This window comes from Engystomops pustulosus, chromosome 3, assembly GCF_040894005.1.
Source record: "Engystomops pustulosus chromosome 3, aEngPut4.maternal, whole genome shotgun sequence".
In the NCBI taxonomy this organism is placed as follows: Eukaryota; Metazoa; Chordata; class Amphibia; order Anura; family Leptodactylidae; genus Engystomops; species Engystomops pustulosus.
The window spans coordinates 182,551,848-182,696,026 of record NC_092413.1 but is presented as its reverse complement, the minus strand read 5'-3'; the positions used below and the strand labels follow the sequence as shown (position 1 = coordinate 182,696,026).

The following is a 144,179-nucleotide window of genomic DNA, read 5'->3' as shown; positions in this document are numbered from 1 at the left end:
AATAAAATAGTCGGGAAATGGATCTTTAACTGCCTGTATTTCTGATTCTGTAGCTCACAGAACCACAAGCCTGATGAGATTTGAAAGATGAGATATTTCTAGGTACCATAGAACCTAAAATAGAAGTCTGAAGTAACTCTCCCCCTGCAGCCTCTAAAAGTCACTCATCTAAGGCAAAATATGACTCTTCTCAGCCAGTACATTTTTCTCAGATCTTTTGCATGACTTTGGAGGAGATTTTTCTGAATAGGAAAACAGGCAGTGGGGTCTCTGTTGTTGAGTCCCATTCTTGTGATCAGTGGGGCTCCCTGTTGTTGGGACCTGTTCTTGTGATCAGTGGGGGTATCTGTAGTCACGTCCGGGTCTTGTGATCAGTGGGGGTATCTGTAGTCACGTCCGGGTCTTGTGATCAGTGGGGGTATCTGTAGTCACGTCCGGGTCTTGTGATCAGTGGGGGTATCTGTAGTCACGTCCGGGTCTTGTGATCAGTGGGGGTCTCTGTTGTTGAGTCCCATTCTTGTGAACCATGTGGAAATGGGATTACAAACAAACTTGAGAAGACCCCTTTAAGGGTTCTACTCAGACAACCAACTGGTTTACTTGTACTACATTGTGGAGCTTCTGAGAAAACACTACTTTTGGGATTTAGAACCTATGTGTACAGCGGTCGCACACTGTAGCAAAGAAGAGGACAGCTGCTGTTTCAGGGGAGCAAGGAAAGGTAAGTATTGGAGTTGCCCTGCACCTATGCTGCGCGCCCAACGAGTATAGCATAGGGGCAGGGAAACAAGAGCCAGGCTGGATTTGGCCCACGGGCCTTGTGTTTGACACCAGAGCCTTAGAGTAATAGTTGTAAAGGAATTTCTGTATTGTAATTAACTATTAATTAGCAGGCCCATCTGGTGTTACAAGGTTTTAGCCGACTAACCCTTAGTCCGATTTTGACAATTCAGAATTTCTACCCTATGGCTTTTTTCCTCTGCTCGTCTCCATCCAATAAGAGGTGGCGCAGGCTATATGTACAGTGTACACTGACAACAAGCTGTATAAATATCAGACACAGGATCAGCTGGAAGGAAGGAGAAAAAAGGTGAAAGATGCTGCTGTTTGTTTCTTCTCCAGACCAGTCAGATCCTGCACATTAGCGAGAGGAATCCTGCATACAAAGCCTGAGCGTTACATCACATTACAGGGCAGCGAGCAGGAAGCCTGCAGAAGGCACAGAGCAAAGCGGAGAGCAGATGCAGCCTTTGTTATAGTATCAGGAAGGCATTGGCTCCCGGGATAGATGACTGGATAGAAATGGCGAGAGGAAAAAACACTCTGCCATGGCTTTTCAGCAAGCGACAAAGGCCTGAGGTGACTCCGAGAATGAGATGAATTCGGAAGAGAGAAAAACATCTTTGGGAGCGAGCATCTCAAGGAGGAGACAAAGGAAGGAGCAGGATGGAGACAAGTGGCATCCACAGTGGCCGCTGATAACCCGAATATCTCTGCCTGTCAATGACTGGACGAGGATGCCAACGCATTCCTGGGAGTGATACTTCTTTATTCCAACAGGGAATTTCAGCTCTTGTGAGTAAAACCTCCATTGTGATCAGTGATAAGCTAGCCACTCTCTAGTCAATAGGCTTATTGTTAGGCTGCCTGGCGTGCGGGGTCGTGCCAGGTGAATATATACCCGTAGCATGGCCTGCATGGTTCATATGGGCAGTAAATCCTCACCTTCTGCATGTATTAATCTAAATATTAACATATATTACTCTCTGAAAAAATTATAGAAATACAATGACTGTTTAACCAGTAGATTGCAGCAGGTATGCGCCGTGCTGCAACCGTGACAAGAAAAGTTGCGGCTTCCTGCAACTTTGACACACTACTTGACAGTCCTGATCAACTATATAGGGAAGTAGCAGTGACTTGTCCCCACTGGGTGACTACAAGAGATGTATTAGGCTAAGGCTAGACGGCAACATGTGTCACAAGTGGTGGACAAGTTCCATGACATCTGGGCAACTATATTCTATCAGTCACTTGAATCCCTTGCTATATATTCCACCATGCAACTTGAATGCCTTGCTAAGGTTGCGTCGCTTTAATAAGGTCAAGGGTTGCATCACAATCCCATTGACATTCATTAGATCTATGTAGCACGCGTCACATATAACCTTAGCATTCAGTGCTTCAGCATGTGAACAGGGGTGTAACTGAAAGAAAAGGAAAACATGGCTGCTCTCTTCCAAAAACAGCTCCACAACTGATCATGGGTAGTGTTTGGTACTGCAACTAAGCTTCAATAATTGCTATACAACGGAGTTGCACTACCACGCACTAACCCTGGTCCGGTGTGGCGCTATTTTCAGGAGAAACAGCTATGTTTTTCAACAAAATCTATACCAAGCCCCCAACTATAATAATTCTTTATTTATATAGCGCACACAGATTACGCAGCGTTGCACAGAGCTTGCCAAATTGGTCCCTGTCCCCAATGGGGCTCACAATCTACATAACCTACTAGTATGTTTTGGAGTGTGGGAGGAAACCGGAGGACCCGGAGGAAACCCACGCAAACACAGAGAGAACATACAAACTCTTTGCAGATGTTGAACCAGGTCAACATTATAATGCATTGTTTACAGTACTATTCCCTTTGTATGGGGCAAAGCCACCTCATGCACCTCCCGAGTCTTAGTCAGAACGCATCCTTTGCAGACCTTAAATTATGCCCCCGAACGTGACCCACCCGCACCCAAAATTTAATTTCTTAAGGCCAAAAGTCGCCAGTCGACCCGAGCTCCAGCCATATAGGGCAAAATGATGCAGCGGCATGGACTATAACAATGTTTTTCTGTTTCAGTGACTGCCACCTGCTATAATCGGATTTGAGCAGCGGACAAGCCCTGGGCATGAGCATGGCATAGGAGGCCTGGCATGAAGACAAGCATGGAGGTGAGCCAGGCCAGCAGCTCCGACCTCACCCCTTCCTATGAGGAGTATGAGTGTAAGATCTGCTACAACTACTTTGATCTGGACAGGAGGGCCCCCAAGCTCCTGGAGTGCCTGCACACCTTCTGCCAGGAGTGTCTCAGCACACTACACAGGAGGGAGGACCGGCCATGGCGCCTCTCCTGCCCTGTATGCCGCCACAGGACTGTGGTCCCGGACTCCAGAGTGGAGGCTTTGCCTGTCAACACCAAGGTGGCCGAGGCCTTCCCCATGTACGTGCGGCAGGATGACCCCTACCCCCAGGACATCCTCCCCCCCATCACCTATCACCACCATCATCATCACCCTGCCATGCAGCGAGAGCTGCAGTACCACCACGGCACGCCAGGTGGCGCTGTCCTACATGCAGCGGCCGAGTATCGCTACGCGCTGCAGGCGGGGCACGACGCGGCATCAGCGGCCGCTGCAGCTACTCGAGGCCGGGGATCCTTTTCGGCCTTAAACCAACCACAGCCAGCGACTGCCCCCTCGCCCAGGAGAGGCTATGAGCGATGCCAGAGCTGCAAAAGGGCCGTGCTGACCGCGGGCTGCGTGTGTGTGGTGTTCTCCTTCATAGCCATGGTGGTGCTATTGTTTGCTGGCCTGGTGTTTGTGAACAGATACAGCGGGGCCCCTGCGCCCTCCCCTGCGGGACCTATATGTCTGTCTGTGGCTAGTGTGCTGGCCCTCTTCTCAGTGGTGGTCACTTGGGTGATTTGTTGGTTGAAGTACAGGCCGGACCCCTTAGAGGGGAGCAGGGGGGCGTCCAGCCGGAGAGACCCCTAAACATCGCTTAAAGGGGTTACCCCAAGTTACCCAACTTCTGTGGATAGTGATAACAAGTAGGTAAGGGTTTGACTGCTGGGACCCCACTGATCACGAGAACAGGATCCCCCAAAAAACAGAGAATGGGGATCCTATTCTCACTAATAGGTAGACAACTATTGAGTGTGACAGAGATATCCAGGCACTGTGCTCAGCAATTTCCTTATACATATTGAATATGCTTGTCCTCCTGCTCCACCCTTTAGTGTCAACGGGACCCTGAGGGCGCATTCACACGATGCGTTGCGTTGCATTTTGTGTTGTGTTTTTGACGCATTCCACTGGCTTCAGCCTTGATTACACGCTAAGTTTACATTACATTTTAGCAAATGCAGTAGAAACACAATGTAACCTTGGCATGTAATCAAGGCTGAAGCCAGTGGAATGCGTCAAAAACGCAATGCGCAACACAACGCATCATGTGAATGCGCCCTCATTCTCTACATCGCTGGGGAGGTGTCCCATTCTGTGTTGGACCCTCACCCATCATCTTGTTATATCCTATCTTGTGAATAGGGGATCATTTGAAGCCTCGGGACAACCCTTTTAAGTGTGAAAAGTATATTAGCCAGGAGGTTTTATTTTAACCTTATAGTGACCACAGACATAGATAAGCAGTCTCCAGTGAGTCTCCTATGACAATTCATGGAATAAATTTTAGGTTTTTCATTGACTGGCCCCTGTTTACCCTACTGGCCAAGATGTTGGCACATACATGCAATGTACCCATTTGGGGGGCATAGATTTTTTGTTGTTGTGCTGTATGAAATAGCGCAGCTGGCTGGGCGATTTTATATGGTACCATGTTGTATACTTTTTTTTTTTACTCTGGCATTGTTTATATTTTTCTGGAGACCAAAGTTTTCCAAAAATATTAACATAATTACCAATATTTATATTCCTGAACCGGATATACATCAGTAAGACCAGTTCAGCTGTCTAGGTTGATTATGGCCGGGACACAGGGCTTTAGTGTGTGCGTCTGTGTTATGGCTCCTTACAGGAACTCTGTATATGGAACCAAGGGTGGGATGGAAAGTTTACCAGGGTTGATATAATACCCTAACAGGGTGACCCATGTTTTCACCCTGGCAAACTTGGTCCCATAACCAGGTTTTCAGAGCCTCCTGTTAGATCACATATCCTACAGAGTTGTGGCTGATAAAGGGTAGTTGCTGTCACTGATAGGTGCTGTCACTACTGTTTGCATGTTCCTTCATGCACACCTCCCTCATGTGACTAAATGTAGGAGTAGGACATCCGCACACCTTCATTAATGAAGACATTGGCCCTGAGCCCCCCAGAAGTCCACAGGACACTGGAAGTCACAGAAATTTCCGAAAGCAGATTCTGTCGGGTCACATGACCGTTGACTGCTACAGGTAGAAGGGAATAGTTTGGTAAATTCTCCTACAGGTGGCCCACCCCTTTAAAAAATGAAGCAACCAAAGCACATGTCTTTTATTACAGTCCCAGTCCTGAATTGGTATCAGTAGGCCCAAATAGCAGGCATGACAGAAAATGGTGCATCAGGTGATCAATTGATATAAATAACCTTTCCTAAATATTACATTCCAGAAAAGCCCTTTAACTGTGATAGATCTTTGTATCTTTGGTCACCTTTGCCTTGTCTGATTGGTTAGCAATACTAAGAAGTGATTAGCTTAATACAGGATAATTCCATAAAAATAGTATTTTCTACAAGGCGCACATCTTTCTGTTTCCATAGCTCGGAGTACGGCTCCTAGGGATGCGATTTATGTTTACTATTACTTTTATATTTCAATTTTGTGCCATTAACAAGCACTTAAGTCAAATATAAGGTCTGAAACCTCTAAAATGTATTTGTGAATGTATAAATGTGTTGTAATTTGTAGTCTTAGTTCAATTTTTATTGAATGAACATGTGATTAGTGAAACTACCTGAAGACACGCAGATAATGGACAATCACACCTATGGAAGGAGTGTTTGGATGAATGACATATCAGGACATATCAGTCAAGCATCAAAAAAATAAAGTCGCTTTGCTTCACTTTTCCGTTTAGGAGGAACATCCAGGCGCCATAGAAATTTTTCCCTGGTCTGATATGAACCCAGGACTAAAGGATACAGTGTAAAATGCGGAGACGTTATAAAGTGGTTAGTAAGATTGGTTTCGCACTGTTGGGTAGTCTGGTCAACTTGTTCTGTGTGTTGGACAGATTTTCCAGACCTGAACTCAATTCACCATAGTCATCTTTAATTTTACGGACTTCCTGTCGAACTACTAATGCAACAGTCATCCTACAGTAAGGATTCCCAATATTAAAGATGGCTATGATGCTGGGATCAACTCACTGAACTTGTCTTATGTGTAATCAGATTGAGGGCAATGTCATTGGAATTTGAAGTCTAAAAGGGCTAGGACATATCCCAATGTATGCTCATACACTGGGATAGGTCATCCTGGCGCACCCCTTTCCCCTGAAAACAGCAGGAGGAGTAAATCCGTTTTTGGCCCGGTTTTTAAGCAAAAGGCATGCTTTTTGCTTAAAAACGGGCCAAAAACTGATTCAAAACAGGTTCAAAACACCATGTGTGGCATCACCCTTAAACGGACTGAAAACACATGCTTTAAAACAGTCCAAAAGCACGAGGTAGGGTGATGCCACACGCGGCATTTTGAACCTGTTTTTGGTCCGTTTTTAAGCAGTCCGTCCAAAAACACATGCATTTTTGAAAACCGCATGCAGTTTTTGACTAGTTTAATTAAGATAATTGGTAAAACCTGTCAAAAACAGATACATTTTCAAAAAACGCATGCTTTTTTTAATGGACTGCTTAAAAACGGATCAAAACGGATTTATAAAAACCATGTGTGGCATCACCCTAAGGTCTCATACACACGAGTGTTATGAGACCGTTCAGCCTGGTCACGGTGCGATGAGACACTATTACCAGGTGCCATAGACCTCTATGTGCGCCGTGATATGGCCGCAAATTGTGCAGCTGTATCACAGCCCTAAATACACTGGTGTGCATGAGGCCTTACTGCCACAGTCAGTATTCTAAAGAATTGTGCAGTGCAGACAGTTCTGCTCCGCACATATTTGTGTACTAAAATCTGAATGGAACCTACATAAAAAACTAGTCAACTTAGGGTGATGCCACATATACGCATCCGTTTTTGGTTTTGGTTTTACCAATTATCTTATTTAAAACTGGTCAAAAACAGATTTTGGACGGACTGCTTTAAAAAGGTACCAAAAACGGGTCACAAGTAACGCTAGGCGTCCATTCCTAATGCGACGCTAGCGCACAGGGGGCGGTCCTCGGCCTGAACGCACATGTGTTTCCATGTGTGTCCTCGGCTTATCAATCGCATGCGTTTCCCTGGAAACGCATGTGCGTTCGGGCCGAGGACCTCCCCCTGTGCGCTAGCGTCGCGTTATGACGGACGTCTAGCGGTATCTGTGACCGCGGCCTAAGTGCAGCAACTTTAACCCAAGGGCAGACTAGTTGTGATCCGGTAACAGGGAACCATATAGTGTTGAGAATATGAGGTTGTGTCCACATTCTGTAACCTTTTGCAGTGTTCTGCAGACCTACAGCTCCAGATTATCCATACCAATGTTTGCTGAAAGTCCCGAATGTGCCAGAATTGTATTGTATCTTCTAAAACGAGAGTCCTGGTTCACTATGAATCACACCAATTCCTCTCAGCAATAGATCAGTAGCTTCTGACATGTCATAAAGGTCATTCATCAGAAGACCCCTTTAAAGGGATTGTCCAGAGGTTGAAAAACATGGCTGCGTCCTTCCAAAAACACCAACGCATGTGACCCTGGTCAGTGCCGGGATTGCACTGCAACTACAAAGAGATGAATGCAGCTTAGTTGCAATACCAGCGACAAAACCGTGGTCAAGTGTGGCGCTGTTTTTGGAAGAAAGCAAACATGTTTTTCCATCTCCGACAGCCCCTTTGAACCTGTAAGCTGCTTGTGGACATTGATATAATAACATAGCGCACACTGGAGGCGATGAGGAATATTTCTAGTGCTTGGTGTCAGTGATGCAGGTAATAGTAATGTACAACACACATTCTTACATGATTTATAACAATGGTTATTTATAAATGAATCTATAATCTTTGTCTCAGTTTATATACATGTGTGGTATTTTATTATATCCAGTGGTGATTTACAATACTTTTTTGAGCAATCCTTTTGTTCCTTAGCAAAAAACGTAAGCTACCTTTTAAAAATTAAAATGTTTCTTTCTCTTCTGTATTTCCTTCATGGTATTTGGTCCCTGTCACTCCCTGGGCTTTTTACACATGGCCCCTTTCACACAAGCGTGTTCTGTATTATGCACGTGTTTCTGACATGCATGACTTGTATTGAATAATGACCCATTGGGGGGGGATGTATTAACGCACTTGCGCCACAATTCTGGTGGTTTTGCGCCTAAAACACTGTCTAAAATGCCTTGCACCACACGTATCAAGGCTTTTAGACCTGTTTTTAGCTATTTTCCGACTTGTCCGACGGAGGGGCGTGGCCTTCGGGAAATGGGCGTGGTTTGGATGGCAAAGGGGGCATGGCCTGTTTGCATGTTTCCGTGCGCCAAAAATTGTGACGCAGAGTTTAGACCACTTTAAAGTAGGTCTAAACTGGAAACCGACAGTTTTATCCTGCACCGGATTCATTATCCAGTGATAAATATGGCACAGAAAATCACTAGGGTTTTCCTCCACTAAACTGACGGAACCTGGGACACATTGATACATCCCCCCCCCCCCCATTGTATTCAATAGCCGTCTCCAGATAACATTTATGTTTACCATACGCAATGTTAACATGATGTTAAAGGGGTATTCTCATCTGGGCATTCAGTTTCATTGATCTGCCTTATATAAACATTTCTTCAATTAGATGGGAAGAGGAGATTTGTCTAATCACATTGCTGTTAACAATGCGTTTACAAAACGCATGCACTAACACAATGCTAATGCACTTTTAACACATGCATAGCATTGTGCTAACACATGCATTTTGTAAACACTTTATTAATAGCAATGTAATTAGGCAAATCTCTTCTCAGCTATTGTAGTGCGTTTGAAAATGCACGTGTTAACACCACATGTGAATGCGCCCTTAAAATGATGCTATTGAGCCAGGAGAGCTCTGGGGGCGTGAATAGTTCACCTCCTCGGTGTTGCTTCAGGGCGCTTTCACACGATGCGTTTCATCGCGTTTTTTGATGCGTTTTTGACGCATTCCAAAGGCTGAGGCTACATTGTGTTTTAGCAGATGCAGTGGAAACACAATGTAACCTCAGAATGGGATCAGGGCTGAAGCCTTTAGGCTGCGGTCACATGTACTGCTAGGCGTCCGTTCATAACGCGACGCTAGCACACAGGGGGAGGTCCTCGGTTCGAACGCACATGCGTTTCCAGCAAAACGTATGCGATCGGCTTATCAATAGCATGCGTTTCCCTGGAAACGCATGTGTGTTCGGGCCGAGGACCTCCCGCGTTATGAATGGACGCCTAGCGGTACGTGTGACCGCGGCCTTAGAATGCGTCAAAAACGCAACAAAAAATGTGATGCAACACATTGTGTGAACGAGCCCTGACAGGCTGTTGAGAGAGCACTTCCTCCCTTGCACTGTGTGAGATTACAGCAGGCAGAGTCAAGGGCCAAGGGAGCAGGGGTGGGTGTAGATTTTGTGCTGCACAGGCTCATTAGCATAATTTAAAAAGTTGCTTTTAGAAGGACGGAGGCCATGGATAACATATACAAGAAGATTACAACAGTCACAGTGCCTAAATCTATGAGTAAGTGCCCCATGTTTATCGTGATGGATTTTAAGGGGATAGACTAAGCAAAGTTCACCCGACATCTGATTTTATTTGCACAAAAAAACCTGGACCTCACCATGTCCTAAACTCCTCTTTGCACCTGCTGGCCACAGTCTGTCTATTCCTTTCGGCTATATTCCTGGATCTCCTCTGTGACCTATTGATGGCTTTTGCATTTACATAATGCAATACACTGGGTGCTGGTTGGCGATCCCAAAAGCGATTGGGCCGAGCACCACCCCCGGCGTTTGCATTGCATTGTAAACACCATGCAAACTCCAAGTGTGAACACAGCCAGGGTCAGCTTCAGTATAGGGTTCAGGCACTAGATTAGTAAACCATAAAGATAATAGATTAGGAGAAAACATGGTTTTTGGTGACATCATAAAGAATGTCATAGATTAAATCTACCAGTAAATTTTAGTAATTGGAAAGTTGGTCCATATAACATCAATCATTCACATAATACAACAGCGTGTGTAAATAATGGCCCATTAGGACTGAAGTAGGAAGCTTTATGATGCTACATTTGGTATGTGAAGGCAGTATTATAATTAGATGAATTAGTATCCTAATTACAGCTAGGAAACCCACAATGGTACAGGGGATTCAGAGAGCAATTACCGCCATGTCCTGCCTTTGTTCCTCATTGCTGATGGGTTGATAAACTGTGCGTCGTTTCTTACGATTGAATCCATTTTCTTGTGGTTTTCTTCTATTCATTTCATAATGTAATATAATTGGACAGAACACAATAGAGCATTATATAAGACTAGAAAAACACAAGAACCACATCACATCCTTTGGTTTGGTCAAAACTAAAAAAAATATATATACAGGCAGTCAAAACGGACCAATGGATTTTGGTAATTTACTGTACTTTAATCCCAGGCTATAATAAACAGCTTTAACAGTTACCAAAGGTGTCTGTAATTAATATTTATTGTAATCCTGGTTCTTATGACAACCCAACATTTTTAAATCCAATAGTCATAGAGACCAAAAAAATAAAATTACCGTAAATTACTATCCCCCTCAGGTAGGGCTATGAAATGTCCATTCTACAATTCCCTCTTTTATGTAAAATCTGACCCATTTACCTTATCAAAAATCTGCTCCAAAGTCACATGAAAATGAGCAGAGAAGAGTCATATTTGCCTGAGATGAGTGAAGTTTACAGACGTCATGGGATTGTCACTTCAGACGCTGCTATCTTCAGTTCTATAGCACCTAGAAACATGGTGTTGTATTAAAGATAATAATCTCATCTTTCACATCTCATCAGTCTCGTGGTTCTGTGAGCTACCAAATCAGACATACAAAGAGTTGCAAAAAAGGTGGGAATTAGATTTGTATCCACAAATATAAAAAGATACAGGCAGTAAAAAGATATGTGGGAATCCGAGTTTTGGTTATAATTCCCAACTTTTTTTTAATTGTCTGTATCTCCAGTTATGTAAGTCACAAAACCAGAAACCGGATGCGATCTGAAATATGACACCATGTGCTACATTTATCATAGGTCTTGTACACCCAAAATCTGGCCTGAAGCCCTGAAATATTTCCACATAAGGCCCAAGTGGCCGTGGGTGTGTGTGTAGGGGGAAGCGCCCAACAAAGTGGGCTGGTGTAGGGCATTCCTGTCCCGTGCCTGTGGCCATACACCTGGTCAGACCTGATGTAGAAGTGCCCTGCCGGCTCAGTGCTGCAGTATTATCAGGAGGATGGAGCCTCCAGATAAATCCTACAGGGTAGTGCCCCTGCCACCAGCATATGATAAATGTGCCACCATGTTTCAAGGTTGTATAGAACTGAAGAGGGAGGCATCTTAAGTGACTCTACCCCTACAGCCCCTAATTATGACTCATCTCATGCAAAATATGATTCTTCTCTGCTAATTTTTAACATGTCTCTGAAGAAGTCTTCGTATATAGCTGAATGGATGAGATTTCACATAAAAGAGGGAATTCTAGAAAGAACATGTAATCCCCTAACTGAGGGGCTAGTAGTTTAATGGGGTGACAGGTTCCCTTTAATGCTTTGAGCACAATAGTGGTCTCAGTTGTGGGATATTTTAAAATATTGAATGAATATCTTCAGTATTGAAAGGTGACAGTGCATTGGTTTAACACTGCTGCATAATAGATGGGATTTACCAATAAGTAGCCACAGTTCTCATTTATTATCTCTTAACAAGAACCTGCCAATGGATTTTTGTGCCCAAAATGAGGGTCTGGAAAGAAGAAAAAAAGTGTCTAATACAGTTATCACAATTATCTGCGTGCACTATTGAAAAAATAACTACGTTTTTGCCAGCATAGTCTGGTTTTATTCTTTACGTCAGTACCAGTATTAGATGTTTATAAGTGTGCAGCAGAATTGTAATGATCCTGTAATGTATCAGTGTAATGTGATTACTGCCCCATGTACATGAATGTTAGGAAATGTGATCACAGATGTTACGCTGGAGCTCCCTCTGCTGGACACTCACTGAATAGCCACTCTGTGGATCTGCAGCTGTTGCAGACATGTAGAAGTTTTTACAGGAACGATGGAAATGCAAATGTAGTATTTTTATTGCAACACAGAATCCTTGAACATTATTAAGTTTTATGTGATTGACTGAACTTTGTGATTTTTTTCTTATATTGGGGCCCATAAACTTTCTTTTAGCTCTACATTAGGTGAGGACTGAAAATTACCAAAATCTGGCTTGGACTTGGTAAGTTTGGAAACTTGGGTTTCCAACTCGGGGTCATGTTGTATCCTGTTAATACAATAAGGGATTTTGCAAGTTCTGATAGGATATATCATAGAAAGCAACGGGATAGAGGGAAGACAAAACCAGATGCTGGACACAAGGTCCAAAAGTCGAAATCCGAACCTAGTGAATAACCTCTTTAAGTTCAAGGAGAGATGAATTGAATTTAGGAGTCTTAGAGGCCTGATGTCCGTCCCACCTTGGTTGAGCACATGCCCAATGAGTGCCCATCCAGAAGACTGCCCAGGGGCCCAGCTACCCAGAAGCAGGTTAGTAATGCCCAGTTATGTGATAAAACTGGTCTTTTTAGATTTATAGTTTATTATAGTTTGTTGTGTATAATATATACACAATACTGTGTCTATGTGGATCCCTGGCATAACATTCATTGCACATGATGACTAGAGCTCCCAATGATCCCCTCATCCCAGGTACCTGGGGCTGCAGTCATGTGGCGTAACGTATGTGTTTCAAAATGTGATGCAACAGTTGAAGAGAGATTTGCCTAATTAAATTGCTGTTTATCACTGTTAACAAAGTAAAAAATTAATGCAGTGTTAACACACATTTTGAGCTTATAAACGCAAATGTTAACACTAATTTAACTAAGCAAATCTCTGCAGCTGTTGCATCGCATTTGGGAACGCATGCGTTAAATGGCACATGTGAATTCACCCTGAGGCTGCATTCACACGTTTCGACGTGATTGCGTTTCTAAATGAAATCCAATTGGAACATGGCGGGGATAGGCTGGATGACATAAGCACTTCTAATGAAATGCATGTTATCGGTAACACGTACCCAATGTTTTGCTCGTTATCGATAAAATGCTGCCCAATACTCTCCCATTAGAGTATCCACGATAAATACTCCTGTCAGATCCCACCACTTTATTACAATGACTTGTGTCCTGGTGAAACATCATGTTTAATGGAATCGTCTCCAGCGATGAGCCACATAATTGAATCTGTCGTGGGCAAACAAGTTATTGCATCGATTCCTACAAAATTGCAGCCCTGTTAATTGATGAAATAATATTTGATTTGGTATTTAGAGGAAAGCTCCTGCTGTGCTGGTGGAAATTGCGAATGACACAGAATTAATGGAGTGGAAAATTCCTCATTGTAACTTGGAAGAAAGGCAGCCCGGCCGCGCCGTGCCAAATGTCATTGTACGCAAATCAAATATGGAAGGTTTCAACGTGGTCCTGGGATCAGGAAGGTATTCATGTATGTGTGTCTATAGAATGGTCAGTCTTATAATATTTATGTCTATTTTCTTCCTATGGAATAGTCCATTGTTTTCTAGGTGGAGGGTCCTGAGGTATGAAAGGTGGAAGAATACCCAAGTAAAAATTCCTCAGTGTTGATCCTCTGTCTGCCTAAAGTGCGTGCACCCCAAATTGTTATCATGTGCACCAGTTACAATGGTGAATTATGCATCATTTGTTAAACCATAAATGACTTTGTCCCTCTCGCTAGGTTTTATTTGCCACAGTTTTCATAAAAAGGTTGCTGTAAAAAGGCTGTAAAGTCACAAAAAAACCCACCTGTGCTAAAACCCACAGGGGAGAGGTATAAAAAGTATCGGTAAATAATCCAATGCAGAGTCAGACTCCACAGTCGTATCTAGATACTGGATGACTTGACTGGAGTCACTTAGAAATGTGGAGTCGTACTTTAGACCCACTATTAGTTGGTTTATTTTATATCTGAATTTTCTGGTGTCCGGGTTTGGGCCAACAATGCAGTAAAACCCTAAATAACTGTGGCGCACAGCATTTCAGGTGGAAATTACTCCACAATTCTGGCTGCGACAGGTTAAAGAATTTCCCCACAATATTTTGCTCAAACTTTTGTACAGAAGGGAATTATATGTTCCCCTCAAAGCTTCAGAACTTTCTGAATGTATAACTTTATCTTCCATTGGCCGATGGAGGAAAGGTCTCTCCTCATTAATGCACCAGACTTATTAATAGAAGTCTACCATATACTAATCACCAAAGAGAACAAATCACAGCCAATGTTCTTAATGTCATGCTACGATGGCCTTAAAGTTGTTTTCCCACAGGATAGGGACTAACTTGCTGATCCGTGGGGATCTCAGTGGGACCACCATGAGAACATGTACCCCTGTCACACCCCTCGTAGCACCACCAAGATGGTCAGAGCAACCGGTCGTGCATACGACCAGCTGCTCTGTTCATCTCTATGGAGCTGATAGAGCAGTGATGGGCAACCTTTTGAGCTTGGTGTGTCAAAATTCGCCAAAAAACCGAGCATAACTCGGGTGATGTGTCACCTCTAGAAAAAAAACTAATTTTGTAATAACATGTCCAGCAGCGGCCTCCCCTTATTAATAACATGTCCAGGAGCGGCCTCCACTTGTTAATAACATGTCCAGCAGCGGCCTCCCCTTATTAAGAACATGTCCAGCAGCGGCCTCCCCTTATTAAGAACATGTCCAGCAGCGGCCTCCCGTTATTAAGAACATGTCCAGCAGCGGCCTCCCTTTATTAAGAACATGTCCAGCAGCGGCCTCCCTTTATTAAGAACATGTCCAGCAGCGGCCTCCCCTTATTAAGAACATGTCCAGCAGCGGCCTCCCCTTATTAAGAACATGTCCAGCAGCGGCCTCCCCTTATTAAGAACATGTCCAGCAGCGGCCTCCCCTTATTAAGAACATGTCCAGCAGCGGCCTCCCCTTATTAAGAACATGTCCAGCAGCGGCCTCCCCTTATTAAGAACATGTCCAGCAGCAGCTTTCCTTCCCTAATAAAATACCCCAGCGGCCTCCCTTTACGATAATGGCGGCTCGACTCCTCCAGGTTGCACCGCGCGGCTCATGTTACATGACTCACGTGACCTGACGTCAGGTCGCCTCAGTCACGTGACGAGCAGCGCGCACTGCAGCCTGGAGGAGCCGGAGGAGTTGCAGACGGTGGGCAGACCAACGCGGCGCCGGACAGGTAAGCAGGGGGCAGAAACACAGGGACGGGGGCGGGATATTTACACAGGGGCAGCACATTACACAGGGAGGGGGGCGGACTGCGGGAGCTGGGCGGCCACGTGTCACCAAAAATGGCTAAGTGTGTCAGTGCTGACACGCGTGTCATAGGGTCGCCATTACTGTGATAGAGATTGCCGTGCAGATGCCACCTTGTGTGCATGCGCCGAACTCCGCTACATCTGGGATCCACAGGTTCCTTGTGCCCAGACACCAAATGCATAACCATCTGTAAATGAGCAATATCTCGATGACCGAGGAGTGACGTATCTGAAGGGGGTAGGACAGAGATGAAGGCGCTGGGAGGTGGCTGTGTAACCGGGGGAGTTCTGAAGTGCTCTGCTAATACCCTAAAATTATTCAGCCTCATGTGAACATTTTGCAATTGAAGTTTTGGCACGGACTGAGCAGACAAACAATAAAAACATAATAAAAAAAGTATAGGTGGTATGTGTGGGCATAGCCTTTCATAGCAGTTTGTTCCATTAGGAAAATTGAGATGATGGATTCCCTTTAAGACATTCATCAGTTACATAGAAGCCCCATCCTGAAAGGACAAGCTTCCCGCAAATAGAGTCTTATTTAGTCTTATACATTTTTCATTTTGTGCCACCATAAAACTCTTAGAATAGGATAGTGCTACATAAATGAGGCTTTTATTATTGTTATACAGCAGAGAGAAGCTTATACGGGGCTCCTGCCCCTCGCTGCCTCCTTGAGCCGAGCACCAGATCCTATTCCATGTTTATGTAACATGAACATGAGCTCAGGCTTTGTTTGCAGACGTTGCTTTGTGCTGGAGTGATGTCGTGAGAACGTCTAGCAGGGGACTGAAGGCAAAGTCTACCTGTAGATTATATAGTTGTAGGATTAGATTTCTGCCGGAGCTGCTTTTTTATTTGAAGAACCTTTGAAGACTTATTTGTTTAAGTGCTACCAAATATATGTAAAGTATCTAAGAAGAGGAGACGCCACAAACTGTTGTCACACTGAACCCCCTCCCTAGACTATATACTGGATGTGTACATACATAAACAGTGTCATGACAGTCCCCTGCAGATCTCGTGTTGTATTTTTATTACATGGTGCATTAGATTTAGTTATAGAATTAATAGACAATATTTACTTTATTATGATATAATTTGTGCATTTTTCTTTTTTTTTTCCAGTGGAGATGTTGAATAGTTTAACTTTTTTCTTGCACATTCCTATAGTGAATAAAAAAAAAATAACAAAAAAAAGCATTTTAAAGTAAAGTATCAGATGGATCCATTTTGAAATATGCACTAAATATAATAGATATATACATTGATAGTCCGATACAGCACATAGACAGGGGAACCTTATTATTGTCTTGATTTCTCATAAATCACTTTATCATCGGATGGGACTGACTTCTAGGACCCTACCCATATGCAGCCCCTTCAGATTATTTTCCATTAGGGTTATACCCAACTCCTGGGATCCCGATGACCATAAAAATGGACCGATATGGTGAGACTTGTGGCCATTGCCACTCTATTCAATTCTATGGGAGCAGAAGAAATTTATGAGCACCGTGCTTAGCTCTTTACGTCACTTTTATATGCGTTGAATGGGATTACTGGAGATAGTTGAGTGCTATGCTCTGCAATTTCTAACTGCACCCATATGAATTAGGGAGAACATACCCCTGCTCTTGTGCAATGCTTCAGACGGTTTTTGTGATTGGTGGGTATCCCGGCCATTGAAAACCCACAATAAGATTCCTGTAGATACTCAAATATAAGCCGGCACGAGTATAAACCGATGTACTTAATTTTAAAAATTGGGAAAATTTATTGACTTGGGCATAAGCCTAGGGGGGGAATTGCAGCCACTACAATTAATAAAATATCCAGCGGAGCCTCCCACTAATAAAATGTCCCGCTCTCCCCCGGTGTCCTTGCAGTGCAGACTGATGCACTTCTATGTCAGCGCACAAACTATGATGTCAACAGGGGGTGACACTTCCGCGTCATTGTCTGTGTGCTGGTACATATACTCGAGAATATGTAGAGTGGGACTTTTTCAGCTCATACTAGAGTTTATACACAAACAGCATATCATATCATAGTTATCAGGTTTTCACTAACACACCCCAAATTTTCATGGATTATCTTTAAATAAAGTTTGGTAAATTTGGGACTGTTGGGACAGATGTACAATCTTCGTTACTTATTAAAGGGGCTGTCCTTAGTTTGCAAAACATGCCTTCTTTTTTTCCCCAAAACAGGTCCTACTGACCATATGTAGTGTGTGGTATTGAATGTAAAGCTCCATAGTTTATACAGCTGAGCTGTAATACCGGTACAAACCATGGCCAGGTGTGCAGCTGTTTTTGGTATAAAGCAGCCATGTTTCCTAATCGAAGGACAACCCTTTTAAGCTGTTATGTAGTGTTGTATTTTGTGTTTTATTGTGTAGGTATGAATGTTTCACACCTTAAAAGTTAACACATTCTCTAATTCACAAAAATTAACAAAAATACAGCATTTCACAGATATAAGTCAAGCCTGTCCCTATCAGTCCTGGTGTATACAACTTCAGTTGCCCCTAGACACGACCCTGTAACTTCTGACTTAGTGTATGGGAAGCCATCTTGGATTTTTGTGGACGGCCATGGAGCTGAGATTCTCTCTCTCTCTGTTCCCTGCACTCTATCCCCGCCCCCTGCCCTCTAGCCCCCCCCCCCCCTGCACTGAATATGAGTTCCTGCCGGAAGCAGCAATGTAAGGAGAACTACAAGCTACAGACAGATAAGTTATTTATCTGGGGAGGGACAGCAAGAAGGCACAGCAGATCTAGTGTGTTGCAGATGTAGCAGGGCTGACTCTGTAATAGGCATCTAATTAATCTCATCATCTCTGATCTGTCTCATCTCTCTCTTTCTGTGTCAGATACTAGTACAATGTTCAGAAGGTAAATGAAAGTGTATATAAACCTTGTACCCTGATAATCTAACCACATTTTCAGCACACAGAACCAGATGGATCATAATGTGTCTGCTTTAGAGACTCACCGTCCACACTCATTTTGCACTGACCATCACCGAGTGATAGGAGCTAAAACAGCAATAAAGTAAAATCGTGAAGTAAAGGGTTAAAAATGATCTTTATTGGGTTAACATCACTAGGGGACTGAAGTTTGAGAATTTTCTCTCATGGGAAAATCCCTGTTAATGGTTCTAACCATATAATATTCATACAAGTAAAAATATATAAAAGGTTGCCGAGGTTTTGAGGTTAATCACGTATATTATTGAGTCAGATGATAAGACGTAAGAAGCTATGGCTGATTTGTTATTACATGCCATCTGATGTTACCATCTTACCGCTAGAAGCTGGTGCGTGCCCATACCTGGCTCCGGCATTGATGACAGCAAATAGAAAAAAGGAATATGATGTAAACAAGGTGAAAATTGATAATCCTATTACTGAATGTGTGTCGTATAACTTGTCCGCCGCCTGTCATGGCTCCACAGAGACACTCCCAGAGAGCAGTCGGGAACATGTTCATGTAAAACATCGGAGAATTCTTTCCCTGTAATGTAGAGAAAATATAAATCATGAATATTTTTTTCAGTATGTATATTAGTTACAGATGAATATATAGAGAATTCGGGGGAGATTTATCAGTGAGGTTGCCCAGTCAGAGCTCAGCTTTCATTTTCTCACAGCAGTTTATAAAATGAAAGCTGAGCTCTGATTGGTTGCTATTAGCAACTAGAACAGTTTTACCTCAGAAAACTTCTGATAAATCTCACCCGATTTTTTATCTCTATGTAACCTGCCATCAGTCTTTGTCTTTAAGCACAATTTTTCTGACAAAGTTTCTCTGTTGTATAGCAGGATTTACTGGACTGAACCTAGAGGCACTGGTAAGTTGGGCTGAGTTCAGAGATTTTAGGTTTGTTCCAGTAAATTGTGAACAGATCAAGTTTGTCGGACTAAACATGCTGATTATACCCGATCAGTGCTTCCACTTTATATAGCCTAAAAAAGTGTAGAGAAAGTCACACACAAAACCTGTGGCAGGTGCAGGCCCATGGCAACCAATCAGAGGCCAGCATTCATTTTCCCACAGCTGTCCATAACATTAAAGCTGAGCTCTGATTGGTTTCCTTGGGCAACTAGAACAGTTTTACCTCACAAACTTGAATAAATCTCCCCCATTGAATCTGAAATGAGCTTGAACAATAAAATTTGAGTTTTTTATAATTATTTTATAGTTGCTATTTTCTATGCATTTTTTTAAAGTATTTTTGTATTATTATGACTGAATTAACCAAAAATGCCTTCTCTAGTTAGTAAAAAATTATTATGGAGCCTAAAACCACAACTAAAGCGAAGATCGCACAAACAAAAATCTAAGTTTTGAAGTATGATTTATTGATCTATATAGCTGGATAATATCTTTCCACAGATTTTTATTTTTCATCCTAAAAGCTTTGAATTTTTAAATCATTTGTTCCTAAAATCATCATTACAATTAGTAATTTCATAAGAAAAAAACTCAACCCCTCCAGAAAATCTGTAGCATAAATTTTCCTTCATGTTATTTCACTCCACAGATTTCACCCTTTGGACTGACTGTTGGTGAAAAATCTGCAGCAGTCACACACAAGAAGAAATTATTTTCTCCAGTTAATATTCGGGAACACATAGGGGCACATTTACTTACCCGGCCGACAGACTTCACCCCAAGTGCATTGTCCGACATCAATGCACTGTGCCGTGATTCACTAAGATCGTGCGCCCGATATCCAGCATGTGTCACTTCCCCGCTCACGTCCGCCGGAGTTCACCTTCTCCTTCCTGGTGCATTGGATGCGAAACAATTTGAATATTAAATCCCATGCTCCGTCCTAATCAGTCCGATCGTCCGATGGCAGGCCCTCAATTTCGCGTGCGACACAATCCCCAGTTAAATACCTGTCACACTGGCGCAAATCCCGAAATTTTCAAAAATCTGACGAAAGTGCGATCTGCGGACCCTTATTAAATAAGCCCCATAATGTGGATTTTATGCAATGAGCTGTACCTGTCAACTATTACTGAAGATTTTACCCTCAAATTTCAATTATTTCTTTACAATGCAAAAATCTAATTTTTACTTTTTAAAAAAAAAATATATATACAGGCAGTCCCCAGGTTACATACAAGATAGGGTCTGTAGGTCTGTTCTTAAGTTGAGTTTGTATGTAAGTCGGAACTGTATATTTTATCATTGTAATCCCAGACAGAACTTTTTTGGTCTCGGGGACAATTGGATTTTAAAAATGTTGGGTTGTCATAAGAATCAATATTAACACTAAAGCTTCTTTACAGACACCTGTGATAACTGTTATAGCTGTTTATTGTAGCCTAGGACTAAAGCACAATAATTACCAACATCCAGAGGTCCGTTTGTAACTAGGGGTCGTATGTAAGTCGAGTGTTCTTAAGTAGGGGACCGCCTGTATACAGCTGTTGGTTTTGCAACTATTCTGCCTGGATTGCATTTCATAATGCGCTATAGAGTTTACAGGAATATCTGGCTGCACGAAAAACATGGCAAAAAACACAGCATAAAAATATGGCATGTAAAAATAGTCACAGTTCGAAAATTACCCTAAGTGTGTGAAACTGATTCTTCAGGGTTGCGGCTATTGCATATCTAGAAAACTACGGGCAAGGCTGGCATCTGGGAGGGTGCTGGTTATAACTCTATTGTGCTCAGCCCGTAGACTGCATCACAAACAAATCTTTCACCCGCACACAATGATGGATTAACCCATATGTGACCAGCATTTAAAGGAAACCTACCATGAGGAAGCTACCATCAGAAGTAGATCGCATGGCAGGTTCCCCCTGCCTGTCTAATCTGTAATCTTATAATTCTGGAATCTAAATCGTTTAAAACTTTATTGCAGAAATATGTAAATTACTTGCAGAGGCTACTGGGACAGGGAGTAGCCTGATCAGGCGCCAGAGACTAAGGCTACTCCACTCCCCAGTAGCCTTAGGGTGATGCTGCACGTGGCGTTTTTGGTCCGTTTTTAAGCTTGCGTTTTCAGTCCGTTTAAAAACACATGTGTTTTTAAAATGCATCCGTTTTTTACCGTTTTCAATGCATTTGGCTGATTTGAACCTGTTTATCTTAATAGATAAATAGATGCGAAGCAGTCAAACGCATGGTAAACTATGGATGCCTTTTTAAATGGACTGAAAACTCATGTTTAAAAACGGACCAAAAAACACCACGTGTGGCATCACCCTAAGCAGTGCAGTGCTTCCTTGCATGACTTTGGCGCTCTCCTCTTCATCCTTACCCATATGTGAGCTCTATAGAGCTACTTTACACGTGTGCCGGAATCGTTGAGGATAAAGAGGAGCGCACCAAGGGGGCCCAATGAAGTCCACACGGGACGAAATAGACTGCAGGAGAAAATGTATCTTAATTGACAATCTGCATGTTACAAAGCACTTTGTGGCAGTTGCCGATCATTGGTTACCAATCACATGCGTTTGCATACAAATGCATATGCGATCGGACCGATCTCTGTCCCTGTGCGCTGTGATTCTGTTACTAAGCAGAGCCAAAGGGCTAACGTGTGACCGCACCCTAAGTGGTGCAACCTTTTTACTATGTCTTTTGGGGTTGCCACCCTCAGACATTTTCCTTTAAGGGTTTATTTACACAGGGGTTTCTGTTTTCAATGGACACGTTAAGTTACTGGGTTTTTTTAATTATTTTTTGTTTTGTGTCACATCCTTTTGTAACCCGTTGCTACTTTTTTTATCTATAAAAAAAATCCTGGTTCATCAGAGATAAAAAAGACTGCTCTCAAATGTCATCATTTTTTTTTGTGGAGCTACAAAAAAAACATGAAAAAAAAACACACAGTAACATAAACGGTTCATTAAAGCATCAATATCATGCGAGGCATGCTGAGAAAAAAACGGATGTGTGAAAAACCCTATAAATAGACTCCTTTATAAACACATGTTCTCCGTTTGTTGCAATCTCAAAGGTCAGGACCTGTAAAGCTTGTGGCACACATTTGGTTGCCAATCCTCTGTATATTCCTGGATAGTCCAGAGAAAAGAAATAATCAATAAATGCAGCATTGGGGGCTCACTATCAAATTTCACAAACCCAAACACCAATTTTTATTTTTCAAATGGATGGGCCGTGGTGAGAGGCTGCTGTTGTTGGATATGTCTAGACCCAGTACAGCTCAATCTGTCACTGTATCTTTGCCCCTTTTCACGTGTAATTGGGTGCGCAGAGTAAACTCTGTTACAATGGAAAAGTTTAATGTAGAAAAAAAACGAAGGTCCCAGAGGGACGTAAAGTTAAAAAAATATATATACAGTATATATATAAAGGTAGTCCCTAGGTTCCGTACAACATTTAATAGATTTGTTCTTAAGTTTAATTTTTCAGTAAGTCAGAACAGGTATATTTAGTAAGTGTAACTTCAGACCAAATTATTTTTTCGTCCCTGTGTCAATCAGATTTTTTAAATTTTGGGTTGACAATGGAACAAGGATTAACAAGTTTGTTTAATTACCAGCATCCGGAGAGCTTCCCTAGAGGTCATAGTGGACAGAGAGGTTACTTTTGCCTGTACATTAAAAACAAATATACCCCAAAAATGTGTAAAACAGACATGTGATGTATCAAAACGTGCGGCATTAAAATTCCAAACACTATTTTAATGTTTGTAACACTGAATTACAGTTGCAAAAATGTAAAAAAAATAAATAAAATTATTTTGTTTAACCCCTTCCCTCATAACGCTGTTATAGTACGGCACTGGAGGGAACTGAGTTCCTGCAAACGGCTGTACACTGGCTCACAAGCGGCGTTGACTCCAGAAGCAGTGGGTGTCAGCTGTATGTTACAGCTTACACCCTGCTCTAACACCTAAAATCAGAGTTTACTTCCAATCGCCCGTGTAAACCCTTTACACCCCGCCGTCAGTTGAATGGATTCGAACTCCTGTGCTGCTTAGACAGGAAAACCAAGCCTTTTAATGGCAACTGTGGGGTTTGATGGAGACTACAGGGCTGCCCGATGACAGATCCATTCCAGGTCTGACTGTAAACCTCTGCTCATGCGTCTTCACTGCTTTGGCACTACAAAGCATCACTAGTTCAAGTCCAAGTGTCTATAAAATTAAAGAAAGTGATTAAAAAGTTTAAAACATTTTTTTAAATAGCTAAAGTAAACGATTTGGCAATTTTTATGAAAAAAAAAGACAAAATCACAAAGTTCTACGCCTCATAACATCCTAGTAAAATGTGTGGACTCATAGAAAAAACTATGCCACATATAAAGTAGACATTTGGGAAATGTTAGTAATCAAGTTATTTGGGTATTTGGGTAGAATAACTATCTGCCTGCAAAACAGTAAATCTTAAGCTTTAGCTAAATTGTCATTTTTTTTTTATAACTAATTGCAGTCCATTTTTATCCATATAACTAATGCTTGACCCAAATTTTTTAACTAACATAAGTACAATATGTGACAAGAAAACAATATAAAAATCACCTGGATATGCTAAAGCGTTCTAACGTTATTACCACTCATAGTGACACATGTCAGGAAGTTAAGAGCCGGCTTCAACAGGAAGGGGTTAAAGTACTAATTCAGACCCCAAAAAATAATAAAATAAGAATCCAAAATAAAAGTTGACAAAAATATAATGCTAGCCCAAAAAAAGTTAGGGCCACTACCGTCTTAGCGCTCCGCACCATACGGCTAATGCTGTATGAAGAAGGCTCAGGGGTTAGCCCTCATCTTAAGTCATGGGGTTTTCTGCACATTGCAACAAACACCCACTGATCGCTGTGTTAACTCTTTGATTGCCACTGGCAGCATCCAAAAGGCAGCAGCGTGTGGGCGCCAGCATATTATTTGCGATTGTCACTCCCTGTGACATCATCAGGGAGCGCCAATCGGTTGCCATGACAGCTTTGGGTCTTTGTAAGGTACAAGGCTGTATTGTTTCTGCAGATATGTTACATTTGTGCCACCGTACATTGTTATACATTAGTATTTCAGTATATGGTAGGAAACGATCAGACTGACTAGGATTAAACTAACCTAAAGGTTCTAAATAATTGTTAAAAGAAAAAGCTAAAATAATTTTCCAAAAAATTAGAAAACCTAAAAATTCTTATCACTCCCCTTTCCCTAGAACTGATATAAAACTAAATAAACAGTAAAAATCACAAACATGTTAGATATCGCCACGTCCCAAAATGCCCGATCTATCAAGATTTAAAAACGGTTATTCTCAGCAGTGAACAGGAAATAGCGCCCAAATGTCTAAAACACCACTTTTATGCCATTATACATCACAATGAAAACAACATCTCATCTTATGTTCAAATGATCAAAAATCGATGTTCATATACCAAAGTATGAAAAGGTTATAAGTAGAGATGAGCGAACATGCTCGTCCGAGCTTGATGCTCGTTCGAGCATTAAGGTACTCGAGACGGCTCGTTGCTCGGACGAGTATTTCCCCTGCTCGAGATCGAGCATTTAATTAAAAAAACACAGTGAAGAACAATGAAGAATAGAATAAAAACAGTGACCACAGTGAACACAGGATCATTTAAGTGAAAAACACAGTAAAGAACACAGTGAAGAATAGATTACAGATGTTCGGCACATCTGCTTACTTGTCGGGAGATACGCGCGGAACCGTGCGAACAAAATAGTATGTGAAGAACAATATATATGTGTGAAGAAGACATTGCAGAACACGGTGAGCAGGACAGAGACAACGAGGAGCAGCACAGAGACACCGGGGAGCAGCACAGAGACACCGGGGAGCAGCACGAAGACATGGGGCAGCGGCAGCACGAAGACATGGGGCAGCGGCAGCACGGAGACATGGGGCAGCGGCAGCACGAAGACATGGGGCAGCGGCAGCACGAAGACATGGGGCAGCGGCAGCACGAAGACATGGGGCAGCGGCAGCACGGAGACATCAGGTAGCGGCACGGAGCAGCACGGAGACATCGGGGCACGGAGACATCGGGGCACGGAGACAGCGGGGCACAGAGACAGCGGGGCACGGAGACAGCGGGGCACGGAGACAGCGGGGCACGGAGACATCGGGGCACGGAGACAGCGGGGCACGGAGAGAGCGGGGCACGGAGAGAGCGGGGCACGGAGACAGCTGGGCACGGAGAGAGCGGGGCACGGAGAGAGCGGGGCACGGAGAGAGCGGGGCACGGAGAGAGCTGGGCACGGAAACAGCTGGGCACGGAGACAGCGGGGCACAGAGACAGCGGGGCACGGAGAGAGCGGGGCACGGAGAGAGCGGGGCACGGAGAGAGCTGGGCACGGAAACAGCTGGGCACGGAGACAGCGGGGCACGGAAACAGCTGGGCACGGAGACAGCGGGGCACGGAGACAGCGGGGCACGGAGAGAGCGGGGCACGGAGAGAGCTGGGCACGGAAACAGCTGGGCACGGAGACAGCGGGGCACGGAAACAGCTGGGCACGGAGACAGCGGGGCACAGAGACAGCGGGGCACGGAGACAGTGGGGCACGGAGACAGCGGGGCACGGAGACAGCGGGGCATGGAGACAGCGGGGCACGGAGACAGCGTATCTCCCGACAAGTAAGCAGATGTGCCGAACATCTGCAATCTATTCTTCACTGCGTTTTTCACTTAAATCATCCTGTGTTCACTGTTTTTATTCTATTCTTCACTGTTCTTCACATCTGCTAACTTGTCGGGAGATAATATACGCACGGAACAGTGAAGAATAGATTGCAGATGTTTGCATACATCTGCTAACTTATCAGAAGACATTCTTTTTCAATTAAATAACACATTTTATTCCCGAACCATGGTCCCTTTGAAAAATGCTCGGGTCTCCCATTGACTTCAATGGGGCTCGTTACTCGAAACGAGCACTCGAACATCTGGAAATGTTCGGCTCGAGTAACGAGCACCCGAGCATTTTAGTGCTCGCTCATCTCTAGTTATAAGCGTTAGAAGATGGCAAAAATTTGTTTTCTGTACACAATGTTTACATTTTTGGAAATGTATTACAATACAATAAAACCTATATATATATATATATATATATATATATAAATTTGGTATCACTGTGATCGTACCGAACCAAAGAATAAAGTAGATGTATCATTTGGAGCACACAGTGAAAGTCCGTAAAAACTGAGCCCACAAGGAAGTGACACAAATGCGTTTTTTTTTCGCCAGTTTCACGACATTTGGATTTTTTTAAAGCTTTCCAGTACACGGCATGGAATAATAAATAACGTCACTGAGATGTAACATTTGTTACACAGAAAATAAGCTCCGTACACAAAAAAAATAATAGATTTTTGAAGGTGGGGAGCAAAAAAGGAACAAAAAAATGCTGTGACACTTCAGGGTTAAAAGAACACTAAAAACTGAGAAATTTTGTCTGGTCCTGAAGCAGTTAAAATGCTTTTGATGTCATTATCTGCTGCTGTAATTTCCCCTTTAACAGAGTAGTAGAGATTTTTTAGTAAGACAGCAAAAGATGATGTAAAAAACAGAAATGTCCTGTCTCCTCAAAAAAAAAAAAGTTTTAAAAAAATTGCTACAAAATTAGATTGTATGGATTAAAAAATTAATCATGTTAACGCTTTATTAACAAAAAATCTCAATATTAATAATGTAATATTTTTTTAAAAAATTGGTTTGTATTAATTATTTAAGGTCAGACATAATTTAAAAAATGCTTAAAGTTATTATTTGCAGTTGTATAATACAGTGTCAAATATTTGTAATCTTCCTTCTACAGTTCTTTCCATCACAACGTTTTTGTTGTTGAAGTCGACACAAAAGCAAAAACCTCCTTAAGTTTGTGTGAAAAATGTCCAACATAAATCCAAACAGTAATCATTAGAGAAATGATCAGTTTTGTGCATAGACGCAACAGACCTTTGTCCAGACCCCGAAATATGTCACTAGTGATGTAAGTTCCCTCTACGGCCGATATTAGGATTATTCTTTTCATTTTACAAACACCCTCCGGACATTTTGTCTCAAAAGCGTCACTTTATAAATCGCAAATCAATTATCTTTCTAACAAGGTGAAACAGAAGCATCATTGTGCAGGAGTTATCTTGGTTTATTGGTCATAGATTCCAGGAGATTTGCTACAAGTAGCATGAAAAATTGAAAGCCTGACTTGTTAACTATTTCCTTTCCTTTTAAATATTGCTTTGTTTTCAGCTTTGAATGTTCTTTATTCAGCTTTATTATATCACATTTTACTATAGAAGTTCCCAAAGTTGTGTACCATGGGAGTCATACACAAGTCAGGAACAAATGAGGGACATGCTAAATATATAAAAACATGAAATCAGTAAAAATGTGACATTTTCATGTGTAAAGTAGTAGTGTGGATGTGTAGTCAGGTCTTCTTTGGCGAGATGCAAGGCTGGGGTCCTGAGCCACATTTGTCAGGTAGGTATTTCTGTGCAATAAAGAATACATTGGTTTTTGGAAATCTCATGTAAATAATGCAGATATTTTGTGGATGTTGTGGGTTGAGATTTTTCCATCCGAAACATGTCAATTTTCTGCAGTGGATTCAATCCAGATTTTCATTCTGGCAATTACTGACCACATAAAATTCCCCCATCCTATTCATATAGTATTTGATGCAGGTTTCTGTGCTGTTTACTTCTGTTTTCTTCCTTTTTTAGCATTTGAATACGTTTGGCATCCTCTTTTAAAGAAAATCTATCATCAAGCATGATAAACCATTCACTGTGACTGTGGTGGTCTTATACTTGTTATTCACGGCCTCCTTCCTTCTAAAATCAACTTTTAAATTATGCCAGAACCCCTCTGTGCTACAGATTCGCAAGCTATTACAGTGTGTAAGGAGCACTTCTTCCTCCCATTGTGTGCTGAACCTTCCCCTGCCGCAGTGAGATTACATCAGGCAGAGGGAGGTGGGAAGTGCTGAGAGAGCTGATAAGCAGGGGAGACATTGTAACAGTCTTTGAAGTTACAGCAGGGAGGGGCTCTGCTAACACCCCCAGGAGCCCTTCTGGCTTCTTAGAATAATTTTACAAGTTGATTTTAGTAAAAAGAAGGCTACCGATAACAAATATAAAAATATTACCACAGTCACGGTGCCTGGATCTATACGTAATTGTCTCAGGTTTATCATGATGGATTTTGATGGTAAATTTTGTTTCAAGAAACTTCATAAACTATAGTCTATGAGAGAGCCATTAAAAAACAACATTCCTATTTAATGAATCGGTTGCACAGTCCGTATGCATTGAAATACTTAGCATTTAGTTCATTTAGTGATTTTAAAAAAGGCTAGATGGCACAAGCCCATTTTCACGAATGTGACTTACTAGTAACAACTGCAATCGGTCCTAGCACTGATCGGGGCGGCTTAAAAAAATGGTGATGATTGTCGTTCACCGTGGCGTCATTGGTAAAACTTAGGGTTAAAGTATCCTGGGGGGTGGTGGTCTGAAAAATAGTAAAAATAAAAATTAAAAAAAGGATTTTAAAAATATATATTAAAAAAACCCTAAAAATTCTTATCACCCTCCTTTCCCTAGAACTGATATAAAAATAAATAAACAGTGAAAATCATAAATATATTACGTATCACCGCGTCCGGAAATGCCGAACCTATCAAAATATAATAACCTTTTTTTACTGCATTTAACCCCGTAACGGAAAATTTTGCCATTTTGAAAATTGAAAAAAATTCAATAAAAAGTGATCAAAAGGTTGTACAGTCCTACAAATGATAGCATTGAACACATCATGGAAATTCGCACAAAATGACACCACCCACAGCTCCGTACACTGAAGTATGAAAAAGTTATTAGCGCCAGAAGATGGCAAAATTAAAAAAAATGTTTTGTATAGGAGGTTTTAATTTTTGTAAATGTATGAAAACATTATAAAGCCTATATAAATTTGTTAACCCCGTGATCGCACCGACCCAAAGAATAAAGTAGACATGGCATTTGGCGTGCACAGTGAAATCTGTAAAATCCAAACTCACAAGAAAATGGCACAAATGTGTTTTTTCACCATTTTCACTGCATTTGGAATTTTTATCCCGCCTCCCAGTACACGGCATGAAATATTAAATATCATCACTATGAAGTGCAATTTGTTACACAGAAAACAAGCCATCACACAGCTCTTTACGTGTAAAAATAAAAAAGTTACAGATTTTTGAAAGTAGGAAGCGAAAAATGGAAATGAAAAAACAAAAAAGGGCCAGGTCATTAAGGGGTTAAAGCATGATCAGCTTTTTGCACATGTTTTTCCCTATAAGAATTTAAAAAAACTGAATAAAATATGCCAAATATGTAATAAACTGAAAAAAAAATTATCTAGAATATTTGCTAAAAAAAAAAACCCTAGTAGATGAGACAAGAAATCAAGAAGGACTAGTCCCCTGGAGAGACAGACTGGTGGTGCCACTCGTGCCTCGAGCAGCTGACTGTATTTGGGGGTCTATATTTTACAGATCCTGAATACAATGGATTTGCACGGCTGGAAACTTTTGTCTCACTGCAAGAATTTGTTCTCTATCTAGACTCTAACCTAACATATATGCACACTTCTAGTGGTGTGACAAAGAGTACACCCGGAATTCACCATGAAGCGTAAGCCTGAGGGTGAGTTCCTCCATTCAAGTTTTTTTAAAAAAAAAAGAGAACTATGAAATTTCTTTATTTTTTTTCTCTCCATTCAATGTCCACACCTGGTTATGAAACTGCATCAACGCAGGCAAACATGTAAAGCCAGCCTAAGGTCAATGGCACGTGATGTTGGTCGGTCGTGAATCATGGACTGGATTTCACAGTCCGACCATAGTTCAGAAGACTGGACTCTGAGCAGAGGCGTAACTACAGGGGTAGCAGCCATAGCAGCTGCTATAGGGCCCACAGTATGAGGGGGGGCCCAGCATCCGTGGTATTGGGTGTGAATATGCTGTATGCTGTTTTTACAATGCATGGGTGTAAATAACGTTGCTGTATGTATATATTTTTTTTTAAAAGGTGAGTGGGGCCCCATTTATAAGTCTGCTATGGGGCCCTACCTCTTCTAGTTATGCCCCTGACTCTCAGCATCATAGTGATATATATATATATATATATATATATATATATATATATATATATATATATATATATAGATGAAGTAAAGTCCAAGTCAGCACAATCTTATAGACTCCTAATAAGGAGGGTTGCAGCGCCCCCAAAGGTTCTGGCTTGATCCTCTTGTAGATGTCTGCTTTTTACTATATATATATATATATATATATATATATATATATATATATATATATATATAGTATATCACAGTTCATTGCTTCTGTTTAACAGAAAAGCAGTGAAGCCTTGTATACTATGATGCTAGGAGTACCTCTGCACTGTAGAAATTCAGTCTACAGGTCTGGGATTTATATAGTGTACCACATGTACCAATAAGAACTTACACCCAATGTAACCTACAGTTAATAATTCCTTTATTTATATAACTTACACAGAGCTATTGTCCCCAATAGGGCTCACAATCTAATCAACCTACCAGTATGTTTTGGAGTGTGGGAGGAAACCAGAGGACCCGGAGGAAACCCACGTAAACACGGAGAGACTATTGACTTTGGGGCTGATATTACAGCCACTACATCTGACTACAACTACAAAATGATAAATGTAGTAGTACTGAGTGGGTTAACAATTCGGTTGATTTTGAGGTTTTGCATAACTCGCTTGGATGTAATATGATCCAGTTGTGGTAAGTCTATGGTTTTACCCTTACAGAGTTTTAACAATACGTTATCTATGTCACTTAAAGAGTTAAGCATTAACTGGCATGGTGGCACGAGGGTATCCATGCCTATTCAAGACCCTGGCGCCTTTACTAGCGTCACTCACTTTGGGCCTCGGGGTAGTGTTTCAAAGACTGCCCCTTACTCATTGTATTACTTCCAAAACCCAAAACTGATGGGGGCGTTCCCTGACACGCTTATTAATGCCCTGCCCTGAGTGCCGCTGGGATATATCTGGAGAGAGACTCATTCCACTTCTGTATAGATCATCTATAATCTCCAACTGAAGAGAATGCTTGCACTTTTTAATATCTAATTGATATATTTTTTTTCATATTTACGGTATTTGGGAACAATCTGCAATGTGACATCTCTATAGCTGCATCTCAATCACAGCCTAAAATATATTTGTCGTTGTCCTCAGGAACCTTCCCATTAGGTGAAACTTCTCCTTTAAATAGAAAATTGTGGTTTTACTTTATGGGGGGAACGAGCATCTGTACTTAAAGAAAACATCTTTGCTCCTTTGTCTACGACTGGATGAAGGCAGCGGAGCTGTTTGATGTATGAAGGTTGTGTAAATTCCCCTTGACCGGAGCTGTCTTCTCTAAGGAAACTGATTCTAAAGCCTTGGAAGAATAAGTGGTGAAATCATGATGGCTTAGGGCAAAATAGAGATTAATGAATACAGCGTCTGTCTGAGAAAGCGCCAGATTATGGTTAATATTCTTGATATGCATTCCAGCTTTTATCAAGTTGGATGCCGGTGAAATAGGCACAGACATATATGCCACTGGCCTCTATAGAAACCTCTAGTAACCTGGGAAAGGCAGGAGCTGCCACATGTATACAAAGCACGAGGTGGGAACACTGATATTTTCTATTGTGTCACCATTTATCAGCCGCCAACATTACGTCCAACTCTATTAAACTTCCTACTGGCCACATAGATACCAAACCTGTATCTACTAGACCTCTATGTCATAGTCAGTCATCTAGGTCCAGGAAAAGATTATAGTAAGAGGGTCTACAGTTATTCAGATATTATAGAAATGTAAAGGCTAAAATTTGAAGGGGAATTTGGCATATAGTAATTTATCATCCTATGGAATCATCCCTTGGGAAATGATGCATTATATGATCCCCATTGAATCAAATACAGGCAGTCCCCTACTTACAGATGACACCCGACTTACAGATGACCCCTAGTTACAGAGGAACCTCTCTGCACACTGTGACCTCTGGTGAAGCTCTCTGGATGTTACTATAATCCCAGACTGTAATGATCAGCTGTAAGGTGTCTGTAATGAAGTTTATAGATAATCCTTCTTCTCATTACAGCAAAAAATTTTGAAACTATAATTGTCAATGGGGCAAGAAAATTTTTTGTCTGGATCTACAATTATAAAATATACAGTTTTGACTTACATACAAATTCAACTTAAGAACAAACCTATGGAACCTATCTTATATGTAACGCGGGGACTCCCTGTAGTCAGTTCCTATAATGCTTATTTTTTCATATAATGCATAAACTCATCTGTCAAGTCCCCTATGTAGGTTACTAAAAAGAGGATGCCCATGGTATAGTCAATAAACATTTTATTAAATTCATCGAAGTATGTTAAAAACACCTGTGTAGGTTACTCTATAAGATTTCCAGACATTCCAGACACTAGCGTGTCATTTGAGAGAAAATGCTGTTCTTATATTTATGCAAATGAGCTTCTCGTTCAGGGGTGTATCTAGAAGAGGCAGGGCCCCATAGCAGTAACCTTATTGGGGTCCCCCTGATTGGGGCCCTCCTTCCCACTTAAAACTATACATATTTGTATACGCATGCCAGTTACAATCACACATTTATACACTCATTCCCACATATGTAGAGTATATACACACATGCAGTGCATTATGTCAATGTACAGCATATATACACACACCATACGCCATATACACATACAACATATACACATTACAGATATAGCATATGTTTTATACACCTATTCTGTAAGATGTGCAGAATATATGTAATGTTGCACATCTTCCACTCTACTGACAGGGTTCCCTGACACTGTGGGCCCCATATCAGCTGCTATGGCTGCTATCAGTGTAGTTAAGTGGAAAGAAGAAATTAGTTGTCTAAGATGGCATTTCCCGCTCCTGGTGAATGGAGAAAAGAATTTGAATAAAGAAAAAATATAAAAATGGCATTTTATAGATTATTTCAACCATGTGTTTGTGTCCTTTATTAGGACTGTCCCTGTTTATAGACGTTGGCTTTAATTTGTGGTAAACATGGCAGATCTCATGAGATCCTGAGAGAAATGTTATATGAATAGACATAAAAAACTAAGAAAAACTGGGAAAGCATGTATCTTGGACAGGGTTAGATCCAACAATCAGAGCTGCTCCCCAGCGCTCTGACAATCATGAAGTCTGATGTATCAGTGTACACTATATTATGTCCAGCAGCCAGAACACAACATCATGGATTCTGATGTGAATGGGTCAGATGTCTGGGGACCCTTAGTCATTTCATCACAAACATAACGGAATGTAAAAAGGAAAAAAAAAACACCAGTTTTCTGTCGGACTTTGTAGGTTCTAATAGTGCACACTGCTTGTACGGGTATTTGAGAAGTGTCTGCGTCACGTTTGTGTTGCACTCAACCGTTTTGTTGCTGCACTATTCTTCATGCAACACAAATTTCTGCACTGACAGGGGTGTTCCGGTGCTCAGTTGGACCGTGCACCAGATTAATCATGCAACGAGCGACAGAAATGTGAAATGTTAAAGGTGTGCCAAATAAAAGGGGTGCACTCTGTCATGAAGAACGTGCAAGAATTCTGAATCTGGACACTAAACATGCAAACTGCACAGTTCTTAGTAAATGTGTCCCATTTATTCAAAGTTCTATTCAAAATTAGGTAATGGGAGATACTTGGGACACCGGACAAATACTACCGAACCACAGTTGCTCTAATTCTAATTGGGAATTTCTATATAACTGCCTCTTGTCTTCTAAAACACAGATTTTCCATTAAAAACTCTTATCCTAGTTAGTTAATTTTTTTTTTTTTACAAATTTTTTTAATTTTTCTCAAGCCATCCCCCCTTCCTAAGTTTCTGGGTAATTGACAGTTTTGGCTATCCACCAAGGTTTGGCCAATTTGTAGTGAATTTACCAACAGACAATTAGCTCCGCTGAGCTCTATTACAGCGTTATCATTCTTCAAGGTCTAATAGGTGTAGAGATTGGGGCACATTTACTAAGGGTCCGCGGACCGCGATTCTGTCAGTTTTCCCAAATATTTCCTTTTTGCAGGAAATAGCCCCAGGTTTTTGGCACACACGATCGGATTGTGGCACATCGGCGCCGGCTTCCATGGGACACAAATCGAGGGGCGTGGCCGACGGACCACCTGACTGATTCGGACAAATTTAAACACGAAATTGTGGCGCAAGATCAACACTTACATACACCAGGAAGAAGAAGGTGAACTCCAGCGGACCTCAGCGGGGGAAGCGACACATGCAGGAAATTGGATGCATGACCTTAGTGAATCGCGGCAGACCCGAATCCTCATCGGACAACGCATAGCAGGGATCCTGACAGGATGGTAAGTAAATGTGCCCCATTGTCATATGTAGTAGCATCAGCATCATATATGTAATTTGTGTGTTTTGTATCAACCTGCTTAAAGTTACCATGATTCACATGGGATTCACAGGTTATCTGTACTGATAAATCAAACCCACTCTGCTCCCCAAAACAACATGTGTCTAAAATTGTTCCTATTAGAGCTGACACATTCCTGCAATATCAAGATTGACTTGGTCATGGCAGAGCTCGAGTTGTTTTCACTTTGTTTCCACAGACGTCTGCAAAATCCCAGCTTTGTTTTTGGATTCATCTCCATTACATCATCTTGGAATTGGAGTTGTTATTCCTGGACCTTTCCCTCCATCACTATGCCCATAAAGCAATGATGCAGAACAACGCAATTTAACTCATTTTCATCACGATTATCCCATTTGAAACATGGCTTCCACTACTTACTGCTACATTCCTCTACTAACAACGTAAGACTAGTGGATGTAGGCAGAGCTCCGCTGCAGAAGCCAACAGCTTGTGCCTGCAGTACCACAAACTACCCATGTTCAGGGGTGGAGCTGTTTTCCTAAGAAGACAGCTATGATTTTTATACCATGGACAACCCCTTTAAAAGCATGTGACCGTACATTGTTGTGATAGCTAATGTGGCACCACACCATGAAGTACAGTCCCACTACGCTGCTTAAACAAATATATAATCAAAACTTAGGCAACTATCACAATAATTTATTTGGGTAAGTATTTTTCGTCAGTAATAATAATAATTTATATGGCGCCATCAAATTCTGTAGCACTTTACAAATCACAGGGGACATATACAAATATAATATTACATTACAGAGTACAAACAGTCATATGGAACAATAGGAGTGAGGGCCCTGATCACAAGAGCTTACAGTCTATGAGGATGAGGGGGTGACACAAGAGCTTACAGTCTTTGAGGATGAGGGGGTGACACAAGAGCTTACAGTCTATAAAGATGAGGGGGGACACAAGAGCTTACAGTCTATGAGGATGATGGGTGTGACACAAGACCTTACAGTCTATGAGGATGAGGTGGTGATACAAGAGCTTTCCATCTATGAGGATGAGGAGGTGACACAAGAGCTTACAGTCTATGAGGATGAGGGGGTGACACAAGAGCTTACAGTCTATGAGGATGAGGGGGTGACACAAGAGTTTACAGTCTATGATGATGAGGGGGAGACAAAAGAGCTTATAGTCTATGAGGATGAAGGGGTGACACAAGAGCTTACAGTCTATGAGGATGAGGGGTGACACAAGAGTTTACAGTCTATGAGGATGAGGAGGTGACACAAGAGCTTACAGTCTATGAGGATGAAGGGGTGACACAAGAGCTTACAGTCTATGAGGATGAGGGGTGACACAAGAGTTTACAGTCTATGAGGATGAGGAGGTGACACAAGAGCTTACAGTCTATGAGGATGAGGGGGTGACACAAGAGCTTACAGTCTATGAGAATGAGGAGGTGACACAAGAGCTTACAGTCTATGAGGATGAGGGGGTGACACAAGAGTTTACAGTCTATGAGGATGAGGGGGTGACACAAGAGCTTACAGTCTATGAGGATGAGGGGGACACAAGAGCTTACAGTTTATGAGGATGAGGGGTGACACAAGAGCTTACAGTCTATGAGGATGAGGGAGTGACACAAGAGCTTACAGTCTATGAGGATGAGGAGGGACACAAGAGCTTACAGTCTATGAGGATGAGGGGGTGACACAAGAGCTTACAGTCTATGAGGATGAGGGGGTGACACAAGAGCTTACAGTCTATGAGGATGAGGGGGTGACACAAGAGCTTACAGTCTATGAGGATGAGGGGGTGACACAAGAGTTTACAGTCTATGATGATGAGGGGGAGACAAAAGAGCTTATAGTCTATGAGGATGAGGAGGTGACACAAGAGCTTACAGTCTATGAGGATGAAGGGGTGACACAAGAGCTTACAGTCTATGAGGATGAGGGGTGACACAAGAGTTTACAGTCTATGAGGATGAGGAGGTGACACAAGAGCTTACAGTCTATGAGGATGAGGGGGTGACACAAGAGCTTACAGTCTATGAGAATGAGGAGGTGACACAAGAGCTTACAGTCTATGAGGATGAGGGGGTGACACAAGAGCTTACAGTCTATGAGGATGAGGGGGTGACACAAGAGCTTACAGTCTATGAGGATGAGGGGGTGACACAAGAGCTTACAGTCTACGAGGATGAGGGGGTGACACAAGAGCTTACAGTCTACGAGGATGAGGGGGTGACACAAGAGCTTACAGTCTATGAGGATGAGGGAGTGACACAAGAGCTTACAGTCTATAAGGATGAGGGGGTGACACAAGAGCTTACAGTCTATGAGGATGAGGGGTTGACACAGGAACTTACGGTCTATGAGGATGAGGGGGTGACACAAGAGGTGAAAGAGCTCGTATAATGGTCCAGCCTTTATAAGGGAACAAAATAAAACTATTTAATAAATAAAAATGCTGCCGCTTGAATCAGTCATCAGCCGCCATCTTATATACAAAGTCCAAAATCAATGGGACTGGAGAGAAGCTTGGAGCTTGGTATCTGGTGATTGCCGGATAACAGATGGGAGGAGGACACAGAATGGGTTAGTAACAAAAGAATTGAAGTTTCATGCAGTTAGTGAGTGTAATAGACTTCCCTAAAGAGATGGGTTTTAAGAGCATGTTTAATGCTTTGGAGGTTGGGCATTAGTCTGATCGTTCGGGGAAGGTCATTCCAGAGAATTGGTGCAGCTTGGGAGAAGTCCTGGAGAAGTTAGTGGTTCAAAGGTTAAAATTAAAGGGAACCTGTCACCACATTTGCACATATACAGCCAGTGACAATTTCCTATAGAACTCTATTAACTGACTGATCCCCCTTCTTTTAGCTAAAAATAGTTTTACTTACATCCACACAAATCACCTTTTATCTCATATTACATTATATTGGCATTAGAGAGGACGTGTCCTGCTAGGCCCCTCCCATTTACTCATTCCCATGCCTTATGTTCATTTCATCTGACCAGAATGACATCATCTCAGGTACTTTAGCCTCTAAATAATAGCAAACTCGACCCCATGCATGTATCTGACCATATTAAGTGACAGCAGCCTCCATGGACTTCTACTCCTCCTCACCCCCCATGGAGGCTACTGTGATTCCATGTGATCACATACATGGTGTCCAGTTTGCTATTATTAGAAAGCTCATGGAACTGCGATGATGTCACTCTGGTCACATGTCATGAATGTAACACAAGGCACCGTATAAAAACTTTACACAATATTTCCCATCTGTACATAGAGCTTTATATGTATGTAGTTTAATATTGGCAGACGGTCCCTAAGTTCAATGAGGAAGAGCAGGGATTTGAAGAGACACAGCGCTGTCAGTCACAATAATGGGGCGCGGTTCTCGTTCTGCCTGAGAGAGAGAAGAGTCACAGATACCAGAGATGAGTGAGAAAAGCTTATTTGCACATCAGAAAACCGTCTGTAATTATAGGGAACCAGTCACCAAGAGACCCATTTTTAGCACTCCCCCAGTCCCCACAGAGCATAGTACATACACTGCCAAAGTGTTTTTGTATAAAAAATTGGTTTTACAGAAAAAAAGATATGTTATATTGTACCTTTCATTAGCATCTGCTGTGTGACTAGGCAGTTGCCTTTTGGGAGGGTCTGGAAAGGAGCAGTTCCCCCCCACCCTTGGGAAACAGCTACTCCATGTGACCTTTTGAAATATATGAAAACACCCATCACTGGGCTTAGCGACTCCCCCTGCTCCTCTACAGCCAATCCCGAGTGTGGGGAGTTATTCATATATTTGGAAAGGTCACATGTTTCCCAAGGGTGGGGGGGAACTGCTCCTTACCAGACCCTCCCAAAAGGCAACTGCCTAGTCACACAGCAGATGCTAATGAAAGGTACAATATAACATCTTTTTTTCTGTAAAACCTATTTTTTATACAAAAACACTATGTACTATGTGTGTATGTACTATGCTCTGTGGGACGACTTGTAACCCTTTATCAGCAGGCATTGTTAGTGAGGGTGGTCAAAATCTGGTGACAGGTCCTCTTTAAGGTAGAGAATAACTGGCAGATTTAAGAGCACCGGTTGGGCGATAGACTGAAATGAGGGAGGAGAGGTAGGGAGGTGCAGCATTGTGTAGAGCTTTGTGGATGAGGGTTATTATTTTAAACTGTAGGGGATGGCAAACCAGTGCAGTGACTGACATAGATTGGAGGCATCTGTATAGCGTTTGGTTTAAAAAACAAGCTAGGTTACTGCATTAAGAATAGATTGGAGAGGAGAGAGTTTGGTGAGAGAAGACTGATTGGTAGGGAGTTACAGTAGTCGAGAGTGAATTAGAGTAACAATTAGCATTTTAGATGTTTCAATTGTAAGAAATGGGCTCTATGTATGGCTGTGTGCTGCCGCTGTAGCTCCATGTATTGCTGCATACTGCCGCTGTAGCTCCATGTATTGCTGCATACTGCCGCTGTAGCTCCATGTATTGCTGCATACTGCCGCTGTAGCTCCATGTATTGCTGCATACTGCCGCTGTAGCTCCATGTATTGCTGCATACTGCCGCTGTAGCTCCATGTATGACTGTGTAGTGCTGCTGTAGCTCAATGTATGGATGTGTACTGCCACAGTAGCTCCATATATAGCTGTGTACTGTGTCTGTAGGTTGTGACATAATTGTGAGCTCATGTGTATTATAAGGGCTGGTGACTCACATATGACATCTTTCATCAGATGAATTCACTTTCCCTACCTTGACCACTATGTTAGCCAATAAAGTAATGGTAACATTGCAATAACTGACATAGTCATTGTGCCCCCACATTAAATACACCAATCCTCTAGATACAGTACATATGTATACAGCCCCATTAATTAATGTATATTCTAAATGCACCACTCAATGACTTGGCCATTTTGCACCTTTTCGACACAACTGACATGTGTCACTATAAGTGGTTATAACTTTGGAACGCTTTAACACATCCAAGTGATTTTGAGAATGTTTTCTCGGGACACTTTGTACTTCAAGCTAGTTGAAAAATTTTTGCTGATATGTTTTGGTTTTTTTATGAAAAAAATGGAGATTCTGAGCAATTCTCCATTTTCCTCTCCGTTTGATGATTTTTAATGGCTTAATGATGGCTTTAATGATGATTTTAGGCAAAACCACCTCTCCTACATGGCTGCTACAGGGGACCCAAGCCTAGTTGTGTACTTGGATTTAACTATGGATTCAAGTTTTTAAACTGATAATAGTTAGACTTTTCAGTCAAGAACAACTGACGCCAAGCCTTGTAAGTGTAGCCGTCATCACTCCTCACAGTATTAGAGATCCCATGCTCCTTCCGCCTGTGAACATTGACAGCGGTCTGATTAATCAGCTGTCTTCTATTCGATACAGATGATAAATTATAAGCATTAGCACCCAGTTATCCCTGCCGGTAATCTTTACACTAAAGAACATTGCTGGGAGAAAATGACCTATCCAGATGTAGAATTTGATACAGTCCATTATGACATGTCCACTGCTTATCTTCTCTCTTTCTCATTTTACAACCATTTCCCAAACTGCTACTCAGACCCTTCAAATATTCATCTTACGCCAAGAAATTCATTTGTTTCTTATGTTATTTGTTCTTTCATAGACCTTATTTTAGCCGCGATGTTTTCTTCTCGGAGACAGCTTGCCTCATTTACTGTATCTCATTAACAAGAATATGATGTTTGGTTCGGAGCTATGCAGAGCTTTGCCACAAACGGATTAAGTTTTGTTCCTTTACGGCCTGCTTTTTCTTCCCATAAGCAAGTCTGACAGAAATACTCTGCCATAAGCTCAGCGGATTCTTTGTGTGCGCTGGCTAATAGTTTAAGAGAGAACATACTTTGGAAACAACCGATTTTGCTAAAGTCTTTATGAAACTTGGATGTTTTACTCAACAATGACTTTTGGTTTCTTAAATTGGTTCAATGGTTTTATTTAAATAGAGTTTAAAAGGGGTTCTATCCTCCAATCATACAGGAACACCTACATGTAAGGGCTCGTTTCCCACTCACGTATGCCCAATGGCTATGGCCAGGCACGCATGCTTACGGCACCATGGAGAGGAGGAGGGGGCGACCCCTCCCCTCTCCATACCGATTCACGGTGCATGGCACGTAAAACAGGGAAAGATAGGACATGTGTTGCTCCGTGCAGCCATTGTCATCTATGGGGACGTTTGTACTGCCACAAGCTCCACTATGCACACCGCGACACAATTCTGTGCACAGAAAGGGGCATTTCGGTGTGTATTCGCAACAGCCACCACATTTATGTTAGCAAGTCCAACAAAAATGTGACGCACGCCCCATGAACTGAGGGAACCGGAAAACAACCTGGCACACGTAGAGATCCGGTCTTCATGAATGTGTCGCCCCATGCACATTTGTGAGGCCTACTGCACTACTGTACTAATAGTAAATGTGGGCCATAATGTATTATTGCGATGAGTTTGCATGTGTCCACCAGTCCACCATAGTTTTTCCTACAGCAGTGTTATGATGGAACAAAAAGCATGGTTTTTTTATTGGCTTGTTGCCATATCTGGACAGATTTACCACCATGCCCTCTTTTTGAACCATGGCATGCGAGATAGGTATATGGTAATCAGTTATTAGGAATAGATCTAACAGAGAACAGCACAGTGCCTCCATATTTAGATTTACAAGTATAATAGCACAATAAGATCCCATAAACTGCTGTGCGTTCCCCTTTACAGCTTGTAGTATGTATGAGCCCATCTGTCAAATGAGTTAAACGTCACACACACAAAAGTGTTATCGGGCCGTGTGGTTGTTTTTTTCCAGATAGCACAAGCCGCATTAATTTTTATGGGTGCATAACCACATCAGGCACATGCACCTTGCTGTGGGTGGACCAACTGCCAGCACCACCCAAAAAAATTAGCGTGGTTCCTATTTCTGTCTGTGTTTGTGGTCCAGGCACTGATTTTCTGTTGACATTGGCAATGTGAGCCTGCAAATATTCTCCTGTTTGAATCGTTCCTGTGCATGTGGCCTTAGGCTAAGTTCACACTCGTGTTCAACTGGTTCCGTTACACATTTTGCTATAAATTGGAAAAACAGTTATCTAAATGATATGGGGAACGATAGTTCAATGGAAGTCCCGTTACTCTCTTGTGAAAGAGATAGCATGATGGAAATACTAATTATTGTACTAAAGTTACCAAGTTATACTTTTTATATTTTATTTTATCTACTACAGAAGAAGAATGAAGAAATCAGGTGATACCTTTTTGGGGCTAACTGAGTATATTTGATGGTGAGCTTTCGAGAATACTCGTTCTATTTGTCAGACATGATGTTATGTCTGAAACATCAGTGATCCTTTGATGATCACAGACTTGTGTGCATGAAATGCTGTGAGTTTTCTGTTTCATGCATAACACCATGTCTGACCAAGAGAACTAGCATTCTGGAAAGCTCAGCATCAAACATTCTCAGGCACCCTCAAAAAGGTATCGCCTGATTTCTTTACTCATCTTCTGCTCTCTATGGCTATGCGTGTGCCCCCGCTAGCCATTAGCCACCTCACTCACCTAGCCGCGCTCCTTGCTTCAGCCTGTGTGTCTCCACCTCCTAATGCGCTTGCGCCGGCCATCTGAAATTTAAAGGGCCCTTGCACTGCTAATTGGCGCTGGCCACCTGACAATCTATAAATGCTCAGCCTCTTCCTGTGACCCCTGCTGGATCTTTGTGCCTTTGAGAAAGCTTTGTTCCTGATGCCCTGTGCCTGTCTTCTCAATTTCTGTTGTGACCCTGGTTCCGTTCCTGACTACGATCCTTTGCTGCGTGCCCTGACCTACTGCTACGTCCCCGATTCTGATCCTGTGCTGGCTGTCCTGACCTCCTGCCTGTCTCCAACCACGAGTTTGCTTTGCGATTCTGTACTTTGCCTTGGCTACCAGCACAGACCTTAATGACCGGCACTTTTTTGTCTTTTCATTTCCATTTTTCACTCCCCTCCTTCAAAAAACTATAACTTTTTTTTTCACATGTAAAAAGCTGTGTTTGGGCTTGTTTTCTATTTAAATTGCACTTCATAGTGACAGTATTTAATATTCTATGCCATGTACTGGGAAGTGGGAAAAAAAATCCAAATGCAGTGAAAATGATCACGGGGATACCAAATTTGTACAGGTTTTATAATGTTTTCATACATTTACAAAAATTTCTGGTGCCAATAACTGTGGGTGTCATTTTGTGCGACTTTTGATGACGGTTTCAATGCTACCATTTTTGGGACTGTATGGCCTTTTTATCACTTTTTATTTAATTTTTTATATTTTTCAAAATGATTTTGGGCGCTGTTTTCCGTTACGGGGTAAAACACAGTGAAAAACCGTGATTATATTTTGCTAGATCTGGTATTTTTGGACACGGCAATAACTAATGTGTTTATGATTTTTACTGTTTATTTATATTTATATCAGTTCTAGGGAAAGGGGGGTGATTTAAATTTTTAGGGTTTTTATTTATTTATTTATTTATTTTGCTTTCACTATTTTTTAGACCCCCTAGGGTACTTTAACCCTTGGTTGTCTGATCAATCCTATCATATACTGCCATACTACAGTTATTCTCATCCTCATTCATTAAAATGTGCAAATTGCACAATTTAATGCGGCGCCCATGCGCAAAGCTGCCGGCAGCAATCAAAGGGATAACACTGTAGGAATATGCAGCAAAGACTTACCAGCTATGGAGAGGGCTCAGCCCGTGAGCCCCCTCCATGCACCCGCACCTGACATGCATCGTACATCGGGAAGGAGTTAAAAGATGCATCCAAGTACATGTATACATGTGTACATGAAATAGGAATTTAACAGCTACCAATTAGACAACTTTTTACATAAAAGAAATAATAAAGTAAGTCTATGGGGGACATTAATCATAGTGAGTCTCAGGTTCGCCTTTCTTTGCGCCTGGTTTGTTTTTATTTTTTGGCTTGCGTTTTTTGATTGATTTAGTTTTGCCTTAGTAAATAAGTTTTGGAATTGTCGCACGTCCAATTCATTTGCGCCTAATTTTTAGCCAAATTTGTCTCAAATTATAACCCTACAAAGTAGATCTCATTTGTGACCGATAATGAAACGAGATTGAAAAAAGGTGACATTAAGGGCTAAATAGTCTAAAAAACTATGATCAATGTCCCCCCATGTTCTTCCTAAAACTCTGATTATATCTGATTGAGTTCTCCACATAACAGCTTGGTCAAGCTAAATTAATGATTTCAATTGCAATGATATACAGTGGATACAGAACGTTTTCAGACCCCTGTAAATTGTTCACTCTTCATTTCATTGCAGCTAATTGGTAAAGATCAAAATAATTTTTTTTGCTTACTAATGTACACTCTGTTCCCATCCTGACACAAAAAAACTGAAATGTAGATTTTTGCTAATTTATTAAACAAGAAAAACAGAAATATCACATGGCCATAAGTATTCAGCCTCTTTGCTCAGTATTGAGTAGAAGCAGCTTTTGAGCTAGTACAGCCAGGAGTTTTCTTGGGAAGATGCAACAAGCTTTTCACACTCGGATTTGGGAATCCTCTGCCTCGTCCTTGCAGATCCTCTCCAGTTCACTCAGGCTGGATGGTGAACGTAGGTGGAAGCCATTTTCAAGTCCAGAGCACTCTGGAAGTGGTTTTCATCCATGATATCTCTGTATTTGTCCGTATTCATCTTTTCTTAAATTGTAACCAGTCATCCTGTCCCTGCAGCAGAAAAACATCTCCATTGCATGATGCTTCACTGCAGGGATCATATTTGGCAGGTGATGAGCAGCGTCTGGTTTTCTCCACACATACCACTTAGAATTAACACCAAAAAGTTCAATCTTTGTCTCATCAGACCAGGGAATCTTATTTTGCATAGTCTGGGAGTCCTTCATGTCTATTTTTGATATGTCTTGCACTGAGAAAGGCTTCCTTTGGCATACTCTGCCATAAAGCCCCGACTGGTGGAGGCTGCAGTGATAGTTGACTTTGTGGAATCTTCCTCCATCCCCCTACTGCATCTCTGGAGCTCAGCCACTGTGATTTGGGGGTTCTACTTTACCTCTTTCACCAAAAGTCTTCTCCCACGATTGCTTAGTTTGGTTGGACAGCCAAGTCAATAAAGAGTTGTGGTCATCCCAAACTACTTCCATTTAAGGATTATGGTCACTGTGCTCTTAGGAACCTTGAGTGCTGTAAAAATTATTTTGTAACCTTGCCCAGATCTATGCCTTGCTACAATTCTGTCTCTGAGATCCTGGGGCAGTTCCTTAGACCTCATGATTCTCATGTGCCCTTACATGCACTGTGAGCTGCGAGGTCTTATATAGACACGTGTGTGCATTTCCTAATCAAGTCCAATCAGTTTAATTAAACACAGCTGGACTCTAATGAAGGAGTAGAACCATCTCAAAGATTATCAGAAGGAAATGGACAGCATTTGAGTTAAATATATCACAGCAAAGGGTCTGAATACTTATGACTTTGTGATATTTCAGTTTTTCTTGTTTAATAAATTAGCAAAAATATCTACATTTCTGTTTTTCTCTGTCAAGATGGGGTACAGAGTGTACATTAATGAGCAAACATTATTTTTCACTCCATTAGGTTTTTTAGACCCCAGTCTGATGCCCCCATGGAAGTTGTCTGTGTGATATATGTTGATTCACAAGCTAGCACTCATCCCCATGGTACGATTCCACGGCCCCATATTTGAGCCGACTGCTGTTCTGCAAATTTTACTGCTCTGTTGTTAGCAGCCAAAGAATACACACATGCATCTGTAATAAACATCCTCCCCATTCATATGGCATAAAAGTATAGAAGATAAGCATATAACTATAATGGCTGAAAAGAACGATAATCGAGATGTTGAGATCATAAATTGACTTCCAAAATCCTATAGTGGATAGAACAGGAACATTCAGTATGGCTATATAGGTTGTTGTATGCAATCATTTTTTATACTTTTTATTTTATACCTTTATCTATGATCTTTTATCCCTCTGCAGTGTCCTGAATATATTCTTCAGACTCCAATGCAAAAGGGTCAAGAAAAATTTGTACCCAACCCACTGGAATGTTTCGTGGAAATTGTAAAGCGTGCAGAAACCCTTTATTAAGAAGAAAAACATAAACCCTTCTTGTTTCCACTAGTTACTGGTATTTTTAGGGAAATATCTATTTTGGACGATGAATAAAGCCACTGTGACAAGATCTACAATCCATCTCAGTAAATCAACCTTATTGTTCTGATTATTTACAGCAACAAATTGAGTTAAAACACGTAACAACCCAAGAAAGCCATTCCTAACGTGCCGCACAGGGCTTCTCCACACTAGGGGCTGTGGAGCACTCAATGAGGCGCTGGTCCTGATGATTTACTGGTCTATAGCATCTAATAAGTGTTCCTTGCCCATAAACAACGGACCTGTCTGAGGTCCAGTCACATGTCCATGGCAGTAGAAAAGACTACCCAGGCAGTTATAGGACCTGTTCTCAATTTTGTGGCTTGGGGCCGTTGAAATCACAGCCCATATAAATTTATCCATTGAATTGCTATTTACTAACTCACGTTCCTTCATATTTACCTTTTCAATATACACTGCTCCAAAAAATAAAGGAACACTCAAATAACACATCCTAGATCTGAACTAATGAATTATTCTCACTTAATACTTACAAAGTTGAATGTGCTGACAACAAAATCACCAAAAAAATAATTAATGGAAATAAAAATTTTATTAACCAATGGAAGCCTGAATTTAGAGTCGCCCACAAAATTAAAAACACACTACAGGATGATCCTGTATGACCTCTTTACAACGCGTCGGCAACCCAAACAAGAGGCTCAGGTAGTGCAGCTCATCCAGGATGGTACATCTATGTGAGCTGTGGCAAGAAGGGTTGCTGTGTCCATCAGAGTAGTGTCCAGAGGTTGGAGGTGCAACCAGGAGACAGGCCAGTACACCAGGAGACGTGGAAGGGGTTGTAGGAGGGCAATAACCCAGCATCAGGACCACTACCTCCACCTTTGTGCAAGGATGAACAGGAGGAGCATTGCCAAAGCCCTGCAAATTCTGTCTGGACAAACATTTAGAAGCCAACTCCATGAGCATGAGCGCCCAATGTCCACCGGGTAGGATGCTTGGCATTTGCCAGAGAAAACCAGGATTGGCACCACTGGCAGGTTCACACTGAGCACATGTGACGGACGTGATAGAATCTGGAGATGCTGTGGAGAATGTTTTGCTGCCTGCAACATCCTGCAGCATGACCAGTTTGGCAGTGGGTCAGTCATGGTGTTGGGTAGCGGGTAGCATTTATTTGCAGGGCCAAACAGCCCTCCATGTCCTTACCAGAGGTAGACTGAGTGCTATTAGGTACCAAAATGAAATCCTCAGACCCCTTGTGAGACCATATGCTGGTGCGGGTGGCCCTGGGTTCCTCCTAATGCAGGACAGTGCTAGACCTCATGCGGCTGTAGTGAGTCAGCAGTTCCTGCAAGATGAAGGCATTGAAGCTATGGACTGGCGGCTCGTTCCCCAGACCTGAATATGATTATGCACATCTGGGACATCATGTCTCGCTCCCTCCACTAACATCACATTGCACCACATACAGGCTAGGCCAGGTTTGGGTGGAGACCATCCGCAACCTCATCAGGAGCATGCCGAGGCGTTGTAGGGAGGTCATACAGGCACGTGAAGGCCACACACAATACTGAGCCTCATTTTGTCTTGTTTTATGGACCTTCGTGGTTCAGCTATAAGGCTTCCTGCACATGAATGAGCCGATTCTCACCAACCAGTCATGAAAACTTGACATTTTCCTCCTTTTCTCACGGACAATTTACATCAGTCTGTTTTACACGGATCCTCATGAACTATGGTCTAGTTCTAGTGAAAGAAAGATAAAATCATTGCCATGGGCACGGATCCATTAAAAATTATTGCATTTACTGCAGCCTGTGCTGTCAAGACACGAAAAGCCACATTTATCACAACTTCTACATCTGAAATCAGGTGTGCGAGCTGTGATTTACCAGTGCAGAAGCGCAGGCTATGCCACAATTCTACACCAGCTTAGACTGTAAAAATACCCAGTGGCATATGATGAGACTTATGATCAATGGCCCCCATGTGTTCATTCACAGTTGTTCTTGTGAATTTAGCCTAACAATAAATTCAGTGATTCTTTATACACTTTTTAACTAACTTATATCGGTTTTAGTTTGGCTTGTTTTTCCTAAAGAATTTTGGCACAAATTAATGACACACTCTAATGTATTTTAACCCATACTCGCTCCACCTATGCCATTATTTGGAGATAATCTGGGAGTAAGATGTTTATCAGATACAATACAGTACTGCAGTGTACATAGATTAAAAAAATAAATAAAAAGATATAATAAAAATGAACACCAAGTCAAATGGCTTGGGGGGGAGTTATAATAGTAAAACTTCGCTCCTTAAATTGGACTCAATACCATGAATTTCCAACAGTAGGGAATAGTGTTATTGTTAGTGTTACTGCTAGAAGGTGGTGAAAGTATTGACCTGCCTTCTAATAATTAGGACACATTGTGGATAAGTCACATAACAATTACACCTTGGTCACACCTGAATTTATATTGATAGGTCTTCTGGATTATTGCCCCCTTAAAAATTATGTTTCACATACTGAGCAATAATAAATAGAAAGTAGGTGAAAGCTATAGTCATAGATAGAGGTCACAAGAATGTCCATTCCTTAGAGTAATTATAGATCCAAGTACACTCCTAGAGCATCCATAAGGGGAGGTGGGTGGAGAAGAAGGAGTAGCAAATGGATGGCAATTACATAGATTGATAATTAGTAGTAATTCATGGTTTTGGAGTTGACAATGGAAGATCGGACACACTCTGAACATGCGCTCATTTACAACAAGACCCTAGAGGGAAAAAGTCATCATTACTTACCAGTGATTAAAACAAGGCAAGGTGTGATACATCGATCATTATGTCTGTTTTGGCAGTAATGGGAGGACCTACATTAGGTGTTAATGTGATGGCTCAGCAGTGGATGTGTAAATTATATTGTTAATGGTGAATGGCACCATAATATCTATCGATGCAAAGAGGACATAATTCTGGTACTACTGATTAAACCCAGTAAGCTCAATGTACTAAGACAGTGGGCCCATTTATCATGACTTGCACTCCAGTTTATGTTAAAAGGCGTATTCTAGCCAGAACAATTTTCATGGATCCCTCATGGACTATAATTTATGAGAATCTGTGAAAAATGGATGCCAGACTGAAGCAAATCAACTGAGAAATAACTGAAGAATATCTCCGTTTTTGATGGCTGAGATTCTATAAGGCTAAATTCACACTACTCTTCCTTCCCTCTGCTAAACAAGTAAAGAATGGAGGTTTAACTGAGGTTTAACTTATTAATTAAAACTCCTATTGACATCAATGTACATTTTTTGTCATCCATTATGGTCAGTTTGGCAGGGATCTGTGCATTTTTTTTTCAAATGGAGAAAAAGTAATGAAGCCTCCGTAGTTTTTTCTGTCCAAAAAACTTAAAATTTACATTGATGTCAATGGGATTTTTAAGTGATACGTTAAACCTCTGTTAAATCTCCATTTTTTTCCTTTTTTAATGGAGGAAAGGAACTGTAGTGTGAAATAAGCCTAACCTGCACCAGAACTATAAAGATATCATAACCTTTCAATAATTCTTGTGTCTTCGTCACTAATGGAGCCAAAAAATAAAGCCCTGCGCACAAAGCACTGGTCTAAATCGCAAATCGTTCCCAATGGGTTTCCTTCAATTGTAATGGCTCATAAAATAAGAATGACTTATCCATATGAAAATGCTGGCTATACGCAAAGCAATTGTATCAGGTTGAACTAAACTCAGTCCAAGGCCTCTGTTCTTGGTTCTGCTTGTTCTGCATATTTCTTCCATATTTGGTAGCTTATCTTAGTAAATACAGCAGAAATACACTCCACAGATTATGTAAGTGTGCAGCATGTTCTAATTTGGTCACTCATGAGACCAAAGGAACCAGGGCTGCTACAAAGTATTCCCTACACATCAGCGCTCTGGAGGGGACTACTACTCACCTCATAACTGAGCGGTGTATCTGATGGGGTGGAGGGAATCTCCTTATACTGTATATGTCCATCAATGGTAGCAGTTTCCCTAAAACATGGTGAGAATAGTCATTTTTTAAATGCACCATGCTGCATTTATATATCTGATTATACTCGATAGATGCTTCAAAATGTCAATTACTTACTACACAACTGATACTGTACATATACGTGCAACAGGTACACACTTACTAGCACTGTGGCTTCTTCTTTCTCAGTATTGGGAGCCCAGACAGTCCATTCCCTACTAGTACTTACCTTTATGGGAGAAGACAACTGCTTATACACTTTGGAGTGGACTTTGCAATTCTTATCATATGTAAATATTGGAAATAATTCTATATGAATTCAGAAATATCACAATTCATGAATTGTACAAAACATGGATAAAGCATCATCCAAATACCACTTGTCAGTGCTACAACCTTCTCAGCCTGTCTACATTGTGCATTTTAGATCTATGCATCTATAGATTTAGCAGATCTCTGTTTAGCTGCATTTACTGTACATTGTGATAACTTATTACATGTCCAGTCCTATGAAAAATCACATGTGATTAACACAATCTCGTAATTTCTAAATCTGTTTGTATTATTATGTATAATTTAACCATTCTATAACCTACAATGAAATAACCACAGTGTGACTTTAACCAAAACTGACCCATAATTTTGTTGATGGATGTAGCAACCTACTGAGATTCCATGCACGCCCCACATTATAGATATACATTATACATTATTCATGCTAGAGGCAGGGAGCAAAGCTGCACAATCCTTTGGCACCTGTAATAGGGATAGGGTCAGCATCACTCTCCTACCTACAGTACATTATACTTATAGTGTATGTAGAATTGGCTCCAATATCTATAGTATGATGCTATTAATCTCCATATGTGGAGCAATCCTTCCCAAATCTTACTGTTCCCCATGTTATACTAAACATACTGGATATATGATGGAAAAACAACTCTAATGTGATCCAGTCTCATATACACAGACCAGGAGACATATAGTATAGTTATGTTTATGTGTTGACCTCAGAATATATGAAGCCAGGTAAACACTATGACCAGACTCATGTGTGAAGTGGGCATTACATAAGAAGTGTGATCTTCAAAGAGCCTGAATGCCTGGCAGAGCTGAGTGGATGTGCCTATTAATGTAATATCCATCATGCAGATACACATCTTCTGCTTTAAAGTGATATTGTGGGAATCAATTAGGTATGCAGATTACATTTCACAAATGTCCAAATGTTAAACTTCTGGCTGCTGTGCAGCTCCCAGGATTATGTTTCTCTATGGTGGGGTCAGGCTTTACAATATAATTAATGTGCCTTGTAGACCACTCTGAGCAGATAGAACAGAGGACCCTGAAGAAGGTAAGTCATGTCTGCAGGATAAGACCCTGAGCATCTCCTGAGCACATGACAAACTACAGGTAATATGTGAGCTCTAGTTTCCATGACCTACCCCTGATCTGGGCAGCAATCTATCAGCACATACAGGCGCCAGGGACAAGGAGCCTATGTCTCCAGAATATGTCTTCTTACTATAGATGCCATCATTACATGACTGTATCTCTGGGGTGTATTTCTATACATTGTATCCCTATGCATGAATTGTAGAGATTTTACTGTAATGTAACAGCCAATGTATCCTAAGAAGGATAGTAATAATAGTATATAATAATTTCTCTAAATTCTATTTTATTTTTATAAATGTACATTCCATCTATTATCTATCTATCTATCTATCTATCTATCTATCTATCTATCTATCAATCTATCATCTAGCTATCTATCCCATATCTATTATCTATCTCAATTTATTATCTATCTATCATCATATCCAAAAGTTCTTCAGTCTGTCATTCTTATATCTCTATTATCTATCCATCTTCTTTATCACTAACTCGTATCAATTACTCATATCTATTTTCCTGCTTCTCTATCTGGAAAAAAACAAAACCACTTCTATACCATATATTACAAAGCATTGCTATTACAATCCCTAATAAACATTGACCTAACTCATGTAAAGTCTCCATTACATATTAAAAGAATATTATTTATCTTACTACTATAATTATTAGTTGTATGATTATTATTATTATTATTATTATTATTATTATTATTATTATTATTATTATTATTATTATTGGTACCATCCACATGAAGCTTACCTTTTACTGTTTTTATGTTATTAGAATAGTGAAATATTGTTACAATGCCAGTATTTTATAGATATTTGTTAATAGCAATAACAAATCATAGCTAGATAAATATTAGTAATAATGTATTAATTTATTCAATAATTGGTTATAACATGTGTCTTACATAGAAATAATAATCAGCAGTAGTAGTTATGATACTTGTAATTGTAATACATATATAGAAATAATAATAGTCGTGGATATCCTACATATATTACATAGAAATAATGAAAGTAGTGGCTGTGATACACATATATATATACATAGTGATAACAGTGATTATAATAGGTACATTACATGGAATTCATAACAGTAGTGGTTTTAATGCTTATAATGAAGAAATAATAGTAATAGCATTGATAATGATGCATATATGAAAGACATGATAAAGGTGGCGATTATGGTAATTGTATAGCAATAATAATAATGATTATTAGACACAATTTACATTAAAACACTATCACATAAACGTCACTGTTTCGCATGTGATACGGGCAGCAATGGTTAAATGTGATCTACAACCTGTTGTATGTGTAGATGTAGCAGATACTCAGGGAATACATTGATGTGTATTGTCGGTGCTGCTTCTCCTTGTGTATAGATGGACAATACACTAGGGACAGGTAATGAGGGGGAAATGTGTCTGTGCCATATAATAATTTCCTCTAATTGTCGATGTGATTGTGTTGTGTTATCTAAACACACAAGTGTCTGATCAGTAAACATTGTACATTGTAGTACATGGCACAGGGTGGAGAGATAGCACAAGTGGCTACTAATCCTCCATCTCCACCTCATCAGGTTATCTTATCTCTTCTGATAACACAACAAGGAGACTCATGAACTGCACAAACATTACTACTCTATATCCTATTGTTTCTATATACTTTCCTATTACATCAAATCATGAAGTTAAAAAAAATTAGATTTATTGTTTAATTATTAAACGAAGAGCTAGATTAGATAGTTGGAATAATATCTTGTAATCATAGAATTCGTTAAATATATATATGTCATTATAAAAAAAACCTAAGAAATCAATATAAATGCAAAATACATAATTACTATCAAAATGACTATTAATAATTACTATTATTCTCTCCTATAATAATAGTAACGAACATAATATTTTTTAGATATTTACAAAATATAATTCAACAAACATTATATTTAAATAAACAACATATACCATTTCTATAATATTTTAGGTCTAGTTATTATTATTACTACTACAACTATGCTTATTATCCTTTGTATCTTCCCATTCATTATTTTACTGTTATAATTTTTGATTATTAATTTTCTATTATCCTTTTGCTATGATCATTATTTTAATCCTAATTATAATGTATTTCGTTTTTTATTATTTATATTCATTAATTTTTATATTAATAATAACAACTATTTACACCTATAACACACTTTACAGATCCTGCTGGACCCATTTGTCTGAAGATACCATGGCCCTAAATATTTGTTTTATACCCTCTGTTACATGTGTCACAACACCCCACTGAAACTGTATGAGATCAGGGCGTCTTCCCTGCAGGTAAGTTTAATGGGTAAATAATGTGTTTGATAGCCCCAGGTACTCAGGTCATTTACTAACTAATAGCCAACATGAAAGTCAGACTTCTAACTAAGGGGCATTAACATAAGCCAAGTGGCTATTCCCAGAGATAGAGAGCCCTGCACTAAAGCCATAACCTGGTGCTGCCCATAATAGAGCCACACTCACAGCTCATTATGGAGCTCAGCAGGAGAGAGGACCCCTGGTACTAGGGATGGCTCTGCTACCTGGAGGCTCTCTCACTTCTGCTCAAAGAAAGAAAAACATTTGAAGTAAAGAGACAAAAGAGAAAGGTGCAGAAATAAAGTCATCAAACAACCAAACCTTCCCATACTAGGTACAAGGCACAGAATAAAACTAAAAACTTAAACTCTTATTTGTCAATACTCATCTGTCACCTCTATTTCATTATCTATCTATCTATCTATCTATCTATCTATCTATCTAGCATCTCGTATCTATCGTTTTATTAATCATTTTGTATGTCTATATACAGCACATATACATGATCTGTCAATCCTATTTTTTCATATCTATAATTTATCTATTAATTAATTTCATATATGTTATCTATCTCATATCTATCCTGTCTCATATCTATCTTACTATCTCATGTTTCTGATCTGTTTACCCAATAATCATTTATTTACTATTTATCTATCATCTATCTATCTCACATATCTATTATCTATCTATCTATCTATCTATCTATCTATCTATCTATCTATCTATTAAGATATCTCACATCTTTGTCTATCTATCTCCCTTTTCATTTATTTATGATATATATATAAATCATCTATCTAGCTGTCATATTGAAAAGCACATATACATGAAATATTGGAAAAGAGACGATTATTATCTATTCATCTCCCTATTTCTATCGATTTCATAAACCTTATTTATCAGTTCACTAATCTCATATCTATTTCATATCTATCTCATGTCTATGATCTGTTTATCTTATTATTAATTTATCTACGATGTATCTATCACCAATCTATCACAAATAAATCTATCCAGTTATCACATATCTATGATCGATCTACCTATACAAGTTAATATCTATCCATCTATCCATGTCTGTCTATCCACCTATCATCGATCTATCTATTAATATATCTTTGATCATATCTTTGATCTTTGATCTATGTACATCTATCTAGCTATCATTTTGTATGCCTATATACACCACATATACATGAAATATATTACAGATGACAGAATATGAGGGCAGGTCCACATCAATATTGCGCTCATAACTTTTTAAAGTGAGAAAATAGTAATTTTATCATTAACAGAGAAAACAAAATGTGGTCATGCTGTAACCATATGATGATGAGGAGGAGACTGTGACATTACTACTAATCCCATTTAAGGTGCACCTGGCCCCAGTACTCTGTAATTATCACTATATCTGGCTGTATGGGGAGCGTGAAATCTCCTGCCTCATCCACAAGAGGATCAATTCTGTGGAATGTAATTGTCTTGTTCTCATATGTCTGACTATGGAAGAAAGATGCTGGATTCTTTCATCTATCTATCTACCTATCTATAGATCATATATGTATCTATGTATCTATTTATCTGTCTACAGATAAATGTATACTACCTTACCCAATCACCCATCTGGGCTATGATAATGAGGTCAGACATATCTGAAGGAAGTGACGTCATTTTACACTTCTGGAACTTTGACTTGAAAATGTTTTCACCCCCGGATGAAATGCTGTATCAATGGATGGTTTATTATCTGTAGGCTTTTTGGAAAAAGATGAGTTGAAAGAAAAGTTCTAGGTTCCAATTGTATTAAATCAAAGACGTAATGGATGCATCCCATAGACCTTAACATCCATCTATCTATCTATCTATCTATCTATCTATCTATCTATCTATCTATCTATCTATCTATCTATCTATCATGTATCTATCTATCTATCTATCTATCTATCTCTTTCTATTTACAAAGCAAATAAAAATGGCAATCCTACAAACTTCAATTAAACTGTGCAATGGTTTATTCACAGGTGACCATCACAATGTTTCGGCTCCTATTGGTCTAGAACCATCTATTTATTTATTTATTTATTTATTTATTTATCTATATATCCAGTATAACCCACTTATGTATGTTTAGTTTATCTATCTATGTATTATTTAATTATCTATCCTCCCCTCTATCTATCTTTCTCGCATTTGTTTTTGTGTCTATACATGTATTATCTATCGATCGAACAGTTGTTGTGTGTGTATATATATATATACAATGCCCCTGTCTATATGTCTTTTGTATGTACTTTTTGTAGGCACAATAAATTCCACATAAGCACAGGCGTCCGAATGTACAAACATATATTAATAATTATAACTAGTTATATTACCCACAGTGCAGTACAGAGTCCTGCATACATTAATGCATCCTAATGTATAAATCTAGTAGGAAGATCAGTTAAAATGTTTGTTATTAAAAAAAAATAAACTAAAATAGATCAGTAATGATAGATGTCAGTAATTAGATTAATATCTAGTCACTGATGTCCAAAAAAATATAACCCAGGGTCTGTTCAGCGATAACTAATACCTGTTCTGTTGATATGGTGTCAACTATTGATGTAGTAGCTACTATTCCAGCTGCAGGACACCCCTCATCTATCAGAGGAAGGAGCTTCAGGTGAACTGGGGCCATGTGAAGCTTTTTATTGCAATGATATAACAACCCTCTGCAACATTATTACTAATCCAATTGTGAGTTAAATTGATAAAGGGATCTTAGATGGAATGAGGGAACAATAAAACTACTTTATTTATCTATTTATCTATATGTATTTTTTTTGTATCAATCTATATCTACCGTCCTGTTTACAAAACAAAAAAGGGCAGCACTTGTTGAAAACACTGTATACTGGTTTATTCACATGTGACACTGTGTGCTCGTTTATTCACAGCGTTTCGGCCCCCATTGGTCTTGAGCCTTTCTCAAGCATATCTTTCTATTTATCTCATCTATCTATATCTATTTCATATCTATCTATCTATCTATCTATCTATCTATCTATCTATCTTTCTGTATCTATCTGTCTGTCTGCTATCCATCTATTTATCTATATATCTATCTGTCTGCTATCTATCTATCTATCTATCTATCTATCTATCTATCTATCCAGTAACATTAACCTGCGCCCCTTTCTCTGGTACAAATCCATTATATCTCATAATTGTTCTCAAATGATTACAATGAGAAATAAAATAATTGTAATTTTGGGTTAATACAGTGTGTGACCTATGGGGACAATAGTGCATGGAGACCATGGTGCATTATGCCAAGGAGAGAGGGCAGCTGCTGTACCCGGGTCCACGTGTAGGGGAACAGCAGGAGTTGTCCAAAATGGAATTCATTTTAAATTAACCAAATCCAAGTCATTAATTTTCGTGTAATTGGAGCAGAGCTGAGAATCTGCAGGCTGAACAAGCCCTATAATGTGATAAGAGTTTAATGAGCTGATCTGAGCACACACATACAGAGATAGGGGCTGCTCACTATAATAGAGGGGCATGGGGTCTGCTCCAGGAGGTCCCACTGTGAGGTCATGGACTCTCCTCAGATCTGTCTGTATAACTATCATATATTCACTTATGACTCCCTTCTCAATTCATTCCCTAAGAGGCAACCAGGGAATGAACATGTGGTTGGTAGGTAGATAGATAGAGGATAGATATATGATAGAAATAAATATATATATATATATATATATATATATATATATATATATATATATATATATATATATATATATACATTTATATGTGTGTATTGTGTCGTATCATAGATAGATGATAAATTTATAGGTAGATAGACAAATATATATTTTACCTATAAAAATGACAGATTCAAAAAGTTTTGAAACAGATATGAGATACTTACGTGAATGTGTAGATAGACTTAAACACATATAGCTAAATGTTCGTTCGCTAGATTTATAGATAGATCTTTATCACAAAAGTGCTTTAAAAAAAACATGAAATAATAATCGGTGATTAATGATACTATAACATATGTATGTTATTAAAATATGTTTTTAAGGAAATTTATACAAAAATAAACAACACTTTAAAAAACAAACAACGTGTATATCTTTATTTTACTAAATCTGATATATCTCTATGTCATTGCACCTTAGTGCATGTATTATATATATATATATATATATATATATATATATATATATATATATATATATATATATATAATATTCTTGCACAGTGATTTATGATGTTGTATTCGATTGGATAATTCCTAAATATATAGCACTTTTATATATTATTTTTTGGGAAAATGTAACTCATCCTGTTCAGTTTCACTGTTTTTAAAATAAAAACTATTATTACAATGATAGTAGACACAACGATTGATCGATTGATAGATAGATAATCGATTGATAGATAAATAGATAGATAGATAGATAATTCCTGTATGGATCCTCTTCACAACTGTTGAGCAGAACTCAACAGCACATCGTCAGTATCATCCGAATGTCTTTCTCTATTACAGCATAAAACTAAAAGAAGGGACAATATTAACCCTGATGATGCCACACTAGGGGCTCCGGTTGGCAGCTAAGAGGTTAATGATGGAAGCCATTGTGTCTTTTATTTCAAAGGCAGAGAATCTGAGTGTTTTTTCCCATCCTTTTGATTGATGAAGGCGGTGAATGACTCCAGTGCTGGGACTGACAGTCACTTGAATAGAGTTTTACAAATAAAGGAGGCTGTGGAGAGCTGCAGTGTAAAGTGGAGCTGGCACTTACCATGTTATAAATAAATGGCCACTCACAATGGCACCTTCTATCCAGAGAGACAGCCTTTACAACCTCCCTGGCGTCATCTCCTGCTGGGGATCCTCCATCCACTGCTTCTATTTAGCCTCAATGCTACTATAAATTCCTTTCAACAAATGCTATGTGAAAAAACACCCACTCCTATATGGAGGGGAAATACACACACAAACACACTAGGCTTCCCTATACCTTCCCCAGTACAATACACAAGGGGTTAGGAGAGGGAAAGTGAAGAGTTAACACAAAAATAAACAAAAGAACAGCAACAAATACAAAAGTTTCAAAAAGTTCTATACTCATATATATGTGAGTGTGTGTGTTTGTATATGCATGTATATTATGTAATAATAGATGTAAATGGCATGTCCCGTGCAGCTGATCAGGCTGCTGCAGTGAATGGGTTAATGTTTGGTAAGTAGAGCTGCTATCCCCCATTAGGAAGCAATGTGCCGTGTGATGGGCAGCACTGATAGTCTGGCAGATAGTCATCAGCTCTGAGCAGGAAGAGAAAGTAAAGGAGCAGCGACCAATCCTGACACGACTGTGTGGTCGGGACACGCCCCCCGCTGGCCAATAGCAGCCACAAGCTCCTGATGCAGCCCTGCATGATAGAACTAATAAATACTCCAGAGGAGGTTTCCTTCCACTCTGAGCCATCCACAACCAGGAGGTGTCTGAGTGCAGTGTCCACAGGAGGAGCACATCCACACTCACACTACACTGCACAGCACCACTGGAGGCTGGGGGCACTGGCAACTAATTCTGGGACACTTACCCCAAAATGACAAGCCTGGCTGGAGCTGTGCCAAGAATGATGAGACCAGCTCCGGGACAGAACTACCCCAGGAGTGGATTCCCACTAGAAGGTACAGCAAGGATTGTCAGCTATGATGTGATGTTACTATGAGTTATGTCACTTTTATTATTCGGGGAAACTTTATACTTTACTATATGCGAACTTTTCTAATGGGTCAATAATAATTAAAGATCACTGAATATATGTATGTATACCTTACACATGACTCTGATCTTTATTTTGCATTTATGTAAATATATATAAATATATATATATATATATATATATATATATATATATATATATATATATATATATATATATATGCTTAACATGGGACTCAATGCTCTTTATTTTACACAAATATATATATATATGCTAAATAATATGCGATATAACTACGCGTGATGAAAGATCTGCACCACAGAAGTATACTGAATTGTTCATTTATAACTAATCTGATTATATATATATATATTATTAACTATAAATGCAAATTAATAATGCATTCATATATACTTATAATAATCTATTATGAACTCAAAATGTGTCTAATTGGCAACAAATAATAAATATGTTATTATCTTTCTAGCTTAATGGCAACATATAACATGATGTTATTATTTTATCTATCCATATATCACTATATTAAGTCACTTATTATATCATTATTATTTAATATTCCCCATTTACACACATTTGATTATTATGTACGTGGTTCATCAATTTATATTTATAATGAGTTAATATTTAATGCATCTATAGGTATTACACACTTACACATATCTTTCTAACCATATATATATATATATATATATATATATATATATACTAAATTAAAAAGAATTAAAAAAAGAATACTGCATACATAGGTAGATTATAAATAACTGTAAGTATATATAAATAATATATAAATATATATAATTATGTAGATAAATATATAGCTATCTGATAGATAGATAGATAGATAGATAGATAGATAGATAAATAGATAGATAGATAGATAGATAGATAGATAGATTTACCAATGAAATTCTGATTCTGATTACAAGTACATGACTGTAGTGGACTACAGCAGAGGCAGGACCATTTCCCAGTCCCTAGGGTGTCCCATTTCTGTACATTGTGGATTAGGATAATGATTATTTTATGATATAAGTGCAGAACTCTGTCTACAGTCTCCTCCTGGGCAGCAGCACTTCTGTCTGTCACTCATTTCCCCCACAAGTTCTCTTCAGATGATGACTCAATGATCTATAGATCAACATATTAACCAGTAATCACTGCAGCAGGATGTTATTTACTACACATATTACATATCCACATCCTGCTTTATACAGATGTAGCAGTGCTGGGGCCGCTATTACGTTATTTCTGGATACTTAGCTGCAGATTTGGGTTAAATCATATAATCCTATGACAATAATATGTTAAACTCTGCACTGTTCCATTTGTATACCTGATATTCTATGTTATGATTATGTATGTGATACATTAGATGAATACTGAGGGTCTAATATGTGAATTTATAACAATCTATTAACTCTTTATCCGGTGTCTTTTAACGTGCAGTGTCCACTCCTCTAGGCCAAGGCAGAGTGAACCAGCTGGGTGGAGTGTTCATCAATGGCAGGCCCTTACCCAACCACATCAGGCACAAGATAGTGGAGATGGCACACCATGGCATCCGCCCCTGTGTCATCTCCCGCCAGCTCCGGGTGTCCCATGGCTGTGTCTCCAAAATCCTGTGCAGGTACCAGGAGACTGGCTCCATTAGGCCAGGGGCCATCGGGGGCAGCAAACCCAAGGTGAGGAGCCAGATCTCATCTACCAGAACTATCATAATAAGTTCACAATGCTAGAATTGTGAAAGAATAAGAGAAAGTTTTCCAGATTCTGCATAACTTTACTTCTTATTGTAAGGGACGCAAAATTCAACAATAGTTATTGCATAAGATATTATTAGTTGTCAAAAAAATACAAAAATGAATCTATATAGACAGATAGATACACAGTGGCATACATATAAATAATATAGATAAATACACAGTGGCATACATATAAATAATATAGATAGATACACAGTGGCATATACATAAATAAAGATAGATACACAGAGGCATACACATAAATAATATAGATAGATACACAGTGACACACACATGATATAGATTGATACAAAGTGACACATATCTAGATTTCTAATAGATACAACAGGTAGCTCCTAAGCACAGGGAAAAGGTACATATATAGAACAGTTAGGTGATTGTTCTTATAGATTCCCTATCGATATTATTTGTCGGAGAAATAACAATCAACAAGTGGATAAACATTTGTATATTTATTTAACATGGAAGATTACACTGAAATACATTGTACAATGTAAGAATGGGTTGTCTACATGGTATAGGGCTAAGGCATAAGAGAGGTATCATATGTACATAACATATGCTGCCCATCTGATCAATACATACAGTTGACCCTGAGTCAAACTGCTGGGGAATACTTGTGGGCTTTCCTGTAGCAACTACTGCACTAATGGATCCGTCTATCTATTTGTCTATTTACATACCGACCAGTTTATTTGTTTATTAATTCTATCTATACTTTCCTTTTATTTAAATTCTAACTATCTATTTTCTACCTAGCATGTGTTATATGCAGTTATCTGTAATAGTTAACTTTTATCTCTATACTGTCTATATCAATAGTTTATTTTTTAATTAAATTCTATCTATCTATCTATCTATCTATCTATCTATCTATCTATCTATCTATCTACCAACCTTATTTTATCTTGTGTATACAGTTATCTGTAATATATACAAATTATCTGTCTTTATACTATCTATATCTATACTTTCTTTTTATTAAACTATCTATCTATCTATCTATCTATCTATCTATCTATCTATCTATCTATCTATCCACCTATCCATTATCTAACTACCCTATTTTATTTGTGATATGCAGTTCTCTATCTCAACATCTCTACACTATCTATATTAATTGTTTCTATGTATTTAAATCCTGTCTATCAACGCCCCTATCTATCATCTACCTACCCTTTTTTATCTGATACATACATTTATCTGTAATATATAAATTATATCTATCTGTAGTTTCTATTTATTTAAAGTGTCTATCTATCTACCTATCATTTAACTACCATATTTTATTTGTTATATGCAGTTATATTCTATTTATCTATATACTACCTATATCTATAGTTTCTATTTATTTGCAGTTATCTCTCTATCAGTACATCTAGCTATCTATCTATTATCTACATACCGATCTTTATATATTTTTTTATTACTTCTACATCTAAAATATATATATTTTATTTATCTCGATCTATCTTATCTTTGCTTTCTCTATTCGTATTGCTACTTGTGGGATTCTGGAGTCCTGGAGAATAATAGTAAAGTTCCATATAGAATCGTGACATTTTCTATACTTTTACTTCTGGTGATTTTTTTACTCATGTTGTCCCTTGTGTCCCTATTATTACAGCAGGTGACCACTCCGGATGTGGAGAAGAAGATCGAGGAGTACAAGAGGGACAACCCGGGTATGTTCAGCTGGGAGATCCGGGATAAGCTGCTGAAGGACGGGGTGTGTGATCGTAACAGCGTCCCGTCAGGTAGAGCCGCTATCATCCGCCATCATCCTCATCCATCTCTATCAGAGCGGCAGCTTCACTTATAGGCAATTACTCGTATTGATCGCGGCACCAGTGGAGCCATCACAGGCATGAAATATTCACTAGCCCTGTCTGCTCCATCCCCTGCCGCCTGCCCCATAATGTGCTCATCCAGAGCGCCCGCTGCACCATGTATCCCTCTCACTATGAGGATAGTAGTATTCTCAATTACATCATGGCATTCCTCCTAATATCTGTAGAAATGTATTGTTAAACAGTCCATTAATAATACAGAAGCTAATAGAATAGTAATAATACAAACTATAATAATAATACTAATGATAAACATCAAAATATAACAATTTTAATAATTTATGTAATTAATATTAAGCTTTATCCTAATAAATTTATTTATTAACTCTTTACTGGTCCCAGTAAGCTTGGTGGTGGTGGTGATGATAGTAAAATGTTATAATTATTATAAAGAGAAATAATAATAATAAAACCAAAAGTAAAGTAATTCATCCCCCCGGGAAATGTTTAAAATCAACAAATTAATAAAAATACTGCATTTACTTATATATATATATATATATATATATATATATATATATATATATATATATATATATATATACTTATATTTGTGTAGGATGTATTTATTTCATTACAGATGTAATTATTATCATTATTAGCATCAACCATGAATTTAATAATAATATAATTTTGATAGTAAATTCCATATTTTTAAGATTCGAGAGAAAAACAGATAGGAAGCTGAATATGTTTATTAGCAAAACTGATCACAATATTTAATTAGCTAATTATTATTTTTTATTTCTGGCTATTATTTGTTATGTTTTATTACTAAAATATATAGTTGTGAACTTGTGATATTGTATTAAAAATTGTCATTTGTAGTTGTAGCATTTTTATTTTGTTGCCGTCTTCATTTTACAGCTTCCACATCTGATCGATCGATCTATCTATCTATTTATCTATCTACCTTTCTATTATCTATCTATCTATCTATCTATCTATCTATCTATCTATCTATCTATCTATCTATCTATCTATCTATCTATCTTATGTTCTATATGTTATAATATGATCACTACATCTCACTAATGGCGATTACCACTATTCCCCCTCTAGTCAGTTCCATTAGCCGAATTTTGAGGAGTAAATTTGGAAAAGGGGAAGAAGATGATGTGGAACTAGAGAGAAAAGAACAGGAGGAACAAGAGAAGAGGACAAAACACAGTATAGACGGGATCCTAAGAGAGAGAGGTACAGTGCCCCCTATACCCCTCCTATTTAATGTTATGTTATCATTGATGCCTGGTTCATTGTCTGTTTGGTAAATCTGATATCAGAATGTTCATGTCTATGTCATAAGATCACATATGTATAGGGTTTGGCTGCAGGGTGATGTCATTTAGTTTCTGTTGTGGCTTTGTGTTGCTGTGTTTCCATTGTACATGATGTGATGATGGAGCTTCCCTGTTGTGTTTAGTGTGCTGTGAGTGTACACTGTACATTGTAAACTACTGATTTGTGTTGTGTTTATGGCTGTTATTAGGGGTAATGTGTAACTAAGGTGTCAGGGCAATTGCTCCTTTTACACCTATTAGCACAGATCAAAGGCTTCCATTTCCCAGTGCACCTCTGAGGAGACCTGTGTATTGTCATAGGATGGCAGGGCAAGATGGTCATGTGGGGGATGGGAGGGGTTAATAATGGGAAAGAAACTTTACAGAGCCTTCAGCTTAGTTTTAGGCATCAATAGGAAACCACAGGAGTCCCAAAATGTGAGGAGTTGGGACTAGAAATGCATGGAATCTTTCTATTTTCTGCAAAAGTTATATTAAAGAGTATCTGTACTTGTCATCTGACCCGGGTTAACCCATTCTATCCCTTATCCATACATTAAAAACTCCGTATTTTCACCTTAACCCCTTCAGTGCCTGGAAGCCCCAGAACAGTAAATATTGAAATCATATACTTCCTTCTCCATACACAAACTTATTTCAGCTGTTTAAGGGCTTTGATAATAATTCAATTCTAAAAGAAACAGTTGTCCTAAAATAAATTGGAAACAGGAGCCATGTAATACTTACAGTGCTATGTAGCAGCACTGTGTGGGTATTTATTGTAACACACACACACACACACAAGCACATATATATATATTGATATATGGGCCTGATTTTTAGAAAGTGTAGTGTAGGTGGTAAGATATAAAAGTTATTAGTCTATTGTAATTTTATTAGTCTAAAGATGCTGATGTTGATCTAGAGCAGTGGTTCTCAACCTTTCTAATGCTGTGACCCCACAATACAGTTCCTCATGCTGTGGTGACCCCAAACCATGCAACTTGCAGTAAAAACACAGTAAAATTGCGGCTCCGATGGCTTTAGGCGACCCCCGGTTTTGGTCGTTCGACCCCCGCTGGGGTCCCGACCCACAGGTTGAGAACCACTGATCTAGAGAGTTATTCTGAATATTTCCCTAATTTGGGCTACATGGCATCAGCCTCGTAGGGTTTTCTTCACCTTCCTCTGGATCAAAACTGTAGGATTTATAGGTTTATAATACTTGATGCACTTGATGGACCTGCATTGCCAACCTTATCTACCTTATCTTATCTAAATGAGTAAAGGAGGCATAAATAGTGTGTAATGTAATATTATTATATGCACAAATCCCCTGTCAGTTTGATTGTAGAAAGGATCCCATCATTTTCTATAGGATTGATTTTACAAAAGTTATGCTGGATGTCATTATACTTTGCGTGCATTTGTCTTATGGCTGCATCCAGGGCAGCAAAATGCCAACAGTTGTGTATACGTGATATACCTGAACACAGTTTTGGATTAAACAAATATGTTCCAGATTATACAGTAATTTTGCAATATAGTTTTTGTATTAATTCCTCCTGGGTTTTCCAGATCTCTGCTTGCTGTCATTCTATGTGAAGCTCCACTGATTAACTTCAGTGGATAGAAATCTTCCCTAGGTCACACAGGTGCACGGCTCATTATTTTCCTGGACATGTGATATCACACAGATGCACGGCTCATTATATCCCTCGTCATGTGATGTCACACAGGTAAAGGGCTCGTTACATACCTCATGATATGATGTCACACAGGTGTACGGCTTGTTATATCCCCGAACATGTCATGTCACACAGTTGTACGGCTCATTATATTCCTGTACATGTGATGTCACACAGGTGCACGGCTTGTTATATCCCTGAACATGTGATGTCACACAGGTGTACGGCTTCTTATAATCCTGGACATATGATGTCACACAGGTGTACGGCTTGTTATATCCCTGAACATGTCATGTCACACAGTTGTACGGCTCATTATATTCCTGTACATGTGATGTCACACAGGTGCACGGCTTGTTATATCCCTGAACATGTGATGTCACACAGGTGCACGGCTTGTTATTTTTACACTTACTCTCTATGATAATAATGAGACGCTCACCTGTGTGACATCACATGACCAGGGACAGGTTTCTATCCACAGGAAGTAAACAATGAAGCTTCCTATAGAACAGTGATGGCGAACCTATGGCACGGGTGCCAGAGGCGGCACTCCGAGCTCTTTCTGTGGGCACCCGGGTCATCGCCCCAGCACACCAGACAGGACTCAAAGAATCTTCCTGCAGTTCCAAGCAACTAAAAAGATGCTGCTTTCAGTCATATTTTGATACTGACTTCGCTACTTGGGACTGTAGGAAGAGGGAGAATTGGAAAGGGTTGAATTATTTTTGGAGGACCTTCTGCTGGCCCCACGATTCTCTGTGTACAGAGGGAAACTGGAAAGAAGCTAAAATGATGAAAATGTTCTGTCTTTCTACTGTGTTACTGTCCTCAGGAGGCCAATCTGATTGAAAGTTGTTGAACAGGGAGCAATAAGTTACTGCTTTAATTTTTGGTTGGCACCTCGCGATAAATAAGCAGGGTTTTGGGTTGCAGTTTGGGCACTCGGCCTCTAAAAGGTTCGCCATCACTGCTATAGAATAAGAGAGATCTAGAAAACCCTGAGAAATCGATACAGAAAGTTTAGTAGACAATTTTCTCACGCCTCATCTTGGTAAGTTTAGATTAAATTGGTGGCTTCAAAATAAGCTGGTTACATATTTCTTAGATACATATTTGATGGGACGGGTAATAGAGACTTACTTTGGGATAGCAAGATATCAGCTTTGACAGCCAGATCAGATGCAATTCAGAAGAGGGGAACGTATCCTAGAACAAGTAAATTCAATTTAGGACATGTGGATTTACTATAGAAAAGGACGATTTAGGTTAGGAAACATAGATTCAGATAACGACAGGTAGATTTAGTACAAATATCTAAACTCAGACCAGGGCAGGCATATTCAGATTATGACAGGTAGCTCAGGTTATGACAAGTAGACTTAGATAAGTACGTGTAGACTAAGATTAGGACATGTAGACTCAGATAAGGACTAGTAGACTGAGATTAGGACAGGTAGAGTCAGATAAGGACTAGTATACTCAGATTAGGACAGGTAGAGTCAGATAAGGACTAGTATACTCAGATTAGGACAGGTAGACTCAGATAAGGACTAGTATACTCAGATTAGGACAGGTAGACTCAGATGTGGACAGTTAGAGTTGGTTTAGGACAAGTAGACTCAGTTAAGTACAGTTAGAATCAGATAAGGACTAGTAGACTCAGATAAGGACTAGTAGACTCAGATAAGGACTAGTAGACTCAGATAAGGACACATAGACTCAGATAAGGACACATAGACTCAAATCAGGACAGGTAGACTTAAATAAGGATATGTAGACTCATATAAGGACAGGTAGACTCACATTGGGACAGGTAGATTAAACGACAGGTCCTAATCAGGTAGACTCAGTTAAGGACAGGTAGACTCATCTCGGGACCATTGTAGGTCCTGATAGTGGGCACAGCTTGCCCCTTTCTCGGTGTAATGAGGCAGTTTAAGCCTGGCTGTATTAATGTGAGCAGTATCTGCATTCAGGCACTAGAGGGGACAAAAAGTACCAAATGAGCTGGTCAAACATTTGTACAACTTTTCCATGGATGACAAAGGAACCTCTCCATACACGATCTACACTTGGAGATGAACTTGGGGGACAAAGGGAGGAGAGTCCATTGAAACTCACACTTTAGCTCAGCTCAGACAAAGCTTCAGCTAGAAGCAGCTTGGCATGGACAAAGGAAGGCCTGCCTTTCTTATAATTCTAGGAGAAAAGAGTGAGAAAGCTGCTGCACAAAAGCCTCAGAAAAGACATTATGGGCTTGCAATGAGGGATGAATAATTCAATAGCCACTGCTACTGAGAGTTTTATAGACTCTTTACTGGGGAAGAAAAAAGGCCACTTTTACCTACAAAATGTCTCTGGCTGTCATAGGGTGCACAGGACTAGTGAAAGGAGAGTTACTGAAGCATTAACCCTTGAGCACCGCATGCATGGGTGGAGAGATAGACACATAGAGAACACGTAGAAAGATACATATTGTATTAAGTGTATATCCACGTGGTCATGGCCAGAAAAGTCCATTTTTGCTGCTAAAGTGAGTGATCCATGAGAAAATGCTTCAGATTAGGATGGCTGTGTGAATAGTTTCATTGACTTCAGTAGGGCCATGTTAAGTCCGTATTAAGACTATAAAACTGCAGCCATAGATCACATGTTGAGTTCACGACAAATGGAGATCATTAGGGGAAAAAAAACCAGTGGAGTTAAAAAGAAAACTGTTGTCGTCTCTGCTTTTGATTTCAGTTCAAGAAGTAGAGAAATCTCCAAAGCCTGAGGAATAAGCGCCACCAGCTCTGCGAGAAGTAGTGATTAACCCTTGGTAGTGCACTGGTTGGCGTTAGGTCACATCCATACTACTGTGAATGTATACGGTTTCATGACTTATTGAGATGTGTTTATGCCACAGTTTTGTAATTCATAAACTATTGAATTTGGGGCAAATAAGACAAATTCTCCAATACCTATTAAGCATAAAGCTTGCAGGTTCACGGAAACAAAAAGTGCAAATGTGAACGCTCCCTGAACGACGCTTTGTAGGTCAATATGGGGTCTGTAAGGTGAATGCAGGGTGATACCTTGAGGCGATCTGACCTTTCTTTCCTATTGATATTTTATGCTATTTTATGGATGTCCTGCTGCAGGTTTCTTACCTATGTAAATGTTTATTGGCTTTTTGAGTTGCTCAGTTGGTGTACTATGTGTTTTCCAGTGTGCACGGGGAACAATACATCACATGGTCTTTGTTGTGTAGTTTACTACTGTGGTGTTTTACTCTTAAATGGGAATTTCACACCGTATGCAGATTGCTCCTGGCAAAGTTAAGTAGAAATCCATTCCAACAGTGTTTTGTCCATCTTCATTTATGTTTTTTTTATTAACCCCATTAGGCGTCATTTACACAATTTACACCTCCAATCAGCATCTATTAATTTATAAGAAATGTTCGGGTCCATGTCTTTAAATTAGCAGGCATTGATTCGTAGTTTCTTTCCATATTTTTTCCATATTTTCAGTATGTTGATATTTTTTTTTAAATAAATTGTGCTTGTTTTTATTTACTTACTACTTATTTTATATCGGACATATTTGTGATGGATGTGGGCGGCTCTCATTATAAGTTGTTATTTTGGCTCTTTAAACATAATCTATTATGACATGTAATAGATGTAATTATTATTATGTTACAAGTAGCATATTGCCATCTTGGAGTAATACAGGCCTCCTGGAGTGGAGTGTTGGCCCCTGATTTGCTATAGTGGGAGATAACCTGACTCTTGGTTCTCAGTGTCCCTCTTATCCACTTTGTCTTCATTGGGTCCTGTAAATATTTCTGTAGCTGCTCAGTGTGACATTTACAGCTCTGCGGAGTGTATTCCAGTCCTGGCAGCTGAATGGGCCCCTCTGTTCCCCCATGCAGAGTGGATCTGGCCCCCAGGCGGCGTCACAATGCATTTGTCCCTGGTCAGGCGCTCAGCCCCAATAGACTCTCTGCTAACTCTTCCCTATGTGAGAGTTCTGTAGGCAGATTAAATTGACTCCTTTCTTCCTCTCTCACTTTCATCTCGCACCATCTCCGCCCTCTGTAGCCCCGGGCGAACATTCGTGAAATTTCTGCAGCCTCCCCTTATTTCTTTTATTTAACCCCTTTTCCTCCACTATGGACATTGTATCTTCAGAATGGGTGGGGGGGATACGTGTAAAGTTGGGTGGGGAGTCAAACACTGGAGGGGATGCAGCGGATTGAGTCAATTGACTAACAGAAGCTTTAGTACATGACAGAATATATTATAGGACTTTCTTGCGTACATTTAGTTGAACTTTGGTTTAGTCTGTTGACCGCTAGGGTTCTGGAGGAAGTTTCCACTACTCATACAAATTGGACTGTGACTTTTAAGGGGGTTTCTACCTTTGCCTGGCTTACTCACAGTTAAACAGTGTTGTTTTTTTCTTGTTTGACTTGCCATTGTTTATCGCATGTGATAATCATGTATGTGACCCTCTTGGGAAGTTCATGACGATGAGCTATCAGGAGCTGGCAGACTGAGGCAGGGATCTGGATGGTGGCTCCCATTCTCCAGGGAGAGACAACAGAGCAGCGTTGTGTGGGACACACGACTACCAATGCAGAGCTTAAATATTTACATGTAACCTGACAATAAGGGACTTGTTCCTTAGCCTTCAACTTGTTGCTTATTAGTGTGAAGTCAAGATGGTCATCCTGATACTGCCCATCACCCACCCTGCACTCAGTACTTTCACTCGTCTCCATTAGGCTGAATACACACATGGCAGAAAATTCTGACTGTCCCATATATCAACGTCACATAACAACCCGGCTCAGATAAATTCAGAACAATGCACAACAAATACCCTGACATCCTACATGATGATTTTATACACCCTGCCCTTATGTACAGCTTACTAAACTTACAGTGACCCTGTTGTTCAGTAATGTTATCCCTACAGCGTATCCTCCATGTGATTTCCTGGCATTTATTATATTCCCACCAGTTTATATCAACCGGTCCTCATGAGGAATATGAAGGTATTAAGTTATTGCCCCTTATAACATAGTAAGGTTTCCTGCCAGTGCTGTGTATGGTGTTCCATCTTCTGCAGAATTGCCTTGTCTTCCTCTATAAGCATGTGCTTATGGTTAATTCTGCACGGCGGCGGCACAGACAAATTCTGGGGATAATTTCCAGTGTCTACTTGTTGATTTGATATATGTTTGTGTAGGCATAAATTATATGGCTTTATATGGAAACTCAGAATTGCAGAATTCTGTTATAAGTTTCTCAAAAACTTTATCTATCTATCTATCTATCTATCTATCTATCTATCTATCTATCTATCTATCTATCTATCTATCTGTCTGTCTGTCTGTCTGTCTGTCTGTCTATCTATCTATCTATCTATCTATCTATCTATCTATCTATCTATCTATCTACCTACCTATTTCACATCTGGCCGTGCATTCCTATGCTGTTTACATAGGTGATCATCGTTATTGGGGTAGTCTTTTACATACAGTTTTGAGCTCAGATTTACACCCAACGTGTAATCATGTGTTTGCCTACGATATGGGTCACGCCGGTGTAAAGCCGCTGTCCACTACATAGACCATAGACCTTGGTGGCATGTAGCAGCCATATGGTTAATCCTGAGTGTATATACAGCAAAGAGGACAGTAAAAGGTAATTAAGTTGTTTTAATACCTCATCTTAGGGGCTGCTTTACAGCTGTTTTACAAGCAGACATTATAATGTGAAAAGGATGTTTTTAAGTAGCCTCTGTGGGCAAATATTGATTAAGTAGTTGTTTGTTGATACTTTTGTCACCTCTCAAAGAGCCAGTGGCTTTACCTCTTGTGTTTTATCCGCCATTGTTATTGGTATCTAATGAGATCAAAGGGGGATCATTTCAATGTATCTGACTTGGAAAATCCTATTTGACCACTAAGCCCCTTTGTGGATTTTTGGCTGATCACTGGTGTCTATATAACTGAAGTCAGTTTAATTATACTTCAAACAGTCCAGCAAAGCTAATTTAATATTGCCTTATGGAATTATAAGTGCATAGCAAAACATTAGACGGTTGGAATTTTACTGTAAATTTAAAATGTCATTGAAATTGAAAAAAATTAGTTGAAATTGAAAAAAAAAATGACTTTGGTTTAAGTTTTACTCTGGGTTAAGCTATAGTTCTAAAATAAATTTTATTGGTGGTCCTTAGAATTTAATTAGATAACGATATATCATACTTATCATATACCACCTATTATTACTACTACTAATATCATGCAAGAAAATTACAATAATAAAAGAGATTAATTCCAATAATATATGGATTTGCTATAAATATAGAACAAGTACATTTCCCTACAGTGCAGATTTCATGCAGTGATTGACTAAAATTAATTCAGTTCAGGTAGAATATTTTGACATACAGTAATCTGATACTTTTTATATATGTTCGTACAAATGAGCATCTTAATATTACACTGTTTATAACTGAATATATGGAGTTTTGTATAATTTTTCATGTTAGCCTTAGGGCTGTAAAATTTCCTTTAATCCAGCCTGGTTCTGTTTGCTCTTACAGTTTATTGTCACTTTACTACTAGCTGTTAAGTTGTCCTGTAGTGGAGCCGAATTAAATGCATCAGGGTTATGAGAAACATACACTAGTGCATATTAATGTGACTAGAATAATTTTTCAGTGAATTCTAGTGAATAAAGGATGATACTAAGTTGCAACTTCTCAAGCAATATATATATATATATATATATATATATTCAATGTATAAATTATGCATACGGTATGGACATATTGATTAAATATTTATGTAGAGAATACTGAAAATGTATCTGGCACAATTGTTTTTCGATAGCCTTTCCATTTGTGGGATGATGTGTTATATCCTTGAATTGGTCATATACATGTAATTATAATCATCCTATCTATGTTTACGTAAAGCAAATTATTCCAACTGATCTGTTTTTCTAACAGATATTGTCAATAATCTTACAGTCATATTCATCAGATATTTGCAATATTTTCTATGCTGAATATCACTGCAAACCCCCCCATTGCCCCTTCATCCCTAAGTGTCCCACTAAAATAATAGTCATATCGATGTGAAAATGGTTAGATATCCTTTGTGTTAATTTGAGGGCACAACATGTGAAAGTGGTATTTCGGGGAGTTGGCATATGGCAGATTTGTCGCAGAAATTTCGTTGAATGTCCCATTCATCTGATCGAGGCTTGCAGAGCCCCATATGTTTCTTCCCAAAACCCCATTCAAATGAACAGAACATATTTTCAGGCTTAAAAAATTCAGCATCAAATCTGCAGCAACTCACTATGGTATATACCCTTACTAGTACCCGACTCTATAGGAACTATACAAATTTTAGACGTTCCCCCTCTCCATTGTATGTTGCTCTGTATAGACAGATGGTGAATACTTATAATCAGCGCTTATTAATGATTAGAGCAGTGCCCTGTATTACCATTACTATGAGTAGGACATGGTGCATGGTTAAAGGGGAGAAGTCCATGGATAAAAGTTCCCTAAATTACCTTCCAGCCACTGATTTACTAAGTAAACTGTGGTAATTAGACGGATAGTTCTAATGATCTCTAAGGAGAACTGATGTCATTCTGAATTAGCGCTAATGAGCGGTTATTGGCGGGCCTCTGCCTGTATTAATATGAGCCTAGAAGCATGTCAAACGTGGAATGAAATTGTTTTAGTCTATGGCAAGGTGACATCTGCATGTAATGCATTAAAACTCCTACACCACGTAGACGTTAATATCTGGATATGTATATTTAGCTCAGTGGATTGTAGTGAATCGTAAGGAGACAATCATAGATCGTGGTATATCAGGGTGATATAGTGTTAATTTGTTCATAAGCGCACAAAATTTTATCCCAAATACCGATGAATTCACAGGTTTTTTTCTGCCTATCCTTCTCTCCTCATTGAAAGTAATGGCAAGTCATTATGATATTTCCTAAGGGGGTGAGCTGAGGCTAGAACAGCTGACTACTACCGTGAGTAGCAGCAAGTCCCGTCACGGTTGAATTGGTTCACACACACGTGAAGCTGACGGGTGTGATGTAATGCGCCTGAATAGGCTACTACATTATGTGACGTTGTGCTGACAGCTGCTCCGGAGCGTTGCTTTATAAAAAGTTGTTCTGCGGCCAAAAAATGTACTTCTCACAGTTTGCCGTCTTTTGACTTTTGAGTTACGGTTTGTCATTTAACAGATTATTTCGTGTATCATGATAACTCACTGTTTTGAATAATTTAGGTATTTTCTCAACGGGGCAGATTTTTTGCAGAAATGTAGGCAAATTTAGGATAAATTTGTGTTTGATTTGAGGGATTGTTGTAACTACTCACGTGTGAATTTGCCCTTAGAACAGATGAATGTGACAGTAAAAATCAGTCATTTGCCGCCCGACAGAATAGGGCAGCACTAATGGATCCGTTATCCGTTAATGGATCCGACTATTTGACTGATCCGATAAAAAGTAGAGCATATCCAAGTCAGAGCTGTTTTTTAAGGATCGGAAGAATATAGTTTATGAGGATTCATGAAAAACGGTCGCCAAACCAATACAAAATGGACCTTCACGTCCATTTTTCTCGACCAATTTTGTCCATGTTCGTCTGAAGGTAGCCCTATCTTGCTATATGACAAACTCTGATCTACTACATCTAACTTAATGAGGCTCGCGCTACAACAGTGGAACAGGATTGTTTAAATGACATTACCAAAGTGGTGGCCATATTTTTTAAACCAAACTTTCCCCGAAGTGCACCAGGCAACAGCTGAATTTTCATTCCAACATGTTGACAACTGTGTGACTTATATTTACTAGTAATTTTGTATTTTGCAACTAATACCGATAATAAAATCTATAATGTGTTATCATGACCCGGGAATACTTGTACGGCTCTGCTTGTATACACATAACTATGGTTCCCTTAGCTATTTCCAGAAACATTTACCAGCCAGGATGAGAAATAAAGTAAGAAGAAAATAAACAAAAAGAAAAAACACATGTCTAGGCTACAAATACGCAAAGTCTGCTGATATTTCACAGCATTTTCCATTCTTAAAGGGAAACTACAGTAATCTGACAGTGCTGCCTGGTCTATAGAGCCGCTCATAGGTCCCCTTCCCAAGCGAAGAGCTTCATTCCTTCCTGCCTGGAGCAGCACTGAAGTGGTTACACAAGGAAATATTTGCTGCATGGAAACATACCATCTCAACAATTAAATCCCTACACCCTGATTAAAAGAAAGACGTTGCTATTAACTTGTGTGTTTGGGCAGCTTTAAGGGAATGTAGGAAAATCAGCTCTGACATAAACCATTCATGGAGACCTGGGAGGAAAAAGAGACATATAATTGGTTATTATGATGTACATTGAAGTAAGTTCTCCTAAGAACAGGCTCTCTTGTTAGATGAGACTGAGATTAGACTCTAAAATATATACAAGAAACATAAGATTCAAAGGCTGGGTTGTCCAAGTACAGAGCAGACAAGTCGAGACTCACTGCACCAAGACTGTGGGATAAGATGGAGTAATAAGCGTCTCTATTATTATTATTGCACCAGTACCGGTATTCTGCCATGCTGTCTGTGTATTATATTTACTTACCTAGTCCCACTGGTGCTCACAATCTAATTTCCCTATCTCAACCACAATAAGGTCAATTTCATAGGAAACCAATTGACCTATCAGTATGTTTTTGGAATGTGGGAGGAAACTGTAGAACCTGGAGGAAACTCATGGAAGCACAGGGAGGACAAACAAACTCCATGCAGATGTTGCCCCACGTGGCCATCGCTTGGCGATGTTTATATAAGATGCCGGCAAACTACTGAATGATAGGAAAGAAGACTTTGTAGCTTGTGCACTTTGTACAACCATAGAATTTTTGTTTTTGTATTTCTGAGTTTTACGTACACCGATTTTAATCTACTTTAGTCTGACGGTTATAAGAAATGAATTATACGTAATGTGTGTATGTTGCCAACTGTATGTTAAATATTCTAGATTATTGTTATCAATTCTAAAAATGGACAATAAAAAAGTGAAATGTTTTTGAAACTGCCTTTGTTGCCCATAGAATTGAAAGCTGTCCTTGATTCTTCAGATATGTTAATAAATAATCCCCTTCATTACTTTTCATGTCTATTAGTAAACAAAACGGCAACCAATCAGAACTTAGATTTTATATTATTCTGAGCATTTTCTGAAAAAACTGGTTGAAATCAGCACCAATGTTGATAAGTTACCGTAATATTATTAATAAATAGGGCTCATTGTTACCAAAATTTTAAATATTATTTCCAAAATCTCAGTGCAATGTCGACATTTTTGACTTTACTCTTTTATAAAAGCTCAACCTTTTGCAATAATAATTAACCTTTAAAGATATTTATAAAATTTCGGGATCTATGAGAAGGCTTGTTATATGACTTATGTCCTGTCTATCTGTATATACTGTTTGTATATACATCTTATACACATGGTCACCATTATATAATTGTATACAGTTTGTGCACAAGAATTTGGTGTCTGGGCCAGATATAAAAAAAACCAAGCGGTTATATGGGGAACAATTTGTATTTCTAAATTTAGAAAATGATGGCCGTTCATTACATTTCCCTGAAGCAGTGAAATCTATAATATCCTTCTCTGTGAGTAGACATTCTTAGCGGCTAATTTTTTTCTCTGGGGAAATTCTATCTGAAGTTGTAATAAAACAGAAAACTAAGCAGGATAGGTGACCGTCTTCTCCAAATCAGAAACAGCTATGGGGCCTCAGTAAGAGCAAGCACATGCTGCTAGCCCTGCCCGGATGCAGGAGATCTAATCCTATTTACCACCAATTGTTTGGCTTCTAGCACTGTTTTAGGAGAAGTTGATTAGTTACTTGTACTTGAACTGACCAAGTTATTCCCAGTAGTAGTGAGCCAGGATACATGTGAGAGCCGGAGTCTGAAAGTCGAACTTATTATACGGCAGTTCTATTTTCAAAAATGTCAAATATGTAAAAAAGTACAATTTCAGTTAATCCGTAGATTCATAAATAGTACTGGAAATTTGGTTGTTAAATGATGGCAAGTAAATCCAATCCAAAAAAATCAATCATGTTAAACCAGGGACATTACTCATAGATTCGGGCACCATGACTGTGGTCATCTTCTTATATTTGTTATCAATGGCCTCTTTACTTTACAAATTGTAAAATTATGCTAATGATCCAGAAGCGCTCTAGAGGGCTTTGCCAGAGCCCCTCTATATTGTAGCTTCAAAGGCTGTTACACTGTCTCACCCTTACTCCCAACCCCTAATTCCATCAGTACTCCTGGTCCTGCACAGTGTTACAGCCTGTGAAACCACAGCACAGTGGGTCTCTGGTAATGCGCCCCAGAGCATTTATGGCTCATTAACATAATTTAAAAAGTTGATTTTAGAAAGAGGGAGGCCATGGATAACAAATATGAGAAGATAACCACAGTCATGGTGCCTGGATCTATGAGTAAGTGTCCCTGGTTTATCAAACCTGATTTTGATGGTAGATTTCCTTTAACTACTTACAACCAATCACACATCATGCTTCTTCCAGATACCCATTTTAAACATCATTGCTGTATAACCTACATTTTTAGTACTGTATGGCATATTATTATTAAATTATAATCATTATCTATCACTATTATAAGCATCACTAATTATACTCAAATTTAGATCCATAAAAAGGAATAAAATCAGATGAAGTGCTGATCCGGCTTATCCTATATTCCAGTCTGCCTGTAAGTGACCTTCCACCACCAGGAGACAGTCTGGGGCGTCTAACATTCCTGGTCATTTTGATACAGGCTAGACAGGGATGAAAATAATAGAAGGCATAACAAAATAATAAAGAGACATATGGGAGTCTCGCAGACGTAAATGGTTATGTGGAGTAATATAAAAGAATATTTCTATGGAAATAATGAGGAGCGGGCACAATGGCCGTGGCGAGGTGAGCATATGCAGACTGATTTGTACTTATTACATAACAAAAGTCTGTTTCTTTATCATCTTATCATTCACTTAATAAAAATTAGCTACAATAACAGCTTCACTTTAAAAACCTCTCAAAACTCTGAAGGATTTGCTTTCACAATGGACATGAATACTGTTCAGAAATACAAACAGTCAAAGGATAACTTTAGATCTGAAAGGGAAACCTGGAGTGGCTAATTGAATAAGCCTTGGTCCCCTTAATATGTCATGGTGAGTGCAGTCAACGTATCATAATTAGGCTTACAGAGAGCCATTCCAACATTCTGCTTCCATTCTCCTGAGCCATTGTCCACAGCTCGGCAAATAGCCAAAGGACAAAGGGGATTCAAGTGCTGACAAAACATGAAAGAGGAAAAAGATTTAGCTGCTTTTATCAAAGAAACTGAGAAGGACTTTGTTTGTGTAAATAACGTAGAATAACTGGACGGCCTTGCATTTAAGCAATGCTGTTTTCATTACAATTAATTCTTGACATGCTGGAAGAGGTCCAAAGGATGGAGTTCTACCACAACTTTCATTTGCAAATTAAAAACAGTTGCTCAAATGAAAAACCTGTATTAAGAGGCTTAACCCATTCTACAATGGGTTGTAGTACCCCGAAATCTAGCACTACAAACCTACAACCATGAGATGTTGACCAGGCCCTGTGCTATGATGTCCAAAATGACAGGTTATGTCCAAGCCTCAGCTTGTCTTCATAAAAACCTGTAAATGTTTGTGGCTGATGTCATCGATGACATCACTAACATGAAATGTTGAACTGTTGGGCAAGTGAATGGCATCTACTGAAGACCACATGAAGCTGCTCAGGTTCTTTTCCGCTTGCACATATTTTATTATAAACTTATTAATGTGTCCATCCTTGTTATAATTTCATTAATATTCCACCATCCGTGGAACTGGGTAGAGCAGCAGTGAGGGTTTAGCACCTCAATTCTATCCGATTTTGAAACCATGAACCTTCTGTCTCACATTACAAGCTTAATCTAGCCAAGCGTATTGCCTGGTTGTAAGGTCATCCCAAATGATAATGATCAGTCAGTCATCTGTCCTCTGTCAGCACAGTATGCCACTAAATCTTGAACTTGCTCATTGCTCTGTCTTCAGCGCTGCCTAGTATCATAGAGATATGAGTATGAATACATGTACAGAGGTGATGGAAGAGTTGTGGGTCAGTCATTAAATCCAAACCTTTCGTCATGTTATCTGTAAAAAAATCCTCTATGTGATGTTAGCTTATTAGCTCAACTATTAGCACTGTTACCCCAAAAAGTTGCATGAAAGTTTTTTAATGTGGGCATAAAAAAATATTTGTATATAGCATAATAATAATAATAATAATAATAATAATAATAATAATAATAACATAATGGTACAGTATTAAAGTCATGACTGTTATGTCAAGATACATTGTAGTATGGACTAAAAAAAAAATACTAGTTATAAACTTTCATTATGGACGGACTTTTCAAAATTAGGAACATTTATTTTGTAAGTTCTGCATGGAACCGGCACCCTTTTCCGTGAGTCGTTGCTGACATTTCAGCTTATGCCTATTGTCTTGAATAACCCTGAACTATAATACCATACACAGCATCTGAGTGGTACTGTTTTTGGAACCTTTAAAATCCCAGAATACCCATTTGAAGAAAATCTGCCATCAAAATCCATCATGATAACCCAGGGACACTTACTCATAGATCCAGGCACCGTGACTGTGATAATCTTCTTATATTTCTTACACATAGCCTCCATCCTTCTAAAATAACTTTTACAATTATGCTAATGAGCTGGAGGGGTTCTGGTGGGTGTTTCCAGAGCCCCTCAGTGATGTCTTTTCACAGGCTGTTACAGTAAGCAGAGCAGGTCTCCCCTCCCCCTACACTTCTTGCTACTGCTAGATTACACAGACAGGGGGAGGGGGAAGGGAGATATTATGCTCATTGTAACAACCTGTGACACTGCAGCATCCAGGGGCTCTGGAAACACCCACCAGAGCCTCTTAGGTTCATTAGCATAATTTTAAAAGTTTCATTTGGAAGGATGGAGGCCATGGATACAAATATAAGAAGATTACCCCAGTTACTGTGCCTGGATCTATGAGTAAGTGTCCCTGGTTTAATAAGAATGATTTTGATGGTAGATTTTCTTAAGGTTACTTTTATTTTTGTTATTTATGTTAAATAGTTGAAAAATATACTTTTAGTGTGCACTACTGAGCAATGCTACACAATTAACCCAAAACTCTCTGGAAACAAAGGAAAAACTTCCAGGCTGAATGGTCTTTTACTACATTCTCAACAGTCATTCAGAGTAGGACGTGGTGCATTTTTATGACTGTTTAATGTAGTCCCTAAGTCAAATAAGCATTATTGTGCTGAATGAAACATGTCTGTGTTTTTATAGCTGCTGCTGTGGGGACTTCAGCTTAGTATTATGCAGCTCCCTCCTACAGAATAGGATCCACAAAGTCCAGTCCTTAGTTTTGAACTTTTTTTTTTTTGTTTGCCGCTCCATCTCGCTGCAGTAAAACTGTCTGGTGATCTATGAATGGACCGAAAAAACATTTATTTACTAGACATTCAGGCCAGATCAAACAGACAATGAAACAGCGCAACGTTTTAGGCTCAATAGAGTCTTTTGCATCCGATAAAAGCCTATTCAGCCAGAAAACTTGTCCTTATTGTCTACTTCAGCTCTGAAGTGGAGTGAATCAATACTATAGAGAGGTGAGAACTTTGGAAGATGGACACTTTTTTTTTTTTTTTTAAAGTTGAAGTTTAGAATAAGTTTTAGCCACTTCCAAAGATGTTGAAATGTAAAATGTAACTCCTTCCCCCATACAGTTTAGCATGACCTTCTCTAGTATAGAATAAAAATTTAGCTCTTCATCCCATGTACAAAGATATAGATTTTATAGACTGTTCCAGAATCAGTAGACAGCACTTACACTCCGTAAGGGCTTCCTTCAGCAAATAAGTATCTGTTTACTGGCCAATGACTGGCCTGTCAGTCATATCTGTTTCCCCCCACCAGGCGATACATCAGTAGGTACATGTATTTCATCATATGGGTGTACAGCAGTTATATGAGGGATCACAATGAAGCTGGATTGCTCCATGCTGGCATCATTAAATAAGAACCACGTGCCTCTATTCAGCATTCTGGCCCCTTTGCTGGAGAACTTTTCAACTTGACTTAAGTGGCAATTTTCCATACAAAGAAAAAAAATGACACAGTCTTTCAGATCAAACTGAGCATATTTTAGCCAGTGGAAAAAAAAAAAGAAATTGGCAAGTGGAGGTGAACTGTCTTTTTTTACTCAGTCGTGTAGTCAGTGCCAAGGATCAGGCTCAGATTTAATATATTGACATTAAACAAGCGTTAGAGGAGGCCAACTAAAGACCCAACTTAGAAATAGTTGTCATCGATAAAAAAACATGATGCCCACAATAGTGGAAGGCCTGAGATTTAGCCAACCATGCCAAAATACAGGCGTGCATCTCATCAATGGAAGTCTTGACCAGACCACAGATTAGTTGTCTCCATGAATGCAGATCGATTCACAAAGCTCCTGCCTCAAATCTGTACATTATGGCCTGCTATAGGGCAGTCATAACCTGATGAATAAATAACAGTACCCAATGATGCCAAAATCTTGGTGGATAAGACTACTCCTTGAATATCTTTGGCCAAGGTAACATTAGAATCTCAAAAAATAACAACATACATGTTATAAAATCGTTGAATTAATATGGTAGGTTGATAGTTAGAATAGACATATTTGACAACATTAAATTTTCCATGATTTTTCAATTGGCAGAAATTGGGGTAAAATTTTTTGACCAAATCAATCTTAATTCATTGGGCATTACTGTCTTTTTAGGTGCGCAGGTAGTGTGGTATCTCCTGTAGGCATTGCCTTCCGTTAAATGAGTCAAGTTAATTCTTTTTATGTTCTTGTAAATTCTTCTAAGTTGCAAAGACACAAAGGAGTAAATATGAGTCACCCTCATATACAGAAGTCTAGGCAGAGACAAGTGGCGACATATAGACTACAGAAAGCAAAGAACCAAAGAAATCCATCTTCTGAACCCTGACCCAAACAAGGTCCTTGATTTCTTCACAGAGCACATGGTCCCACTGATCTTTCTGAAGCCTATTAGTGCCAATGTTCCTATGTAAAGGGGAGCCTTGCATTTATAGAGAAAATAGCAGATACTTAGAGCTCACAGAGGCTTCCCGCTGCTGAGGAACATTTATTTGACTTATCCTGTGGTGTTTCTTTTTGCAAATTGCCTTGAAGAACTTGAAAAAGCCGCATGAATTCATTATAGATACATAGAGGCAAAAATGTGCAATATACTGACTTTCAAGTACTTGTATAATTCTTAAAGCAACCGTAACGTCTTGAGTTTGTAAAAATTAATGTGTCTGTTCAGATATGGCAGTGTGTGAAAATGTATTCCTTTACTTTAGTGCCCTTATTGTTACTGGACACGTGACTAATTTCTAATGACATAATTGACCTTTTCAAATGCCAACTTTATGTGATTTTCATGCCATAGAACACACTGCCACAGTGTTAGGACTGTGTATACAAGACATTATCTATGCCAGACTATTCTGTATGTAGTATTTCTATAGTTCTCAACCCTTGTGTATGATCTAAATTGATCCAAGAACTAAAAAGGATATGGACATGGGGAGTCTAAAAATATCTTGGCCAACTCTTGCCCATGGACGTCGCCTCTCTCCTTAAAGTGGTAAGAGTGGTAAAACTTTTTTTCACCAAAAACAGGCAATTCATTTGGATTCCCCTTTAAGACTAGGATTAGACGCTAATAATATTTCCTCCTCCATGTTTAGGGTCCAGTCTGAGTGCAAACCAGGACCGCAACCCCTCCAACTGAAAATTTGCACCAACCCAAAGTTTTATAAATTTTTCAATCATCATCACAGATTTTTGGGTTTGAGCGCCATTTTTATGAATACAATGATATATTATTCACTTTTTATTAACGTAAACATCCGATAAAATTGCATTAAAATAATTTAAAGAAAATATTATATTTTTACGCATCACAAATCCCTGACGGGAGACATTCATTGAGCCAACAGCTATCCCACACTACAAAATAGATTTTTAATCCTCTTCTTTTATGCCGAGAACACGGATTACACAATACAAAAGTGTTTTCAATGCACATATGTATTTTGTAGGTTAGTTAGTCAACTGAGACCGACTGAGACTTAATCTGTATAATGACTTTAGAAGGAAAAAAAAAGCAGGCAATCCTATCAAGAGCAAATTAAAACATCTACAGGGAGATTTCTATACTCCCCCATTGATGGGAAGTAGAGGGTGAGAAAAATAATCATAAATCGGGCAGGGAGTCTAAATAATTGAAGTCATTAGTTAAACCTGTTATTTGGGTCTGCAGGTTGTTTGGAGAGTTTGTGTTGTTTTGCTCTTGTATTTCCTTGTTTACTCTTGTTTGTTTGAACTAATCATCTCTTATGGAAAAAAGTTCTCTTTTTTTGGCCATAGCTGCCTTCAAAAGGCCTAGTCTTCAATAAAGCCTTTAACAGTGGTGGTCGTTGAAGCATTAAAACGTGCTTATCTGCAAGTGAATGCTGGGGCTTTGTTTCAATAAGGCCTCTTTCTCTTTTGCCACTCGCATTGTGACCCTTTGGTATCAATTCAAAGGCCAATTAAAGAATGCACCCATCTTTGAAGTGGAGTATGGAGGGCGCGGAGAGGGATGAACCTGGCGCTCTGATGGACTGTGCTCATTCAACGTGCCTTTTCAAGGCAGTTTTCAGAGGCTCAAAGAGAATGAGCCAGGGGAAGGTCAAGTAGAAAAAAAGGCCAAAGAAACAGCCCCTATTTGTTCGGAGTATTAGCCAAGCAAACTGCAAAAAGCAACAAAATGATACTGTTAATGGAGAAGCCAGACACAGACTTGTCAATCACGTAGTGTGAACCGCATTAGACACACCCAGGCTCGGCTCTGTAAACTTACCCAATTATCTTGGGGAAGCCACAAGCTGGAATTAATTGTATTATATGTCCCCTATTTAGAAGGGTGATACATACACATTTTAATTATGCCATAGCATACAAGCTGAAAGTGAGTGCACATACTTATTTTCCCATAGAGATGGAGTTTAATTTTTTACATTTGATGTAAAATGTTAGTATTATCTACAATAATCTGTATAATACACACTCAAATAACATCATCACAATATTAAATAACAATGTAATAATAATAATAATTTTATATTATATTAGAAAATTGCACAATAAATAGTGTGGTTTATGGCAGAAGGGTACAGGTTGCTGTAATGTGCTCTTGGTCATTTAGATAAAATATGTCCTGTATTCTTTGACTAACTTTAGGGTAAGTAGGCCTCCGCCTTGGGTCCAAATTGTGGTTAAAATGATAAATCTAGTAAGGAATGGAGAGGGAGTAACCAAAGATTGATTGAATATCCAGTAGCTTTTAGGGACTGAAAATGGTGGGGAGCAAAGGGAAACCCCAGCCTTGTGCACCAAGAGAGCGGGTCCCCCATCTCATATTTGTTACACATGTAAAAAAAATACATGATGCAACTCATATCGTTCTATAATAGGATTAAACAGGTCGGTCACCAAAGCTTTCCTTTATGAACCCCTATATATAGACACAATGAAACATCATGAGGGAAAGTGCCGAGTCATTTACCTTTGCATTTCTTGCTTTAGTGAAAGCTTCAGTTCACATTACGGAAATATAAGTCTTCAGTTGGGTCATAATACTCTGAATGGCCTGAAACGTTTTTCCTTTGTGGTCAAGTAAAATATTTATTATTCCTAAAGCATGCATGTTATTGTTAAGTAGTTATGCCGAGTCTTAAGATTTCACTGACTGCAAGAATGGAAACATAACGGAGAGCAGATCCGATGTCATGCATTCAGCAATTGGGAACATTTATGGAAACTATGGCAAAGGAGTAGGGGCATGAGCCCAAGCAACCAATCACGATGTAGCTGTCATGTTATAGGCTGGGGACCTGGGTTCACGTCAACATCTGCAAAGAGTTTGTATGTTCTCTCTGTGTTTACATGGGTTTCCTCCAGGTCCTCTGGTTTCCTCCCACACTTCAAAACATACTGGTAGGTTGATTAGATCGTGAGCCCCATTAGGGACACGGACTGATTTGGCAAACCATGTGTAGCGCTGCGTAATCTGTGTGCACTATATAAATAAAGGAATTATTATTAATATTATAGGATTTAATTAAAGATGAACAAATCTTCAGATTCAATTTGTAGAAGCTCAGTCGAATTTTTCGAAACATTCAGTTCAGATCCAAATCAGTCTGAACCAATTTTGCTACAATTGTCCTGGAAATTGATAAATAACCCCCGTCTAGTCTTCTAAAACATAGATGAAAATATTTTCAGAATTTTTACATTTTCCCACCCCAGTTTTGAAATGAATGACAGTATGAGCTAGCCGCCATTTTGAAAGATTCATCCAAAGAAAATCGGAAAATAATTTGGATTTGATTTGGTGCTTAAAGAATGACAGATTCATACAGAACCAATGAATAGACTTTCCCGTCTGTTGATGTAATAAGGGAGTGGTCCAAAATCTTTCAATCACTTTGCTTTTCATAAATATTGTGAGTTGTTAAAATCAAAGAAATTTGTAGAAGTTTGTAGCAGTAGTTTTTTTTTGTTTGATCATTTGTGTGTGAGCAATGGCTTTATGTTCATGTAACACTTGCATGTTCTCCCGCTGTATTGTTTTCAGAAATGTTAGAATATTTTCTGCTCACTTTAATTCGTAGGCAATATTTTTCTCGAGTGTTAGATGTTTTTTTGCATGATACCATCTGGGTTTGCCATGCGCAGGCATCAATAATGTATTGTATTCTTGGTCTGGACAAGCAGAATTGGTTAATGTGTTATTCAATGAGAGCAAAGGAATTCTGCAATACGGAGGTCAGAGGTTCTTATAGCCAAGCCAAAGGGCATTGGGAGATGTATATTAAATGCATGTCAGCTTGTGGATTGTGAAAGTAAAGCAGTAGTCTATTAAAAGGGACATGGCATTTTAAGATGCCTGATCACTGAGCTCAGGGTCAAAGTTTATCTTTGGGTCAGTAACACATTCCTAGTCCAATTGTTGTGCTTTTTTAGATGTCCTGAAATGGACTCTCACTGAAGGATTTTTCAAAACAAAATGCTTGGTTTGAGTGATGAAGGGAAGAAAAGACTATTTACAAAGAGGGATGACATTAAGCACTAGAAAAAAAAAAATTAAAAAAAATACTCAAAAGATAACGCCTCGCTAAAAACACTTTGAACGATATATTTTTTTTTCATACAAAATATAATACAATTTTTTAGTTTTTATATGAATATAGTTTTAATGAATATAGAAGTTTGTATTTATATATAGAGATTTTTTTTTAAATATTTGTAGACTCATTTATTTTTATCATGTATATATTTAACCAGAGAAAGAAAGCTTTGCACAAAGTCTTCACAATTCTGCATGCAAACAGTAGTTACATTCAGCTGGACACTATAGAAAAGAGCAGTTCAAATTGCCCCAGGCCCAGGGCAGATACTTCAGAAACATGATGTTTATGTCTCTCTCACATGAGTTTGTGACATAATAAGATGGCTGGATATTGTAAGAGGTTATTGTTATGGACCTATTAGGAAAGCTCATATAGTCTAGTGCGGTGAATATTTTTCGTGCTATTTTTATTGATGACATCACTCCGACTTTTGTGTGATATGATAAATAATTCTTACATTTAAAGATCATCTGTCCATAAAGATAAAACATATATATGTTACAAATGTTTCATAGTTCACTCAATTTCCTCAAATAAGTAACATAATTAATGTCCTATAAATAAATGTTCTATGGGATCTCCAGATTCCTACATAGCTCCAACTCTCCCTCTATGTGTGGTAACAGTTGACATCTACTAAATGGGAGAATAGAATTCGGCTGGAATTTTCACTTTCTACACATATTTGTTTTCAGTGAAGAAAAATATGAAAATGTACCCATCTCCCAAAATATGAACATTTAGATTACGGTATATTATATTGTGTAAAAGGCTCAGTTCACACTTGCGTTTAACAGGTTCCATTCACTTTTCCGTTATAAAATAGCACTTTTTTTCCTGCTATTAGAATTGTAATATTTTACGTGGGTTTCCTCTGGGTCCTCCGGTTTCCTCCCACACTCCAAAACATACTGGAAGGTTGATTAGATTGTGAGCCCCATTGAGGACAGGGACCGATTTGGAAGCTGTATGTAGCTCTGCAGAATCTGTGTGCGCTATATAAACAAAGGAATTATTATTATTAATATGGTAACCTTAAGTTGACGCCAGTCATAGTTTCCATTACACTCTCCGGAAATGGAAAGTCTAACTGACGAAGGTGTGAACTGAGACTTATTTATCTTTTTACGTTTAACTTGATAGAAAAAGAATGACTTAAAGTATTTTGATTATAGGACAAACATTTTTTTTTAGTTATTAAACAAAATGTTTCATTAAGTTAACATTGATTTTACAAATGTAAAGTTACTAGAAGTATCCTGTAAAAGTCTAAACCTAACCAATACATCTGTGGTGCTATATTATATGTTCTGTGTACGAAAATATTGCACCTTGAAGACATTGCATGTAAAGTGGTGCCTGACATTTCGGTAACCTGTGCTTCCCTCGGTTGGGCAGGGGTTAAGCAGTATTGTGATGAGGTGCATTAAATAGTTTGAGGATGCCCTGTGACTTGTTAGACAGTGTTTGGGGGCAGCTGTACGTTTTGCCTTCTTAGTCAAGTAATTTCTTTTAACAAAATGTTAAGCACAGATGGGGCTGTGGCTGTCACTTCCCCATTATTGTCTGTGCAGCTGTTGGGCCTCAATTCACTGTTTTATGTATTCAGACAGTTACTTAGTGGAGACTCTCTGAAAGCCTGGTCCAGCCTCTAATCGCCAAATAAAATGGCCATTTGTCTCCTCTTCCTATTGTTTTGTTTTGGTAACACATGTCACAAGCTCAATTACCCAGTTCATTAACAGCTCCCACTGGACATGATGATGGCGGAGACTTGATAAGGTAGCTGCTTGGGCTAGATAGTGAATAATATACTCTTCCTACAACTGTAAACAAAAGTTTGGGGTTGGACCTGAAATTTAATGAGCTAAAACTCTCACTTCATTATTGTCCTGTCATCCATCCTGGTTGTGTATACATTTTACAACTAGTCTAGCACATGCTAAAGAAAACAACCTAACAAAAAAAAAACAAATAGGCTAAGTAAATAACACACAAAGCAAAAAAAAAAATAAAAAAAATAAAAAAAAAAATAAAAGAGAAAACGGAAGAATTTATATTTATTATTTTACTAAAAATACATTCAATGCAATGACATAGTTTTATAACAATAAGCTCTGGTTGGAGAATTATCTGTGGTACAGGGTATAGTATTACACCTGAGGCTGAGAAGTTGAAGTGCATCTATTGTAATATGCTGGCTGCAAGTTTTTTTTTTTTTTTGGGTTAGGTTGAGGGGGGGTTTAAAAGAATTTTAACAATCGTTCTCGGTTCATACACTTTTAGGTTAGTGTTTAATTTAACTCCCTTCTTTCTACTTCCTAACTGGTGAGAAAAATCAAAAGCTCATTAAATTTATATATAACAATGCAGGATTTTCACAATTTCATGGCTTTTTGCAGTGAAATAATATTTTCACGGCTGACGATTTCCATGAAATTTGTCGCCACCGTGAAAAATAGACAGAACTATGGTTATTTGTGTGGACAGGATCAATGGAGTTTCCTAGACACCCTGAGCCCTGCGCCAATTCACATAAAATGAAGCTTGCAGCAGACACTCGCAGCACTGTTCGGCAATTTTAAATAATGTTAAGAAAATGAGGATCAGACATCACTGGGAAATCACCTCCGCAAATATAGTAACTATAAAATGCAGAAAAAAAAATATTTTGTGCTTTTAAATCAACAAATACAAGTCGTTTAAAAATTTCAAGAAATTATTCTTATTTTTTTTTAACAATAGATGATTATTGGAAAAAAAAATTACCAGGATACTAATCAATAGTGGGTTTTACATACCATAAATTAGAGAAAAAGGTTATTAATTTGTAAAAAAAAAATTAGTTGCTGTAAATAACCTTGAAATTGCATTTTAATTATTAATTAATTATTTTTAATAATATGGGTGTAGCTGGTGGATTGTCATTTATTTTTTAAAATAATTCTATTATTTATACATGGATGTAATATTCATAATAAGTGGGAAATGATTTACATACAATTTTTTCATTGCCATAGTTGGAGATTATTATTTGTTTAGGGGCACATGTTTATAACCTGAAAATATTTTTAGGTCTTATCTGATATAATTTATACCAATTTATACCAATGTGGCCCTTACTAATGACATAAAACATAAATAGAATGATATTATTACAGAACATGATTGTAACACCACATTAATGGGTATCATTTATATATCCAATGTTTATTTTTTGGGGAGTCAGCATAGCGAGGCAGAATAAATTACCCTTTGGAATGGAAAAGAAAACTAAAAAAATATATTACTTAAAAATTGTAAAAATTGTAAAATTTTTTGGTGGAACCTTATTCTAAACCATAATTTTACAAGGTGCCCAGATTCCTATTTGTTTCCCTGTCTGTAGAGGGGGCTCATGATAAATGTGGTTTTGTGGAGTCCAGGGTGGGGTTACAACTCCAGGTGCTAAATGATCTAGAGTAGAGGGTCTTGGATTAACCCCTACTGTGAGCTCATTTCACACCCTCCTCTTCAGCCTCCCCCACTCCACCCAAAAAAAAGAAACTTTCCACTCCTTCCCCCTTTTTCCAGTCCAGTTTTCTTTGTGTATGCTACTCCCTGCCAGGCAGGTGTCAGAGGCCTGAATGCTGGTATAGACTCTGTTAATGGATACCACAGATGGAGCGTGGAAATTGGTAGAAAAGGCCCCAGCCACAGGCCATTTCTCGGGGGCCCCAACAATGACAAACCAAGTAAGTCAACAACAAAATCCTAAAAGACCACAAAAGCTGAGTGTCATTTACTGAAGGCTGGCAAGAGGAGTTATGTCCTGTGTAACATAAGTTCTTGTATTGGGAATGTGACACTTCATCTCCAAACATGGCTTCTGGTGTAACTCTTTTTGATTTATATAAATGGGGCGGCACCACGATAAGGCCTCGTCACGACTGTACAATGAGATTGTTAAAAGTCCAATAAACCTGGGTCACTACAAGAACCTACCCCCTGTATACACCATTGGCAGCAAAAATGTCACTCAAACAAAATAATATATTAGTGAAAGAGAGTAACATACTCCGCAATGGTCAATAACGGTTCATTACATGAGATATAACAAAGACTATGAGATATAAACTAGACATCAATATAATCAAAAATATTAAGTTACCGTCACTATCCCTAATGGGCTTTGTCTCTGTATTATCGTAGGAGCATTACACAGTTCTGTAAATTGCTTTTGGTTTCCTCAAAGTAATTACGGTTTGATTTTTGTAGATTTTTAAAAATCTTCCTTTTTTTATGAATTTTCCATGATAAAAACTAGCTTATCATTTGTGCCATCATTTTGCAGCCTGTAACCTTTCTGAATCCTTGTGGCACGCAATGGGTAAAAGTCGTGACTCTCAAGACTCTGGTTTAGAATAGGGATTTTGTTAACAATGAGATCAAGGGCATAAAAGTTATCTAAAGCCGGCCTGGCCGGATTACAAAGTTTTGCCTTTTAAGAATAAGTGGCAGCATTGGCCTGGCTGTGAAGTTTAATTAAAAGAAGTTCCAGAATTAGAGACTGCTCCCATGTCCCATAACCCCTCGTGACCTAGGCAGTAGCTCCAGGAAATATTTGTGTGCACAGTACTGCAGCTCAGTGTCATAAGCCACCAGTCACATGAGTTTCTATAATTGAATGTATCCTAAGGAGGACAACAATGTAAGGATTTTTCCTTTAAGACAAAATCAGTGGAGAGAATAGCCCATCTATAGGGTATTCTAGACACACAATGAAATATCTGTTATGGATTTTGCCCAATTCATCTGTGGCATAGATCTAAGCTATGCATCTTCCATGGAACCCACGCTAGAGGTCAATTTTTTTCCCCAACATATTATTTATTTAAAGGTTTAAAAATATTTTTACACACATCAAAAGCGGATTCCATGGAGAATTTTTTTATTTGCAGAGTATAGTAGAGATTTGTTAAACTCTACTCCACTTTGCTGCCATTGTAATACGCTGTTGATTTTCCGCTGGAAAATCTTGATAAGAAACTATCCCTTACCCTTGTAATGAGGCAGAAGATGGAGAACATTACCATTTAGATGGATCTATGTCATTATAATAATTATAGTTATGGACATTGAGCAATGTGGTATTGAATATTACTTGAAGGATTCATAACATACTAACATGCAATCCGACTATATATATTTTGTGACGCATCTGTCATATATCGTTATACTATACATTGACAAGGATAACAAGGACCCCTACTTGGGACAAGCAATGACATACTACATACCAACAGGGTTTTAGTAAAAGTTGAATGATAAATAACAGCTTAGTGCATTGCAGAACAACCTCCGGCCAAAATTTATCCCTGGTGCCTTTTTTAGTGTACAAAGCCAGATACTATGATGTTATATTTTCTCCTCTGGGCTTTACTACAAAGTTCTTGTTTGTTTTGTATGGCTGTATCATTAGCATAGCTATGATTTACTTAAAAAGTCACTATTTTCTTTCCCATGGTCTGGAAGAGGAAACAAACTTGATAGACGTTGATCTTCTCTCATAGTAGATTTCAGCCAGAGATGAATCTCGATCTCCTCCGTTGGCTTTGATTGAGAAGCCGGGTTTCTTGCCAATATAGTCAAACGCTGAATAACTGTGTATCATCAAAGTATGTTTTTCAGCCATGGTGTATATCATGACTTGCTCTTTGGTACTGTTGTTATTTTTTTCACCTTGAAATGTCTAAGTACTTAAAGTATTGACCTGTTTGATCTTTTCCTTTCAGCTCCTTCATCCCCCCACTCTGAAGAGGGTTCTGACATTGACTCTGAGCCAGACCTCCCCTTGAAGAGGAAGCAGCGGAGAAGCAGGACCACATTCACCGCTGAACAGCTGGAGGAACTAGAAAGAGCATTTGAGAGGACTCATTATCCAGATATTTACACTCGGGAAGAGCTTGCTCAAAGAGCCAAGCTAACTGAGGCCCGAGTACAGGTAATGAACACGCTTCTGTTTATTCTCTCCTCTGTCACCATTCATCCTTGGTCATCCTCGTCCCTACCATTCCTTGACCAATAGATAATCACACTGTGTCACCTTGACCAGAGTTTAGCAAAAATTCTATAAATAATGAATAAGTGGAGACGGTCATTCCTCATTACCGTTCCACAACAACTCCAGATCCCAGGAACATTTGTTCCCATGTTTTCACTTATCATCGAAGCACGGTAAGACAATACAGGACTAAAATAAAGGATTAGAACTCATCATGTTAACATAAGTAATAAATATTGTTGTGTTTCCGAGAGCATTTATTTTCATAAGTCAATGACCCTTACGAGGCAAATGCAGGAGGCTTTTTCCAGCTGTTATAATGTGTCTTTAACCCTCTGACTTCACAACATTCCTTATGGCTTCCTCAGATCCCTAGAGACTCATAACCTGTCACACTATTACCATGATCTACAGTCTAACAAATTCCCCTGAACATCTAACATATGGGTCTTGAAATGAGCACAGCATGAAGCGGCATATCACTGTCAGTCAGGACCTCTTTGCTGCTGGAGAGGTGCACAGTGCATCGTATTACAGCAGCAGCGAAGGAGTTAATTTACCATAGAGACTTTCTGATTGCGTGTTGGTGCTTTTTATTAAAGGGACAATGAAGACTCACGAGACTAGTAAAACTGGCTGGCTTTCTTTATGGACCTACAGCAGTGTGAAAAACATGAGAGCGTTTCACCAAACTAAGTGATATTTACTCCTTATAGGTTTGGTGCCTATGAGTAGATTATAACGACGAAAAGGCTCCCAAATTGTCAGAATGTGATGATAACAACCCCTTTTATATGTGACATTTACAACATAAAAACGTGTAACTTAATAAAGAAACACTGCATTTTATGTAAACAAAAAAATACAGGAAAAAAAAAAGATCCAAATAATTAAAATATTAGAATAAATTGGAAGTTATAGCTGAACACATACTATAGTTAAATATATCAAATAAATACATGTCAAATATGATTGCGCTGGTCTAACCCTGAGTGCGATCCCATCAATCCCTGCGGAAGACTCTTATCTACACACATTGTTATAGGATTCTGTCAGACATCCCTGAAGACACTTGAAGACATTAGATAATGACGTAATCCCAGAGGTTTCCATTTGTCTATTACAATGTTGTATGGCCTTGTTAAGTGGAAGAACAAATGACACTACTTCTTGCCTTACAGGGGAGTAATAAACAAATCAGACATAAAATATGCTGCTATTCCCTCCTATATTATGGCTTTTCCCAGACCATAAATCTCCATAAGATGTCAACAGTTGTATGACTGCATCTTCCACGGAGGATACTCTGCATTATTTCGTATAATCCCAGTATCAGTTTTTGGAATTTGTGTCCCGTCTATAACTCTTATCTAACACCATGCCTACCCCCCACACTCCCATGAAGTAGACGTGTCCGTGTCCAGCTGATTTCTCCACTGTATAAGACTTGATATACACAATCTTGTTTCCATCTGCCACCTCTGACTAAAGGAGAGGGTACATTCATGTGACCAGGGAGACACGTACGTTGTCTATAACTGTTCTAAATATTTCTTTTCTAGGTGTGGTTTAGTAACCGCCGTGCCAGGTGGAGGAAACAAGCAGGAGCCAATCAGCTAATGGCTTTTAATCACCTTATTCCCGGGGCTTTTCCACCTGCGGCCATGCCAGCCTTGCCAACCTATCAGTTATCAGAGACGTCCTACCAACCTACATCCATCCCACAAGGTAAATCAGAATTAGTAATATCCTTACAGTACATAAAAAAAATCTATGTGACTCCTCATGTTACAATGTACAGAACGTAAAATGAATATTCCCTCTTTCTTGCAGCTGTGTCTGATCCAAGCAGCACGGTTCACAGACCCCAACCTCTCCCTCCGAGCAGTGTTCACCAAAGCAGCCTTCCTTCCAATCCTGAGAACAGCTCGGCCTACTGCCTGCCCAGCGGCCGGCATGGATTTTCCAGTTACACAGACAGCTTTGTACCCCCGTCTGGGCCTTCCAACTCCATGAACCCCACCATTGGCAATGGCCTTTCACCTCAGGTCAGTGGAGTGTTTTCATTCCTTTAACTGAGAGCCAGAATCGAACAGCCTGGGCACCTGAGGCATGAAGGGAAGAAATTGCCAAATTCGAACCATAAAGCGTTCTTTATATGAGCCACATGATTCTGTTTTGCGAATTTCCTTCCCTTTTTCCCTCCTCCGCCCCCGCACTGGCTACTTCAAAAGCTGTGGCTGGTAGGCTGTCTTTCAAGTGTTTTTCTTCCTCCAAAATAATATAGACCTTTCTGGAGTTAAACATGACAGTGGCCACAAGGCAAAGAGTCAGAGGGAACTGTACAACAAAGATCACAATGTCTTGCACGCAGCACACATCATGCGGTAGAGGAGAGCCTTATTTACTACAAAGATGTTCCAGATCTTCAGCGTTACTATGTGTTGTATGTCATACCGCAATACTATGAGTGAGAAGATCTATGCTTAGTATGGCAGACAATAATACGATCATTCCTGCTTATGGTATGGAGGAAGTTTAATGAGCCCAATGAAAATCGTCTGAGAATATCCTGCATAGATTTATTTTATTTTTATTATCGCAGATGAAGGCGCTCATTGACTTCCAAGTCCATAACAATTTTTTTAAATTTTTTTTTAATACACATGAATTTGATTGTAATATTATTATAATTTGAATACAGTGTTAATATTTAATAGTTTTTAAGGAGTATTTTTTAAAGCTTCTCAGCCCTTTAAAAACAAAAATACCTGCACCAATAAATTAAAGGAATGCGGCACCTTGGGAATATATATGGTTCTCAAAGCAATAATTATACTGTTAATTTCCATTCGGAGCAGTTTTGGTGTTGTACTTGTGAATTCCACTAAAATAAATTGACTTGGTAATTGAGTGTCAAAAGGTTGGTTGAATTTACTACGGTCCACAGCTGCCTGAGGTTGGCTTGACATTGTTAATGTGTGTCTAAACACAGGGATTTTTATTATATCAGAGGGACTAATATTCAGGTGTCTAATAGTTTCTCTGAACGGCATGCAATCTATAATTAAAATCAGGCCTCTTTGTCGGGCTAAGTGGGGGCAGTTTCACAGCTATGAATCCTCCCCAAACACATCTTCCTCTCGGCACTGAGAGGAAACAGAAGGATATTGAGAATGACATAAATGAAAAGTGAAAAGACAATTATACCCAATTACACACTCATCAGCCTGGCTCTAGCGCTGAGAGGGCATCTTAATAGGCAGAAAATGAGATTTTAATGGCACAAAGGGGAGCAAAAATAACGACTTGCGTCTCTTCCTTCTCCTCTACGTGAGGTTAGGATCTTGAGACGGTTATAGCTACTCTCTGCTAGACAGTGATAAATCTGTGAAAATATAAAGTTCAAAGCATCTGAGAGTTAAAAAGGGTCCACAGTCAAATGCGATGGAATAAACATTACTGCCCATGGGCAAAAAACTCATAAAACCTCCCTTTTCTAGCAGTAAGTGTAATTAACTTTCACTGCTTTCTTCCTACTGAACATTAGCAGGAAGCCCAAACTTTCTGGCTTTCAACACACAGTAGGAGTAAATGGCTTTAAAATGAAATAATCTTCTTTTTCCAATGTTATGGTATCACGTAGAAGAAGGCAGCCGAGACCGGAATTTATTCTCTTAATTAATTGGAAAGGCCGGGTAGAGATGCCTTCTACACATAGACAAGGCCTTTTCATCTATGTATAACATATTACTTTACACTTTGAGGCATAAAACACAAGAAAACAGACAAGGGGATGGAAATTACAACCAAATGTATGTATATTTGTCTGTATAACGTCTTGAGGAAGCCAGAAAGGGTTATTTGGACGAGAAATCCTCTAAGGAACCTCAAGTATTCCTGCTCCATAACTCAGATTTTGTTATTTTCTTGCATTCTTTCAGAATGGTAAATGTCCATCCTGAGACTTGAATTTCTGCATTGACTTCTTAAAGCGGGAAGCAGATAGGGCAATTAATGTAATTTAAGATGTCCACTATGTTTGATGTGCAGAGATTGAGAAAGCTCATATTTTCATGATGAAATAAAACCACCTGCAGAGGTCATTAAAGTGATGGAGTGTTCCCTCTGGTTTATTCATCGGCATCTGGGACACAGAGTATACTGAGAAGTCCGCTCGTAGTGCGGGATGATGGCCACGTACTTCCAAATAAGAAAAATAGATAGATAGGGTGTCGTTATCATTGGGGTTGGTTTCTTTTCCAACCCACTTCTACATTTGGCTACAGGAATCCTTCAAACATTAATGGATATGGGAAAGAAGGAAAGGATGCATTTAATGGTCTTTTTTGTTGCTACTTATTGTGGCTTCTATAGGTTTTTTGCATTTATGCATTTATGTGCATTGTATAGATTGACCAAGTAGATGGTCATATGTTACATTTAAAAGAAAACTTTCTTTTCATTAGGTCCTACGAATGTTGTAGTGGATATCATCTGCTAAAGCCATACACCTAAATTATATTGGACAGCTTCCTATCGATAAGCAGGACTTAATACCCTAGATGACCACTATGGATCTCCATTGACTTGTGGAGACCAACTTTCTTCTATACAGTAGTGCAGTTTGGAAGAAGGTAGATGATGTGACCTCTAGGAGAACCTTTCAACTGCAGGCTATAATATAAGATTGTCAAGTTGCCAATGGACAGGGGCGTAACTTAAGGGGGTGCAGAGGTTGCAATCGCACCCGGGCCCAAGAGGTTAAGGGGGCCCTTATGGTGTCACTTTCCCATATGAGAAGACTAGTACTATAAACGATACTTTATAGTCGGGGGCCCGGCACATACTTTGCACTGGGGCCCATCAACTTCTAGTTACGCCACTGCCAATGGATGTAGGAATGGCATCATAATATGGACTTGAATGTTTACCATGCAATATTTTCCATAAGGTTTATCTTTTTCTTGGATTTTTGTTAGCATTAACATAACACTAAAGTGCTAATTATGAATTATATTTAGATAGCAATCTATTAAGAGGTTACTGGTATAAGGGATAGATAATGAATTGCATTAATTTGGATTATACTATCATTACTGTGGAGCAGGAGTCCTGTAGCCTTTGCCTAGAATCACTGTGTCAGGTCATGCTCTTTCCTTCCTGTGATGTCAACTAATTTATGGTTCAGAATATAAAGCTAATGATATGTTGTAGCCCATTGACACGTCTTCAGATGATTTGCACTGAGAATGTGGCCACCACCTCTTAATATGTGTAACATAAGCTGTTCTAGAACAATGAGCTCAGGTCAGTAAAGATAGAGAATTAAAAATTAAATGAAAGTATCTGAGACCTACCGTTACAATATCACTGGAGGGGAGTCCTGCAGAAGAAGACTGTTTAAATTTAGACCTCCTTCTTATTGGCCCTCAGGCACTTGGCTAGAAAAATGGAAGTCACCATAATTTTCTTCATTACATCCTTATATTACAGATATTTCCTACAGATGGTAGGTTTGTGTGGTCACTTCTCCATTTAGATAATTTATGGGATGTTTGTGCAACCACTATATGTATGTATGGGGGAGATTTATCAGATGTGTTTGAAGTAAAACTGTTCTAGCTGCCAATGGAAACCAATCAGAGCTCAGCTTTACTTCTATAAAAAGCTTTGGGAAAATGAAAGAGTAGCTCTGATTGTTTGCCATAAGCAATTAGAACAGTTCAGCTCCCAGACACTTCTGATAAATCTCCCCCTGTATGTCTATAAAACATGTCACTAAACGTATTTGTCCCCCTAATTGAATAGAGATTAAATAAACTTCTCCCATGGACCATTGCGTGATCTATATTGCTAACTAGGAGAAATGTAACTACCTCCCATTATAGTAAAACCCGCTTTGAATGAATAAAATAGATTCCTGTAAACGTTGAACCTACAATATCTTGGGATCTCAATAACTTATACTTCATTCCTCTACAGAAAGTCTCCATGTAGTGTGTGTTCCGGGTTTACCCATGACCATGTATTTCCTAGACATTGATTGTATAATGAAGAGGATTAGCTCTTTTAGCTTGGGAAATCCCTTAGCAATGTAGACCAGATTAAACTCACATGATGGAAATGTCCCTATAAAAGTATGAAGGAGAGAATCTGCCTCCACTTGATTCATGCCCGTGTGAACACAACTAAAGAATTCCCAACCATTCTGCGCAGCGGGAATAGTACAGAGCAGGTGGCACCATTTTTCTTAGAACTGGGCCTACATCTGTTTCCCATCACAATAGAGCAGGGCTCTGGACATCTTCAGGACAACGTGTCCGGCTTCCTGTGGAGGAAGCTTCTGTAAATTACACGCTACACATGTGTGAGGGTCAAACATGGACAGTATGCAAGTTAGTGTTAACCCCTCTTAGAAAAAAGGAATAAAGAAAAGTACATGGGAACAATTCAGAGCAGATAAATTATATTTACACCTTTAGGCCACACACAGATGATTCAACCCTTACAGTGCCAAGCCAACATTCGTAAAGCAGACTACTCCTAGTTTTCCTCACGGGGGAAGAATACTTGACAGAATTTTTGAACAATTATAATTTTTTTTCCATCTAAACCTCATGATGAACCTTGGAACATAATGGTAGTTTACAGTGATGTCACCATTGCTTGGTTGTGCTATATTGTTACTTTAAGTTACTTTTTAAAGTTGGTGTTCTGGAAGTAATGTTGAATTGTTAGGAAAGGTCCTTTTTGTTGGGTTGACCTTCGCAGCCTTTCAGTGTGGACTTACTATTACATATCATTTTTAACTGTTTGGCTCCCATGTGGTTCTGCTTAGAAGGAACATTGTTGAGATGTGTCGGCCTATTATATGGTTTGCAATGGGATCCTTATTACATTATCCATGTCTTTAGGAAAATATATTCACTATTAACTCGGTTACGGATGCTGGCAATTTTGAGCAAGGCCGATAGCTTTTAAGTGTGTGAGAGTGTTTTTTTACTGAGATCCGTCTCTGAAAACACTCAAGTCTGATCCTTTACTGTGGAAATGAGAGCTCCTCTGGAACCGGAAACAAAATGAAACTCACCACTTTAGTAGAAGGGATTAGACCGAGGTGACCGTTCCCTTCCCTTAGTTCAGTGTTCAGGTGAAAAGGTCAAGACAAAAAAAAATACAGGGGTCCTCGAGCCTGGGGCTACATCCCTTTTTTAGCTTTCAAACAGACATAAGCAGGAAAATCAAATTATTGGGATGTTAATTCAGTGCAGGTAGATTCATGGAACACTAAAGTTCATTGGAAGAGTAATATGTTTTTTTTTTTGGAGGGGTGGGGGATCGCTCTAGGTACGTGCTGCTTTCCTTAGTTTTTAGAAGTTTCCTTCTAAACTAATCCACAAATACATTATTCTTAGCAATTCAGCCTTGGATAATATATGTTGTACATTTTTTTTCAATCGGTTCATGAAGGTTTTTGTTTACTCTCCTTTACCGATGTTGTGATGTACACCCATGTGAGTGCTGCAGCCACTCATAGCCCTGCTGCTACCAATCATTGTAGTCTTGTGGGTGAATGGTGTTTGCTCAGCTATAGGAGAGTAAAAAATGCTGGTAAAGTGTTGGCTCATTCAACAGATGAGTAATGTTTTTCAATTTTTTTTGTAATTTTAAAGAATTTAGGGAAAATATGCATCCTTCAAGGGTTGTTGATACCAGCAATATCAGCAACTCCCAGTAACACATGACCAATGTGGAGCTGTGCAAGCCTCGCAAATGGTCTATGTTTACATAGACTATAAAGTTGGATTTAAGGGTATATTAATATGGTCTACATCAGATTTGAATGTATACATTTGATGAAAATATAAATATATATCCAAATATCATATGTTAAAATAAGATATACTAAAAATGCTATTTTTTCCCACAGGTAATGGGTCTCCTTACTAATCACGGTGGAGTGCCTCACCAACCTCAGACTGACTATGCCTTATCCCCATTAACCGGAGGTCTTGAACCCAGTACTGCTGTGTCAGCAAGCTGCAGCCAGAGACTAGAACACATGAAGACGTTGGATAGTCTATCAACATCTCAGTCATACTGCCCGCCAACATACAGCACATCAGGATACAGCATGGAGCCTGTAACGGGATATCAATACAGCCAGTATGGACAGAGTAAGTATACCTAATATGTCAGTAATCTGTGCCATATAGTCAGGCTTTTACTCCCCAAATACTCAGAAGCAGGAAGTCTTTAGCAATCTTCAGCATCAAATTTGGAAGGTCACAGATTATCTCCTAAGCTTGAAGTATAGTTTAACTGTTTCCATGCATACAGGGGACTCGATCCCTTGCATTGAGTTGACTTTTTTCTATCAGATAAAGCACAAAACAAGAAACATTGTGGCTTCCAACAGAAGGTTGATGACTCTCCCTTTCTCACTGAGTCTCTTTTGTCTCCGGTGCCCGTTGATTGTTCTCTGAAAAACATCTGTTGCATAATTATTTGCTTAAGTGATGTCAAAGACATCTTGAGGTGATTACGTGCCGAGACATGAGACCTGACCGCCATTAGGTAAAACAGAAGGTTTTGCCCGACATGCAGTAACCACGGGCATGCCCCATATTAAAAACACATGTCTTTAATCAAGTCAGTTCAAGAGTCATTAAAGTATATGATCACATATTCTGAAGAGTTTGTCAAACTTGTCCCGGGAATAAAAATATTAGCCCTATTCTTTGATATCCCAGTATTATATGTGACAGTGTCAACCTTTGGTTCAGGCTGGCTCTTAAAGTGAATTGCTTTAAGTCTTCTAAACATCTCTCTGTTTCCTACAGGTGCCTTTCATTATCTGAAGCCAGATATTGCATAAAGTGACTGTCTCTCCAGTGGTGTCAGAACCGGGAAGTTTGGACAAGATGGATATTCTCGTCATTTGGCAGCTCCAACTGGAGCTTGACTGCAAGACAAAGTAAATGATAATGACTTCTTTTATGGAAGCAAAGAGGATAATGAGTAATCTTATAATTCAGCTGGCTGTGTAGGGCAAAAATGGACATCCTACCACTCTCCTGGAAAGACTTATCTAAAGACTGGGCAACTGTTCCAAGCGTGGACACCAAAACTCTAGGACTCAACAGAGCTTAGCGTTGGAAGTCAATGCTTCTCCTGGGTTCCCACAAGAGGCAGAACAAGCCGAAGAGCTGAGAGAAAACATGAAAAGATTCAAGGAGTTTATTTGAAGAGATTATATTTTATTTTGTACCCCCTGTTAGTAGCAAAGTGGTGAGGCAGCGAGGAAGACTTTCGATGTCAGACCCGGCACAGAGCAGGGAATACACAGGATTTTGTGCCTCTTGGGCTTGGTCATGGTGAAATGCACTCACTTTGAAGCTAGATTTGACTGTACAGATAACATTCCATGTTACAAATACAAGCTTCATCATCCACTTGTTATTTAGGGTTTGACGTAAATAGACAAACAAATGTTTATTAAGACTTTACTAGGATTAACACCCAGCATTTAAGAATTGGCACATACAATTGGCGTGAGAAATAAATAGGAACGAAATAGAGAGGAACGCCCAGCGCCAAACTCTGACTGAAAGACATTGATTTCATGGCTGTCAATCAACGTGCAATAACATACCTCACTTCAACATCCCTTTCATGTCCTGCAAATACAATGGGATTGTATTTTCTGCAAGTTCATTCATTTTCAAAGAAATTTCTGAACCTCAATTTGACATTTTCTACAAGAAAGTCACTCGTTCTATTTTATTATACAGTAAAGAAGGCATTCCACCATTTTGTCTCTTGTATGTTTGTAGAATTCAGTGGTATGTCGGCTGTAGATTTTTTTCTTATTCCAGATGTTTGACTTGAGCATCCACTATGTCTTTGCAGGGAACGTTAGGCAAAGCAAAGTGGGGTTTGTGGTTGAACTATAACAATCCACAGGAGGCTTTAGCCAGATTTAAGTTATTTTGATTTATTGGATTATATAATTATGTAGAATGATAGGCCCAGGCTAGCCTCCAAGCTATTGATAATGGGGATAATTGAAAATTACACTCAATATTTTCTGTATTTTCTGTTCTTTACTTTTGTTTAAAGTAATTAATCCATTTCTACAGTGGTAAAAGCCAGGGCAGAACATTTCATCTAAAATGGATTATACAAGGTGATATCCTTAGTGCAAGGTATAAAGGGGCATGTCCACAGGGAACAAGGAACAACAAAGAAGTGCTTCCTGTGTCATGCCCCGCCCCTCATGCCTTGGACTAGGGAAAACACAGTGTATCAATTTCATTTGGAGTGTTCCTTTCAAGGGCTGTGCTTACAATATGCAGGATATTTCAGTGAGTCTATTTTTTCACCACATCTATATATTGCTGATGAAAGAGGCAACAAGGGTGCGTTTTCTAGAGTATTCCGCATTTATCAGGAATTAGTCAATGAATCATTGTATATGACAGGTCAACTTTTAGAAAAATAAAACATGGAGTAGCCTTTGAAGCGCTTTCATTGCTAGATGAAAATGCAATAAAAAGGGTTACACGATGGTCTATACTGAAAATGTAAAAAAAATGATGTTAGGTGGTTGAAAATTTACAATCTTATTTATTTCTTCGTTTTCTTGACGAGTGAAGCGAGGTAGAGCACAAAATACATTCCTTTAAGAATGATGGGTAATTGGTTAGGGATCTAGCTAGGATAAGGTTAGTGATGAGATCACACTTTCGTCTTAGAGGTGATGGAAGAAGTTAAATTTTATCTGTGTCTAGTCGGGATTTCCGGCAACAGATGCTGCAATATGTTTCATGTTATAAAGTGCAGTAAATATTTACTATTTATAATAAAACCATTATAAATACAATGATGCAAAGTTGTTTTTCCTTAAGTTCATTTCTTAATTTTGTGTAATAATTGAGTATGTACCCCAAACTTAAAGGGGTAGTCCAAGACTGTAAAAATAAACATTGTTGGCTGGGAGGCGGCTGCTTAAAAAAATTAAACATTTACTCCAGGCATCCCACGCTGCCATCTCTCCGGTCAGTACCCCATGTAAACAAGTCCCGCATATACAGCGCTGGGAATAGGAACGGGTGGGCATGGCTGGCCACCTCGGTCGTCCGGAAGCTGAACGCAGCGTGACTTATGTTCCCTCTGTTTGTTTACATGGGGCATAAATCTGAGAGATGGCAGCGCCAGGAGGGTGCTGGGAGGTAAGTAAATGTTAATTTTTTTAAGCAGCCCCCTCCGGCCACCAAGGTTTTTTATTTTTTACAGTCTCGGAAAACCCTTTAAATGAAATCATAGGTTGTAAACGCCTGGTGGGGGGCAAATGCTGGTACCTCCACCAATCACAGAACAGATTATTTTTCCCCTGAATTGAGTGTAATGCTACTCCAGTCAAATTCATTGGACTGCCAACCATAGCCAAGTACTGTCGCTCAGAATCACTCAAGGGTACACAGGGTCTCTGGACTCCTTACTGATTACTCCTTACTGATAAATATTAAATGCACACTCTCAACACATTGGACACATATGAAATGGACTACAACATATTCTTCCAGATAGTAGTGAATGGTGGAGCTCTTTTGTAAAACTAGAGTAAAAAAACATATTATCTAAATTTCACATTAACTGTTTGAATGTTGAATGTTTCGAGAAGGTCCTGCTAGCACCATAAATGTCATTGGACCACCATCCATGCATGTGCATTCATACTCCATTCACAGAGGAAATTTTGGTTGCTTTTTCTCCTGATCACTGAAAGTCCTAGGACCCAGAATACAATATATAGCTTCTCAGGCAAGTTGGATTTTCCATATAACAAATACAGCACATATAACATTAAATTAAAAAATTTGCAATGAGAAAATAGAAAAAAAATGTAAAATAAAAATTTGTCATTTTCTGGTCTTAATCAGTAAAAATATGTGATGCATTAAAGGGGTATTCCCACGGAGACAAGACTCTTAAATATACTCAGGATAACAAAACAACACATACCCTAATTCACTGTTATTAACAAAAAATACAGCATATCACAGATATAATTCCAACCTGTCTCTATCAGTCCTGGTGATCCCTAGATACCGTAAATCTTCTGACTTCTTCTTCCTCTCATGAATAGCTTCTCTTGTCTGCACACTGCATAGCTCTTTGCCTCTTGCCCCTCTCCTCTGCATAACAAGACCAGCTCAGACATAGGCACTTCCTGCTGGCAAGCAGCAACATGCAGAGACTCATACTACTAGCTACAGGCAAAGTAAGGTCTTTATCCAGGAGGGAGGCAAATAGCAGCGCTAACTCTGTTTGTGCTATAGGTGAGTTAGTAGAGCTGACTGTGCATTGTATTAATTAGGTGAGGGAGCAGAGCTCAGTGTGTCAATCTGCTTATATCCATCTCATGACTCTAATCTCGTATGTGACAGATAATAGTAGAGTGTAGTAACCACATTTAGTAGAAGCTATATAAAAGTGTAGATAAACCCTGTACCCTGATAATCTAAGCACATTGTCAGCACACAGCATCTCATAGCACAGAGGACTAATGAAGTGCCTGGTTAGCAAGTTATAATAGCTAAAACAGCAATAAAACTAAGTAAAATAGTAAACTAAAGGGATTAACATTATCTTTACTGTGTAAACATCACTAGGGCAAAAAATTTAAATCCCATTGACATCAATATCAATTTTATTTCATCAGTTGTTCCGTTTAGGAAGGTTCCCAAAATGACCCTAATTATTGACATAAAAATTAACAGTGATGTCAACTGAATTTTTAACTGATACCTTAAAGCTCTGTTAAACCTCCATTCTTTACTTTTTACAACAACAGCCAGAGAATATCAGTGTTACTGCTTGTACATCTCTATATCTAGTTTATTAACTACCAAAAACAGCAACATTTGCAGCATTTAGCTTTAGTAGTAAATTATATTAAAAATTTTGTCAGATTGACATTGTTTTTGGGTGAACTGACTAGTATAAGTATGTAAGATGCAGAATAATCCCTAATGGATGTATAGCAGTGTAATACAACAAAACCTGCACTGTAGATGGCTGCATGATGATCTGCCTATAAAAACCCAAGGATATGTCTCTTAAGCTGCCTGTGGTTTGGTAGACGGTGGGAATATAAGTATTGATGGTGCAGAACATTTATTGAGTCATTATCTGTTAATACAGTCTTTTGATCTTTCACCGGAGGTATGTGTGTACTTGGATTACACAGTTTTATTGTAGCAGGTGTTTATGTGGGATTTTGCAGCACTCGGTTTACAGCCCTTTGCTCAGTACATGTACATGTAGGATGGCTGTGTACAGGATACATATGTGGATAGACTTAGAGATTATCTGTTATTTCACGGTTATAATAAAAATATTCGGAGCAAGGTAGAATATAATTTATTGCTTTATTATATTATTGCTTCCTTACACAATATATTAAAGGTTGTATATACTAGCGTTGTAGTACTTATACTGCTGATTGAAGAAAGTAAAATATTCCAAGCAGTTTCCTAAAAAAAGATACGAAATACCAAGTAACTTTCCTAATATTCATTACTATGAGGCTCATTTCACACTATCGTTCAGATTTCCGTTTCTAGTAACCGCTTGAAAAAAAAGTTAAATACAGAAACTAAATGGGTCAGTAAATCCCATTGAAATCAATGCAATTTTTAATGTCATCCGTTGGACAGTCATCCGTTATTCTTCCATTTTACAGCAAAAATGCCAGAGCTTTAATTCCGTTGAAAAAAAATAAACGATTAATAACGGATGATGCCAAACTGACCATAATTGCAGCACTGGGGTCCTGGGTTCAAGTCCCACCCAGGTCAACGTCTGCAAAGAGTTTGTGTGTTCTCTACATGTTTGCGTGGCTTTCCTCCGGGTCCTCCAGTTTCCTCCCACACTGCAAAACATACTGGTGGGTTGATTAGCTTGTGAGCCCCATTGGGGACAAGGACCGGTTTGGCAAGCTCTGTGCAGAGCTGCGTAATATGTGTGCCCTATATAAAGGAATTATTATTATCAACGGGTGACTTATACATTGAGGTCAATGGGGACGAATAGTAAGTGTCAATGTTTACAGGTTTTATAGATGAAGAAATAGACAGATATAGATGATATATAGATAGAAAAATAGATGATGGATAGATTATAGATAAATGTGAGGTATAGAGAGAAAGATGAGTAGGCAGATGTTGGTAATTTACTGTACTTACGCTTTAGGCTACAATGAACAACCGTAACAGTTATCAAAGGTATCCTGGTTCTTATGACAATCCAACATTTCTAAAATCCAATTGTCACGAAGACCAAAAAATTCTTGCTGGGATTACAATTATAAAATATACAGTTCTGATCTACATACAAATTCTACTTAAAGACAAACTGGCAGAACCTATCATGTAAATAACCCGGGGACTGTCTGTACTCATTAAGTTTTCCCAGTTATCTGTGGTAAAATTAGGGGCCTTGGCTTATACTTAGGTCAGCTTATACTCGAGCATATATGGAAAAAGAAATCAATAAGGAGCCAATAAAAAGCAGCAAAAGCCAATTATTTGTGGATCGGAGTGGGCATGATGTTCACTTCCAAGTTGATTGGAGTCAGCAATAATAACTTGGTTAAACCTTAGACCAGTGATGGCGAACCTTTTTGAGCCTGAGTGCCCAAACTTCAACCAAAAGCCACTTATTTATTGGAAAGTGCCAGCGCAGCAATTTAAGCAGTAATTTATTTCTCCTTGTTCATTGACAACTTTCAATCCTTCAGCCTCCCAAGGACACCAACGCAGTTGAAAGGAGGAGGACAAATTCATCTATCATTGTAGGAAGATTCTGCAGGAAGATTCTTTGAGTTCTGTCTAGTGAACTTCATGCTGGGGTGATGGCCTGGGTGCCCACAGAGAGCACTCCGAGTGCCGCCTCTGGCACCCGTGCCATAGGTTCGCCATCACTGCCTTAGACTTTTGCTGCTTAAGTTCTGTTTGAAGTTCTCTCTTGTAGATGTGAAAACCATCAATCACAGTAAGAAGAAGCTTCTCAATCCCTCTACAAAATCTGTAGCTGGGCCATCTTTTAGGATGTTGTGTATTGGCACCTTGTAATGTGGCAGTTATGTACCGGGGCCCAAGAGCAGCTGCTGCCTCTACTTCCTCTATAGTTATCTCCTTGCACTTGGTTTGGATTTTCAGTCTTAGAATGGTTGAAATGGTTCTGATCCATTAAGTGGACAAGTCTTGCCCTTGCTTTTGTATTCCCAGTCTTATAAAAGTTGAACTAGTTTTAATAGACAGGTTTGATTTGAAAATATATCTATGAATGAATGCCAAATCATATTGAATGGCGGTGATCACATACCATACAGTTTAAAGAAAATCTACATCAAAATCAAGCATGATAAACCAGGAGCACTCCTACTTATAGATCCAGTCACCAGTAATCTAGGTAATCTTATATTTGTAATGCATGGCCTCCTTCATTCTTATATCTACTTTTAAAATTATGCTAATGAGTCTGAAGGGCTCAGGTGGGTGTTTTCAAAGCTTCACAGTATGCGGAGCCCTAGGTGAACAACCTGCAAGCATGTCTGGTATGGCGAACAACTAAAAAATGCCGAACTGATCCTAATGGACTAGAATGAGTACCTATAAGAACCTTATAGTGTTCTATTTGTATTGTGATGTTTTATGATTGAAGATTTTGAAATAAAGTCCAAAGTGGTTTAATACCGAGGTTGGGAGGTACATCGTTACATACCCTGACTGAACATTTGCAATACATGTTGAAACACAATTTATGTAATACAGGGTGTTTTCAAAGCCCCTCAGTGCTGTATCTTCACAGGCTGTTACAATGAGCAGAGCAGGTCTCCCCCTGCACTTTCTGTTGCTGCTAGATTACACAGATCAGGGAGAGGGTGCTCATTGTAACAATATAACTTGTTTTATTAATAAAAAAAGAATCTTTCAGAAAGTAGATGTTTGAAGTGCAGACTACTTGTGTCCTTAGGACTATCCTTATGGGTACAAGCTACTTCAATCTGATAATAAATCTGAGTATTATGTTACAATGACCTTCCAGATAAAATTTTATTCTCTAAATCTTACATTCTAGAGACTACTGTGCATGAAAACTCCATAAAATCAGCAATTTCTGGAATTTTGAACCAACACCTCTGGCACCAATAACCTTTCCATGGTCGAAGTCGCGCAGATAACAACATTTCTTCATTCTGAACAACTCCGATCTGCTCCTGGTTCTTTCTATGTACTAAGATTCTACAATATAACTGTCTGATATGAACTATTAACAAGCAGGTGGTTAGGGATTTTACAAGGCTCATTGGAATCATACAAGAGCAATTTGTTCCAGTTTTAGTTTCCCAAATGGGCCCAATATAGAGAACATAAAAAATCTGCATAATTTAGCCACATGCCCAGTTTCAATGATATGAGAAAAAGTCTAAAAACTGAAATCCAGTATCTAATTTCCTGTACAGTATGGAAGTCAATGCATGTATTACTGGAAACGTTGGAGTTACTTTTCTATAAGTTTTGCTGTTATACCAATTAAATATCAATGAATAAGTTGACTACTGGGTGATGCTAGTTGGGGGTGTATCTTGGCACAGTCTGGCCCTGTCCAATCACCCTCTAAATCTATTTAAACATTTTCTGATGGAATCTAAAAGAAAAAGCTCTTTAAATGGTTCTAAGACAATATTCTCCAAAATAGTTTTTAAAGCATTTACTAAAAACAAGGGGGGGGGGCAAATCTAACCAAAGTGGTGATATTTGGACATGTCAGGAGCTCACATGCTGAGGATATACATGTACAGGCAGTCCACGGGTTACATGCAAGATAGGGTCTGTAGGTTTGTTCTTAAGTTGAATTTGTATGTAAGTCGGAACTGTATATTTTATCATTGTAATCCCAGCCAGAACTTTTTTGGTCTCTGTGAGAATTGGATTTTAAAAATGTTGGGTTGTCATAAGAACCAGGATGACCAATAAAGCTTCAGTACAGACACCTGTGATAACTGTTGCAGCTGATCATTGAAGCCTAGGACTAAAGCACAATAAATAACCAATATCCATAGGTCCGTTTGTAACTAGGGGTCGTATGTAAGTAGAGTGTTCTTAAGTAGGGGACTGTCTGTATCTTAAATAATAATAATAATAATAATAATAATAATAATAATGTTGAGTAGAGGCTGATTGACATGGGATGACAAGCAGGCCAATTATTGGGAAAATATGTTTCTAGGAATTTACAGTTGATTATTAACTAGTTCTATCCCATCCAGTTTGCCTTTCGGCAGTACATCTACTAGTCAACATGGCAAACAATGATTTGTGGCGCTCAGTAGCCTAACTCTGGGCAATGAAAAGAATGTATTTGGAGCTTGCACATGTATTAAGTGTCTGCGCCAGTTTTGTGTTGCATCTGTTCTGTGTCCAACAGAAAACATGTGCACCTAAAGGGGCTGTCACTGCTTAGTCAGAGTTTGCGGCACATTTTTTTTTTAAATTCTAATTTTTATTTATTTTTAGTATGCAAACAAAGTGAAGAAAGTGTATACAGGCGGTCCCCTACTTAAGGACACCCGACTTACAGACGGCCCCTAGTTAAAGATGAACCCCTCTGCCCACTGTGACGTGTGGTGAAGCTCTCTAGATGGTTTACTATAGCCCCAGACTGCAATGATCAGCTGTAAGGTGTCTGTAATGAAGCTTTATTGATAATCCTTGGTCCCATTACAGCAAAAAAAAGTGAAACTCTGAGGGTAAAATTTTTTTTGTCTGGATCTACAATTATAAAATATACAGTTTCGACTTACAAATTCAGGGTGGATCCACACTGCTGTTGCCCGCCGTTCCGTATGCGCCGTATGCCGTGAAAAGATGTCCTATCTTTTCACGAGGTACGGAGCGGTACAGCTCCCGTAGGGCGCATGCGCCCATTTCGCACCAATGGGGGATGTATATCGGCCGTATATATGTTGGCCGTATATACGTCCTCCATGTGGCAGTGTGAATGTAGCCTCAACTTAAGAAGAAACCTATGGACCCTATCTTGTATGTAACTGCCTGTACATTCTTATAGAAACATTCTTGCATTCAATACAGCAAAAGACAATATCATATAATATGCCCCCTGAGGAAGCGAAGGTAATGCGAAACGAGCGTTGGGGAAATTGACCTCGACCTAGGACCCAGGAGTCTTTTGAATGGGTATGTGTAATTTGTTAATATATGTTTTTGGATACTAGGATTAATTAAAATACGGACATTGTGCCCTGTGTACTGGTTTCATGATACACTGATAGTATCATCCCTAGTAATACCTACCCATTAAGTTTACATACAATATACACTGAAAAATATACTCCTGGTTGTATCCTTGGTCTGATGGCGATATAGTCTTTTGGAGTCCTATTCTTGATTTTTTTTATATAATATCTGTTAATTGTTTTTAATGCTACTTTCAAAATAAAGAATCGATTTGTTGGAATACTCTTTGTGCTTTTGGTTTGGGATAAGTACTGAGGTAATGGGTTGAGGCATGGATACAGACTTCATGTGTATAATAAATGTGATGTCATCTCTTCTGTTTTCATGGGACAAAAAAACTTAGGGGACCCGAAGGAATAGCCTCCGATGTATATATTTGTTTTTCTATTCTTCACCATCTTGGTTGAAAATACCCCATTGACTTATCATGGATCTACTTCTTTTCCCATATGGAACAGTGAAGCACACTACAACGTTTTCACACTTCCTGGAAATGTGTCCCCGAGACACAAGTTCACAAGTTAGTTGGTGTCCTGACCTCCTAATCTAAAGCTATTAGCAGCTTTTTCATCATTCATCACCACATTCACCCCAACACAACCTATACAAACACAGGTGAACTTTCTCTATAAAGTCAGCACCTTCCTGTAATCAGTGAAAAGAAAAGCAGGAAAATCTCCTTTGGGAAACGAACCGTTAAAGGAGGTCTCACCATTGACTTCTGTAAAATTGATCTTTGACTATTTATACGAGTTACACTGTACTGAAATAGCTAAAAAAAAACAAGTTCAAAGGAATTTAAGTGTGTGTACTGACAATATGCATCATGGGATAAGAACACTAATATCCCTACAACAAAAAAGTTAGAAATGTTTTGAAAAGCTGTATTGTTTTAGGCAGCCCGCTCCTGGCCACATATATATATTTTTTTAAAACTCGGACAACCCCTTTAACATGCAAAGTTGAACAGAAATGTGTCGCAACCCCTATGTTAAAAGTGCACCAAAAAAAGTGGTACACTCTGTCGGGACAGTGCAGGAGGCACCAGATTCAAGAAGAACTGGCGCCACAAATCATGAATCTGGCTCCCCCTGCACTATACACAGGCAAAGTGCACATAGTACAGACTGCACTGTTCTTAGTAAATGTAGGCCAGTGTATTAGTAAGTCATCATTCTAAATTAACATGCCCTCCCACCCCCAAGAAAAAAAATGTTTGGCTCTGTTTGTGCTGCGTGTGGTGAAAACATAGATGTATATACAATAGACGTCTATACGGAAGGGAACCGAAGCCCTATAGAGCAGTGATGTGGTTAAGGGATTTGACTAAAAGGAACGGAGATGAAAACAGTTCCCAAATCCTGGTCTAATCTGAACGGGATAATGTTTGCTTCCTACCCTTGCTCGACTTCTGATCTTACTCAAGTTTGCAGCACACAATTACATTTGGCAGCTGCCTGGGCACAAAGATCTTGATATATAAGTTTAATGCAGAACATGACTGCACAAATTCCTATTTTTCCCTTCTTGCAGATGCCTTTTATTCCTCACATTTCTCATGCAAGCGGATATAAGATCTAGGCAAAGCAGTTATTATAATTATCATATTCTTCCTGGTCCAAACAAAAACCAATTAGAAAATACAACAAGCCATTTTCTTCTTCCATTTTCTCGAATTTTCCATTAAGCTTCAGATTTCCATTTGGCAGAGGCTTCTCGAAATTGTACCGATTTCACAGATTTGGTAAAGATGACTATTTTTACATTTTTTGCATATTTTTATCCACAAATTTATGAAATTTGCATGTGATTGGTAGGACAAGGTCTGCTGTGGATTGAAGTAGTTTTTAACTTCTGGATTTACATAATTAATCCAGATTAAGATTTCTGAGATGAAAAATTATAGTTGGTACACTTGTAATAAGTCAAACATTTTTGGAAAATTCCATAGATTTGTGACCAATTTACAAATAAAAATGGCATGTACAGCACAATCCCCCTTAAATACTGCATATAAATGATCTTTTAACCAATGAGAAAATAATTGAATGGTGATGTCCACCCAAGAAGTTCTGTATTTTGGTATCTTACTGGGATGGACCGTCTATGTCTGTGAACACTGTCCATTGCCATAGAGTGCAAAGTCAGGAGAGAAGGTAATATCCAGTAAATTAATATCCAATTTGTATCTTCGAAACACAGCAGGAGAGCAGCACTCCATGTCGTTCAGTATTTATTCATGCATTCACAAGTGGCAATGCAGTATTGCATGAATGCATGAATAAATACTGAACGACATGGAGTGCTGCTCTCCTGCTGTGTTTCTTGGCTTACCTATAGAGCTTGCACCTATTTGGATCCCAATCCGGTTGTTTCACTGTGCCGCCCTCACTTCTTCTTGTTCAATTTGTATCTTCATATATATCTTGTTTATATGTGTTTAATACATCGCAAAAGTTCAGGAAATCATATTAACCAGGGGATATCCATTGCAAAATGTACATTTAGCCTATAGATATTTTATATTATATAAAATCTAATTACCATATTTTTCGGATGATAAGGCACACCGGATTATAAAGTGCATTTTCAATAAAGGCCTGCTAAGACGTCTAGGTGCATACATAAGGCGCACCAGATTATAAGGTGCAGGTAGTTTCTTGGTGGCTGCTTGGGTTAGAAGGGGGCCTGTGCGCGCGGCAGATGAAGAAGTCCTGTGGTTCGCACTATGGAGCCTGTTGTTGGCGCCCCGCGTGGTCTCCAGTTCCCGCTGGAGATTTGCTGTGAGGGGCCGTCTCCGGTAGCGGGGACCCATGTAAGCAGAGTCTGCTGCCCTCCTCTGACTTGCCTCCTTGCCTCCTCCAGTCACTGCCAAGTCCTCCTCTGGTACTGCCGGCCATGCAGGGTCGCAGCCGCCGCTCCGGTCTCTCCATGCTATTGCCCTGCTCCGATGCACGGAGGGGCACGATGTTGGCAGAATATTGCTGGCGTGGCCCAGATCTCTTGTTAAACACAACCGTTTGATATATAAGGCTCACTTAGGGCGCACTTTTGATTTTTAAGAAATTAATAGGATTTTTTGTGTGCCTCGGGGATACTTTGTACAGCTCAGTGAAGATCTGAACAGGTAATCTTTTTTAATGCGATCCCAAAAATAAATAATTGATATTTTTAATATTATATTTTTATATTTTTATTGGGATAGACTGTCTATGTCTGTGAACATTGTCTACTGTCATAGTTTGTAAAGGTACTGAAAGAGAGAAGGCAATATCCAGTAAGTTGATACATTCCCCCTTATAGTCTATACTAAGCTATACTGTCTATTTTAAGGGGGTTTTCCAAGTTATTGATATTGATCATTGATCATTAGGATTAGTGGGTCAAACACCCTGACATGATCTCCCTTTAGTCACATCTTGTAATGTCATACAGTGTAGATGGAAATGGTGTTCCCATATAGAATATTATAGAGAGGACCCTCTGTGTAAACTGCATAACCCTTTATCTAAAAAAAACTATTCAAAGTAGTTTTACAATAAATGTGAAAATGACTTGTCCTGGTCCATAACTTTTATCGTTTCTGTAGTTGCTACTTTTACTTTAGTCAAATGTAATTTCTTTTTTCTTAAACTATATGAGGATGACTATAGCTGCCAGTAACCTCCATAGAATAAAGTTTATATACCCAGCAATGATTTGTTCCCATAATCACTGTACACCCCTTCTAACGCTAGCATGGATTACTCACTCACGGGCAGGTCACCGGAGGTGGTTACTGTTGATTTGTAGCATTTTGTAGGCGCCATTGAGAAGTGAAAAGGTTAAGACTGCTATATTTGTTTTATAAGCCTTAGCAGGGCCCTTCTATACGTCCGTCTTGTCCTCCTGTATAACGTTTCACCTTTGCGTTTTCATCTTTGTTTTCCCTTGGAAAGTGTAATAGAAAAGGACAGCTCAGTGATATGGATACAGCACATATGAAAGAGTCATCATACAGCGGGTTCAGAGGTCACGTTTAAAGCAATAGGGCTGATAAGTAGGGAAAGTACTGATTGGCCGAGGAGCCTTCCACATCAAAGTGTTTCGGCCAGTCTTGGAATCAGAGCTAGAAGCAGCTGTTTCTCTCGTTTGGTCAGACTTTACCATCCCTCTCTATCCAGGAAGAGGATAAAGTTTCAGCTCCCCCTATGACTAGGAGTAGAGTTCAGCGCTCTGGTGAACTGTGCTGTGATCATGTAGTGGTCACGACATGGCACAACTTGACCCCTGCTCATTGTTTAGGAAGGTGCAAGACAATTCCCACTTGCCTCGGACACTCATGACGCTTCCTTATGCGCTTTAATTTTCAGAAGAAATTAACATGATACGAATTTGTGTTTTTTTATTAAAAACATTTTGCTAAAATGTGAGATCAGAGTCTGTGGGCAAAAAGAGTTAAAAATATAAAAGGTATCCAACTTGTATCTTTGTATCTTGTGTACATGTGTTTAATACATCACAAAAGTTCAGAAATTTCAGAAAATCATGTTTACCAGTTTTTAAAGGGGATGTCCATTGCAAAATTTACATTTAGCCTATAGATACTTTCTACTATATATTATATCTACTTAAAGGGAAACATTCAGGGGTATTTGGGACACCTAATCACCCATGTAACCTTACATGTAGGCACTTAATTTTCCAAATAGTCCTGTTTTAACGTTAACTTTTTTGGCTGGAGAAAGAATGAAAAAAATGTTATACAGACAGTCCCTGGATTATGTGCAGGATAGGTTCCTTGGGTTTGTACTTAAGTTTCATTTGTATTTGTGTCGGAACTGTATATTTTATTGTAGATCCAGACAATATTTTATTTGTCCCATTGACAATTGGATTTCCAATGTTTTTTGCAATAAAGCTTACATTGCAGCCTGACTAAGGTAGAACATCCAGAGAGCTTCACCAGAGGTCACAGTGGGCAGAGAGGTCTGTCTGTAAATAGGGGTCATCTGTAAGTCGGGTGTCCTTAAGTAGGGGACTGCCTGTACTTACCTTGAGTTTGCTGGTGCTCCCAGAACCTGTACAAGGTCGGGAATACTTTGTACTGCTTAGTGAAAAACTGAACGTGTCATCTTTTTTCATTCAATCCCATGCAAAGTATATACTGCAAATTCTGCTTTAAACTGTAGATCTATAGGATATAGGTAGCTGCCTAACTTATCTATATGTGATTGCACAGGTTATCTCATAACTTAGTACATTTGGCTTATATACATACCCAGGTAGATGCATTAGCACTTATGCAAACAAAAACAATCTAAACTGAAAAAGTGATACACAGTCTGTGGTTTATATGGATATACAAACACTTGTCCACATAAATTGCTGTAGCTCCATTCACATGATATCATTGGGCAAACAACATCAAAACTGGGGCAGTGAATTTCTGACACTGAACAAGGGAATATGTAATTTAAGAGCATTTTTCATGTTACACATTATAAGGTGATGGCCATTAAAACAAAACTTTACCAAGGTAAATATAACACCCAAATAGGGTAACCCATGTCATACTCTTGTAAAGCTTCTGTTCAGTCTTTTCCTGTGACATCCCATGTCCTACTACCTTCTGGAGGATGGAGGGTGCCATTACTGTATGAATGCCTCCCCGTTGTGACCGCTCTCATATTAGTGGTAGGAGGATAGGGGGGTGTGCAGGTTATAATATTTTTATAATTAACATTTGCAGGGGGCACAGCGTGGTAAGTTTAGGAGCCCACTGTTATTGAGGGAAAACTGTGCTGTCAGGAACTGGAGTATCTTTAGGGGCGCAGTGGGGAGATCTTCTGATAGGAGGCAGAGACATCTGGGGCCAAATTCTGCAGAAATAAGCTATGAGAAATTTGTAATAAAGTTCTGGACCTGAACAAGCACTATTAGCACCTACAAGTTGCTAGATTCCACTTGTACCTAATCGGTTGCATAGTCACTGATTAACTTTTTAGTGTACAAGACAACTCTAGAAAGGCATAATGTCTTATAATTTTCCATTTTTGTTTTTACACAGAGGCCTACTGAGAAGAAAATGGGGAGCATTATCATCACAAGCAAATCACAAAATCAAAGCATGTGTATGTGTCAGGGACCTACTATTGTCTGTGCTACGTACTGCTCACATTCCTTTTATGAGACAAAAATAATCTATAGCACTGGGTATCAAAGTGCCTTTCTGACTACATAGGGGTACCATACAGAAGAGCAATAAAATATTCAGATGTTTATGATTATAATGATGGGGAAACCTAATCTCAGGCTTTAGATTCTCAAGAAATATTTGTGTCCTTTACTTTAGAACACTGGATAAGGGGGTTCAGATAGTGATGGGCCTATGTACTGCTACTAGCTTATCTGCGGACAATGACAGCCAAATTCCTTACCAAAAGAGGCAGCGCTCAGTGTTCACTTTGCATTTGATTTTGTTATCTACAAGAGCCTGGAGCAAGCAGCAACATGAACGCCAGCCTCATAGCTTCTATTGTAACCAAATGTGTCCTTCAGCTCCTAGAAAAGGCTCAAGACAAAGCCAAGAATGCCACTGCCGAAGAACCGCATCCTTATGACAATTCCTACTTCTTTATATTGTTTGTTATGCTCTTCTACTCCTTCCTGGCCCTGACAGTTTTTTTGGGTTACATACGTTCCAAAAAGGAAACTCAGAAGAAGGATCCTTATGAAGAATTTATAGAAGGAACAAGCAAGATGAAAAAGCAAGCTGAAAAGTTTGATTTTGAAGAAGAAAGCATACCTTAGGAGAAGCCTTCTAACATTATTCCAGGCAGCCAACGCATAATAATTTGAGAATTGTATGGAAATATAGATAGCTGGCATTAGACAAAGGTCAATATCATCAACATTGACTTTACAGGACCATTTTTGGTTGGAGTGTATTGCTACATGGAACGTTGGTCAATTTATGGCTTCACGAAGAAACCAAGTAAGATCCATCAACACCAATGTTTTTTTTGTGAACTCAGAAATCCATTCACATAGCAGTGAAAATAATGGAGAAGTAGCTTGGTTAGCTTGGCAGATTGGATGGACTATGGATTTTCTTTGAACCAGTTTTATATGTCACACAGGTTGTAGAGAAAAGCCACTTTCTCCATGCTTCATGTCTCAAACAAGCAGCTCATCGGATTTACTGTCCCCGCATTCCTGGATTGCAATATTATCTTCTATTCCTGAAGCAAAAACATAATCTGCTGTACGATGTGTCAAGGAGGGAAGGCCAATAATTGCAGGCACTAAAATACAGAGTGAAATCTAAAACTCACTGGGAGTTCACAGCCTCGAAGTATGGACAAAAGCTGCCGTCAATGTTGTGACCTACAAGGGGACATAATATCTGAGATATCTGCATAATCTCCCAAAATCTCCACAAACTGCAGAAGGAACCCTCAATGGGATGACCCATCTTATTAATGTCCTTTTAAAATCTTTCTAATCCCCTAACATGAGCACAAATTTTTCCCATTTGTGATGTTATAATAAAAAATGGCGATAATCTCATATCTAAGCAAAACACTACTATAACCAACATGAGGTAATATTACTAAATGCCCTAGGGCGATTCTGTATAATATAAGATAGCAACGTATAAAATGTTCCAATTACTATGTAGACCGGCCCTTAGTGCAAACGTATTAGAGATCAAATCCTTGACACATACCGCACATTCCCTGTCTACCACGGCACAGCATGGAACCAACATCAATCACACCAACTGAGTTATGATGATGCCTCTTATTCCTACACTGGTGACCGATAATATTTCAGCATGTGTGTTTTTCTTTTGTTATTAATTTGATTTATGGATCATTTTCTTGGGAATTATATGAGTTTTCTACACGGATGAAGTCTATAGATCTGATGTTATTATTGCAGTATTTTGAATTATTACTTATCGATGGAGGATATGTAAGTTTTTCATTGTAAACAGATAATGGTATAAATTGTTGATATTATCTCCATGTTATCTAATATAATAAGTTAGGATTCATAATACTAATCTTTAGTTATGCAGGGACTGTATATACTGCAACACTACTGGCTATTTAACATTATTAATCCCTTAGTGACAACCCATACGTGTCTCTACATTGGTCGATAAAGGGCCTTAGGCTAGACTTTTGGATGTTCTGTGAGATTAGTATAGGTACTGCATGGGTTGCTTGACCAACCCGTGACAACCAGGTACCTTCTCTACCCATCCAAACCAGAATGAGATCTAATCTGGAATTATTGCTCTAGATGCTTTGTAAGGTAGGGGCTAGCATTAAAAAGTGTCATTACGGTAATTGATACGGCAAATGGATGACACACTATGGCCTCCAAGTCTGCCATGTAACATAGACTATGAGATACCCCATTTAGATTAGGTGTCTTATAGGAGGCCAGTAAGCGTATAATACACTGCAATACAGAAGTATTACAGTGCATTTTACAAAAAATAACTGGAAGCCCCATAGTAAGACTAGAAAAAAGTCCTAATACAGCTACAAGTTAAAAAAAAATTATTTGCTCTTAGCATGTGACAAGGGAATTTTTTTAATATTTGCAGATGATACTAGGCTGTGTAAAGTAAAACTGAGGCAGATAGTACAGCATTACAGAGGAATTTGTGGAAGCTGGAGGAATGGGCGGAGAAATGGCTAAAAAGGTTTAATTTAGATAAATGTAAAGTTTTGCTCTTGGGCCATGGAAACAAAAAAGTACAATTATGTTCTAAACAGTCAATTACTTGGGCACAAATTAGGCCAGTAAGTAGCAGATTATGATGTAGGCAGTTTGGGCAGTAGCCTGGGGCCTCAGCCCATGGCCACCCAAACCACCACAACATTTTATACTCAGCCCATACCCATGAAATCCCTGTACATCTATTCCTGTTCTCAATACATATGAAGGTCCTCCAAAGGTCCCGAGACCACAGATTGAAAGAAGAATGGACACATCCTTTATTCCATATGAAGAAAATTAATTCTGGACTTAGGGGCTGTAATATTCATACAGCCTCGGGCCCATGGCAGTCTTAATCCGCCCCTGAGGCTCGTCACTAAGGTTTATGGTTAGATGGGAAATCTACTGAGCCATAAGGCTTGTAAGGTCCATGAGTTCTCAATGTAGGCAAAGGGGGAGCTTGTTTTTTACATGTTGGAAAATTTATTGATGGAAGATGGAAAAGAACCAAAAATTAAAAGGGTTCCTGGGCTAGAAATATGTCCCTAACTGATAACTGGTATAGAAAGGAGACAGCTATATTTTCATTGTAGTGGATGAGTCAATACAGTTTACATTCACATCAAAGTGAATGGAAGATGTGGTTACCTGCAGTAACCTGATCTAAACACTACATTAAGAATGGAACTATCTGCTTCCTGTTTCATTCTCTCTATATCTGAATACTGAAAACAGCACATTTGTGAGGGATGGCTACCGTTCAAATAGGGTGATCACCTGTTTTTTGGGGAAATTATCGTTTTTGTTAGAAGGTTATCAATTTTATTTTTGGAGAGGTTATCAATTCCTTTAATTCAACGTTTTAGGGGCCATCTACAAGAGCTTATGTGTGCCAGGACTATCGCCCACAGCATTTAAACTGGTGGTTAAAGGGTTACATTTCTGTTCAGCTAAAACTTGAAGTTTCTCTTGATATTTGTTTTTCTAAGAAAACTGTGGAAGGAAGTTTTCTTCTGTGCTCTCACCACATAATATTGAACATGTCACTTCAGATTAGTATTATATGTGTGTGTCTGGCATCACAACAATTTCTGTGCTGGTTCATTGTGGCGCAGACTCAAGGATTGCACCGAATTCAAAGAACTGTCTGGTGTGTTCTGTGTTTCTATAAGAAAGATCTTTGATGTATCTGAAAGGAAGTGTAACTGGATCTGCTGCTAATTGAAGGTGAATACATGGCCGGGTTTAGTGGGTGGCAAACTGGCAAATGACCAAGGCCTCTGTTTACCAGGGGGAGCCTGAGCACAAGGAACCAAATAAACCTAAAAGCATCTCCCCTGCTTCCACAAGCCATGTCAGATGTGCTACCACCATATGAAAGACACTTGCTTGACCTCATGTCCCTCGATGAGGGACGATAATCACTGGGTTACAGCTACTTGGTTATTTACGGTGATACAGTAAGTATAAGACATGTGCATATCAAGTTCATGGTATTTTGTTGTGCCCTACTAAAATCCTAACTTCAGAACTGGTGCCCAGAACTGAAATCCCAGATTAATATTCCAGGTAATATTTTGTTCCTATATTGCAAGACCATTCTGTTCCTAATACATGGCAAGATCCTGCTGGCTTTAGAGGCAGCTAATTGATATTGTTCCCTGTTATTTAATCCACAGAGACTTTTACAGTTTTATTCCCCCTAGGACAGTAGTGGTGGCAAACCTGTGGCACGGGTACCAGAAGTGGCACTCAACGTCCACCCAGTGGGCACCCAGGCCATTGTTCCGGCGCAGTGTTCTCCATATAGTACTCAAAGAATCTTCCTGCAGTCCCAGGCAACTCAAGATATGAGAGAAAAGAGAAAAACACAAAAGCGCTCCCTGTTGCAATGTGCGTTCCTGTTGGAACGCACATCGGGTACAGCCTCGTCCTTGCCGGGAGGGAAATACCTGGTACAAGATGCATAAAATATCCGAAAGGCAGGGGTCTCACCTGACCTGACGAAGCATCCATCGAGTTGGACGCGAAATGCGTTCTCTTATAGCTATTTTATCTCATTTTTAGAATTGGTTTTATTCATTTAAAATAAAATCGCATACTTTATACCAAACTAATTTGATCGGAGAGCGCAGTTGAAAAAGTCCTATTTTTTTATCCACTACCCGTGAGGACGGAGGTGAGTCCCCTGCCTTTCGGATATTTTATGCAACTCAAGATATGCTGCTCCTTTGGGACTGCAGGAAGAGTGAATATGTGGAAAGGGCCGGATTATCTCCTGTTGCTCCAAATTTCTTCTCTGGAGACAAGATACATTGAGAGTCCAAATTTGCCTCAAAAGGCTGATACGATTGAAAAATGCTGTGATGGCACAATGCTATAAATATAATTAAAAAATTCCCTTATTTATATAGTGCACACAGATAATGCAGATAGTTTTGCCAAATCAGTCCCTGTCTCCAATAGGGCTCACAATCTAATCAACCTACCAGTATGTTTTGGAGTGTAGGAGAAAACCGAAGGACCCGAAGGACTCCCATGCAAACACAGAGAGAACATACAAACTCTTTGCAGATGTTGACCTGCATAGGATTTAAACCAAGGAACCCCAGTGCTGCAAGGCTGTAGTGCTATCCACTGATCTACCGTGCTCATCTACAAAAATTGACTATAGGCAATGCTATTAATCTAACCACCTATAACTGGTTACTATTGTTAAGTGGTAATCGTTGAACCACAACTCTCTGGATGAGGCCCTTCAGCCAATTTCCATTCTAATTACAAATTATATCTTCTATTCCAACAAACCATATTTTATGCATCTGGTAACATTCCTGTCATGGGTAAGCCTGTTGGGATGCTACTTTGATAATAATAATTTTGATAGATAGCGAGTTTCGGTTAGGGAACTCTATATAGTCCCTTAAAAAGCACTTTCCACCACCTCCAGTAATTCCAACTCTGTCCATCCTTGAATAGGTTTTGCTGCCTTGATCCCCTTCACATTTTTTCTTTTGTGGGACAATCATGTGTAATAGTCAGATATTCCCTCTTCTTTTTCATGTACAAAGCTAAACTATCTTCTATTTATAATTTATTGTATCTCTGTCTCGCTTCACTATTCACCATCGTAACTATATGGAATAACTGCATGTTGTGAAATATGAGCCACATAGACAAGAAAATTACTGTTTAAACAGGAGCGTCTACAGTCACAACCGTGTGACGTGGTGTCTGTGCACAGAATATTCAGCCACATGTCAGTCATAGACAGTAAGTGTAGGGGCAGCTTATCTTATGGAACATTCCTCAGCTCTACTCACTTATCACTGTATAATGCTATTAATAACTGGCAGGACCTGAACAACTATGACAAGCCAACCAGGGGAAATGTGATCAAATTGTAAGATTTAAGCCGTGCACGAAAGGATAAGAATTCAACATAATCTTTGGGCGGCATGATATAGAGCAGGAAGAGATGAGCATATTGAAATACTATAAAAATATTGTTAACTGCTTGGTCTGCATACAGTAAAACAGCATCATCATTATAGGGTTAACTGCTTTGTATCCATTCAGCATGTAAATGATAATAATCATATTAATAATGTCACTCATTGAAATAATGATATTATTCACTTCTACTCGGTATGATAAGCATGAGGAAAGTTGCCACAAAAGTCTGGATATCAAACATAAAACAATATAGAATCTTAAAGGAGTTATCTAATTTTTGTTATATCTGCTCACTCTCTTACTATTGGTTTTAGCTCAGGGGGTTTAGCAGGGTTGGTATCTTAGGGTGAAAACTTCTGAACACGGCCCTCTAACCTTGCTGTATATAATCCCAATGAGGGCACTTAAGTACTTTTACACACTTGCCAAAAGAACTATGGTATCTGTGTATTTATGACAAGGATACCATTGACTACATGTGCAAAGTCTACACAAAGCTTCTCTCACTGTTGCTCGCAACGGCTTCCTTTACACATGCAGCAGGATAAAATGTCATTATCATTGTGCTGTCTGTGTAGTCTCCCATTAGCCCAGGCAGATGGTGAGAAGATCAAGGACACAGGAGACATATAGGTATGTAATTTTTTATTTTATCACTGGCTACTGTAAACTAATTATGCAGAATCTATTTAACTGGGAGGGTAGTGGTAAATTATAATTAATTATGGTCCACTCTATATCATTATTTGGGGTGCCCTGTATATAATTTACGAAGGGAGGTCCTGTGTATAATTTATCATTAAGGATGTGGCTAGGTATAACAATTATTAAGGGGGCCCGGTATATAATTCATGTGGGGGGATGCTGTTTATAATTAGTGATGGGGTCCCCATTTATTGTTTATTGTTGGGAGGACAATACATAATTTATAAGGTGGACAGTGCTTCATCTATTAGTGAGGTAGCGTTCAATATATGATTACCGGTAATTGTTTAGGCGGAGGCACTTTCATTTTTATTATTAATTGGGGGATTCTCTAATATAATCCATTCTGGAGAGACATCATTTTAGTTAAATTAAATATATCATATTCATAGAATATATAGTACATATAGAATACGTAGCCTCTTAAAATACCTCCTACAGCTAGTCTTCAGTGGGCAACTACATCTGTGCATGCACAGTAGCTCAAGATTCAGAGATGAGGTCACGTAGCTGCGTAGACTCATCATCAAAGCCGGAGCTGCTGCGCATGCACAGAACTCCGGCTTCACAGATGAGTGCACGTAGCTACAGTGAGCTGCACGCTGAGGATTGCCTTTGGAAGGTATTGAAAGAGGCTACTGGGGTGTGGGGTAGCTCCTGCCCCGTGGTGCAGCTACTATAAAGAAAATTTGCATATTTATAAAATAAACGTTTTATCGATATCTGGGGACCAAAAGTTTTTATAAAAAAGCAACGGGCTGCCCAAAAATACAGGAACCTGCCACTTATTTACCTTATGAGGTAGATCCACGACGGTAAGTTTCCTTTAAAGTGTTAAAAAAAGGGCAAACAAGGCAGCACTTCCCAGAACATGTCATTGTGAATGGGGCTCAGCTGCACTACCACAGTCCACCAAGAGGGGTGCTATTTATGGAGGGAAGCAGACTGTAATCCCAGACAACCCCTTTAAACATCATCAGTTATTATTTGAAAAGTTGTATCATATGAAAACACTGAACATCAATAGTAAAAAAAAGTCAAGGCTGCAATAATGGTGCAATGCTATAAGCAGCTGTGGGTACTAGAAACTATGACATTTTGGGATTATTTGAGGTATTTTGCTATTGTTAAGAAAAACAGTGTAAAATAACTGACTTGCCATCCATTCCAGACACTCTTAAGACTTAAGAAAGCAGACATAAAAATATGTAATTATATTCTTGTAGTATGACAATAGAAGAGGATAAGTGCAGTGCATGTGTGAGAGCAGTCTGATGGCTTCTCAGGAAAGTATAGGCAGGAATTATATATAAGGCAGCATTGTTTTTACCTGTAAATGTCGTGAGATTCTGCAAGGACAAAGCTTAATTTTAGACTACATATCCCTCATGTTTGCAATACACAGTACATCTAAAACTGTTGTATGCATTGAAGGAAACATTGGGGCTCATTTACTAAAGGCTCCACGCCCGCACTTTCGTTGGGTTTCACAAATTTTTCCGTTTTGCGCCGAAGTGCCCCGGGATTTTGGCGCACACGATCGGATTTCACGTGACAGAAATGGGGGGCGTGGCCTTCGGACAACCCGACGGATTTGGAAAAACCGCAGAATTTAAAAAACTGTCACGAGAGCAGCACTCACATGCACCGAGAAGAAGCAGGTGAATTCCGGCGGACCTCGGCACAGCAGCGACACCTACTGGATATCGGGTGAACGACCTAAGTGAATCCTGGCAGCACCCGAATCCTCGTCGGAGAACGCGCAGCTGGATCGCGACAGGACCGGGTAAGTAAATGAGCCCCATTGGGATGTTGAGAGAACAATGTGATCCAGGGGTGTAACGAGGACTTCTGAATGGGGCCCCCTTCCGCCTTGAAAAATATACATATTTATATACTCACAAGTGTGAGTTAGAACTACACACTATATATACAACATATATACATATGACATTTACACATCCCATATACACACATACATCAAATACACACATACATACAATACCATATACAGACATACAGCATATACACACATGTACATTATATACACACCATACAGACATACAGCATATTAACACCCAAAATACACCCAGTACCCTAGATGCCGGGGCCCCCTGACACTGTGGGCCCCATAGCAGCACAAGAATTCATGAAATATTGGTTCTCGTAGAAACCAATGCTTCTTTCACTTTTTAAGACTCACAGGCACCATTCTTATAACCATAAGGGTCCATCCTGTGAAAAGGGACTCTGGGGGAACCCCTTTAAAGCAATGTTCATTAGAAAAAACCACCCCGTCAACTAGTATTTCCACAAACTTTCCTAGAATACCATCTAGCAGTTCTCTAATATTCTTCCCATATTCTCACATGTGTATAGTACTTGGCCAGACTGTGCACTGGCCAACACAGGACATTATTTTACACCTATAAATCATTCATATTTACTAGCTACTTACAGTGGGTTACAGTAGGTTAAATAAGTATTCAACTAGAGATGAGCGAGCACTAAAATGCTCGGGTACTCGTTATTCGAGACGAACTTTTCCCGATGCTCGAGTGCTCGTTTCGAGTAACGAGCCCCATTGAAGTCAATGGGAGACTCGAGCATTTTTCAAGGGGACCAAGGCTCTGCACAGGGAAGCTTGGCCAAACACCTGGGAACCTCAGAAAAGGATGGAAACACCACGGAAATGGACAGGAAACAGCAGGGGCAGCATGCATGGATGCCTCTGAGGCTGCTTAATCGCACCATTATGCCAAAATTATGGGCAACAGCATGGCCATGACAGAGTGACCGAATGAGGCTAGATAGCATCTAAAACATCCAATAATTGACCCTGACACTATAGGGGATGGCATGCAGAGGCAGCGGCAGCAGCGGCAGGCTAGAGAGTGTCATGGCAACATACCCTAAATGGACTCAGGCTTCAAACCAATGGGTGGCAGAGAGGAACCAAAGGAGGTGAGCAAGAAGCGCTCAAATAATATCGGTACATGATAAAAGTTTGCCAGTATATTTTGTGGATTACACGGCAGGGTGGCGACAAAGTTAACATGGAAGCCATGAAAACAATCCAAAATTCTGCCTGACACAGCTCGTTTGATAAGGGGACCATGTATGGAGGCAATGAACTAGTAGTAGATTAAAGGTGCTGCAGTTAAAACTATGTTAGTTGGATCTTGGCATGGAGCTGGCGCTCCGCTGCCAGGCGAGCTTTCGCCAATCCAAGCCCCTGTCTCTAGGCTACTCCCCAAACAGCACTTCTAAGAACCTTTTGTATAAGATCAAGTGTAGTAGCGTTCTTATAAGTTTGGGATATGGCGGGTGAGGGGAATGTAAACATCTGCGCAAGAAGCGCTGAAATAATATCCGTAAATGAAAAAAGTTTTCCAGTATATTTTGTGGCTTACACAGCACGGTGGCGACAAAGTTAACAAGTTTGATGTGGAATGCCCTGTAATAGCTCTTGGGCGGTGTGCCTTTTATCACCTAGGCTCAGCAGTTTGAGCACCGCCTGCTGTCGCTTAGCGACGGCACTGCTGCTGTGCCTAGAGCTACCGACTGATGGCGCCATGCCCACGGATGGTAATTCGGAGGAGGAGGAGGTAGAGGAGGGGTGGGAGGAGGAGGAGGCATAGTAGGCCTGAAACACCTGGACCGAGGTAGGCCCCGCAATCCTCTGCGTCGGCAGTATATGACCAGCCCCAGGGTCAGACTCGGTCCCAGCCTGCACCAAGTTAAGTGTAGTAGCGTTCTTATAAGTTTGGAATATGGCGGGTGAGGGGAATGTAAACAGATGCGCAAGAAGCGCTGAAATAATATCCGTAAATGGTAAAAGTTTGCCAGTATATTTTGAGGATTACACAGCAGGGTGGCGACAAAGTTAACAAGTTTGTTGTGGAAGCCATGAAAACAACCCAAAATTCTGCCTGACACAGCACGTTTGATAAGGCGGCCATGTATGGAGGCAGTGAACTAGTAGTAGATTAAAGGTGCTGCAGTTAAAACTATGTTAGTTGGTTCTTGGCATGGAGCTGGCGCTCCGCTGCCAGGCGAGCTTTCGCCAATCCAAGCCCCTGTCTCTAGGCTACTCCCCAAACAGCACTTCTAAGAACCTTTTGTATAAGATCAAGTGTAGTAGCGTTCTTATAAGTTTAGGATATGGCGGGTGAGGGGAATGTAAACAGATGCGCAAGAAGCGCTGAAATAATATCCGTAAATGGTAAAAGTTTGCCAGTGTATTTTGTGGATAACACAGCAGGGTGGCGACAAAGTTAACAACTTTGATGTGGAATCCATGAAAACAACCCAAATTTCTGCCTGACACACCTCGTTTGATAAAGGGACGATGTATGGAGGCAGCTATATGGACGACTTTTGGAGGTAGCAATGGAGACAACGTGTGGAGGCTGCTATGGAGACAATTCAATTTGGATAGTGCCTGTATGTGGCAGTCCAAAAAAGTTTTCAAACCAGAGGAGCAGGTAGGTGGCCCTCCATAAAAATGGAATAGATTGAGTGCCTGTATGTGGCAGTCCAAAAAAGTTTTCAAACCAGAGGAGCAGGTAGGTGGCCCTCCATAAAAATGGAATAGATTGAGTGCCTGTATGTGGCAGTCCAAAAAAGTTTTCAAACCAGAGGAGCAGGTAGGTGGCCCTCCAGAAAAATTGAATAGATTGAGTGCCTGTATGTGGCACTCCCAAAAATTGTTTAAAACAGAGGACCGGGTCGGTGGCCCTCCATAAAAATTAAATGCATAAAGTACTATAGCTAGAGCCAGTGGGCCCTGTCAAAAAATAGCCAGTTTCCTCTGCTTTACTGTACAAAGAGGAGGAGAAGGAGGAAAATGAGGAGGAGGAGGAGTGGATAAATTATTCAGGTTGAGCTTCCTTCACCTGGTGGGGATTGGAAATTAGGAGAAATCCAGGCTTTATTCATCTTGATAAGCGTCAGCCTGTCAGCGCTGTCAGTCGACAGGCGTGTACGCTTATCGGTGATGATGCCACCAGCTGCACTGAAAACCCGCTCGGACAAGACGCTAGCGGCAGGGCAGGCAAGAACCTCCAAGGCGTACAGCGCCAGTTCGTGCCACATGTCCAGCTTTGAAACCCAGTAGTTGTAGGGAGCTGTGTGATCATTTAGGACGATGGTATGGTCAGCTACGTACTCCCTCACCATCTTTCTGTAAAGATCAGCCCTACTCTGCCGAGACTGGGGACAGGTGACAGTGTCTTGCTGGGGTGACATAAAGCTGGCAAAAGCCTTGTAAAGCGTACCCTTGCCAGTGCTGGACAAGCTGCCTGCTCGCCTACTCTCCCTCGCTACTTGTCCCGCAGAACTACGCACTCTGCCGCTAGCGCTGTCAGAAGGGAAATACTGTTTCAGCTTGTGCACCAGGGCCTGCTTGTATTCATGCATTCTCACACTCCTTTCCTCTCCAGGGATGAGAGTGGAAAGATTTTGCTTGTACCGTGGGTCCAGGAGAGTGAACACCCAGTAATCGGTGCTGGAATAAATTCTTTGAACGCGAGGGTCACGGGATAGGCAGCCTAGCATGAAATCTGCCATATGCGCCAGAGTACCAACGCGTAAGAATTCACTCCCCTCACTGGCCTGACTGTCCATTTCCTCCTCCTCCAACTCCTCCAACTCCTCTTCTTCTGCCCATACACGCTCAACAGTGAAGGACATAACAATGGTCCCCTCTTGTGTCTCGCCAACATTCTCCTCCTCTTCCTCCTCATCCTCCTCCACCTCCACCTCCTCCGATATGCGCTGAGAAACAGACCTAAGGGTGCTTTGGCTATCAACAAGGGAATATTCTTCCCCCGTCTCTTGTGAGGAGCGCAAAGCTTCCGACTTCATGTTGACCAGAGAGTTTTTCAACAGGCCAAGCAGCGGGATGGTGAGGCTGATGATGGCGGCATCGCCACTGACCATCTGTGTTGACTCCTCAAAGTTACTCAGCACCTGACAGATATCAGACATCCACGTCCACTCCTCATTGTAGACTTGAGGAAGCTGACTGACCTGACTACCAGTTCTGGTGGAAGTTGACATCTGGCAGTCTACAATCGCTCGGCGCTGCTGGTAAACTCTGGATAACATGGTCAGTGTTGAATTCCACCTCGTGGGCACGTCGCACAACAGTCGGTGAGCGGGCAGTTGGAGGCGGCGCTGCGCTGCCCTGAGAGTGGCAGCATCTGTGCTGGACTTCCTGAAATGCGCACAGATGCGGCGCACCTTCGTGAGCAAATCAGACAGATTGGGGTATGTCTTGAGGAAACGCTGAACTATCAGATTTAACACATGGGCCAGGCATGGCACATGTGTCAGTCTGCCGAGTTGCAGAGCCGCCACCAGGTTACGGCCGTTGTCACACACAACCATGCCTGGCTTCAGGTTCAGCGGTGCCAGCCACGGATCAGTCTGCGCCGTGATGCCCTGTAATAGTTCTTGGGCGGTGTGCCTTTTATCGCCTAGGCTCAGCAGTTTGAGCACCGCCTGCTGTCGCTTAGCGACGGCACTGCTGCTGTGCCTAGAGCTACCGACTGATGACGCCATGCCCACGGATGGTCGTTCAGAGGAGGAGGTGGAGGAGGGGTGGAAGGAGGAGGAGGCATAGTAGGCCTGAAACACCTGGACCGAGGTAGGCCCCGCAACCCTCGGCGTCGGCAGTATATGACCAGCCGCAGGGTCAGACTCGGTCCCAGCCTCCACCAAGTTAACCCAATGTGCCGTCAGCGATATATAGTGGCCCTGCCCGGCAGCACTCGTCCACGTGTCCGTGGTCAGGTGGACCTTGTCAGAAACGGCATTGGTCAGGGCACGGATTATGTTGTCTGACACGTTCTGGTGCAGGGCTGGGACGGCACATCGGGAAAAGTAGTGGCGGCTGGGGACCGAATACCGAGGGGCGGCCGCCGCCATGAGGCTGCGAAAGGCCTCGGTCTCTACTAGCCTATAGGGCAGCATCTCCAGGCTTAGCAATCTGGAGATGTGCACATTAAGGGCTTGGGCGTGCGGGTGGGTTGCACTATATTTGCGTTTCCGCTCCAGCGTCTGGGGTATGGAGAGCTGAACGCTGGTGGATGCTGTGGAGGATCGTGGAGGCGACGATGGGGTTTTTGTGGCAGGGTCCTGGGCAGGGGGCTGACTATCAGCTGACACAGGGGAAGGAGCAGTGGTGTGCACGGCCGGAGGTGAACGCGCTTGTTGCCACTGAGTGGGGTGTTTAGCATTCATATGCCTGCGCATACTGGTGGTAGTTAAGCTATTAGTGGTGGAACCCCTGCTGATCCTGGTTTGGCAAATGTGGCACACCACAGTCCGTCGGTCATCCGGTGTTTCCTTAAAGAACCTCCAGACTTCTGAAAATCTAGCCCTCGCCGCAGGAGCCCTCGCCACGGGAGCTTCACTAGTTGACACATTTGGCGCTGATGCACCAGCTCTGGCCCTGCCTCTCCGTCTGGCCCCACCACTGCCTCTTCCAACCTGTTCTGGTCGAGGACTCTCCTCCGTCTCAGAAGCACTGTGTTCACCCGGCCTCTCAACCCAGCTTGGGTCTGTCACCTCATCATCCTCCGATCCCTCAGTCTGCTCCCCCCTCGGACTTCCTGCCCTGACAACAACTTCCCCACTGTCTGACAACCGTGTCTCCTCATCGTCGGACACCTCTTTACACACTTCTTCCAGTACGTCAACAAGGTCATCATCACCCACAGACTGCGACTGGTGGAAAACCTGGGCATCGGAAAATTGCTCATCAGCAACCGGACAAGTGGTTTGTGACTGTGGGAAGGGTCCAGAAAACAGTTCCTCAGAGTATGCCGGTTCAAATGGCAAATTTTGCTGGGAGGGGGCAGACTGGGGGGGAGGAGGCTGAGGTGCAGGAGCTGGAGGAGTGCCGATTTCGGTGACATGGGTGGACTGCGTGGAAGACTGACTGGTGGACAAATTGCTCGAAGCATTGTCGGCAATCCACGACATCACCTGTTCGCACTGTTCTGGCCTCAACAGTGCTCTACCACGAGTCCCAGTAACTTCAGACATGAACCTAGGGAGTGTAGCTCTGCGGCGTTCCCCTGCTCCCTCATAAGCAGGTGGTGTCTCACCCCGCCCAGGACCACGGCCTCTGACCCCTGCAGTAGTTGGACGCCCACGTCCCCGCCCTCGTCCTCTACCCCTAGCCCTCGGGTTAAACATTTTGAAAATGAGAGTTATAACTTTAATTTTTTTTTTAACTTTTTTTTGTGTTTTTTTTTTTTTTGTGTGTTTTTTAGTTTTTAAAACCAAACGATGCTATCCTATTGCTATGGCTATTTTCTAGCCAAGTATGAAAGCACACTGCTATGCCAGATGAGATGACACTGAGTTATTAAAAAAATAAACGTAAAATAAAAAAGGAAATGGCAGACTGTGCCTAATTGAAATCCAACCCCGGGCCCTAATAAATTTTCCCACTTCGGTCTTTGCGATGGATATGTGCGTCACTAAGCGCAAAACACAGTGGTCGCAAGTCTCACTCCAAATTGCTCACAATTTGCTAGTAGATGCACTGCAGCAACTACAGCCACCAGCAGATCAACCAGAAATCAAATATATATAACGCTACTGTAGGCGTAAGTAAGCCGTTTGGATTCTCCTATGGCTATTTTCTAGCCAAGTATTAAAGCACACTACTATGCCAGATGAGATGACGCTGAGTTATGAAAAAAATAAACGTAAAATAAAAAAGGAAATGGCAGACTGTGCCTAATTGAAATACAACCCCGGGCCCTAATAAATTTTCCCACTTCGGTCTTTGCGATGGATATGTGCGTCACTAAGCGCAAAACACAGTGGTCGCAAGTCTCACTCCAAATTGCTCACAATTTGCTAGTAGATGCACTGCAGCAACTACAGCCACCAGCAGATCAACCAGAAATGAAATATATATAACGCTACTGTAGGCGTAAGTAAGCCGTTTGGATTCTCCTATGGCTATTTTCTAGCCAAGTATTAAAGCACACTACTATGCCAGATGAGATGACGCTGAGTTATGAAAAAAATAAACGTAAAATAAAAAAGGAAATGGCAGACTGTGCCTAATTGAAATACAACCCCGGGCCCTAATAAATTTTCCCACTTCGGTCTTTGCGATGGATATGTGCGTCACTAAGCGCAAAACACAGTGGTCGCAAGTCTCACTCCAAATTGCTCACAATTTGCTAGTAGATGCACTGCAGCAACTACAGCCACCAGCAGATCAACCAGAAATCAAATATATATAACGCTACTGTAGGCGTAAGTAAGCCGTTTGGATTCTCCTATGGCTATTTTCTAGCCAAGTATTAAAGCACACTACTATGCCAGATGAGATGACGCTGAGTTATGAAAAAAATAAACGTAAAATAAAAAAGGAAATGGCAGACTGTGCCTAATTGAAATACAACCCCGGGCCCTAATAAATTTTCCCACTTCGGTCTTTGCGATGGATATGTGCGTCACTAAGCGCAAAACACAGTGGTCGCAAGTCTCACTCCAAATTGCTCACAATTTGCTAGTAGATGCACTGCAGCAACTACAGCCACCAGCAGATCAACCAGAAATGAAATATATATAACGCTACTGTAGGCGTAAGTAAGCCGTTTGGATTCTCCTATGGCTATTTTCTAGCCAAGTATTAAAGCACACTACTATGCCAGATGAGATGACGCTGAGTTATGAAAAAAATAAACGTAAAATAAAAAAGGAAATGGCAGACTGTGCCTAATTGAAATACAACCCCGGGCCCTAATAAATTTTCCCACTTCGGTCTTTGCGATGGATATGTGCGTCACTAAGCGCAAAACACAGTGGTCGCAAGTCTCACTCCAAATTGCTCACAATTTGCTAGTAGATGCACTGCAGCAACTACAGCCACCAGCAGATCAACCAGAAATCAAATATATATAACGCTACTGTAGGCGTAAGTAAGCCGTTTGGATTCTCCTATGGCTATTTTCTAGCCAAGTATTAAAGCACACTACTATGCCAGATGAGATGACGCTGAGTTATGAAAAAAATAAACGTAAAATAAAAAAGGAAATGGCAGACTGTGCCTAATTGAAATACAACCCCGGGCCCTAATAAATTTTCCCACTTCGGTCTTTGCGATGGATATGTGCGTCACTAAGCGCAAAACACAGTGGTCGCAAGTCTCACTCCAAATTGCTCACAATTTGCTAGTAGATGCACTGCAGCAACTACAGCCACCAGCAGATCAACCAGAAATCAAATATATATAACGCTACTGTAGGCGTAAGTAAGCCGTTTGGATTCTCCTATGGCTATTTTCTAGCCAAGTATTACAGCACACTACTATGCCAGATGAGATGACGCTGAGTTATGAAAAAAATAAACGTAAAATAAAAAAGGAAATGGCAGACTGTGCCTAATTGAAATACAACCCCGGGCCCTAATAAATTTTCCCACTTCGGTCTTTGCGATGGATATGTGCGTCACTAAGCGCAAAACACAGTGGTCGCAAGTCTCACTCCAAATTGCTCACAATTTGCTAGTAGATGCACTGCAGCAACTACAGCCACCAGCAGATCAACCAGAAATCAAATATATATAACGCTACTGTAGGCGTAAGTAAGCCGTTTGGATTCTCCTATGGCTATTTTCTAGCCAAGTATTAAAGCACACTGCTATGCCAGATGAGATGACACTGAGTTATTAAAAAAATAAACGTAAAATAAAAAGAAACTGGCAGACTGTGCCTAATTGAAATCAAACCCCTAATAAATTTTCCCACTTTGGTGTTTGAGGTGGATATGTGTGTCACTAAGAGCTAAACACAACGGTAGCAAGTCCCCCTGCTAATTCCTCACAATATGGTACTAGCTGCACTACTAGTGCCAGCAAGCCCAGCCACAAGCAAATAAAAAAAAAAGTAGAACGTTATTGTAGCCCTAAGAAGGGCTGTTGGGTTGTTGTAGAATCACTCCTGCCTAACAGTAAGCTAATAGAACACCCTAACGCTTTCCCTGACCAGCAGCAGCTCTCTCCCTAGCGGCATCCAGACAGAGAATGATCCGAGCAGCGGGGGCAGCGGCTAGTCTATCCCAGGGTCACCTGATCTGGCCAGCCAACCACTGCTATCGACGTGTAAGGGTACCACGTCATGCTGGGTGGAGTGCAGAGTCTCCTGGCTTGTGATTGGCTCTGTTTCTGGCCGCCAAAAAGCAAAACGGCGGGAGCTGCCATTTTCTCGAGCGGGCGAAATATTCGTCTGAGCAACAAGCAGTTACGAGTACGCTAATGCTCGATCGAGCATCAAGCTCGGACGAGTATGTTCGCTCATCTCTATATTCAACACATCATCAGTTTTCTAAGTAAATGTATTTCTAAAAATTCTGAAATTCTCAACAGATGTCAGTAATATCTCATCCAATCCACACTGGTAAAGAAATCCAAGAATTACAAAAGCTTGTTTTGTTGATGACAGCTTTAACCGGTTAAGGACCGGGCCCTTTCCCGTTTTTTCATTTCCATTTTTCACTCCCCACCTTCAAAAATCTATAACTTTTTTATTTTTACACGTAAAGAGCTGTGTGACGGCTTGTTTTTTGCGTAACAAATTGCACTTCATAGTGATTGCATTGAATATTCCATGCCATGTACTGGGAAGCAGGAAAAAAATTCCAAATGCAGCGAAAATGGTGAAAAAACACATTTGTGTCGTATTCTTTTGGGCTTGGATATTACGGCTTTCACTTCACGCCACAAATGATGCATTTAATTTATTCTTTGGGTCAATACGATTACAGGGATACCAAATTTGTATAGGTTTTATAATGTTTTCATACATTTACAAAAATTAAAACCTCATGTACAAATTTTTTATTTTTATTTTGCCGTGTTCTTGTGCTTATAACTTTTTCATACTTTGTTGTATGGAGTTGCGGGTGGTGTCATCTTTTGCGACTTTTGATGATGTTTTCAGTTATATTATTTTTAGGACTGTACGACCTTTTTAATTTTTTTTTAAATGGCAAAAAAGTGCCAGTTTTGACTTTGAACGCGATTTTCCGTAACGGGGTTAAACGCAGTGAAAAACTGTTATCATATTTTGATAGATCGGGCATTTTCAGACGTGGCGATACCTAATGTGTTTATAATTTTTACTGTTTATTTATATTTATATCAGTTCTAGGGAAAGGGGGGTGATTTGAATTTTTAGGTTTTTTTATTATAATTTTGTTTTTATCTTTTTACTTTTATTTTTACTATTTTTCAGACTCCCTAGGGTACTTTAACCCTAGGTTGTCTGATCGATCCTACCATATACTGCCATACTACAGTATGGCAGTATATGGGGATTTTACTCCTCATACATTACAATGTGCTGATTGTGCTGATGCACATTGTAATGAATGGGTTAACCCGAAGTAGCTTCGGGTCTTCGTGAGACCCGAAGCTACCATGGCGATGGATCGCCGCTCCCCGATGCCGACACGGGGAGTGACGATCCTCTGAAAGATGGCCTCGCCCATGCGCCGCCATCTGTTTGAAGCCGCCGGCAGCTTTGCCGGCGGCGATCAGCAAGAGAACACCCGTGATCGGTGCAGGCACCGATCGTGGGTGTTACCGGTAAGCCTTTGCTGCAATATGCAGCAGAGACTTACCGGCTGTGGAGAGGGCTTGGCCCGCGAGCCCTCTCCATGCATCGGAACGCGGTCGCGAACCGGTTAAAGAGGACCTGTCACCCTGAAAAATACCCCCACCAAATATGTTCCCCTTAAATCTTTTCCCAGCTCCTTTATATTAATTCATTTTTTATTACAATTTGTGTGTGCAAAAATAGTTTTAATTGATCCGACCTCTTACCAAATAAGAGGTCGGATCGTTGTAAAGGTCCCTGGCAGTCGGCCGTATTCATGAGGGGCCGGCAGACACCCTCCCTCCACGCCCCTGTCAGTCAGGGACATGTAAGAATCGCCGGCAATCGCCACGCTTATTCACACCACCAGGTGAATGTTCGGCCAGCGCTGTGAATAAGCCCCTCTGTGGCCGCTGTCAGCACACCGCTTTATCGCATAGAGATTGCGCAATATATGCACTGCTGCCGGTGATTCTTACAGGTCCCTGACTGACAGGGGCGGGGAGGGGGTGTGTCGGCTGGCCCCCTCATGAATATGGCTGACTGTCAGGGGACCTGTACGACAATCCGACCTCTATTTTGGTAAGAGTTTGGATCGATTAAAACTATGTTTGCACACACAAATTGTAATAAAAATTGAATAAATATAAAGGGGCTGGGGACAGGATTAGCGGGAACATATTTGGTGGGGGTATTTTTTCGGGGTGACAGGTCCTCTTTAAGACACCTCCTGTATGGAGATTTTTCTATACAAACTTTCAAATCCTTTTTTTGCTTAGCAATGGAGTCTGGCAAGGTGTATGTGCATACAGGCCATAGATTGCTCATTGTTTTCCTAGAAACCATTGCACCTTCGGATTCCTGGTCATCCAGAGTGGCCCTTGGCTCTTGGACAACTCTTCTGATCATTTTTTCTGAACATTTTTCATTAAGTTGCAGTATTGCTTTCTAATCACTGGTAGATTTCTTCTGGTGACTTTCCCTGTCTTTTTGCAACTCCCTTTCTTTGTATGTTGAATACCTTTTTTCTGTGTCATTTTTTAAATATATTATTTAATTTATTGACAACTATGACTCGATTTCTTTGCCAATGGCAAAGGATTGGCTGGGTTGTTATCGACATCTGCCGAGAATTTCAACTCAATAACCCCATGCTTGAAAATGGCTACATTGAGATAGCTAAAACGTTGCACCTTTCCACTGGTGAAATAAAACACTAGTTTTCAGTGCTGCTTCCTTGTCTTGGATTTTGGATTGTGAACCTTGGGATCTTGAGTCGGACCCCTAGAAGCTTGCACCCACCCGGATTTGAATCCGATCTTCACAGTGCTGCTCCATTTCCTTGTTTGCACCTTTATAAATATATTTACTTGAAAAATTGGTGATGTGTTCAATACGCCTTTTGCTCAGTGTGTATAAGCAAAGACAACTAAGAAAACTCAGGTTGCCCGATGTGTATTTTCATGAAGCTGAAATCAATGTAGAGGTTATATGATGTCGGCTATGAATACAATTGGCCTGAAGTGGCTTCTCCCAGGACCATAGTGCTGGATTGTACTTTGTGCTCAGTTCACACAGCCATCAATTTGCTATTTACATTATGTCACAAAGGAGTTGTCATGGGATCGAGCTTCCTTTGACCAGTGGCTGCCTCAGCTAAAACCGGTATTCCTATTAATATAGACTGCAAGCTCCTCGGGGCTGATTTGTCTTGCCCATATGGAGGAATTCCCAGCCACCATCCAGTGAATATTCTATGAACATTATGACCTTTGAAATGGCCCCCCTGCACCCCCTACCCCTTTTTACAATGATTCACAAAGCCTCAGTAACCACACAGATTAATTTCAGACAGTGGGATCCTTTCATGTGACTCACGCAGCACATGATGAAAAACATAAAAAAAAAGAATGAAATGTAGTTTTTTTTGTGGAAGTATCTGCTTTTATTATAAGCTTTAGTACATCCATTACTTTGTTACCCTTACATTGGTTTACCTTACCTTAATTGATTCGTTAAGCAAGGGGTTGTTGGGGATCAATACATTTGTATTAGTGGTATCATGTGGTATAAAAAAACATAATAACTAATATTAACCTGAGTCCTTGTCCCCAGTCCGTCATGGCTATTTGTCACCACTAGCCTCTATCACTATACCGAGGCTCAGCGGTGACATCATATATTCCTGGATTTAAGCTGTGCCTGTTTCCAGTAACTTGAGTGCCTGCACTAGTAGCCAGTAGTCACAGTGATGCCCCTATAGCCTTAGTCACAGCACTTGCCCCCAGAAGCCATTAGTAGCAGTGCTTGCCCACAGTAAAGGATTGTTATCCAGGGCTGAAACCGCCCTTATCAGTTGTAAGGTGACTTTTGAATTAGCCCTTTTTACACAAAAATGGCTACCGGTACACGGATAAGAGCAGATAATAAGATACACCAGTCTCTTAGAAAATGGAGACTCACAATCTTTATTAGTGCACAGCATCATATATAATAAAATGCAGAAAATCATCTTCATATGGGTGTGGTTAGGTGAGGGAATAGAGCAATGCTATAGGCCAGCTTAGATATCTCCCCATAAATTCACATGCAGATGAACTTTACATATAATTTCTCTCACAGAGCACTGTCTCCAGTGAGACAGAATGTTTAAATAAAAAGTCCTGAGAAGAAGACTCCGATGGCTCCTCGGTGAGGCCAAAACATAAGATAAGCAGGTGCTGAAGCAAAAATATAGGACAAGAGTCAAGGACAGAACTGCCTCTCAGCAGATTAAACAAAATGATGTTTGAATCATGAGATGAATGGACATTTTTACAATATGGCTGACAGTGGTCAGCATGACCCCTCTTAGTCACAGTGATGTCCCACAGTAGCCCGTAGTCACAATAATGTCCCCAGTAGTCAGTAGTCACAGTGATGTCTCACATTAGCCAGTAGTCACAGTGATGTCCCACAGTAGCCAGTAGTCACAGTGATGTCCCACAGCAGCCAATTGTATAAAAAACCCATTACATTGTGCCTCTCTTTGCGCCTTCTTCACTTCGAAGCCCCATATGGTAAAATAGCAGGTCTGCCTGAGCTGGCTCATCTCCGGTCACAGGCCTCTGTACCAGACCCCCACTAATACTGTCACTGAAAAAGTCCTGGAACACCCCTTTAGTATTGTAATGAAGGTGTAACTCCTAATATTACCACAGACTACCCTACACCTGGTATAATTTGGTAATGCTGAAAATGATTGCCCTGACCAATTTGTCATGCGTTGTGCAGCGCTGCGTAATCTGTGTGTGCTATATAAATAAAGAATTATTATTATTGTATTTGAGTCTTGTAATGGTAACATAGAAGCACTAGCTGCACATAGTACATATGGTACTCCAGCTCTTTTCTGCACACACCTGAAAATTGTGTAACCTCAAGCAGCAGATGTAGAACAGGCCAACTCATGTTTTTTTCATATATTTGAACAATTTATCTTATGGCTTTCAGCACTTGGTGCATTTTGTTGCCAAGTTTCCTTCCAGCCCTAGGAGTACCTTAGTTGGCATGGCTGTTTTCCCCCACACTTAGCATTTCACATAGTTTTCTTAGTGATTCAGTTTTATTCTACAGTGTACTGTAAGGATTAACAAATTTTCCTTTGTTAAAACTAAAAATACACCTGTTACCTGTGGAGGGTATTTTTTCTTAGCGTTTTCCCATTTCCAATCTGCAAACAACATGGTATAGAGCAGGAAGAGCTGAATAGATTGTTTATGGTAAAAGGAAAAGAGTAGGACCGACACCTTCCGATTCTGGGACTTATCCACGGAAGCTCTGTTGGGAATTCAGCGTCTACATCAGCAGAGAGGCGTACAGACCTACCATCGAGGTCCTCGGTACATGATCCAAGTCAGAAGAAAAAGCGGCACTCACCGATATCAGGCCAATCTTTAAAGTATTAGAGGAATAACATCAATACCGGAAGGTTGCACACCACGGCTAGGCGACGGGCCTCAGACGTCATCAGCCCCGGGCATGCAGATTAAATATCCTACTCCAGGTTGGGTTATGTGGGGAACAGTAAACAGAACACCCCCCTAGTGTTACCACAAGAATAAAAAAATTGTCAAATAAACAAAAACGATCGATCCAGACAATAAATTTTATAAATTAAATAGTGAGAATCTTAAAATAGACAAATAATCTGATTCAGTGATTAAAAATGAATCATCAATGCTACCATTTTTATGTGTAGCTATCATATTGAACATATTGAACAAGCTATAAATTAAAGGTAAGGAAATGATAAAAACAATGACACCACCTCCAGTCTGATGACGTCTGAGGTTTGGTAGGCCGTCGCCTACCCACGACGTACATCCTTCCTATATTCATGTCATCCCTCTAATAAAGTGAGCACTGCCCCTGATATTGGGGAGTGCTGCTTTTTCTTCTGACTTGGATAGCTTGTACACAGTGTCCTATCTCCCGGCAGCATGTTATAGATCAGGAGGAGCTGAGGCAGATTTTACATAGTGTCCTATCTGCAGGCAACATGTTTTACAGCAGGAGGAAGTAAGGCAAATTTTACAGTGTGTCCTATCTGCAGGCAGCATGTTACACAGCAGGAGGAGCTGAGGAGATTCTACATAGTGTCCTATCTGCTGGCAGCATGTTATAGAGCAGGAAAAGGAAAGCAGCTTGTTCATAGTGAGGAAAAAGTATTAAGGCATACCTACATTTTTGTGGTGCTCCCACTGCCGATTTTTCCCTCCATCCCCTTTATTTTAGGTGAACTAAAAATGGTCTAGGTCAGTGGTGGCGAACCTATGGCACGGTTGCCAGTGGTGGCACTCAAGGCACTCTCTGTGGACACTCAGGCCATTGCCCCAATTTCACCATACCGGACCAAATCCACCAAATCTTCCTGTAGTCCCAAGAAACTTAAAAGATGCTGCTCTCAGCGCTATTTTAAAGTGACATTTCATTGGCTGTTTGGAACTGCAAAAAACAGTTTTATGAGAACTGATTAATTCATTCAGATTCTGTTCTTTTATTTTTAGAAGCAGTAAAAGGATTAGGTTTTATCAGTGATTGCCAGTCCTCAATATAAAAGTGGGCAGAGAAATAGCCATGAATCACTGATAGGATCACATTACCAGATTGCTACTTCTATTCTACAACTAAAGAGAAAAACATAAAATAAAGAAAATACCTATGGTTAGATATAGTTAAAGGGAATCTGTCAACAGCCACCGGCTTAATAAACCATTACCAGTATATTGTCATGCAGCATAACACCTTTAAGTTTTTGTTTCTTTCAGGGTCCAGTGTGGTGGTATCATCCAGAAAATCAACTTTGAAGTGATCTGTAAATTGGTTGTATAAAGTCAAGAAGGAGGAGAATTTAACACTGAAATGAAGGTGGACGCCTCCTCCTCTGTCATTGACATCATGCATCTTACTTCATGAGATCAGGTTAATGAAGTCTCTGGATGCAGGACCATCATTAAAGTAAAGATGGATTTCTGAGGAAGAGAGAGCTTGACTTCAGTGTTAGTCAGTAAAATTTAGTTTTCTGGATGATGCCACCACACTGGGTCATGAAAGAAACATGATCTGGAAGCTGCTTGACAAGATACTTGTAGCAGATTTTTATTTCAATTTCTGATAACAGGTTCCCTTTAAATGTTCCCCCTAAAACAATACATCACAGCGTCTCCTCAGCTCCTCCTGCTCTCATAATTGTGCCAGAACACCCCTATAAGCATTGGAGACTATTGAATGACTATGCAGCTATTAGTAATACAAGTTCACATTTAGGTACAATGGCCAGTACCTGATACTACGATGGCCAGTACGATACTACGATGGCCAGTACGATACTACGATGGCCAGTACGATACTACGATGGCCAGCATGTGAATCCCCACTGAACAGCAGCGCTGTAATGTAATCATGTTTAGCATCTGCCTCTTCTGTTTTGGGGGCGAAGCAGTGTCTCATGGGGCACATTTACTTACCCGTCGCGTTCCCCGAGGTGCGTTGTCCGACGACGATGAAGTCCGGCGCGATTCACTTACATTGTGCGCCCGATATCCTGCATGTGTCGCTTCTACGCTCAGGTCCGCTAGAGTTCACCTTCTTCTTCCTGGTGTATGTAAGTGCATTGTCTTGCAACACAATTAGAATTTTAAATCCCGCGCTTAAGTCCGAATGAGTCGGCACGATTGCTGCAAAATCCGATCACGTGCGCCAAAAACCCCTGTTAAATGCAAATCGAAAATAGTTGGGAAACCCGATGGAAATGCGGTCTGCAGACCCTCAGTAAATGTGCCCCATTGTCTTATATATCACTATGGTGCATGCAATCCTATCCTCTGTACTGTGGTTAGTGTTTGAAACAGGACACTGCATGGCTGTGTAGTCTGAAAAATATGCAAATGTGGTTTCTAGGGTGGGATAAAAAACACAATGGTTGCCTCTATAGCTATCTTATAAGGCAGTGATGGCTAACCTATGGCACTGGTGCCAGATGTGGCACTCAGAGCCCTTTCTGTGGGCACTCAGGCCATCACCAGAGATGACTCCAGGTATCTTCCTGCAGTCCCAGACAGCCCAGGACTTGCTGTGCACAGATGTATTTTAAAGTGACAGCTCTACCTGGGACTATTTTCTGCTATATTGGTGCCTCAGGTGCTGGTATCAATGAAAACTGTGACAGAGAAGGGAGTATCAATCACAAATTAAATTTCTGTGCTGGCACTTTGCAATAAATAAGTGGGTCTTTGTTGTAGTTTGGGCACTCGGCCTCCAAAAGGTTTGCCATCACTGTTATAAGGCATCCCCCATAACAATCAAGCATGACTTTCAAGAAGCCTAATGACATGATATGGCATAAAGGGGAACTTGTCAGCAGAAATTGACCTAATAAACCACTACCAGTATGTTGCTAAGCAGCTTAACACCTTCCAGGCCATGTTTCTTTCATGACCCAGTGCGATGGCATCATCCAGAAAATCACCTTTGAAGTGGGATGTGAACTGGTTGTATAAAGTCAGAGAGGAAGAGAATTTAACACTGAAGCAAAGCTCGCTCTTCCTCAGAAAGCCCTTGCCACTGTAATTGATGGTCCTGCATTCAGAGACATCACTCCAATCACAGTGGAGGAGGTGTTCATAACTCCCTACCTTGACTTCAGTGTTAAACTCTCCGCCTCTTTGACTTTATACAATCAAATTGCATCTCACTTCAAAGTTGATTTTCTGGTTGATGCCACCTTACTGGGCCATGAAAGAAACAAAAACTAGAAGGTGTTATGCTGTTTGACAATATATTGTTAGTTTTTTTAGGCCATATGCTGATGACAGGTTCCCCTTAAAGCCAAACAAGGATATCTATTCCAGAAGGAACAGATTCAACTACATTGTTTCAACGTGGTTGCGTCTCTTCAGTACACAGCCCTGACATTGTAAGCCAAAATAAAATTAAAAAATTAAAAAGTGTCCAACTAATTCTAATGGCTCTTGGATTTTTTTTTCTCTCGATAGA

General features: G+C 39.9%; 2 protein-coding genes across 4 annotated transcripts; both read left to right on the top strand.

Annotated features, from left to right (window-relative positions):
* The first annotated feature begins 1,010 nt into the window (after positions 1-1,010).
* On the top strand, positions 1,011-4,415 carry RNF228 (ring finger protein 228). Its single transcript, XM_072143139.1, has 2 exons — positions 1,011-1,575; positions 2,858-4,415. The coding sequence occupies exon 2, from the start codon at positions 2,932-2,934 to the stop codon at positions 3,769-3,771; it is 840 nt and encodes a 279-aa protein (XP_071999240.1). The 5' UTR covers positions 1,011-1,575; positions 2,858-2,931; the 3' UTR covers positions 3,772-4,415.
* Positions 4,416-59,414: 54,999 nt separating this feature from the next.
* Positions 59,415-103,634, top strand: PAX3 (paired box 3). 3 transcript variants are annotated; one of them, XM_072143137.1, is made up of 9 exons: positions 59,415-59,650; positions 61,168-61,388; positions 63,097-63,226; positions 64,382-64,516; positions 92,533-92,741; positions 94,364-94,529; positions 94,635-94,849; positions 100,735-100,981; positions 101,648-103,634. In XM_072143137.1, exons 1-9 carry the CDS (start codon positions 59,566-59,568, stop codon positions 101,680-101,682), a joined length of 1,443 nt encoding a protein of 480 aa, XP_071999238.1. In that variant the 5' UTR covers positions 59,415-59,565; the 3' UTR covers positions 101,683-103,634. The 3 variants fall into 3 exon arrangements, with proteins under 3 accessions (XP_071999238.1, XP_071999239.1, XP_071999237.1); XM_072143138.1 differs by having other exon boundaries at positions 61,153-61,388; positions 63,097-63,154; XM_072143136.1 differs by having other exon boundaries at positions 61,153-61,388.
* Positions 103,635-144,179: the final 40,545 nt, after the last annotated feature.

Excerpts from the sequence above, each read along its gene's own strand:
- RNF228 (XM_072143139.1), top strand. The coding sequence starts at position 2,932 with ATGAAGACAAGCATGGAGGTGAGCCAGGCCAGCAGCTCCGACCTCACC.
- PAX3 (XM_072143136.1), top strand. The coding sequence starts at position 59,566 with ATGACAAGCCTGGCTGGAGCTGTGCCAAGAATGATGAGACCAGCTCCG. Across the intron at positions 63,227-64,381 it reads TCGTAACAGCGTCCCGTCAG|TCAGTTCCATTAGCCGAATT; the intron begins GTAGAGCCGCTA and ends TTCCCCCTCTAG. Across the intron at positions 94,530-94,634 it reads ACCTACATCCATCCCACAAG|CTGTGTCTGATCCAAGCAGC; the intron begins GTAAATCAGAAT and ends TCTTTCTTGCAG.